This window comes from Lagopus leucura, unplaced genomic scaffold (assembly GCF_019238085.1).
Source record: "Lagopus leucura isolate 7727_CA_CO unplaced genomic scaffold, USGS_WTPT01 Super-Scaffold_100016, whole genome shotgun sequence".
Lineage (NCBI taxonomy): Eukaryota > Metazoa > Chordata > Aves > Galliformes > Phasianidae > Lagopus > Lagopus leucura.
The window spans coordinates 9,439,074-9,552,976 of record NW_024962270.1 but is presented as its reverse complement, the minus strand read 5'-3'; the positions used below and the strand labels follow the sequence as shown (position 1 = coordinate 9,552,976).

The 113,903-nt window shown below is 41.0% G+C and overlaps 1 protein-coding gene across 4 annotated transcripts; it reads left to right on the top strand.

Annotated features, from left to right (window-relative positions):
* Window positions 1-44,389: 44,389 nt before the first annotated feature.
* CUNH8orf48 (chromosome unknown C8orf48 homolog) lies at window positions 44,390-111,491 on the top strand. 4 transcript variants are annotated; one of them, XR_006180003.1, is made up of 9 exons: window positions 44,390-44,464; window positions 48,123-48,381; window positions 49,501-49,626; window positions 56,482-56,714; window positions 58,884-59,036; window positions 60,866-60,956; window positions 72,172-72,251; window positions 110,452-110,549; window positions 111,392-111,491. XR_006180003.1 is itself a non-coding variant. In XM_042876375.1 (8 exons), exons 2-7 carry the CDS (start codon window positions 48,132-48,134, stop codon window positions 72,228-72,230), a joined length of 912 nt encoding a protein of 303 aa, XP_042732309.1. In that variant the 5' UTR covers window positions 44,390-44,464; window positions 48,123-48,131; the 3' UTR covers window positions 72,231-72,251; window positions 90,833-90,930. The 4 variants fall into 4 exon arrangements, 3 of the variants coding, with proteins under 3 accessions (XP_042732309.1, XP_042732307.1, XP_042732308.1); XM_042876375.1 differs by lacking the exons at window positions 110,452-110,549; window positions 111,392-111,491 and adding an exon at window positions 90,833-90,930; XM_042876373.1 differs by lacking the exons at window positions 110,452-110,549; window positions 111,392-111,491 and adding an exon at window positions 75,872-76,171.
* The last annotated feature ends 2,412 nt before the right edge of the window (window positions 111,492-113,903 follow it).

The window sequence follows — 113,903 nt, the reverse complement described above, 5'->3', positions numbered from 1 at the left end:
ATGCCCTGAGGTAGTTTCAGGGTCTTTATGTGATAAGCTGCAGCATTATTATGATTACAGCCTGTACTAGGAGACACAAGAGTGTGCAATTAACGGGTTTCCTCTGACTAGCTGGAAAATACCCCATGGAAAAGACCTGTGCCATTTCTTACAGCTTTTTCTGCTGACATTCCCTGACAGTGATGATCTCCACAGTGCCATCTGAGTGGGTTAAATGCAGCAGTCCCTAATACATGGGTGCAGGTGCTGTAGTGCAGTTATGTCTTTGATGCCATAGGATATCAAGAGATACACTTGCAAAAACACAATTAGCTCATCTTTTGTTACTGCCAAAGGAGTCACAAGATTAAGAACAACGTGTGCTGCTGCCTCTGATTTTATATCATTAAATTAATTATAAAATCCAGCCTAGCCCCTGACAGCCCTTTCAAAGGGTTTTACACCTCAGAGTAAGTTGCAACTGCAAACAGGCACCAACAGTCTGCATGCAGGGACCATCGCTCTGTCAAATTCAGCACAATCAAATGTGGCAGCTTAGGTATCCTCTGTTGTGTTGTTTTGCTTTAGACTAATAATCTGCTACCCATGCTGTGATGGGGGTATAGGAAAGCACCTCCACCCTGCTTCAAATCAGAAGGGTTTGCTTTTTTTTTTTTTAAGTTAATTAAAGCATAACTTGAGGGGTGGAAACTCACCACTGAGATGTGAGGTAAGGAAATGTTGAGTGGATGGGCTTTTTTCCCTTACAACAGCTGTGGCCAGGTGTTTTTAATGGAAAGAAAAAACACGTCATCATAACAGCTCTTGATGAAATTGCCCAACACTTATGCCCACTTCCAGCAGGGTTAAGGAAGCTAACTGAAGAACATGTATTTCTAATCTGGTTTGTTGGTCTTGGAGATGAACTGAATAATTTTGTACCGAATAGATCATACAGCAAAGTTTTTTCTCTTTTCCATTGAGCAGCCAGGAGCAGACTGTGATTTTTCTCATGTGCACTGTCTCTACAAAATTATTTTATGCGATTCTTCCCGCTCATTGCCTTGCAATTTGAGCTGCCCTTCTTATTTTTGAATGGTCTCATCACTAAATGGCATTGTTTCTGATTCCTGAGCAGAACTATCCTTCTTGAGAAAACAAAACATGTTCATATGAAGTTTACTTCCTTCACAAACTTGACAAAGCAAATATAAATCTAGCTTTTGCAAAGAACTCACTTGAATGAACATTCATGGAATGGGACCACGAGAGAACTCCGAGCAAAGCCAAAGCAGATGTGTTCTTGCAGTTCCAAATAAATCTGTAGATACTGTTTTGCAATACGTCCATCACTGTCTGTAAAGAATGAAGCCCCTCAGGCCCACAGATCCTGGGCTTCGCTAAGAACACAGAGCTGTTTTCCCTGCTGTCAAGTAGAAAAGAGAGAAGACAGTTTTTTCTTGGAAATTTTGTAGCAGAGCTTCCAGTGCACATCGGGCTCCTATTTGTAATAAAGATCTGCACGAATACATCTATGGCTGAGGGCTGGGGATGGTTGTGTTCCCCCTGGCATTTCGTTAAGCTAGCTAAAGACTGAATGTGGCTGTCTGTTTTGCTACATCAGGAAACGTACGGGGGAAAAAAAGCACAGAGTCCTCTTACATAGTAGAAATAAAGGATGTTGAATTAAAACCAAAGCAGAGCAGGTACTTTATAGGTTTCCTCTGGTTCCTCTGGAAGGTACTTTTCCTCTGGTAATTGACATGGTCTAAGAAAATAAATGATCCTGTGTATTAAAGTATGCATAGCAGAGAAGCTCAGTAGAATACTCCTCACAGTACTAACCTGTTTCAGGGTCTTAAACCCTCTGTTCCAGTACACAAAGCTGTGACCCAGTCAAGCTTGTTAGCAGTGGCAAATTTATTCCTGTCTTTCTCAGATGAAATGGAGTTGTTCTTTTTTCGAGACAGGACTCAATCCATGGTGACAAAGGGTGGATTATCTGCCTCTCAGCAAGCTATTGAAACCTATCAAAGTGAGTTTGGAAGTGGCTTTAGAAAAGCTGCTGAAAACATGCCAAGAACTGCATAATACATGGAAGGAGAGTAGGAATGGTACTTAAATGCAGTATGATATTAGGATGTTGGCAGCATCTGGAGAAGGAAGGTGGTGTTTGGCAAATGATAGAAATGGATATAATTCAGGACTGGAGCCAAACTCAAGCTTTACTTGACTGCTGACAATATCTCCTCTGGGATTTCACCCTGTCATGCTTAGAAAATTGTTTTCTCCTATTCATAATGAAGCTCAAACTTCAGCATCTCTGTATGTGCTATGGATGGGATATCTTTCTAAGTGGAAACATTAGCCAGATCTTTTCCTCTGGCCCAGCTTTTAAGTGTAAACAGAGGGGCTTTTGGAGATATCTTCTTGTTGAAGACAAATTTAGGAGGGTTGTTCCTTGGGCTTACAGAGGAAAAAGCACTTCAGAATTGTTCTACACCGATTCCCTGACAGCTCCTTCTTCATTTTGTGCCTATCTGTGGATTTGAATCTCTTTAATTACAGTTCTAATCGTCTTACTCATGCTTCATTTCCCACTGTAAATAAAAGGAATTTTAGGCAGCACTTTGCTCTTTTCTTCCAAGCGGCTGCATAAATTTGCCCTTTTTTTTAAAAAAGTGACTGATTATTTGATTGTGAAATCATGTGTTCAGCCAGTCCACATTGCTGAGTTGAGTCATCCCATGGTCAGAGAAAGCACCCTGGGGAACAAAGATGAACAATTGCAGGTTATTTGTCATCAACGGTGTGTGGAGTGCTTAAGCACACTGAGTGACAGCAGGATGACTTTGTACTTACACCTACCAAGTGTAATATAGTCTGGTGAACTCTTGGTGGTTTAACTACAGGAAGCTGAATATAATGTCTTTAAACTACAAGACAGCAGATTTAGATTCGGTATTTAGAATAAATCATTTACTCAGAGGGTGGTGAGGCGCTGGCATGCGCTGCCCAGGGAAGTTGTGGATGCCCCAAACCTGGAAGTGTTCAAAGCCAGGTTGGATGGGGCTTTGAGCAACCTGACCTAGCGAGGGCATCCCTGCCCATGGCAGAGAAATTACAAATTGGCCAGTTTTACTCTTGTGCACCCCACACTCTTAAGGCCAACCACACTTCTCTTGGCAGGTGCACTGTCTCCAGCATTGCCTAGTTATTAAAGAAAGCATTCATGATTTTAGAACTGCTGCAGTGAATTGAGTCTCTCAAAGTCATCTTTTTAACTCAGGTGTTGTAAGATTGCTTTAGCCAAAAAAGCAGTGGAAGAGAAGCAGCAGTAAAGGTGTACCCCATTTCATCTCTTCACTGGCCTGTGGAATAATATCGTCCAGTGATGGAATCCTGCCTAGTGCTCACTGACTATTAGAGCTGCTGTGTAGGCAAATGAAGCACGAATGTTTCTCTAAAATGAACTGATGTGGGACAAAAGGAAAGCAATAGTAGTGCTTTCTACTGGGATATAAGGGCTATGGAGCAATAGAAAACAATAAAGAAAAATTATCTCACCCCTTTCTGACAACCACTGCCAGCTCAAGAGGAAAGCAATCTCTAGAGATGCAATTCCCATGCAACTGGAAAAATAATATGTGGCTGTCTACTAAAGTACTTCAAGGACACTCTAAAAGTAAACTTTAGAGAAGGCAATTTGTCCGGAAACATTTTGTGTTCTTAACTACCAACAAGTATTTTAAAGTCTATCACGTAAAGAAGCACAGGCCTCATTTGTGCCCATCGATAAAACAACAGCCAGATGGCTTTATTGTCACTGGAAACTGTAGAACAAAAAGTGTTTATCAAGTATGGGTCAGCACCTTTATCTGTGGATCTGTCACATTTACTCATCCACTGCTGGTCTGGTGCTATCATCCTCAACTTAAGAGCAAATTAGCATGAAAAGCCTACTGCATTGCTTACAAGCAGAACCTTGTGGCCCTTGGATAATGCCATTCCAGTTCATAAGAACTGGCTTATACATACACTCCCAGAAAACTTATTAACAATACTCCTTTCTCACTTTTCCCACAGTTTCTCTTTAATAATAAACAGCCCTGATGAAAATTCAGAATGGAAACACGATCGATACCCAGATGGTTTCACTGAGGGAACTTTGGCATATGCACTCTGCTATTTACTATTTCCTTACTGAGCTAATCTTCTGAGCAGGCAGGAGTGCTGGTAACTTCCCATGGTAAAAACATGAGAAGGTAGGTTAGCAGTGGGATGAATGTTAGATTCCTGCCTGGGCAAACAGAATGTGGAGAATAAGTTAGAAAAGTACTTACTTTCTTACTTTAACTAGATACATACCACAACATTTAGCACTGATACTTACAGGTGGAATTCTTCCTTTTTATATAATTTGTGCAACTGCTATTTTGTTGTGGTAATGACACCATGTGCCTTCTAGAAGGTGGTGGATGCTGTCACGTAGCAATGTGTATAAACAAAGTATGGCTAGTTCATCTCTTTCCTTTTACTCTCTTGCTGAATCTTTGCTTGATCCTGTGAAGAGGACAGCAATTCACTTAACATTTCCACAGCGAAGGGCTTCCACTGAGTCCATCTGTTGGTAACTTCTTGTTAGCACACAGTAGGATACACCGTGAACTGTGCCACACGTCTTTAGTGAATGAAGCTCAGGAGCATCATGGAGAAGGAACATGGCCATTTCAGAAACAAAACTAAATCTGTCCCAAGTAGATAAAAACCCATAAATTTTAAATCCTTATACTAATATACTCAGAGTGATATGACTGTGACGTTGCTGCTGCTTTTTTCTTTGTTCATCAATCCCTGCCTTTCACAAGATCATACACGTACAAGACAGACAATCAATCAGTTTGTATGTTAGCTACCAATGCCACATCTTCCCACAGCTAAATATTTCAAAGCTCAGTCTATTTCAGATGCAGGACAGAATCAACCTCTCTGTGAATTTGAGAGCTATTTTTGGCTCTAGTTGTTCCTATGAAATCTTGAGGAGAAAAAGTTTCCCATTGCAGCAATAAATTCACTCCAATGAGAAACATTTTGGTTAACATTTAGAATTTGCTACATAACCTTCTGTATTTTTTAACATTAAACAAACTATTTTAATGAGCAAGTTTTTTTCTGCCTGGCTATTTGTGTACAAGATTGCAGAAGAGATTCTAAGCAATCTTCCTTCGCACCATTTGTCCAGCAGTGCTCGTGCAATCTGTTGGAAGCATCACAGCACAGCAAAAACTAAGTCCACAGATATATATAAAAATACATTTATACAAGTGTCTACAGTACAAATATATACATTTATCTTGAATTATCATTAAACTGCAGACATCTGAATAGTCAAGACCTTATTCCATGCCATTCTTTTCCAAAAGGAACGCTGAAGTTGTTCTTTTGCCTACACAAATGCTGCCCTCCTATAATCACAAAAAAATTAATTATTGATATTTTTCAGATGTCACTGTTTTCATTGAGAGTCCCCAGATGAAACTGTGTATACAGCACTTACAACTGTGTTCCATTTCTCCTGATGGAATTATATATCTGGGAATTCTGAAGTTCTTTCTCCCTTCTTAAGATTTTGTTTATTCTAAAAACTGTTTATGCAGTGAGCTGCATTGAGCTTTTTTTTTTCCAGTCAGTTTTCTGAGTTATTTAAGTTCTCTTAAGGAAATAAAAGAATTTAGTACCAAAGTAACCAGTTACCTGAATTTATCCCATTAAATTGTTAGTCATGTCTGTATCTCCAGTTGTGCCACTGTTAAGGTACATTGCTTAGCAATATGCAGGCAGACTTCTTTCTCCAAACATCAGCCACTCACATTCGCTCATCCATGTAAACTGAACGAACACCTAATTTTGTGTTTCTTCTTTGTGGTCACAAATGGAGCACATTCCCTTTGGTGGTTCAACTATTTCCTTTAACGTGAGTAATTTATTACCCTCCTTGTACTTTCCAATTATGTCATTATTTTCTAATAAGCATGCTTGTGGATTTTATCTGTTGATTGCTTTTGCCTAGAAGACCTCAAACCAGAGTTATTTTAAGACCAAGAGGAAGAACATCAGTTCTTAACAAAAATGGTACAGCAATCCATCAATGTGCTGCACTGAGAATTAAATATGCACAATCAGTGCACTGAGCTGTCAACCTTTCTTTAAAGCCATTAGCTATGTTTTCACAGAGAACATCAGGTTGGACAATGCAAAGTTTACCAATAACTAAGATTATATTGCCATTTGGAAGTCAATAAACATAGCTGTTGTATTGGTTGCTGATATTCTGACAACCAGCAATTTTTCTCAGTCACTGTGCATGTCATACTTCATCTATCATACTTAGGATTACTAGCAGTGCTCAGAGGATCCTGATCCTGTGCTAGCCACATCCCCAGCAACTGCTGGAGTTTGCTCAGGCTGCCAATCACTGCTGAAGGTATTTCAGTCACCTGCAGGAGTGCCTTCCCTACCCCCCACCCCTCCCTTCCCCAACAGGACCACTATGTCAGCTCTGAAATGGGTGGATGCTTTTCTGCTTCAGTCTCCTCTGACTGCAGGGACAGCATAAAGAGAGTAAAGGAAATCACTAAGGTCCACTCTGAGTTTCCATTGTGAGACAAATTATCAATTACATGTTTCAATTAGTGAAACTAAAAGCCTTGAGTTCAGTTTAACCACCTAAATTGAAAGAAAAATTGATAGAATTGAAGATTTATACACCAGCTATTTGTGTAAGAAATGACATCAACATTTTTTAGTAATGCATTCAGGACATGCTCTGTGTCAGAAGCAGAAGACAGACCGCCTTCACACCATTCTGCAAACTGAACCCTGAATTGCACCAGCCCTTATTTCACTCTCAAAGCTCAAACCCGCAGTGCAGTCCTGACCTAACTGACTGGCAACCTGCTCTCCTGGGGAGAGTGCCAGTCACAACAGCCTTTCAGTGTGGTGACACTTCTGCATTTGGGAAAATGTCACCCAGCTAAGTCTAAAATATTAATTCATGCATGACATGCCTCACCTGAGCAGCAGAAGATTGGTTCTTTAGTCCTGCAGTCCCACTTGTCCCTGCCATGCCTTTCAATTCCATGTCCCACCAGACTGGTTATTTCTGACTAATATTACAGCAGATCTCATAGCTTCGTTACCATACAAAAGTGGAATTACGTTCTGAAAAGGGCTATTGTAAAATAAGCGAATAAAACCTCGTAGAGTATTACATTCACTAAAGGTCAGTAAGAGCACACAACCCTTGCTTAGGCAGCAAGGGATGAACTCACCCCACACTGCACGGCTCATTCTGCACACTCAGCCCAGCTAAGGGGAATGAAGATAAACAGACAAATAGTCTCCTGTTAGTTACGTGTGGAACCTTGTTACACTTAGTGTGACTCTAAGGACATGATTGATGGCCTGATCTGAATTCTAGGGGATTGTCCTGCTGGTTTTGCAATTGAAATTCATGTGATACACATATAGGCATCATGCAAGACAAAACAAGCTGCAGCTTAGCTTTGCCTAGCTTTGTTCCTTCTAGAACAGGAAAAAAAGTAGTAATATTTGCCTTTGCTGCTAATGGGAGAGGTAAATACACATGGCAAATGGGAAGAAAAGGGCTATTTTTTTCCTCTGACAGACCATCATTCTAGACCAAACTTTCAGCTGCTGACTAATCAAGTTGAAAATTTTTATTTCAGGTGAGGAACTGACCCCTTGCATTGTCCCTTGGTTTGAACAGCAGATCTCGAAAGGGCCTTAGGGGAGTTTAATGTTAAGGCTGGTGAGGAATATGATGAGATATTTTAGCTCAACCAACAGCTACAAGGAGCTGTGAGCTCTGAAAAAGCTGCGGTGACTGCACAGCATGGGTGCAGCTGATTGCTGGGATTGAAATGGGGCAGGACCTGCTTGTTTCTCTTGAGTACCTCCGTGTCTGCACTGCAGCTTCGTGGCCAGCAGTACTGAACTCCGCCAACACGCAATATTTCTCCTTCCAGTGAGAAAGCTGAAAATAAAAGCAAACTTACCAGCTGTGTGTATCCCACTCTTCCACTCAGACACGCTGGGAGCGCCGATCTCTGCAATCTCGCAAGCTGCCGATGCCGGTGGTTTGTCAATCGCTGGCACCCTCTGGTGGAAGAGAACGCAGAGAAGATTTTATTGCTTAAGACACACAATCAGGATTATATTCTCTAAGAGAAACAAGGCATTTTTTTCAGGCTTCTGCCGTGTCGTTGCTGTCTGCCCATAGGAACCACAAGAAGCCTCTGCTTGTAGCTGTCTAGGTTGAAATTCTGCTGGAAGTTAACGGCAGAAGGCAGTGGAGGATATTCAGCCAAGCATGTTGGTAGCTCAAGCAAAATGAGCTCAGGAGCAGAACAGCTCAGCTTCAGCAAGCTCTGCACCCAGAAGCATTGTGCTGTGCGTGGCAGTGGCTAAAAAGAGCAAGGTTGGCCCTGTGTAACAAATCTTTGCTGATGTGTCCACACTTGCTGTAACTGAAGTGCTATATGGACTTGCAACTGCTACGCAGCAAAATGAACAAACTCATCTTGGTATTAGTTGGGGCAAAAGGATCAGCAATGAGGTACCTTGGAAAGGTGCAGTTTTGTAATCCACGATCATTTCCTAGCGCATCCCAAGAGTACTCCCTAATGCAATATATGAGCTGCTGCAGATCCAGCCTGAGTCAGCCCCCCAGGACAGACATGTCTTTGGTGCCTGGAAAAGAGAAGGGCAGCCGCCCAGAACATGAGCTGAACTTCAAAGCCACACTTTAAATTGTTCCCTTTTTCTCCTTGCTGATTATTTTGCATTGTATCTGAAATCAGTCGGGGAGAAGAAAAAGACTTTGAGCAAGAGACTAAAGTAATGTTCAGAACTGTTCAACGTTTTATGTCTGGGGGATTTAGTCCCTTATCTCAGATGCCAGCTGAGAGGAATGAAAGACTTTCCTTGGAACGATGAAAATTAAAACATCGCTTACAAGAAGTAATGTTCAGACTGAAAGAGGTTTAGAGGTTTACCTTGAGGTTTGGCTTTGATTGAGTACCCAGAAATACCAGCACCCCTTTAAATGATCTAAACCTCTTGGTAATGAGCGGGTGGGAGGGTACCCTGTTTCTGCTGCACTTTCTGCAGTCTGCTGGGCATGGGAACAGCTCAAAGCAGCCAATTAGCCTTAGTTTGTACTGAGAAATCTTTCAGAGAGGCTCTTGTTTTAGTTGTTGTGGAACAGTAAGGTAAAAGAGCAGAAATACTAAGTGAGCTGAACTTTCCTAAACGTCTAGAATGGTTTGGGTTCTGTGTTGGTAGCAGTTTGGTGTACTGTTTCTCTTCAATGAACATTCCCTCTTACCTAAATTCCAAGTGATGGTTATACTGTACACAGCACTGCTTGTGGCTCAGTGCTTTCCCAGCTGCTTTCTCTCCTCAATCCAACTGTTCTTCCCTTCACTGTGCAGAGCCCTCATGTTTGTGTTCCCTCAGGGAGTGTCAAGACATTTTAGACTTCAAGGGCCAAATTAATCCCCTGCCATTAAAACAAATAAAGATAATGGCGTTAGAAAAAAATTGACCCCTCTTGTACCACTTGGTTTTGTATCTTACTGAGTTTGCTTCATTACAGTCCTTGCGGCAGAGCTGTAATCTGAAACAACAAACACCATTCAGCTTCACAGTGTTTACACACGCACCATTCTGGGATAAGTCTCAACAAATAATCCAGGGTTAGGAGTTCTGCAGCCCATGCTCGTGGCCATCATCTCTGGTGTCTTCTGTGGGCTCAGTTTATCTGAGACATCCACACCAGTTATTGCAGGTTCCCCCAGTGCTATGATGCGATGAATCGTGCCAGCTCAATCACAAAAAAAGAGGATTAAAAAGAGAGATTGTGACAGGTGGTCCCCAGACCACAGGCTGGTGAAGATTAAGGCAATTCCGCAGTGGTTGTATGAGTAGCACATGGTCTGCCTGCAAATTCAAAGCAGAGATAAGTGACTGTTGGCATATAAGGTTTCTCTCAAGTGTCAGAGCAATTGCAGAACTGCCAAGCAGATCACAACTTGTGTCTGCAGAATGCAAGACAGTGTCAGGAGAGATGATCACAAGAGACATCAAAGTAATTTCAAGAAAGAAACAAGCAGCAATCAGAAAGCACTATGAAGAGACAGAAAGAATGAGTCCTGCCATGAACATCTAAATCACTGCTTAGTTTAATCCCCAGTAAGAGTATCTAACAGTCCAAGTGCAGCACTGGGGCTGACCTGGCTAAGGTCAGTCAACAAGAACCTTAATTCTCTTCTGAGAACTCCTAGGTGATGTGACATTTCTCATAGGGTGATCTCTTTGCTATTTGCATATTTGCTGTGCCTGCCTTTCTGTGGGACGGAATGAAATCTTGAATCTACAGTTATTGGATTCCAAGCCTCCCTTCTCTTTGTCACCTTTCTCCTATGGAAAAAAAGGCATCTGCCTTTTCCCATCTTCTTTTCTCGGTGTAACTATGAAGGTTGAGTTCCTGCATGAAATTACCTAATAATTTGCTTGTCTTTGTTTTCAGTGCTTAAAGTAGTCTTAGGAGAAGCACTGCTGGACTTACAGCACATTGTTATGACTACTACCTTGATAAACATAACCCTGTTCCATCTGCTCTCTCTTCTCCTCAAGTATTCTCTGCTGACTCCTTACTGACTTTCCTATAAGTTTCTTTTATCTTCTATATCTTCACAGCTTTTCCCTCCACAGGTCTCCAAAACCTTCATGACCAGTCTTCACTTCTACCATTGCTTTATCACTATGAAAATGCTCATTCCTATTCCAGTTCCTTGTCAGTCCATGGAAAGCTTCCACGTGGTCAAAACAAGTGAAACTCCTGTGGTTTGGTTTTTTTTTGCTCTTTCTATTTTCCTGTTTGAGAGGAGGCCCTTGTAACTAACGACTCAAAGCCGGCTTCACTTCAAAGGCACTCTGCAATAAATCCACAGCCGTATATCCAAAGGAAGCTGAACCCACTGGTGGCTGGTAGGCACACACTCTCGCCATGCTTCCCTCAAACAGAACCCAGAACACAAAACCTGTTAACAAATCAGGACAGAAACTATTTCTGTATTGTTCTATAACCTAGCATGTTCCTTGACTTCCAGTTAGGTAATGCACGCAGAAATACAAATGCAACGCTGTACCACAGCCTCACAGACACCCTGTCAGGATGCATTCCTGCCATGCTCTGGTGAAGCAAACACCCGTGAAGACCTTCAGTTAAGCTCACGAAGCACGATTCAAGCTGTCATGGTACTCCTCAGTGCCTTCGGTTCAGATAGAAGCGCCAAGCCTCTGCCATCAGTCTGTTAGCTGGAAAAATCCTGCTGCAGAAATGTTCAACAGAAAATAACAAGAGCCCAAGAGGTCAGATATTCATCCAATTCAGAGCAGGAGATTTTAAAAGCAAATCTTCCTGTGAGATTCCCAGCATTTCAGGCTTCTAATCCCTTTGTGAACCTGAAGCAGCTGGATCTGAAGCAGAAAGAAAAACTTACCACAAACTGCAAAAAAAATCCAGACCTGTTTGAACTCCAGACACATTGTGATTTGAGTTGGCAGTGAAAGTTTGGCTAAAGCCTTCCTGTGTTTACTCCCCAGGCTCAGCGCCGCCTAGGCCTGATCTTTACACAGATGGAGCTCCTGCAGCTCCTGCTGGCTTCCAGTGAATCATGAGGACTGGTCCCTACTTGAAAATCAGCTCTATTGTACAGGAACAATCAGGAGCACTCAGGCTGAACAGCAGATCAAAAAGCACACCTCCACAAATCACCACGACCATTAGTTCTGCCATGCTCTCTTCTCGTAACTGCCTCTAATAGGTGCCTTGTGTTTCAAGGCTGTGAGGGCCATTGGACCGCCTGGCCTTTTTTGGGGGGTGGGACTCAGACAAGAGGACACAGCCCAGCAGGGAATACATACGTGAACACCAATTTCTCCCTCAGAAGATTTCTTTTGTTGTAGAAAAGTGCAGAATTTAGGCTTACTCTTCTGGAAGCAGAAAACAGATGTGTCATCAGAAGAGGGAAAGAAGGAAAATCACCAGGAGCAGAAGGGTTCTCAAGGCCTAACACAAGGAAAATGTAGGACCTGGATAGGTGCTGAAGTCTGCTCAAAATGGATGGCACTGGCAAAAACAAATGCCCCTCAAAAGACTAATGGCGTTCTATCTCCTGATATAAGCCACCTCTGGCCTTCTTTCTTTGCTGAGGAGGAAGAACAGCATGGGTTGTTTTTAATGTTTCCTGGCTTTGTTTCTAAAGAGATGAAAATGAGAACGTTAAAAATAGGCTTCAATCAGCTTGCTGTGGCCAAGCAAGCCATCACATGTGGATCACTGAGCAGCCCACTTGGGACTGTGTCAGCTACACAAAACAACTGTTCTTACTGTGCATACAGATCAAAGACAGGATCTCTTTCAGGCACCTCTGAAAACAAGACGTTAAGATGTGTCTGTTGTCTTCTTCTTTATTTATCTCACGGTAGCTCTGTGTACATTCCTGTAATTGAAGCTCAATTAAATTTGCAGCTCCCTTTAAAGGGAAAAAACAAGCCACCCTAAACTGACTGTGAAAAACAAATAAGTGGATGGGAGAGCCCTGCAGCCTTAAGGAGAACAAATTATTCCTACCTTTGGCTACCTACCTGCACCTTTGGCTCCCAATGCCTGCTCTGATTCTCTTCCCTGCACTCCCTTTAGCAGGATGCTGCTCACACAGGATACACAGCACTAAAGCCTACCAGCAGGCTTCTATTAAGCAGTAATTGTTGCTATATAAAACATGCAATGATTATGTGCCCCTTTTTAAACTATTAAATCAATTTACAGGTCTGATCCTTTCCTTTGGCAGAGGCAAGATACATTTTTGCAGATCCTAACACTGTCAATTCATTAGTCTGCTTTCATCTAAAAACTGTCCAAGGAACACACAGAAAAGACAAAGTCACACAAGTCCGTAGATTACAGAGAGCTATTTTCTTGATGAAAAACTGTATCTTCAGAAAGCAGCTGATGCTGTGGCTTTCTCTTCATCATTGCATCAGCTTCTTCTGCTGCTTTATCATTAGAAAGGCAAAGTCCATTTTGCTAAGGATGTACCCACAGCATGCCCCTATTCTGGGATGACATCCCTCCACCAGTGACCCTTCAGTGACGTGCAGAGAGGTGTGTTTACCTATCACCTCGGCATGTGGGCCTCTTGGCTCTATCCTGAATTCATTTTTTTATTTTCCTGCATTCTTCACTTCCTTTAATTACAACATAATAAAGCAATACCACCATCATTACTAATCTGCTGAAGGACAAATGTCCAGGTAGCAAGCAGCTGCTGTAGGGAGGTTCCTGTCTGTTTTACATGATGCCAGAAATAGGAAACTGCTGTACGTGTCAGGAGCAGCTCCACAGAGTTTCACTGATGTGAAAAGAGAATTGGGGCTCAGCAGCTTGGTGAAAGCAGAACTGCTCACCAGGGCACTAGCAGACAGTTTGCCTTTCAGTCCTCAGAGGCTCAGTTTCATTCTCTCAGGTCTGGTTCCCTGCCTGCTCTCATCCTTTGCTCACTCCTTTCTGAGACAGGCCTGGTTCTTGTTTCATCACCTTCAAACCTCCCTCAAGCAGATGTTCCTGCTGAACTAGCTCCTCCTCTCTAGTATTCATCTTTCTGCATGCATTAGAGCGATGGCGACAGCAGGCAGAAGGAGGTTGTCATATGGTTAAGCATCAACCTTCATTCTCCAAGGCTCTCTGGCCAGCACCTTACATCCTCTCCATACTCCCCTCCCTGTGGATCAAGACATCCCAGGGAATAACAGGCTGCAGAGCAGGTCCTACCCTGCAGCAAAGAGCTGGAAGCCGGTGGCACTGGTGGTGCACACCAATGTGGCAACAACAAAGTATGTGGAGACAAAGAAACACATCACACTGTATTCCCAGCTATCAACCATAGCATATTTGCATAATTTCTCATAGGCAGCATTGACTTAAGTGCCACACTAGTTAAATGCTAGCAGTACATTACTGCAGAGCATCAAAGACACTTCCCAAGGACCCAGGGCAGGGAGCAGTGAGATGTTCATCTGCGTGGAGGGCTTTTACGGGCATGCTGGCTTGCTGCTGTGGGGCAGCTGCCAATAGAGGATGTTCTTAGTGTGTCTCCTGTATTTCACCATACTGTATTGAGGGACTGGTGCCAGCTGTCGGTGTCAGGGGGAAGTGTCCTTCAGAGCATCAGGACAGCACTGATCAGCGCCTCGTAGCATCAAACCATCACACTGCAGGCTCCTGTGAGCTGGCAGGGATTGCTTTTTGCCTTGCTTCTTGTTCTGAGTGTTCACTCGGCATTAAGAAATGGCGAGAGTAGAGCTGAAAACTCATTGAGTTCAACCTTTAACAACAAAACAGATTACAAAACATGCTGAAGAATGGAAAGGCAAAGAAGCTGCAAATTAGGAAGTTTCCAGCAATACTTTCTGCTTAGAATAACAGGAGTTTTTCATCAGCCAGCTGCCCACATAAAATTCACAAGAGAAATGTACATTTCCCTAAAAAAGAGAAACAACCATCACATGGGAAAAGACAGACTTTTCTCTAAAAGCTATTTCCATGGTAACTTCTAAATTCAAAGCTCAAGCTCTTTTGGCTGCAGGGATACTTAGAAAAGGTAACAAAATTGTTTGCTGCTGTTGATAATGGCAAACCCTCATTGCCGGCCTCACATGCAAATTAAGCTGCAAGTTTTTGTTTAAAGTTTGCCCAAATCTGGCTAAAAACAAGCAGGGAAAATGTCAATCTCAGATGAAATGTCACCCCAGAGACAATGTAAGGAATTAGAATAGGAACATATTGATGCTTTTACCCTTGTAGTTTACAGTCAGCATCTAATCGTGCTTTTTATCCTGTCAAAATTCAAAGCAGGTCACATATTACGTTATATAAGCACATCCAAACTTTATACAACAATAAATTTATCTACTGCTACAGCAGTTCGGTGGACACCGCAGCACAGAACATCTATGAGCAACTGAAGGTGAGAGATTTTGAATCAGGAAACAAATGCTCCCTGGAATACACACAAACCACAGACCTTGATAGAGCCCGGCGTTTCATTTGCAAGAGTTTATCCTCATTATGTGAGGTACTATAACCCATGTGGGAAGATGTAATAGATGGCCAAGTTGTTAAAGACTGTATATGCAGAGAGGAATGCACTTAGCAACTTTCATTCCAAGGGCTAATGCAATGGACAAGTTTAGGCATTTCTTAGCGTGTGAATGCCTGAGTTATCAGCTGTCATTATGCTATTTCACTAGGGAAGATGGGAGGAAATCATTGCATCCAGTTGTCTTAGTGACATGCATCCCGTTATGATGAACTCAGCAAAGTGCTAAGTGCGTGTTCAAAGCCTACCTGGGGTCATTTTCCCCTGTAACAACAAATAGTAAGGTTAGGAGTTAGTTTTGCTGAGGTAGCATGGGTGAATAAATTAGAGTCTGCCTTAAGCCAAACACAGCTTTGGGCTGTAAGTATTATATTAGTACTTAAAGAGCCCATTCCACAGCAGCACATCGCTCACCCCTGGTCTTCATAGGGCGTTGGTATGGTGTAGACTGTGCCCATGGATTTACAGGATTGGGTCCAATGCAAATCAGTACGCTTTACACTTGCAGAGCTGAAATGCAGCAGGATAAAATGCATCTCTCGATTCACTGAGCAGCATTTGGAAAAGTCTCCAGTTCTAAATAAAGTCTTCATTAAACATCTCTGAGAACAGACCTCTTCAACCATGGCTGCCAAAAAGCCTATTAGAAAGCGCTGCGTGGAAGGTAACTAACTGGCAAAAGTGCTGATACCTTTGGCAGATTAAAACTCAACTGAAACTATGAAATCATTGATAAAGCACAAATGTGGAAGCTGCTGTCTAATATTAAACCATAAATTGTCAGAAGGAAGATAATTTTGTGCAAGTGTTTCTAAAAATCTGCATCACTGGTGGCCTCTTCTACAATCCATGGCAGGACTCCAACATGCTACAGGAACCAGCTTCTGTGGACATTCAAGAACACTGGACAGTGGAGGGGATCTCCTGTGTGACTCAGTTCTGCTCTTGGAAGTTTCCAAAGCTGCTAACAAAGCAAGCTAGTAACTCTTCTGTTTTTACAGTAGCGGAGCACATGTGCTGCTAACGTGTTTTGGTGGTTAATGAATACGGGTGTATCTAAGCAGTGCATTTGGCTCCATTTCTGTGTTGTAACAGTATCCACAAAGAGACACAAAAATTCCATTGGCAACCCAGCAGCAGCTTGTTTATATATAAAAATCGTGCAGTGACAGGTCTATATTTTAACTCAGTCAACCACGTTCAAGTGAACAGTAGCTGTGACGATTGAATATTGACTGGTACGAATGCTGACAATTGAAACAATGTTTCCATGGGTGTAAATGGCCGACGCTACAGGAATGGTCGGTATATGGATATCTGTGGCATTTGTCGCTGGTGGTGCCTGCCCTGGAATTTGCTGCTGCAAGTGCTCAAAATCCCAGGCTGATGAGCAGCAAAGTGACTTGTACCTGGTCAGACATGGCTACGAGAACCCAACCTTCCTCCTCACCTCTCCAGCTCTGCTGCTAGTTCTGCTCACTGAGAAGCGATCCTCAGCCCAGAAACATCTGCATGGCTCTAGCTCCATCTCTTCCCATCACTGGGCTGTCAGAAGAAGCTCAGTTCTTAAGTTCTTCATCTACTAGGGGCTCAACTCCTGCACCCTTTACAGGTCAGCCACAGAATGCCCCCTCATCATATCACACTAATGGCTCCAGCATCTTTCCTTAAAAGACCTTATGGACACAGCACTAAGGTATGTCCTATTAGTGTAATGCAGGACGAGCAAACGTTGTACTCAGGAGTTCACATCTGAGAAAATGACACATCAGCATACAGCCTGGACTGCATTCAGCTTCACTACAAGAAGTTATTTGGAACTTAAATGAGAATTTACGAGCTTTTCAATGCATCAGTAAATGCATCAATCTTGACTTTTTCTATTTCTGAAGATTCTGGTTCTTGGTTTTTGTATTATTCTAATACTATCAAAAAGGGTGAGATTCTGAAAATTTCATACCTGTTCAAGGAGTAACTGAAGCTGTAGAAACATTTCACCCTTCCCTTGCCCTTTCAAACTGCCACACCATGCCCTAGGGGATACATTAGAGGGCTTGATTTCATTTCCATACCTGACACTTCTCCCGTGGACAAGGAAAGGCTGTGCTTAACTTTGTATTTCTGTTGGTAAGCTGATGCAAGTAAAACACTGCCAGTGGCTCACCTGCCCCCAGAGAGCTAGGAGCAACTTCTAGAGCTACCTTCAGTGAAGTGCATGTTTAGAACAGATAGCAGGAAAGGTAATAAAACAGAGTATTTGTTCCAGTGGCTTGGTAGTCTTTTTTTTTCTTTCTTCACACCATTGGACACTTTGTGTGGGGAAGGTAAAAATAAAACGTGACTCCAGTCGGGATTTTCAGTTCTGTGTGACCGTGCTGGAAAAGCTCTTCCCTGCTTGGCCTCTTTGTTGAGATGCTCGCTGCCTGACCACAGCCTTCTCCCTTGCAGCAAGACACCAATAGGAAGAAGTGGTCAAAATACCCTGCTCACTGCTGGAGTGATTTAACACTTCCTCAACAGTGTGGAAACCTAAGTGACTACACCAGGAAGGCACGCTAAAGGGCCTCCACAGGTGTCACCAGGAAGAGCAGAGACCAAGGTTTAACAATCTTGTTAATAAAAGGTAAACTAGCAGCTTTGACTGCATCAGTACTGCCCGTTGGTTGGAGGTTGCTACAGCAAAGGTACTTGGAGACTTCACTGTCAATTGACAGAACTGCTCTTTGTAAGCAAACAGGTGACCTTAGATTGTATATGACCTTAGATATGTATAATGTAATTGTAATGTATATTTTGCCGTGGAACCTTGCTCTGGTGAGCAGTATGCCCTGCCTAATGCTGACATAAGCACGCACATAACCTGCTGCCCAAGTGTGTAGGGGCAAGCTGACATAACTGAAGGACTTCCTGACAATTTCCTGGGTGTGAATCAGAAATTTCACGTATTAGCTGACCCAGAGGTATGGCTTCACACTTGTTCATCCAGTTCCTATTATAGAACAGCAAAAACAAAATATCCTCAAAATAAAAGCTTCTCCAAAATACTGAAATTCGACTGTCACATACCTGGTTTACTTCCTGAAAACAAACAAAACAAAACAAACCAGCAAAAAAGTAAAGCTTCTGGAATTGTGCTCTTGAACTTGCTTGAACTTAACCAAATATGTTGTTCTCTTTACAGTAAGGGAAATGTTATGGGGATTTACTGATACCTATCCCAACAAAGTACTGCAGGAGGACTGCTGGTTTTTAAAGTTACGTTTCAAACTTGTGATGCTGGAAGCACTTTGAAAATGCTTTCCTTTCTTGTTATCAGGTACCTGTTGTTTGCCTTTGGCTTAGGACAATCTGTAGCGGAAGGGAGTATTTTATCTGGTTAACATCCAATTTTGCTATCATGCTTACAAAAACTCCAGTCAGTTCAGAGACAAATGAACAAAAGATCCCCTCTGCAATGTTCTGTGCACTGAAACACAGAGGAATTTCTGCAGCATTGATGCTGCTCGAAGATACATTTTATGCTTGGTAGGCTTGAGCGTTAGGAATGGAGAATAGGTGAGCTTATCAGCCCATCTCTCCTTTCCTGAGTCACGGTTGTTCTAGCACAGACTTTTCTGAGCTAGAAAGGTAAAGGAATGTTGAGCTGGCAGTCAGGACATGTAAACCACAACCTGCAGCGTGTACAGGCCTCCTGCCAACAACGGGAATCTACAGGAGGCAGCTGGAGAAGGCTTTAAATGAGATAAGGGAGCAGAGAACCTGCTTGCCTGATAGCAGAAGACAGAAAAAGGGTCAAGAACCCACGTGTAGCTCTAAAGAATGAAAGAGAAAGAAAGCTGATAAGAACAGAGGAGCAGAAAAGCTCGACAGCTCTGTGATCGCTTCCTTGGCTGCTCCTTGACTGGGATTAGCAGCAAGCATTTCTCTCCCACACCTTTCCCTGCACCTGAAGGGCTGAGGCACAAAGCAAAGGGGCTCAACCCAGCAGAGCGCTGAGGCAGTGCAGGGATGCAGGTTTCTCTGGATCCCCTTCCCTGCGTTTTCTGTAACGTTAGGGTTAAAGCTTCTGGTCAAATACTTCAAGTGCTTGATATTTTCCAAGACTACAACATGGGAAAAGAAAAAACAAGAAGCATTCAACCTGCTGCACCCAGAGGCTGTGGAGGCATTTTACAATGAGAACCTGCTCAGTGGAGGGGGGCTGCAAAAAAAGCGCAGAGTATCTTTTAGGTGAACGTTGTCACTTTCCTGATTGGAGAGGCCTCGCTCCTGAGGTCAGCACGTCTTTGGGTGGATGGGGTAGGTCCATATTAATTCCCTTTCTTTCCCTAAGCTGACCTGCTTTTCCTGCTTCAAGCCAAAGAAGTACATAACAGCGGCTAAGAGCCCATTTAGCACCCATCGTACCAGGGCTCGGCTTGCTTTGCTTAATGATGCCCCAGCCCCAATGTGCTCAACTTCTAATTAAGAAATTATTTATCCTCTTTAATCAACACAGATGATCTGAGTTGTTCTCACTGTATACTCTCCGGATTTAGGGAGAAAGAGCTTCAGAAGAAGGAGTTGAAGAGGTGAGGATTACAGCTTTGGCTCCCGACACTTTGTAACGCCTCGCACAATGGTGTCCAGCTGCTTTTCTAGGGCTTCCTCTGCAATTGTCATTGCCTCTGTTTGAACAGGGATCTTCATTTTATTTAACTTAATGTGTTCATCATGGAACTGAGATAAACCAAAATGTATTTTTCGTTCAGGCATTTGGACAGACTTAACCAAGCTACCTTAGAATACGGTAGATCTGAATGTTGCACTGATTTGTGTCTCCATATTATTCTTGGTGGGTTTCTCTTTTTACATCGGTTTGCTTGTTTGCTTTTTTTTCAGCACCGATTCAACACACAGCGCTGACCAACGCACCCCGTGCTGCTAGGAACCAAGAGGAACGCAGTTTAAAAGCTTTTACTTCTAATGCTGTAACCCCCTGATTTTTCAAGTGCTGAATAAAAATCAGCTCCCCTGTCTCACTGTCAGTTCTGCCCAGCGTACCCTGGGCAAAAAAAGGGTACAGAGGAGCTGTGTGCAGTCTGTTGCTGTTCACTTCTTTCAAGGCCATGCAGTGTACTGGCAGAACTCTGACTGTGTTCTGGCAATCACAGTCCTGGCTTAGATAAGTTTCCTATTGCTATTTAAAAGTTTGCATTTCTTTGGTTAAAAATAAAGATCTATCCTTGCCTCGCACTAAGTGACAACTTTGCTTTAACAGCACATTTGCAGTTTTTCTAAAAAAAAGTGTAAAAATTGAGTTAACATTATTGATGTTGTATCCTTTTCCATGTTTATGCCAAGTGCTGTGCAAAGATCTGCACCAAATCATTCCATCCAAACCCATTCAACTAAGCTGAAAAAAGAACTCCCCTCTAACCTTCTAGCAGAGCTACACCGATTCACTGCTCTTCATTATCAGGAACTCTGGCAAATGGATAGAAAATTGTCAGTGTGCAAAAGCACACAGAGCCTATAGACATCTGTGAGATCTCAAACCAGGGAGAAGATTTCCTCTTATGGATGTTATTTCCTTACACCTTCCTTTAAATTTAGCTAATCACAGTGCAAGTCCAAAGTTGAGTATATATACACTTATATGCAATTTTCCTGTTTTATATTTCTATTGCTCTGAAACTGTTTGGGTTGTCCTTATATCACCACTCTAGACTGTACAGTGCCCAGCTATTAATACGGTACAACGGACTGCGTCTGTCAGAGCTGCACATACCAGGAAGCATCTTAGAGTTCCAGCAGCTTAATACAAATACATGAGGGTGAAGGAGGCTCACAGCACCAAACGAGACTGGATGTTTTTAACGCAGCAAGCTGGGGCACTTGTCCTCAGCAAGCTAGGTGCAAGTGGCTGCACAGCATCTGACGTGGCAGCAAATGTGGTGCTGCATCAGATCTCACAGATGCAGGGTGGGGGGGGTGGAAGTCTGCAGTCTCTTTTTCCTACTGAACCTGTGCCTGCCCAAGGAGAGAAATGAACAAAACAAAGCATGCTTATGTGCTCTCTCTTCCTTCTAAAGCCTGTGAGGTGCAAAGCATATCTGTAAACAGGCAGTCTTGCTGGTGCACTTGGTTTGTCCCCTAAATTAAATAAGCTCCCTTGAGCAGGAGCACCGTGGGAGGTTTCAGCTTGCACAAAATGTGCTGCCAGCTTCTTTCTTTCCCTTTGATGCATGATGGCTAGCACAGCAGCCCAGCTGCTGACTTCAAGCCTTATCCCTGCTTCTGTGACATCAGGCAGAGGTTGCTTAGCCAGGGATAGAGAGTAGAAGCCCAGCAGTCCTGAACTCAGATGCAGAATGAATGAAACTGCTTATTTTGCTTGGAAATACAGCACAGAGCTGCACATACTAACCTGCTCACCTATAAGCCTGATACTGTCTGCGAGCTTTCATGTTAATCGGCATGTGCATTTTGCTGGAATAATTCTCTTATCATTTTAATGGTCATTATTCTACTAACAAAAGATTTTCAAGTAGTTCTCATGAAATGGGACTGCCACCTCCTATTTATGAGGAGTACGAATGGGTTTTATGGGGGCCCAGGGAGATCTATCCCTTATCACACTAGAGACTAATACTTGTTCCCTGACAATGGTCTATAAGTGTCAGAACCCACCTCACAAGCATTCATGGTTATCTTTGTGTTTCAACTGCTGATTATTGCAATCTCTTCTTATTCAGAGCACCATGTCTGTTACTTTTATAGATGAATTAATGATGTCTCAGTATGAGACTTTTCCATATATAGATGAAAATACAGTGTTTTAATTTGCCAGGCAACATTTCCAAAGATAAGGCAAAAAATTTGGTGAGGACAATGGAAACTGAAGTTCAAGTTGCATTTACTCTAATAGACCCTAAGAAAACTTGATTCTGAATCCAGAACTCCACTATGGTTGGCACAAGACCAGGTTCTTGTCCATAAGTGCTCAGCCAATACCAGTGCCAGCAACGTTTTACAAACACAGCCATACTGCTTCTTTGAAGCAACAAAGTGCTTCTAGGACAGATGCAGTTATGTTGACAGACATACACTTTGTACCAGTAAAATTACTTCCAAGAACAAATCAAGCTCTAGAATAGCTGCACAGGAGGTTTTCTTATTATATCTCCATAAGAGAATAGAATCGCTCGATAGGATGCTCAGATACTGCCACGATTTTGACTAACATAGAAACGTCATAGAGAGTCCTCAGTGCAGATAGGGGAGATGTATGTAACTTCATTACTTTCAGGGACTGAAGCTGATTTGCTTAATTGCTCTGGTTTCTTCAGTTAAAGGAATATGTAATCCAAACACAGTTTGAGGTTTGGAGAAAGAGAGATTCAGTTCTGCACTTGGCAAAATATACGATGCAGACAACTTGCAGTATAACCTGCACACTTCAGACTTCCCCACACCGTATCTTTGGGTTAAAAGCAGACACAAAGGCCACATATAGTATCACCCCTCTAATGGAGATCTTATTTTAAATCTTTTTCTTCTACACACCAACCTTCAAGGATGCAAGTCTGTGGTAATGAATGTGTAGAAAAAACAGTTTCTACCCTGCATATAAGAAAGCCACTATTTCTGTCAGCAGCAGAAATTAATGAAACTTGGCTTCCTGTGGAGTTGTCTCGTGTTTACGTGGTCTGATGCTTAATAAAGTGAAAAATGAGTGAAGCTTTTCTAAGGCTCACCTACTCATTACCACTCCTGTTGTCTGTTGTACTGGGCGAGTCCTACACATTACCTCTCTCTGTGAGCATTAACACGGATTTGCCTGTTAACCTGCCTACCTGCCTTCAACAGAGTTGTGAAAGCATCTAATCTTCAAGGTTTCAACTCTTGTATCACCTACTTGCAATTTGATCAATGGATTCCGAACATGCAGGAGAAGATTAAAAAGGGAGGCTTGCCTAGTAAGCAATATGTCACTCTCATCTCTCTTAACATGTGCTGTGCTCAAGTCTTTCCCACAAGAAGCCTCACAAATTAAATTTTGTGATTGTTTGCTCCTCATCCCCCATTTCCTGAATTTGAATACCACACAGGGAGGATCTCCCTGGTAAGTTGTTCACAGTATTTTTATTACCAGCTTAACAGATGAGAAGATCCAGCCAGAAAGATTAAGGCCTGATTCCCCTAGAGTCATCCACTTATACCTGAGCGTTTTGATTACGAGGGGTTCAATGCAAGAGATGAAGTGGCAGACTGCATTTTATTGGCCTGTGGTACAAACAGAAGCAGGAGGTGTCCCAGTCTTCTCAGACAGCCCCAGCCATCCCAACACACACTGCAGAACCTCCTAAATCAGATATTGCTTAAGAAACTTGAATGGCCTTTAATTGTAGTTTCAGCAACAGTTCCGCTGTTTAAACAATTTCATGTAGTCACAGAGGCTGTGGTTTGATTTTAATGTCAGATATATGAAATACCAGGTAACCTGGCAGCGTAACTTTGAGTGAGGCAGAACAATATGATCACACATCTCAGCAGGCCAGCCAGAGCATATGCTAGCAACTACACAGCCTTTGTGCTTTATGTGGGCTTTTGGCCAGCTCCGTAAAGATCAATGATACCTGGTGTGCCGTAAAATCTGCTGAGACAAAGATATTACATAACATTTCTAAAACAGACTCAAATCAAACAGTTTGTATGAGTTCAATGCTTCATTTCACATGTCATCAGGGCTTTTGATCTGGCACAACAAGCCAAAAAACTGATTTTCCACTTGGCAGAGCCACACGCTTAAGTTAGCAAATGAAGGCGTGCTCTACAAGAGAAACCTTACACAACTCTTGACAAACTACATTGTTATTTTAGTAAAAATAAACCTGACCATCATGAGAATTTTTTTAAGTACTCAAACCCAATTTATATTGCAGTTTGGTATGCAGTGGCAACAGTCACAGCTGGAATTCATGAAACCTCAAGAATTCCACTCAAGCTTTTCCAATGTGAATGAGTTTCTGCAGGGGATTAACTGAATAAATTGCATGAGAGACTCAGACAGTGAGCAAGAGAAACTGAACTTGGGGGAGTTCGCTTTCCTTGCACTCATTGATGAGCAACGAACAGATTTCTGAAAGCAAAAAATGCTGCAGCTCAAACAGCATGGATAACTTACAGACTAACCAGGGAGGAATAGTAAATGTGAGAGCACAGATGACCCTGCTTTGTGAGGGGGCTTTTAAGCCACAAGAACCTTCAGCAGAACACCCAGGGGAAACCTTGTCCGATTTATACATTTATGCTTTGCTTTCACTGAAAGCTGTTTCTTACAAGTCCCTAATTTTTGAAGGAAAATTTCTTACAGTTTTCACTCTAGTTCACATGGCTTGCCTATACTAAAATTTGATGGAGGCAAGTAGTTCTGGAAAACTAAAGATCTAAAGAGTTCACAAGCAGCAGAGGTCCTCTGGGGAACATTTTTAGGAAGGATTTCTCTGTATGGCTTTTGGCAGAATGTGAGTCAGGCTGCCATGCAGCATGTATACAACTCAATAGCCTCTGTTAGGGAGGCTTGACAAGGAACTGGGCTCTAAGCAGGGCAGGGTTTTTACATTAACAATAAAATCTTTGAGGAACAGTATGCAAACTCTTATCTGTCTTAGAGGATAAGTATAGTACTTCAGGATGACTATATAAAGTAGAATAGGATCTGCAACGTGAGCATGAGTGGTCAAGACTTTATTTTTAAGATGCCACGTTAGCTATCACAACACCCCTTAACAAGGCAGCAGTTCAGCACTAGCAGTCAAGGAATTCAAAGCATAAGCAGTATATGCTAAAGAAAAACAGGGCTGCTGAATTCATATAGCAGAGGAGAAGACTGTCAGCATTCATAAGAATGAACTGGTCACCTTATAAACCTGCTTTGCAGTGAGGCTCAGAGATGGGATGTCCAATGAAGTGCTAGCTGAGTCTCAGCCAGAGATGGTAAATCAAAGGTGGTGAGTGCTTTCACAGTTGTTATGCTTTTTAAACAAGCTGTGACACAGGAATCCCTGTGCTTTACTTTTTTCTATGAACTTTCTATTGATAAAACTCACGAATTTAATGAAGTTGGGCCACCTTGCAGACTGTAATTTATGTAGGAATGGAAATAAGGTACTATTACTTGAAAGCATGTATCCATACACATTCAGGAACAGACAAGGCACTCTGGAGGCAGCTGTCAGGGAGAAAGGGAGAAGCAGGCTGAGCAGCACCTCTCCTGTCACACTACAGGACAGTATTTGCTAAGCCAGGCAGCAGTTTTACACAGATTGCAGCATATTCACAGATCTCCTCCATCACTCAAATCAAAATACTGTTTTCAAAGTGTCTAAATTAATTTTGAAATGATAGCACATAAATTTGCAGCATGGTGCAGCTCTTGGAATTCTGGGCTTTTCAGATCCCATTCCCTGAATCACTTGCCTTACAAAAACAGAACTTGACATCCAACACCAAGGAGACTCCATACACATAGACTGGAAACTATTAAACAGATGGAGGATTTTGATTCCCTCCAGAAGAGAACAGATGTGGTTGCAAACACAAACATATGCATTCACCCAAATTAAACATAATAGTCATTTTAAGTTTATCTCATAGTTCATCTCAAATACATGAATTAAACATCCTATTAATTTTTATATGCTGCAGATCCGCATGTTTTGGCTCCCAAACTGACTTCTGCAATAACAAAGTAATATAAAACAGCATCATACCTGAGACAGCACCTACAAATAAACACAATTCATTTGTCATTATTTTGACAAAATCAACTCAAACCATAACAAGCAAGCAAAATTAAGACCTGGCAATGAGGTATTTACAATATAAACAGTCATCTGTATGTAACTTTAGTTGGAGTGGTGCTTCAGAAAGGTGCTTGACAGACAACATCCCAGGGATTTTTTGATAATTAAAGCAATGAGGATAGTACCTCATGTACAATCCCATTTGCTTTTTTCTCTTCTTAACATAAATATGCAAGTGTAGTAATCAACCCCTTGTTAGAAAAATCCTATGCATAAAAAACATGAGTTGGTGAAAGTTGGTGAAAATACATATTCAGAGAAAAGTTGTACTTTCTAATGCCTACATGAAACCAGCCCAATTCAGACAGGGATTTTGTAATTCATTACCATTTAGTTTCCCACATGCAATTCAAATCCTGTGATATTGTTTTGTGCCTCCTGATACCTGTATATTTTTCACTGAAGACAACAGAGTTGTTTCTCAGTTCACAGCGCAGCTCTTTGGCTACCTATGAATGACGTGCATGCCTCTTGCTAAGACAGTTCTAAAATGGTTTGGTACTGCAACCTGCTGTATGTTGATATTGTTGCTGTAAGTTATTGCAATTCTAAATCTTTTCCACACTAGATAACATCACAAATATTAACTACCTCTACTACTGGCAAGGTAATATTAGTCTCACATCCTTCAGGTTTATTTTTATGTCCCAGGGGATTACTGATATTGGCTGGGTGATCTCTAGGATTTTGCTCCCAGTCCTTTTTCTTCCTCCAGCCTGATTTCCCTGGCTCGGCTTGAGTGAATTCCCTTCTCAGCCTTGCTTTTGCACTGTTTTCTAGACATCTCCCTTTCTCCTCCAGAGTACTCCACCAAATTCAAGAGAGCGTTGCTGCAATCCCAAACTTGAGCCCAGATGAAAAGCCCTGTATCAATTAAAAAAAGCGTTGACAGCCCTGTGTCTTGTAAAAATAAGTGTTTGAAAATTACCACCCATTGCTGATCCACAAAGCACTGCAGTCAGGTTACAGGTGGCTGCTAGAAACCAACAGAGCCATCCAGTGACTTAGTGACCCAATACAGGATGAAATGTAAGAGTAGGCTCTGTAAAGCTCCCTTTAAAATAGCCACAGAACTTCCCAGAGGAATGTGAATCCCAGTGTCACAAACAAACTTTGGCTAGAGACCACCTGCCTCTATAGTCCCTTGTTCACTGCTCTGCTTCCATCCCCTTCTTGTTCAAACAGTGACTTTTTAAGATATGTATTTTTTTCCTGCAGCTCCAGAGCATGCTTAACTACAGTGACACATGAAACTAATCATTTCTGCTCAGATACAGTGCTGAAGGATGTCATGGTAGAATCAAAGATACATCATATGGAGCTATCTTCTCATTTTCAAAATGATGGGGATGCATATAACAGTAAGAGATCACATCAGTGCCTGCCTAATAACACGGACTGCTGGTTTTATGCAGCTATATTTACAGAAGCTATCACAGGAGAATGCAGGATTCATTCTGTAGACCTTAACCCTGGGGCTGATCGCTGCTCATAAATGGAAATCTCCTACAGATTTTATGCCAACCTACTTTCAGACACATGCTCAGCAATTATTTCTACAAGTGCTGGTAGAAATTATTTAATTTAACCACACATTACTCTCTTCCTCTAAGCTTGCTCTAGAGGAAAAAGAGTCAGTGCACCACAACAGATCTAACAAGACATCAGCTTGCTGTGACTGGAAGACTTAAAGGAAAGGGAAATTCCCAGCAACACCTGCCATAGGTACCCCCACAGCTGGTGAAAGGCTGTCCCAGTGCTGCAGGATGCAGTCAGATGGGTGGCACCTGTCACTCAGGGATAAGCCATACATGATAACTCAAACACAGAATAAGTCAGGAGGAAAGACATCCAGCAACACAGAAGTTCTACTAGGTGACAACAATACAGCCAGCTGTTATAAAGGCAAACATTTCAGTATGACAGCCACAGAAAATAACAGCCAAGGTCCCATCTATATGGAAAGTGTTTTGCCAAACAGGGTGTGATATCTCCAGAGCCATAAGGCATTTTCTCTTGTTGGTTCCCCTGTTTCTTTCATTGGATAACAGTCCCAACTGATTTCATCTACTCAGATGATCTGAACAAGGAAATCACTTTTTCATTTATTTTTCCTTTGCCTAGGAGGAAATTTTGCTTTTCTATTAAAAGATGGTTGCATGGGAATGCCAGTCAACAGTCTATAAAATGAGAGAAAGAGATAAACTCTTCATTAATAATTCAGATAAAGATGTATCCATAGCTATTCTTCTGGGTTTATCCTCTCAGTAACTCATTTCACAAAACACAGAAGGAACAATGTCATTCTCACTTGAGTGTGTATGCGCATAACTTCTTTCTATGGGAAACAGCCAAAGTCATTCATCCACATGTCAAAATGCCTACAGTGACATAATCTAATGGAAATGTATCCCCTGTTCATTTGCAAAGTAATCCCCATTTGAGGGAGGACAAGACTATTTTCACACTATAAGGATCTGACTAGCCTCAGCTGACACAGTGCTGACATCCATGGAATTTACAAACTTATTTCAATATAATCCACCACTTTGAAGATAACAGGATGGTGTGATGCCAGGCATATTTGGGTAATGTCCTAAAAAGACACTGAGCCATGTTCCAGATTGGTCCCAAGAAGAGCTTGGCTGGCACAAGCGAGAGGCAGAGCAGAGCTGGGAAGCAGCAGCTAGGCATGAGAAAAGAATTGTTTAAGCAGGCAGAGCCAACAACACCAGCACAATGGTGAATTACAGCTTCAGGGAGATTTTAAGTCTCCTTCGGTTCTCTCTAGAGTGAGTGCAAAGAAAGAGAAACCTTTAGAAGGTGATTTAAGACATCCAAGTTATGTTTTACTGCACATAGCCCTCAGACTTTCATACTCTCTGAATACCTCAGAAGATTAGCCTGATATTTCATTAAGTCAGACACTGACGGTAAGCCTAAAGATAAAGCTGAAGATGAAACTCTTCCTCCATGCCATCGTAGCGTATGTAACACTTGCACAGTGCTGAGAGTCAAAAGGTCCAGCTTCCGTTTGACTCTGGTCATTAATCATCAAAATCATCATTAATCATCAAAAAAATCATTAAGAAATGATTACATACAAGACAGAACTTAAAACTCCAGAGTAAGGACAATTTATTCTGAGCTCAGAACGCTCCCAGCTGATTGGCAACACAATTCTGTATGAAACAGATACTCAAAAGCATTTAGCTATTTGAGGCATGATCTTTCAGCATAATGAAGAAACGTGTCAGAAAGAACAAAATCACCTCTTGAAAAACAAGATCTGTTTTAAAATGTCTCTACTGATACCTCAAAAATCACTGCTGCAAGAGATCTCTGCTCACATAGAGATCTTCTCTCTGATGGCAATAGTTATGGGATTTCTACCTTACTTGCACACTGGTGAATTTACAAGCAAATGCAGGCAGCATGGTCCTTCTCTTCTCATCCTACCTATTCTTATTCATAATTGTCTAATCCTTATCTGAAACTCTCTAAGCTATCCACCTCAATAATGTAAGTTTTATCCATAGTCTGGGGTTTGAAGAAACACAGCACAGTGTGTCCCGCAAGAAAAATTCAAATGTGTTTCCTTGTGGCTGCAATTTAATCTATTCTAAGTGGTGTCTCTTTTCCCCAGCGCATTGCTTGCTGGAGGTTAGCTCCCTAGTGATGAAAATAGATACTTTAGCATATATGTGCAAGCACATGCATATAGGAATGCAAATCTGTAAAAACACCAGAGTTCATCTGAAATGCTAATGGAATTACAGAGCTCCTGGTATAGGGCTCCCAAACTGAAGAACACAGAAGCTCATTGCTCCTTCCCAAGCCTAAGAAGATGTACTTACAGCTGTGTCTTTTTCCACTGGTCAGTAGAATGGTCTTCACTTTCTGTCATTGCATAAAGAAAGTTTCCTTGAATTTTATTGTGAGGGTGTTGCTTACGTTCTTGATCTCTAAAGGAGTTCCTTCTTGATGTAGTGGCCATCATTCTCTGAATGCTTTTGAATGTGTATTCCTGCTCGGGTAAATCTTTACATTCAATTTACCAGTTAAAGCATTCTTCTACACATAAAAAGGTAAGGTACAAAAATTTTCATTTCCCTCAGGAGTATTGCAGTGAACAGAAATAAAACCAGGAGAAATCTACCACAGTGTCCAAGGAAAAGTAATATGCCAAGCAATAGTAAGCTGCACAAGCAGAATGAGGTGCCTGGGGGCAGTTACCAAGGAGGAGGAATTCTTCAGAACTGCAAGCTTTTGTTCTTGAATGTGCAATTCTACAGCTGTGGCATCCCAAGGGTTACCAACTAGCCTAAGCATCGTGCATCCTTGTGTGCACACAGTATTTGTATAACATCAAGTAATGAGTCGCTTCTGTTCAAACACTGTCTGAAAAGTGATCTGATTTACAGCAACCTAATTTGACAGAGTTCCCCTCCTCAGCATCCCTAAATGACACTTTCTTTATTTGCATGGTGCAGCAGGAGCACACTGCCAACAGTCTGACAATCCAGTTTCTGCTTCTGTCTACTACTGTCTGTGAGCCAGTCAGTTTTCTCTGTACCTACTTCTAACCAGGGAAATGATCACAGTATCATTCAACCTCACCCTCCAGCACGGTTTGCCAGTTTAACTTCTTAAGTAAACTAATTTAAAATTCCTGTATAAGAGCTCTCAAAAATAGGCAAGGTTTTGAGCAGTTCTGTATTTCTTGCTTTGTCCGCAACAGGATGCAAACTCGTTCAGCCATCATAAAAACAACTGTGAGTATCTTCCACAGCACAAGGGCAAGATATGCAGAATAGGCTGATCTTGCAACGTATAAAGTAGAAGTCCTGTTGAAAATAATATGTCATGAGGGTGAGGAGAGCAGGGAGGAAGGCTGTCTGGAAAACGGCCATCACAAAGATCAGATTACTTCTGAAACTTACACAGGTGAACAGGGGCTGAGAAGGCTGCCCAGGTCACCCCTTGCATTTGCATAAGTTACCAGCTTGTGATGTGGTGATGTAAAAGCACCCAGTTTCCTTCACAGAAGGATCCTAGAAGGCACACCGAGGACTGAAAAGCATTGCTACCCAATAATAGTCTAAGGTGAATTGTGGATCCCTCAAGAGGTTCCAGCCACATAATTGCAAATATTTTATCTGATTCTCATAACTCTAACTTGCAATGATTCAAATGAAATTCCCATTTCAGATATGCAGGAACAAAAGCCTTAATAACAACCACTAAATCTCAAAAATAACATTCAGTCTCTTTATTAACCTGTTTATTAAAAAAAAATAATAATAATCTGCAATCACATTACCAGCCAGCCAAGGGGCTGAAATCTCCCAAGGGAAATATTGGATTAGAGAGAAATTTTACTTAAAAAAGAAGCTTGTAAGATCAGGATGTGAAATCCCAATCAAATAAAGCAACAACATGCTGTAAAACCTACCCACCATATTGATTAAAAAATAGGTTATTATCTCTTTAATATCTGAACAGTTCATGTTTAAACCATCTAGCAGTGCAAAAGTTCACTATGGTTTCATCTCTCCTAAATGGAGGTCCATTGCATTGTTACAAAAGTCACTTCAGGCTGATCATGATGAGCTCAGACTTCTTTGTTTGTGGAAGCACCACTAACCAACCTAAAGCTATTTGTTGTATAAGTCACACTAGTAAATAAAATAATCCCAAATATGAACATGAAAACAACGCTGTGGAGTGCCTCATGCCTGCACAATCATCTGAACAGCAGTGGTCATTTGAGTGAGCCAGGGTAGATTTTCTTCTTTAATAAACCGGAAAAAGAAATGCAATGTTGAAGCTGATCTTACTAAATGTTTTCAGGTGGCTGCACAGAACCCTCACAGCATGGTGAAACATCCATAATAAAGCAGGAGCAGACTCAGTTTTACATGGCTGAATAGCATCACTTGAGCTTTCATTTCTTTTGTCAAGTCAAAGCTGCTTTGGAATAACTGCAGCAGTGCTACTTATTGCAAGCAGATTGTAGAGGCTGGTGTTGCTGGTGGCAGCTTTGGTCAGAAGAGGTTAACTCAGTGGGTCAGAGACAAGTTCGATTCAGAGTGGGTGACAAACAAGAATCTCAGCACAGGAAAATGAGAAGGGAAAGGCACTATCAGTATAAGATAGAGCACTGCTTCTCCTCCTTTGTGTCCTCAAATATCACCGCTGAGTGATGCTGCTCCAGGCAGAGGACAGGGAGCATTCTGAAGTTTTGAGTACAGTTCCTTGTCAAAATAAATTAGATGTTCCATATGATGCTCACCTTCTGCACCATTTGCCTGCATCACCAGTGGCAGGGCTGCAAAACTTAGGTTATTTTAAGTAGGTCCAAATACCAGCAACAAGAGGCTCGGTCCAAATTCCAGCAGGCTCACCACCAGGTGACAGATGCTTAGCAAATTGCTAGAAATGCTGTCTCTGTGTGCCTACAACATGTGAGGCAGTGTTGCTTGGCCTAAAATAATGTTAGATTACTTCAAAGGTGCCTGGCATTTAACCTTTATTCCAACCACTTTGCCTTTTCTGTCAGATGTTGAAGCTGCTGTACACCAGGTCAGTGGGGCAGCTCTACACCTAAATACTTTGTTATCTTTTTGATGAACTGCATTCATTAAATCTATCACTTTTTCCTGCAATTTGCCAAGGATTAAGAGGACTTGGACAATAAGACAGTTAACTAAGACCACAAAGTACCTTCTCAAGGTCTTCATTTTACATCCTCAATTCTCTATTGTTTTGCACAGACTCTGAACTACAGAATGAGAGGGCTTTTTCTTAATGAAGTTTTGAATGTAAGCATGAGTACCACTAGCTCTCACATCTTTGGAACACCCACCTACTGACAGGCAGTGATGAAGCATGAAGAGAAGGCACATCAGCTTTAATTCTCTTGGATGGGAAGCTCTTAAGGCTTCCAAAGTATGCTCCAGTGTCTCCAGTTTTCTTCACGCTGAGCGTACCAACAGCAGAAAGGATGCTTACAATTAAACAACTCTGCTAATATGTTGTACATAATAATACACATGCATTAAAGCCACAACATTAAAATTTAGATATGATAAAATTTAGGGCTGCTCAGAGCTGGAGTTTTACTTCAGCACCTTGAAGAAGTCTAATCAGAACTGATTCTGTTTTTCAAGCACCCAAAAACACAGTGTCTTTTGCATACAGAAATAAATTATTAGAGATGCAGGGATGTCCTATCAGCAGAGATCAAGATGAGGAGTACAGCATGCAGCGCTGCAAATCATGTACTGGCACTGGCATTTATTGATGTAGGAAAATCTGCTTAATCTTCCCAACTCAGTCCATGGCTCTGTAAATCAGGTCATTTTAGATGTGCCACTATTCAAGACCTTGCACTGCCACATTAATCTGCTTAGGCTGCTGCCTATCCCCAAGACTTAAGTCACCTGCCTTTTTGTAGCCTTAAGTCTGACCCCTGTAGTGTAGAACTACTTCTGCACTTACTGTGCAATTAGTAACCAAAGTAATTAGCTTAAACCTCTACAGGGTATTTTTACATGAGAAAATGGTACAGCACAGATATAAGATGTGACAGAGTACTATTGTTGCCAGCATTGAAGGAGCATCACCATAAGTAGTTCTCAAACAATATCCAAGTTCCCAGAGCACCCACCTGATAGGACTGAGCTCACCTAAGTTATAATACTCTACTCAGCCTTTTATCACTGATAATTGGGTATTTTTTTAGTGCAAACTCTAAAGCAAGAATATCTCCTGACAGTTTTATTTTCCATTTCTTACAATACTATTTTGTTATAGACTTGTCTCTGAAACTCATTATCTTAAAACCCAAATGCTATCTGATCTTCAGTGCAGACAAGTATTACAAAGGAATGGCAAATTGCTTTAGGAGATTAATAATGCAGTCCAAAATAACTTTTGCAGCATCCAAGATGTGTAGACTTTCCTCTACAGAAGGAGACCTCATTCTCCTTCTGTACAGCGATTAATATTTAACCTAATATGCAATGTAATAATAACAAGGAACAGTGCTCTAGCTTCCATACACTGATGGGAAAAGAGATGACTTCAGCAAGAGCTGAAAATCACTACCAAAAGGTTAAAAAAATAAAACGCATCTGAGACTAAGACAGAAAAAACAAAACAAAACAAAAAAAAACCAACAACAAAAAAAACCAAAACACCAAAATTTCATACTGACAGGGAATTTGACAACATAGAAGCAAAGGAATCCATGACAGAGCCTGAGGAACTCCATTTGCAGCTAAGAAGATGTTAGACTGTACCTTTGGTAGAATTACCTGCCCCTGCCTGCTGCACACATGGAATCTGAAGAGGCTGAAAACTTCACCCTCAGAATTGACAAGTTCTAAGGGTTGCATGGTCAGCATAGCAGAGAGCTCTCAAATCCCACAGAACTCGAATGGGTGGTAACCCTTATGTTCTGTTCACAAACAGTAGTATTCCAGCCTGACAGGAGCTCATGTTGCACAATATAAGGAAGAAATAGTTTTTTTAAAAATCCTCCCTGTTTCAAGACTTGCTAAATACCCTTTTGCGAGAGATGTTGCCTGAATGTCAACCTTGAATTTTAACACCTTCCATATCCAAAATTAATGCTTTCAAGAATCTAGCCAATGCTCAGTTTGTATTGAGAGAGTACAGCTAATATCAGTCACTTTACACTGAACGTATGATACTGGCAGTTCTGGTAGCATACAGCTCATGAACACCAGTCCACACCTGGGTTTATTTACCTGGAGCATGCTACACAGTCCCTCACACAAGCAATAGAAGCACATAAACTTAATTTCCAAGGATAAACCTGAAAACACATATACCTAAGATTAAAAAAAAAAAAAAAAAGTGAGATACATACATGGCAGCTCAGTAAAAATGACTGCATAAATAGTCAAATTGTCCTAACAAGTAGTACAACTACTAATTTACAATCAAAATTATGCATTCTATGATGTTCATGGAATACATTTTCTTGTCTATCCAGAACCTAGAAATGACAGGAGAGATCTGATGTGAATGAAGAAGAAATCATCATTCCAAGGACAGACGCTGTCTATTGGTTCTAATAACAAATACTACTGGTTATACATATAAAGCCCTACTTGCTAAATTGTAAAAAAAAGCACACAAATATGCAAACTTAAAAGAAGCCACTGATGTCTCCACCCAGAAGCAACACAATCTGTAACGTGCCATGACTCGGTCAAGGCCTTTTCATTTATAACTACAAGATACTAAAACGTGGTGATTTTTTCCTCATCATAGTCACACTGACTGCATCATCTCAGTGGTGGCAAAAGGTGCAGGAGTGCTGCTGGGCCTGATAGGCTTACATGCATGAGGAACGATTTTGAAGCAAAGCATTCTGGAGATGGCTGCAAAGTCTGTAATTGCCAGTAACACTAGTGGTGCAGAAACAGCTGCCCAGACCTGCCAATCAATTGGGGAACCAGGAAAACAGCATAGGAAAACTCACACAGACACTGCAGTGTAAGTAATAGCTGTAACTGCAATAAGGAGAGTTCCTCAGTCAAACACTGTGTCATTTCTGGGCAAGGATCCCTGTACTGACAAAACAGAAAGACCTTAAATTCTTGAATTATTCCCACCTGTACACCAAGTAGAAACCACTTGGCAAAAATAGCTCTTTTAAAAACTAAAAGGTGAGGTTGAGCTAGTGCTGGAAGTTGTTGGCAATGCTGGAGACACTCAGCAAATTCTGCACTTGCCATCAAAACCAGAAATGAGTGGGAAACAACTATGGCAGGTCCCACTGTCTGCAATTTTCTACCACTGCTCTTTGACCCCGGCGTTATCCAGTGCCTGCAGGGAGCAAACCAGCCCTGTCTCACTGGGAAGTATCCCACAAGGAAGCCAGTTGATGTCTGTAACACAAACCCTGTAGGATACCCTATTGCAGTATGAGTTTGTTCTTCAAGGACAATTCTGCAATGGCCCAGGTCTTACTGTAGTTATCAACAGTTACAACCTTTCCATATAATCACAACAGTTTCCTAATTCATGAGTTGAATCAATCACCTGCATCTGTCTAGGAGGTACAACACTCAGAGCACTAAATTTTTAACTGCTTTCACTGAGCCACTATTGCATTACAGTGATTTAATGCAATACTGCTACAAACAGCAGTTGAGCCAGCAACCAAACCAGAAATGGTCTGCTATCCAAATCTGAGTTTCACTTCCATGTAGAGCTGCAGCAAGAGCTATTATAGGAAGGCAGAAATCAGAGAGGTACCCTTCAGTCCTTATCATCCTGACCTGGAAATCAGGATTTCTTTTGTAATCTGAAATCCAGGAAGAAAACTCTTCAACTCCCATGAGGTGTTAGAAAAAGGCATTCCTTTATTCCTCATGATGAGCACCTGGCAACTTGACAAGCGAGTGCATCCTCTCAGAGTTCAGGTTCTACATTTGAACACTTAAGACACGCATATGCAGAATACTGGCATACATATTCATTATTTTTCAGTGTCTCATAGATATGTGCTGATGTCCCTCTGGCATACTCAGTGGTATTTAGGATGATTGAGTGCCCACCTACTTCTTCCCCTTTTTTCACCATCAGCTTCATCACTGAAGCCTTTGACCTATTTCCATTCACTTTTCCCCAGTTTGGAAAATATCCATTGCTTATTATGCCATAGTGGGCCACTTTTAAAAACAGTGTAGTGGAACCTGAGGAAGATGTCCTTGCATACTTTGAGGCAAAAGATAGAAGTATTCTATTGTGACTCCATTACTTCTTCTGAGGCAAAATCACTGACGTAGAAGATAAGTATTATATTAAGTCTCCATTGCAAAATTGAGAGTAAACAAGGCTGTTCACCCCACTAAAGCTGACAAGGAAGTTTTCAGAACTATCAGTTAAGGATTCCTTTTGCTAAACTAACATATTGGTTCTTAAACTAATGTATTAATCCCTCTTGCTAAACAAACCAAATTTTACAAGTCTAGTAGCAGCAGCAATTGGTAAGAGAGAACCAAATGTCACTAACTGTTCTATCAAGTAGATTAGGATACATGCATGACTAAATGTAAACACCAGAACACTCCAGGTGGAAAACAGCTTTAGGCCTGTCTTACTGCGAGCTCTGCCAACCAATAACTCAGGTCCACTGGTGAGCGTGGACTCAGCCAGGAAGGCAGCCAGTGATAGAGATAGCTGATAGAGATCAGCTTCTTCAGCTGCACTCACCATTTTGTCAATATTTCACTTACTTGAGGAAGGAAGAAAATAACATTTAAATAACAGCTTTGCTCTGAACTCTAAATAAATTAATAATAACCCTAGCAGTTCTGGGATTATGTCAGCCTAGATCAAGGTTACCTTTCTCATTTGCTTCCCCCCCCCCCCCCTCTTTTTTTCCTTTCTCAAAAGACATGAACTTACTCTTTGTTTAAAGTTCCCTGACTCTGCAAAGGATCAAAGTGATAATAAGACACTGCTGTAAGGACAAGCAATTGTATTTGGGCAGAGTACATTTAAACACAGGTAACAGCTTCTGCTACAGGATAATGGTGCCACAGTTTCATTGTTTCATCTCACTCTGTCAACTTGGTAGCTGAATTATAGCTTCAATATCTCCTCTCTTTTCCGACTATGATTCGTTCATTGCTGTTTTCCTGATCTGCACTTCACAATGGTGCTTTGTTAGAGACACTGAGCATTGCAGACTGAGCATCTCCTCACTGCCATTCATACAAATTATGTACAGATGTGCCTACGTGATCTACACAAGTTCTAAACATCCGAGTACAAATTCCTGTTAAGAAAAAGATATTCTAAATTAAAACCAGCAGCATGTTCCAGTGTAATACTTTCCCTACTTCACATACTTATATCAATTTAAAACACATCCATCCTCGACTTAAACATTTAACGATTAATACACAAAATATAACACTGGATGAATGTAGCCTTTATTCCATAAATACTCCCCACGAGACTACACAGATGCATAGAGCTTAATACATCAGTATGCAGCAGGTCAGTCTGTACTATCAGCCTGCATTACTAAGAGAGGATTATAAATGCACATTACTCTTCAAAATTCAGGATCAATCTTGCAGAGTCTTTCTAAGCTGAGCTATTACCAGAGTCAGCCAGTGTCCTATGAATAAAGGGCTTGAAAGTGCAGAGCATAATTAGGAGAACAAAACCAGAAAGAACCTTGCTAAGACAACATAGCTCCTGACTATGAAGATTTATGAAGGTAAATAGGTACAAGAAACAGTAGTGCATAATTCCATTTGATGCAGCACAATGGAAGGGCAGGTGTAGCAATGTTCTTAATGAAGAGTAAAATCTGAGAAGAAGCTGTCAGACTCTAGAGACCCTTCAGTTCTCCTGAGCAGCTACCTTCCCCCAGCTGAGTAACGTGTTAATACATTGTACAGACCACAGCGGGACAAATAATGGCCTTCCACTCAAAGTTCAACAATCCTTCCAACATATCTATTCAGAAACAATGTGCCCTAAATTGTTTTCCATATATTTAACCTGCATCAGTCTTAGGGATAACTTTCAAAAGCACATTGAGTTCAGGTAACTGAACAAGAACTTTAACAACACTTAGTCCCCTAGATTATTAGGGAGATCACTCCATTTGTTTCAGTTGTGTTTTTAATTATCTCTCTCCAAAGAGTGATTAAGATTAAGAACTGAGGAGATAAAGAATAACAGGATGCATCTCGTCATAGCAAGAAGTGTCAGGATAAGAATCCAGAAGTCTTGGCAGCTATTCTGTCTGACCTTGAAGGAGTCATTTATCCTTCATGCCTTTTTACCTATAGTGCGGTAGTATTAACCTTTGTTCTGTGTGACTTTCGAGAGTAAGTAATGTTTTGAATGCATTTTGCAGTTACATGGATCAGTGCAAAATGTACTCCTCTATGTACAATTTTGAGGCTTTAGAAGACTTTTAGGTATATGCATGCTTATGCACCTAATATTCCCCATCTGTAATAACTGGAGATCAATGGAAAAAAAATACTGAAGTTCACAGACATAAAGTTTCTTCTGTTAATAAGACTTCAGTGTTAACAAGTTTGCAATTGTATCTTCTTCATAACCAACACTCACTGGAGAGAATGAAAAATTCACCTAGAAGTTACAGAATTATTCAACAGACAACATAGTGGAATGTAAAGAAACAGACCTGGAAGCACTAAGCGATTCGTCCGATTGCCTTCACATACCTATCCCCACAGGAGCAGGAAAAACCAGCTACGTTTCAAGTAAGCTACTGGTATGAGAAGGACAGCTTTACCAATACAATGAAAAGCAGTATTTGAGTTCATAGAGCTTGTACTTCTTGAGAAGGCCTTTAGACTAAGGTACTGATGTTCTTCAACATTTACACATACACAGCATTAACTTAAAATTAGTGCCTTTTTTTTTTTTTTTTGAGCTCTGAAGCAGCCCCAGAAAATTGAGAGAGAGAAATCTTTCACCATAGATACAGCCACCTGAAACAGTTCACTTCCTCACCAACAAGGACAAGATCAGTAGCAACACTAACGTTGTTCTTTCAAGATAATGAGATTTTCAGAAATAAAATTATCTCAAAACACTGTGTTCTGAATAAACCACAAAATCATTTCTCCTTCTCCAGTAGAAATAGTACTCCAGCAGTAAGTCATTAGGAGAACAAAACCAGAAAGAACCTTGCTAAGACAACATGCAGCATCTTTAGGACAATTCAGTAACAGAAAATTAGTATCACAAAATCAAGCCAGTGAATGAATGAATAAATACTATGCTTTAACAAAAGACAGATAAATACATGATGGGTTAACAGAGTGTGGATGTGACAAGCTATGACTTCTGAATGAAGGTATTTTCTGAAGTGTCAAAATGACTCATCAGTTTGAAATGCACACTGAAAGAGTTCCAAGAGCCAACACATTACCAAAGAAAACTGATTAATAGATATAGTGTCAATCTATCCAAAGAGCACAATGAGTTCATCTTTCCTTTAGAAGTTTCTTTCCACAACAAGACACTAGGAATTCTTCAGAACTTCCATACGAAAATCATTAAGGAAACTTAATAAAAAGATAAAAGAAAATAAAGTCAAGCATTTACTGTAAGAGTTCCTGAGACTTCTACAGAATTCATTTCGTGTTCAGAAATAACCCCAACCTGTCCATCTAAGGGAATACATCCTCAAAATGCCAGTTCTAAATTGTGGGTTTGAATTGTTCCACTATTTAATGTCTCAGAGGTACTTACTGCAACTCTGCAGGAGAAAAACATCAAATAAACAGATGCAAATAGATATATAAGGATGTAGAGTGTGTTAACAAACTACATCTTTGTCTTAGAAAGCAGCAGGATCATACACAGGAGAAATTAGACTCACATTATTGTTATATCTGGACCAAAAAGAAAAAGCAAGTCTATTAGGAAAGACATCACTTAGACATCTAGTCCCAACCCACGCAACAGTATGTTTCAGAGCAGCAAACAGAGAATTCCAAGTAAAGAACTTCAAGGTATCATAAGATACAGTCAACTTTACCTCTAGTACAGCAATAATAGCACAGGGGTAAAGTCTTTAGCTACTATAAATGATAACAAGCCCAAGCATAGCATCCATAGGCATTTAAACAACAATAAAAAAAAAACAACAACAAACAAAAAACACACACACACACACACACACACACACAAAACAAACAAACAAAAAAAAACCCACAAAACAAAACACCTTCTTACCTTTGGAAGGCCTCAGATCTCCAATAAGACACCCTCACCACCACTGCCAACCCTTAAATGAGGTCTGAGAAGGGGTGGAACCAGGATGCACCCCTTGTGGTCACTCAGGTAGATTGCATGCGCCTGAGCTCCCCTGGGTTGGCCCTGCCTTCCTACCAGGTGCTCAATCACTGCTTCAAGCCATGACTTAGCATTTCTGCTACACCTCCACTATAAGAAATTACTGTCAAATACCAGGTCAGCTTCCTTCCTGCTTTTCAGGTAGAGTACTTCCTGCAGCCCTGCCTGTTCCCAAACAGGCCCTTATGTTTCTGGTGGAGAGTTTGTATGTTTATGCATATATATGCATACATGCACATAAGTAGACAATTTGTAATGTTGGTTAATTGAATTTTGTTGCATTTCCAGATGTTTTCCTATAAGGTTACTGCAATTTGTTGCAGTTGCTGCAATTATAAGGAGAAAACACTCACAAGGCAATCTGCAGTCTATGTATGCAGTCTGCACTGAAATGCACCCAAATATGGGAAAGTGGATGTTGCTATTTAATAGCACATTCAGACACACAGTGAGTAAGAATAATTATCCATCTTCAAGTATAAAGCAAAATTAGGAAGATGGAATGTAATTATGCTAATTGAAATCTAGCCTATGCACCAATACCAAACTTTGGAAATACAGCTGGGGCTTCTTTGCAGTCACAAGTGTTACTTATTGTTTCTGTCTCATCCTAAGGAATTCCCCTGGAATACAATGCTCTCCAGCAACTTAGAGAACCAATGTGTATAAAACCTTGTCAGGAACAGACGCCTGTCACACTCTTCACAACCTGGTACCTCATAATGTATTCCTCCCCAAGGTGGTTACGAAGTCTGACACAGATGAAATTATATCTGCCTGCAGAGATGCTATAGTCAAGACTTAGAGTGTTTATCTGTTTCACAAGATTTTCAGTCCTCTTTTCTCCACCCGGAAGTCTAGTGAAAAGGCAACTGATCATGGTTTCCTACTATGTTTCAGAGCACAAACTACAAGAGCTAAGGATAAAATCAGATCCAAAATACATTTTTGTTCTGCCTATAGAACACAGTCTACAGTTTTCATTTAACTTATATTTATTTAAACTTACACAACAGCAGCCACTAATAATACTTAATTTGTATGCACACTTCTGATCTGACATGGACACCAGCCAGTCACTAGCAACTTTAAGCAAGAGATCAATCCATTTCCTAATTAGAGATGTGAATTAATGGGAACTGAAATGACCTTTTTAAAAGCAGCAGGCCCTAGACAATTCTTTAGATGCCCTATGCCCTAGAGTTTTTCTTTTGTATTAATTTGAAACTATTCATTCTCATCAGTGATTTATGGAGTCTAGGTGCTACTTGGCAGTACTTTCCACGTCTGTGCTGATAAAGGAGAAAACCTTTACTGTATCTCGAACTGTCAACAACTTGCTTTTGAAAAATTTAGAAGAGTTCTTACATTTGTCCTTCATGTTTACACAGTCTAAGAAAGCCCCTCAGAATACCTGCATTTTTGTGGAGAGTAAGGCTTTAGAAGCATCTCATTAATGACTCATGTCAGCTTTACCCACCAGCAGAATATGCTAAATTCTATTGGCCTCACACCATAGTTCTCCAACCAGGTACTGAACCTTACTGTGACAGTCCAATTAGTTCTGCTGGCAACATTAATGAGATTCTTATTATGTGAGAAAGACACCTAGCAAGTATGAATTCTCATGCAGCCCTCCGGTTAAAAGTATTATTACAACTTTCATAGAAGAAGGCATCAAAACCCACGCAAAGAAATTTAACAATTTTGTTTAAATTTAATATAACGTACAATAAAGAGAAGAGCTGGAGTAAAATCCTGCCACTGCTTCACACACAATGTTATTTTATGGCTCTGCATAGGACCAACACCATTACATTAGCAGTCAGAACTCTGAATATTTTCTGACACAACTGTGTTGGTCTATCTATTATCACCAGTAAATCCTTTAAAAACAAATACCAGTTCAAATAATTATGCTGTTCAACATATTAACTTCCTAGACATCAGTGAGAGGAACCACAGTGATAAAGTGCCCTGTTTTAGGGAAGATGAGTTAAAAGATTTATTTGTATCCTGGGCTTCAAATAAAATACCTTTAATATTGGGATCACACTTTCCACTGAATAAATGTCAGGGAAATAAACTTGATAGAACAATATATATTCCATGCTCTAAAATTATGAATTTTAAAAAAGACTGAGAAAATGAAACCACAAAGTCTTTAACCTCTAGGGAATAAAACCAAATATCAACCAGGTCAATAGTAATCTAATGTCAACTGTTACCATAAAAAATGGACAATGATAAATAATGAAATATCAAGCTGACAGGGAGGCAGTTAGTGGGAACTGTGAGCATCTGTGTTATTCTTATTCTGTGATGTTCTTTGTATATCTTGATTAGCATTTCAAGGAAAATGTAATGTTCCTCCCTGTACTATTTCACAATCATTTATAACCCAGAGCATGAAAACTGTCAGCCTACCTCTTAAGATTCGCCCAGAAAGTGTTCTTATTCAGTTTGGGTGCTTGCTGGCCCGTTTGCAACATTACTTTCCTGAGAAGAAAGATATAAAATAAAGCAATCAATAAAAGGTGAATCTTTAGGTCGGAAAGGTTTAGTACACAATGCAGATTTTGCTTATCTAAAGAGGTGGTGTTTTCTTGATTACATTTTTCTCCTCTAATGTTGACAGCCTAAATAAAAGACTGTTTTATGCAGATCTCTGCTGTGATTATTATTCAGCTGACTCCCAGTTCCTGCAGGATGCCCCTTCCACTCCCAACTGATCACTAATTTGTACTGATGGGGAATACGAAATTAACGTTTACCATGTAAATTATTTTTGTTTCTTGAAAAGGACCAGCACCAAGCAGCAAATCACTGAATGCTAGAACATTTAAACAATACGAGCTGTTCATTCCCCTTACACTCACTGCATCACTCAGTATTCACTTCCTTCCTTATGCTGGCAAAATTGTTTTGTTACATTATAGGAGTGGCACATAGAAGTCTCTATTTCAAGAGAATCCACATCACTTGAGCTGCTGCACATAATGAAACATGAGAGAAGACAAGATTCATGTCCCAAATATCTCAAAGTCAAGCTAAGACCTCAGCGAGGCCCCCTTTCAGCATCTAAGGGGGGCTATAGGAAAGAAGGGGACAGGCTCTTTAGCAGGGTCTTGTGTGACAGGACAAAGCAAAGTGGTTTCAAACGAAAAGAGGGGAGATTCAGGTTGGACATAAGGAAGGTTTTTACATTCAGGGTGGTGAGGCGCTGGCACGGGTTGCCCAGAGAAGTGGTGGATGCCCTCGTTTTTCACAGATGATCGCTGCCTGAGGAGCAGGGACGGCGTGAGGACGGCAAACCCAGCGCCACAGCACGGCGCCTCGCGCCCTCCGCACCCCGCCCGCTCTCTGCTCCGCGGCCAGGCGGGGCGGGGCGGGATGCCGCTGGGGCCGGGCCTCGGGCCCTGCTGGGCCGGAGACGGCGGGGGAAGGGAAGCAGAGCTGTTTCTTCGCTTGTGTAAGGCTGCATCCGTAAGTACAGCGCACGGGCCCAGCGCCACGCAGTCTGGCTGTAAAGGAAGGCCCCAGCGTGTGGTTACGGCATTCTGAAGGGGATTTGTTAGATTAATAACTGAAGGAAGGACAACGTCTGCCGCGGTGGGGCTTTAACCGGGAAGTGGATGTAGAAGGCTTTCCTGTTGGCTGTTACTTGCTGTAACAAACGGATCGAGTGCCCTCAGTAAGGATACGAAGCTGGAGGAAGCAGCCGTCTGCCTGACGGCGGGAAGGCCCTACCGAGGGACATGAGCAGGCTGGAAGTCAATTGCATGAGCTTCAAGAAGGCCAAGTGTGAGTCCTGCACGTTGGTCACAGCAACCCCTTGCTGTGCTGCAGGCTTGGGGCGGAGTGACTACAAACAGGTCTGAGGGCGTTGGTTGGCAGCCAGCCGAACAGGAGCCAGCAGCGTGCCCAGGGAAACAAGAAGGCCAGCAGCATCCTGGCTTGCATCAGAAATAGTGCAGCCAGCAGGAGCAGGGAGGAATCCCTCCATACTCAGGTCCCTCTGTACTCAGCTCTGGTGTACGGCAGCTGTTGGGTCACAGCCTGAACTGGTGATTGAGCACCTGGTGAAGGGGCTTGGCCAACCCTGGGAGCACAGATGCAAGTAATTCACTTGTGTGACTGGAAGGGGTGGACCCCTAATCACTTTCAAGGGCTGGCAGCTGAAGGGAAAGCATCTCCACTTGGAGACTGTCTCCTTTAGAAGTATTTCAGGGAGCCCTAATCCTTGGAAAGGGTTCAGCTGTTTCTTTTTGTTACTGAATTGTGACCAGTATCTTAGGTGATTTGAGAACTTGTCAGTGGCAGCTATATCCTCTTATACTTTATACAGTATGTCTCGTGAGGCTGCGTCTTGAGTACTGTGTTAAGTTTTTGGCTCCTTGCGACAAGAAAGTCTTTGGAACCCTGGTGTCTATCCAGAGGAGGGCAGTGGAGCTGTGAAAGGTGTAGAGCACGAGTGTTACAAAGAGTGGCTGAAGGAACTAGAATTCCGTAGTCTGGAGAAGACTAAGAGAAGTCAGGAATATTTACTGTTCTCTGCAACTCCCTGGAAGCAGGCTGTGATAAAGTGAGGGTGAAGGTCAGCTTCTTTTCCTTGGTAACTGCTATAGGACAGGAGGTGATGGTCTCAAGTTGTGCCAGAGGAGGTATGGGTTGGATTTTAGAGGAAATCTCTTCTCAGAAAGAGCAGTGAGGTGGTGGATCGAGCTGCACAGGGAGATGAAGTCATCTCGAGAGGTTTTCAAAAGATGTGTAGATGTGGCACTGGGGAATATGGTTACTGGAAATGGCAAGGATGGGTTGATGGTTGTCTCCTCTATCTGTGCAGCTGCAGCTCCTTAGGCCAGCTGTGGCTCGAACACTGACTCAGTTTGCAGCTCCTGTTATTTTTCTCTGTTGGATCTCATCTAATTAACAAGTCTGAATTAATGTTGGTGTAGTGAACAAAAAAAAATGACTAAGTATTTATTAATATTTAAAGGTTAGATCAGAACTATTATTTGACTTCTGGCACATGCTAAAACAAAGATTAAACTTTTAGTCTTAGGAATTGGTGTTAAATATTGCTTTTGGAAGTCAACTGTTGGGAAAAGCCCTGAACTTTTTAAGGCATGCAGTCTGTACACAGTTCACCAAAGGACCTTGGTGGCAACAAGGCACGTAGAACAGACAGCAGTGCGCTTCAAGGAGAGAAATAGCTAAAATCAGCACCTGCAAAACTAAGTTCATAGAATGGCCTGGGTTGAAAAGGACCGTAGTGATCATAGAGTTTGAACCCCCCTGCTATGTGCAGGGTCACCAACCTCTAAGCCGGGCTGCCCAGAGCTGCATCCAGCCTGGCCTTGAATGCCTGCAGGGATGGGGCATCCACAGCCCTCCTTGTGCAACCTGTTCCACTGCGTCACCACCCTCTGTGTGAAAAACTTCCTCCTAATATCCAACCTAAACCTCCCCTGTCTCAGTTTAAAACCATTCCCCCTTATCCTGTCACTATCCACCCTCGTAAACAGATGTATCCCCTCCTGTTTATATGCTCCTTTCAAATATCGGAAGGCCACAGCAAGGTCTAACAGGAAGCCTTCTCTTGTCCAAGCTAAACAGTTAATGAACACCAAACTACAGTGGCGTAGCTGAATTCCTGGTGGATGACAGGTTGGCCATGAGCCAGCAGTGTGCCCTTGTGGCCAAAAAGGCCAATGGCTTACTGGGGTGCATTGCAAAGAGCGTGGCCAGCAGGTCGAGGGAGGTAATCCTCCCCCTCTACTCTGCCCTGGTAAGGCCTCATCTGGAGCACTGCGTCCAGTTCTGGGCTCCCCAGTATCAAAAAGACAAGGATCTCTTGGAAAGAGTCCAGTGGAGGGCCACGAAGATGGTAAAGGGCCTGAAGCATCTCTGCTATGAGGAAAGGCTGAGTGAACTGGGTCTGTTCAGCCTTGAGAAAAGGAGACTGAGAGGGGACCTGATCCAGGTCTATAAATATCTAAGGTGTGGGGGGCAGAATGGCGAGGCCGGACTCTTTTCAGTGGTGAGTGGAGACAGGACAAGGGGAAACGGCTGGAAACTGCAGCATAGGAAGTTCCGCACAAACATGCGCAAGAACTTCTTTACAGTGAGGTGATGGAGCACTGGAACAGGCTGCCCAGGGAGGTGGTGGAGTCTCCTTCTCTGGAGATGTTCAAGACCTGCCTGGATGCTGACCTGTGCGACCTGCTGTAGGGAACCTGCTTTGACAGGGGGGTTGGACTCGATGATCTCTGGAGGTCCCTTCCAACCCCTACAATTCTGTGATTCTGTGAACTTCAGGGTGATGATTCCTTTGTTTACCCACTTTCATCACTCTGGGGTTCTGTTTTTTCTGATGGAAGAGCCACAGGTGTCGCTGCTGTAAGCATCTTTCCAAAGGCATGCCACCCATTCATTTATTCTCCTTATGAGATCAGGAGAAGAAATGGGTTGAAATTATTTAGGAGAGCTGTTAGATTCAAAGGGAGAATGGATAGTGAATCACTAATAAAAAAAGAAAAGAATAAAGCTTTAAAGCTTGTCAGTTATGTGGCAGCTACCTGTCTGAGGTCTGTTTTATTCCTTAAACTTTGTTCTGGAGAGCTTTTTTTTTCCTATGCTGTGAGCATGGCTATCTTCATTTTGAGAACATTAGCAGGCTTGTGCTTATTTTCTAGTATTCTAGACAAAATCTAATCTAACTAAGGAGAGTTTGCTTTTTTGAGAGATAGGAGGTTTAATCTAAGAAAAACAAAATCTGTTTTTAAAAATCACCTTTGTTTTCACGAATGACTGAATTCAAGTGTTACCTGTAATTCATTGCATTCAAACTCAAAAGGAATGCTCATCAAAATTCATTGGCAGTGCTTGATGGTAATTGTTACTGTATGCTTACCCAGCAGATTTTAATGATGCGTTACTTTGATCAGCAGTAGTGCTTTCAAGGGTGTTGCATTGATGTAACATATTAAGTAGTTATTCCATCCACCTGTTTTGGTGGCTAAATAGGATTTGAGCTGAGCTATAGTGTTTGTCCACGTGTTCCCCATAGCTGTAAATAATTCAGTTGTTCTTCCTGTGTAACTGAAATTGCAATATGCTTTTATTCTGTTTTTATTTGTAGTGTAACACCATGACTACTACCTCATCAGATGGCTCTGGTGACTGTGAAAAGCAGCAGGAGGAATTGAGCCAGAGTTATGCTAGCTTTGTCCTCGACTATTCAGAAGACACCTGGGAACCCTTCAGTGAGGAAGAAATAGCCTCCTGCCAGCATGAGAGCAAATCATCTGAACTGTACTGTTCCACAGAAGATACAGAACATTCTGGTGTGTTGGATCCAGGGGAAAGCATGTTGTGGTTGGCAGGCCAAAGTCATACAGGTATGGAGAGCTTACCATACTTCAGACCTATCACAGCTTTAGATCTGGGCACTGGACACTTGAATTTGCAAAAAAATGTGAAAACTGAATGGAGTATAGCCTTGGAGATCAGTGCTTAAAAAAGCTGAAAAAGATTATTGTTGCTGTGATGTCTTATTCATGCTACATTTCTATAATTGAACAGTGTCTAATGGATTAGACTGAACAGTTTGGCTTGTAAAAATTAGTTTTTACAAATGATGGGGTTTATTAAACCTTTTTTTCTGGATATACAACAACATTTTGAAATGGTTCCATATCTAACCATTGAAATCCTTGTTTTTTGCCATCCAGAAGCACGTGCTTTGTTTGTGGAGGTGCTTTTAGTAAGTGCGACCACTTTGTATCTTCATGAGGTTAATATTCCATGAAATTATGGAGTTGTTTGAATGCTACTTGTTAAATGAAAAACCAGGGAATAATGCATAGAAAAAATATTTTGGGAAGTTGATAGTTTTCTGCAGTTGATACCTTATAGAGAGCAGCATATATAAATAACTATGTAAAACCTATACGCTGATGTCTCCGTTACCTTCTATAAGCCTACTGAATTTGCTATTGCTATCCTGAAAACAGATTAGAGAAGACAGCCAGTGTCTGGAGCCATGCCGTACTTACCTCTCTGTCAGTGGCACTGATTTTTCAGACTACTTCAGTCTTTCATCTTTTCCAGATTCAGTTCACCTATGCTCCCATGAGTATTTGTGCTGCCACAAAAGAAGGCCCTACGTGGGCCTTGATCGAGGTTAAGTTAGCACTGCAGACAAGATGGAATCTGCCACTCTCTTCTTTCCAGCTTATCCTGTAATCTTTCAGTGGAGTGATTAGAAATGAGCAGTGAGATACTTCAATGGGACAGAAACTTCCTTGGTATTTCAGCCTGAAGTTGTTGATATAAATGGTAAAGCCCTGTGGCTCGAGGCTTCTTTTTCAACACCGGGGAAAACTCAGCCATATTCTAGTGAAGAATTTGCCTCTTGGTTTAGTAGTCTTGAGGGTTTTTTTTTTTTGTTTTGTTTTGTTTTGTTTTGTTTTACAATATATGATCAAATATTTCTTTTTTTTTTTTTTCCATTGTAGAAGAGCAGTCTGAAGTAGTTGATTCTGCAGCTGCAGAAAGAGATTTCATTGGAAAGTTGATTGATGTCCTAAAAAATAAGGAAGCTGGCATTAAACAAGATAAATTCGTCATCAAAACTCATGCTGGTGAGTTCACTAACTTAGGTAGAGTTGATAATTCTTCTTTTGACAGAAGAAGGGGATCAGAATTCTTAACTAGACTAAAAAGTCATGTATAAGCTATTAAAGATAAGCCAGGTAATTAACCAGACTCAATTAGCCAGGTATATAAAGCTTCTCTTTTCTGCTTTCTTGGAAGAAAAAAACAAAACAGTTTGTCTGCTGTAACACATAGGTTTGCTGCTCCTGATGCAGAGACATTTTACTGCTTATGTGTTATTACAAGGTGTGGATAAATCTGCAGAAATTTAAAGCAGGGATAACTTTTCTTTAACTGTAAAATCTCAATTTTACTGGACTGTTTTTTTTCTCTCCAGCTGTATAGGTGCTGGGGTGTGTTTTCTCTTTAAAAATAAACATGCTTTCAGAACAGGTGAAGTGTTTTCACCCTGCAGATCATCTGTGTTAATTACTGAATCGCCGGTTGGCTATGTTTTACATAGGTTGCTCCTAAAGTAATGCCTCCTATTTATTTGCATGGAAATGACAACAGGTACAAAGACCACAATCACACTATCTAACAGAGCAAATTTTCAGCTACCAAACAGTTTTTCAGTAAGTCACCAGCGTTAGCTAATTCATGCAGGGGAGCTAACTGTGATGCTCTTTATTTCATGGTGTCACAGTTATGCGTGACTGTCTTTGTGTTGCTACTGCTGAAATGAAGCACCCACTCGTCACTGTGTTGACATCCTCTGTTTGGTCTCTGTAAATCTTCAGCAAGCGTCAGTGAATGTCAGTGAGCGCAGTTTTTTCCACAGAGGAATTCAGTGGCACACCTTGGTTTCATATGCACTTCCATGTCAGGTGCCATTCTGTCAGGCTGCCCCCCTGCTGTCATCTGTCACACAGCAGAATGTGATGGAACGTTGATGGGAAGGCTTAACCTTTACTGCCATACCACCAATATCTTATTGTTGATGTCATGGGCCAACATAATAAAATAGGAGGCCTTACTCACAGAGAAGCCCTCAGAGTTCCTTTTCTAAGCTGCAGGAGGCAGCAGGGCTCCAGCTTTGGCAAGAACAATAGAACAACTTCAACCAACACAATGATGTAGTGTGTGGAGGAGGAGTGGGGAAAAGAGGAAAGGAGGAGGCTTTTTGCATGCACTGGTTATGCAAGGAAATGTGAGAGCAGATGGTGGGATGGAAGTACTGCTCAAATCTCTCTAAAAAGTGGGTCAGAGATACTATTTTTAATTTAAAAAAGAAAAAAAAACAAGAAAGTTGTAGTTGAGCAAGAAAAATAATTGAAGCAGGGTATCTTCCTTTGCATGTATGTGGGGAAAAATATCCAAAGTTTTGTAGGTCTGCCCTAAGACTGATAAACCAGGTCCAGGTACTCTGCATAGAAGCATCCTGAAACTCCCCACACACCACGGGGGAACATGCCCTGAGATCATTCTTATGCTTCTCTTAATTGCATAGCTCATTCACAACAGTGGTGACTCAGTGTTATGAGTTCCTAAGTCATCTTCAGCTGTTATTGGGTTTCTTCATGAAGTCAAGTGTAAAGACAAGTAATGTGCATTATTTTTAGTAGTGAGGCCTCCCCTGGTGAGCTATGCTGAGATAATCTTCCTAAAATACCTCAGAGTCTCATGATCATTTGATCGATAGGGAAACTGAAGAGAACCTGCTGAACTCAGATTCATTTAACAAATTATAAACAGCAATGTAGCATTAGGAATGTTTTAGGTCTCTGCAGGGTTTTCCTTGAAAATTGATTGGCAAGACTTCATCCTCTGAATTCTGCTCAAAGAAACGCGGGTATAGGCAGGCTGGTGGCTGAGTCTTTTAGCTCGAGGTGATGTGTAAAATGATGCATTGCTCTCTATCTCTGCTCTCCCTGATCATCGAAGTAGTTCAGCACTCTGGGTACAACGTGCCTCCTCGCTCTGTCAATATGAAGGTTCGTGCTTAAGCTTCATTTGTATGAAAACAATGCTGGCACACAGTGGACAGATTATTCCCAAATTATCATTGTCGATATTTAGTCTACTTTTATTAGAAAAACAAAGTACACAGCTAACATACATACAGAATAAGCACAGCAACTTCTGTATGCTGATACCTATGGATGTCTCCTCTTCTTTGACTTAATTCAGCACTCAGTGGGCTCTGAGCCCCTTATTATTTTATCAACTTGGTGTTGTCTAAAGCATAATAGAAAATGAGATCTCCTAGAGCTTGACTGCTGCACAGTCAATTCCCCTCTGTAAATTTAGCAAAATGAATGCTGTATGCACTGAATATGCATGTCACTTTTGAATTCATCTATGGGTAATAAAGCAAGAGTTTTTGTATCTTATTATTGATACAGTTAAATGAGGAAAATCTTGCTTTGCATATAGGAATGCCCTGGAACATCAGTCTTATTTTGCTAGATTTATTTATGGCTTACAAGAAGAAAAACCTTGATGCTTGCATCAGGAGAAGTGAGGAAGTTTTTACTGTAACTGTTGCTTTCTCTTCCTTGGACCTTTACTTCAGTTGTGTAGCAACTAGTTGTTAGAAAAATGCATCAAAAAACCCCACCCTATTCTTCTAAGTCTCCAAATCTCTCAATTATTCTGAAGACAGTTAATCATCTTTGATATTTACTACAGGAGACTACAGTTCTTTGGTTCATGTATGTCTGAAAGTTCAGGTGGAGCTTTTAACAGCCTGGCTTGTGCTCCTATTGAGAGATTCACACTTAAATTAGCTTGTAAGATGTTTGTGTCAAGTGCTTTGCTTGTTGGGGTTTTTTTATGCAGTGTTACCACTGCACTGCTGCCAGCTAAAGTAAGAGTTTTGGTTGTTAGTGCATGTTATTTAGAGGTACAGAAATGTTTGAGCAGAACTAGGCAGCTCTGTGGCTGAAATACTAAAATGCAGGATGTCAGTCAATTTTGACAACTTAAAGTACTCTGCTTATTGTGGTACTGGTATCAACACTGGGAAATCTAAAGGTAAGAAAGTCTAAGTTAGATACAAATAGCTGCAGTTTGTGGTGTTTGGGTGAAAGGTGCTGCCATGTGTGCATAGGTGAGTGCACTGAGGGAAGCATAAGGATTCGTTTTTCTGTATTAATTTTTGCCAGTTGCCCAGCTACTTCTTTGAGTAGATCTAGTGTGTGCATGCTTTGTGAACAAATTTCCAAGTGTCCTAGTGTGTAAATTGGCTCAGCAAATAGTGTAAGTAAAATAGTGAAATAGTGGAAGTATTTGTTAAAGTAGTAGTAGTTGCCTGTAAAAACTGAGGAAGCTGTAACTGTTGCGTTTGCAGGAGGGAGCAGGTACCCATTGGTCTTTGCTGGCTTGTTTTTAATCCTGTGCTTGTTGGCACTTCATCTTCCTGCTTGGTAACGTGCACAAGGTGTGGGACTCCAGCAGGCTGAGGCCCTGGCGTTTCAGAGTTCTGTCTTTTCATCCACCAATCTGTTAGAAAGCTTTGCTGTTCAGTAGTAAAATAGCATTGATACAGGCCAAATGGGGAAATTCCAACCAGCAACATCCATGTGGGAATTGAGAAAGAGTTTCTCCTGAGAAATATGAATTCTGTGAGATTTTGTTGTTGTCTCTTGTAATGATTGTTGGGTGGAAACTGAGGAAATCCTGCACTGTGCAGGAGAACATAGTTGGCTTTGAATTCATGTTTCTGTTAAATAGCTTGGTTTATCAGATGGCTTGTTATCAGTGTTATGCTATCTGAACAAATCTTTTGAAACTTATGCTTGCTGATTGGGCCATCAGTGTGTTAATCTGAATTGCTATACTCTATCGCATGAATGCAATTTAGATAATTATGAGGATGTTATCTTGTCGATCTTACTGAGTAGCAATCAGTTACTGACTTTCACAATTATCTCTCCTTTAGCCATTCCACATTTTTTCTTCTTACAGTAGAAGACGGTAGGCTTCTGTTAATAATAACTGTTGTTATTATGCTTTAGGTTTTTTCTACTTAATCAAAATTAGGCATCAAAGATAAAGGAAACCCAGGAAAACAGTAGGTTTCTTTCTTTTTTTTTTTTTCCTCCATCACTTCTGTAGATTTAAAACCTTATCCTTAAAAATGTAGTTGCACACAGGAAGTAAAATCTATGTAGGTCATTTAGTTATAAGGCACGTGCCAGGTTTTATAATGTAGATGTGGAGATTATTTTATCTCCAGTGGTGAGATACTGACTGCTTTTATCAGAGCAGCTTGTTGGTTCAGTTTGTGCTTTACTTTCTAAACAGCCTGTGCTTTGTTAGCCTGTGTCTGTGTGATACATGGTTCTCATTTGATGTCTGTTCTGGTGTCTGGTTTTGTTCTTCTTAACACCTATCCCTTCCTTATCCTCCAAGGAAGATGGTATGGAATGCACGACTGGGGGCAATGAAGCATCAGCAAAGCATGCTTCTGGAACAATAATTGGCATTGGCACTGGCAGGTATTCTCAATAGACAGATATACAATGACATTTAAATCTGCCACCACAAATGGAGATTGAGCATTCAAGCATGTCTAGTCCAAAGATGGAAAAGAGAGAAAGACAAGAAATGGAACTGAAAACCAACTGGTTTCAACATGGGTCCTGTTGCATAAATCTCACTTCCTTCAGCAGAAGAACAGACAAACCTCTTTTACCTAGAATATCTGAAAGTCTAAATAGTTATTATGCAGTTAAAATACTCTTCTTTTTAATTCTCCCTGAATTTAACTGTGTGCTTACTTCTCTTTCCACTTTTGGTTCTTATTTCCGTAAAATTGTAGTCCTGGATCTTTGAACATTTCTATTCCCTTGGAGTTTATTTACTGATAAAGTTTAAAACTTCCTCTTCTCTTTGCTAGTGTCTGTTCTAATGTCTGTAGGTGTCTATGAGCAAATGGGTGGATGCCTGGCAGCACAATTAATGTGTGCATTATTAGAAACCAGTTCTTCATTCAAGTGCACTTTGATGTGTCAGAAGAAACTTCATGGAATGAGTTAGTCTGGTATTAAATTGTCACAAAGTATTCAGCAACCCCATGTATTTTATTTGTGCATTGAAGTTCTCAAGTTGGTATTTTTAATTGATTTTTTTTTTTTTTTACCATCACAGTAATGTGTTCATTTTTTTATTCAATCTCTGTGCAACATAGGTGAATACGTATCTGTTTTTTAATATAGTTAAACCAAATACTGGTGCATGTCTTACATGGTTTTGCAAGGAAGATGATCTGATGGTGTTTACCTGTGCAAACTTTCACGATCCTCCCCAAGGAAAAAAAAATATTAAATTGCATTTTACAGTACCAGTAGTTCTTATTCATCCATCTATGAAGTTTCACTGTGTCGTTAGTGAATTCGATACACCAGCTTGTAAGGAGGAATACATTGCTGTATGATGATTGATTTTTGAACTGTGACAGTTGCACTTAAATCACACATTTTCCATGTCCATAAGGCAAAGCTTACTGATTTCCACTCTGCTTAGTCTTAACTGTGGATCCACTTAATCTTCATAAGGATTGAGTGCATTTCTGAAGACATGCCTGGCTTCCTTATGAAATTCCACTGCCATGGCTTGCCTGCTTCAGGTGCCATTAATCACAGCATTTTTAGGCAGTGTTTTATGTTTATGTTGTTCATTGTTGTAAAGACTTGTGTTATGGTTATGCCAAGGTGCATTTAAGTATAGTTTAAGTACATTTAATGAGTTTAATGACAGTGTGCTGGTTGTCACAGAAGCACCCTGAAACATGCAGTGCTTGTCCAGAAAAAGTAAAATTGAATCTAAGGAAAATTACTGACAATGAGCGGAACATGTAATAAGGAAAGACTGCTTAAGTGGTGTACTCTGCGTTTGAGTACTTAAGTCAAAACAAACCGCATTTGTAGTATTATGGTCTGCCTTCCTTTTGGCTGTCAGAGTGTGGCTCTGAAAAGGGAGTACTGTGTTAGCATTAGCTATATGCAGAGGCATCCATCAGACTTCTAGTAATGATTACTGTATTTGTTTGGTTCCCTTGCTTCTCATTTCATTGTAGACAGTCAAATATTTCACCGGGCTTCAGAAGTTGCATATAAAAAAACGAAATTAGTGTTATAAAGGTAGAGAAATAGGATTCCCTCTTTAAATAGTTGAAAAAATGGTATCTCTTAAGATCACGTAGTACAGCCCAGCGTCGTTACGTGCTTAAGCTCATGAAATAATGAAATTGCAACATCAAAAAGCTTACTCGTGTTGGTTTCTGTATTGATTGGCTCTGTTTAAACAAGTGGAAAATCTCCCTCAAAGCATTGCGTGAAGTTTTAAATCCATCCTTGAATGCCCATCTGAAATGAAGTCTGTTTATTATTACACATCATTGGCAAGGGAGGAGATAAGAGTGAAAGATCTTGTTTAAACAAGGTCACAAGGTTTCTTAAAGGATCATTGAAGCCAGAGAGGAAAATACTTTTAAAGTAATTGCATTTCCTCAGGAAAACAAAACAAAACAACAAAAAAAACCCCACAACTATGGGTTGTTTGAATTGTTTTCCAGAGTTCCTGCAATAGCCTCTGATTCAATACTTGAAAAGTAGTACTAGATTTACTAATAACTTCATGCAGTACCATTAGGTGGTATAAATCTTTAGGGTTCTTATCTTTTCTCTTTGGAGACTATTCAGAGGCATCTGTTATGTAAGTGCCTGCAGTTGTTATCCAGATTCTGGTTTAAATTGTTATTACTTTATTACAGTCATTGCTTCCAGGCTTGACATTGGGTTTGTTTTTTATTAAATAGATAATATGAGGTTTCACAGATAGAAGACCAGTAATTCTCTTCCTCTGTTGTAATAATTGACACTTTGTTTTGTTAACAGAAGTTACTGAGTTATCAGAGGAAGAACTGGATGCTCTCCAGTCTTTTTGCATCATTAAGATAAGGAGGGTGCTGCAGGAGCTGATCTCTAAGCAGGCAAGTGGTGGCAAGTCAAGAAAGCAGCAGCGTGGGTTCACATCAAAGGCATCAGAGGCAAGTGACTTGAACTGCATTGTTCCCCATCAGCTGATGAACAGAATCCGTCTGAAAAACATCCGGGAGACCATTAAACAGGTACTGCATGTGATGGTAACGGTGGTGATTTGGGATGATCAGGTACTGCAGTCCACTGTATGCCCCAGAAGCCTTGTTTTTTGGTTACATTTGCACTTGTTATTTATGGAAGTATTCTGTATGTTGCTAGATTATGTAGCCTTGTTAGCTCTAGTATTGAAAGTATTTCAGAAGGCACAAGCCACCCCTTGCCCCCAGCTTTCTTCCCTTTAGATAGTAGTAGTATTGAAAATTAAAGCATGTCCAATAGGAACTTGGTTTCCTCAGCTCCTTTATTAAAAATCATTTACATCATCTTTATACAGTTTGATGCACTTTTCTTTCTCACCAGCCCAGTATATTCTCCCCCTCTGTCATAGGCAGACAGGCATTCTGACACAGCTCTTCAACTCTGCATCTGCCCTGAGGGTTGAGGCTGGTAGTATTTGGCAGCGATACTTGCATTCTCACTTTGTGCATGTAGATGGATTGGAATATGTGCTTATAGCAGTCATCACCTACAGATGCCTTTACTCATAAATCTGGGCTTTGGCAAATGCCTGTGCCTTGCTTGAAATTGGTACAGAATGTCTGTATTTGCCAAAGTGCTTCTGATTTAAAAAAAAAAAAAAAAAGCTTTGAATATCAATTATGGTCATTTATTTTACTTTCATTCTATCATATGTGCTGGCTTTAATCTGTTGCCATACAGCATAGCAAAAGTGACTGACATATTACTCTGTTAGCTGGGTGAGCAGGATAGAATACTTTAAGTCAGTTCTGGCATAATGATTCTTTGATGCTACCTGCTGAAATCTCAACCAAAATAAATAAGCAACCTACATTCTTTTATTCTATTAGCATTAACCAATCCACCATTCTGTAGAATTCTTGTTGCCTTTTCATTTGCACTACAGTGTAATAATGCATTTTTTAAGGAAAGTGAATTTGATTGCTATGTCTACTTCTGTGTTTATACCACCATGTGATAGCACTTTTATGCAGAGGAAGAGAAATCGAGTTAGAATACAGAGGCTTGAGATGTGGGACTGATTCCACTGCTCTTGCAGTAATGCCTTAGGCCTATATAACAAGATGGAATCTCTGTAAATAAAATCAGATAAAAATTATTGATTATTCATAAACATATTGGGATTTGTGTAATGTTATTAAATATGCTCAAGGTTTCATGGAGAATAAACTAACAAATTAGTACCATTTATTTTTACAAAGAGAACTGCTAATAAAATTTTGTTTGTATTCTGCTTTAGAGTTGCATGTAGATGTTTGAACCAATTGCTTCAGAATTTATTTTCCTCTTAAAATTTGTGGAGATATTGTAACCTCCATGGCTTGTACTTGAGGCCTTATGTTTATTATCAAAGAGGTTCTCAACAACAGCTTTGTTACAGACAGGCTCTTGCATTGGTGGAATTATTGCTGATTAACAATGGCTGTTACTCAGTTGAGATGATCAAGTCTTTGTGCTCTTAGCTTGCTGAAAACATGGGATAAAACACATTCATTTAACTTAATTGAGCCTTCAGGAATTAATATATTAGCTGTTGTGGAAGGCTGGATATCATGCACAGACTAGCTCTCTGGAACATTAATTACTCATCAAGCAAGAGTAACTAATGGCTGATGGTTCTCCTAATGTATTTGACATTAGTCAAGTCAAGTATGCAGAGATTACACTGGTGAAATTGAAGTTAATCCACCCATGACTTATCTACTTAAAGCATTTTGTTGGCTGGTGTAACTGCTCACAGACATGTTAATTTGCAGTCATAACTTTTTTTGACTATTGTAGTTAAGGTAGAAGAAATCAGGGCTGTGTACACAGCCTCAAGTGTCAGGGAAACTTTTCCTGTTACAGAAGAACTAGTGCAGTACAGTTCAGTACTGTGGTTCTGAGATACAGATAATTGTAAATGAAGCTGTCTATGTTATCAGTGCTGGAGAGGGCAATACGTAAGGAGAAGCAAATATATTTAGTGTGAAGGCTTTCAGACAGACTTATCAAGATGACATAGTAACAAAGACTATGGAATTATTTACAGCTGCCTACAAAAGAAAATGTTTATCTTTAGATGCTGTCTATATCTGTATTTTTATTGGTTATTTTTAATGGAGTAGCCATCTTGCTGGGACAGACACTGCTCATTGCATCAAAGTCTCATCCTTCAGGTGACAGAAGCTCAAGTGCACAAATCTTCACTGTGCCCTGACTGTAAGAAGAAGAAGGCAGAGCTAGCCAAAATTACTTTTCTCAGACAGAAGAAGATACTAATGGAAAGAGCTCTACTCCGGGAAAAATTGGAAGAACAGATTTACTCCAAAGTAAGCAAGTGTATCAGGGTTTTTTTGGTAACACTTTGGTACTTACTGTAACTAAAGAATTCTTAAGCCAGATTTTGCCGTAGTTTATAGTAATGTAATCAAATTGATCTGAATGCAGTACAGTTTGGAATGGAACTTGGCTCCATGTTGTTATGAAGCCATGAGGCTAGCATGCTGATCAAGTCATTTAAGCTTGCTTGATTTATATAAGCTGAAGGTCTTTTCCATGCTGTCCTGCAAGTGTTTTGGGTACATTTTGATTAGTTGCCCGCAGTTTTTTTGATGGATTATCCAAAACAAAATGGCAAATAACAAAATGATGTAGGAGTTAGCTCTTCTCATTCTCGTCTTTCTCCAAATCCTTTGCCTTAAGAACTGCTGAATAAGATACTGCAGTGTGCAATGGATTTTATGGAGGCTGAGGCAGCTTGCTCCTTACAGTCTGCTTCTAAGGCTTTTTCTTAACCGTGACAGGGATGTGATTTTTTGTGGGTATTTTTTTGTTTGTTGCTTGAATATGATAACACTGGGGAAGTGAATGTGAAGAGCATTTGACTTTCTGCAAAGATACAGTCTGAATGCCAAAGTTTTCCTGTTACACTATTCACAGAAGCATAGATACACTTGCTTTGTGTGTTCCCAGGTTCTAAGTTGCAGTGATATCAGCTTCAGAGTAGAGCTTTTGCTTTTGTACCTGCCTGTGCATATTGATTTTTTTTTCTGGTGACGTATGTTTTTGTTTTTTCCTCAAAATTGACTTAGTTTTGCCAGGTGACTGTCCCTTCTTCCCAGCTGAATATGGCAGAGGGAAAAAGTAAGGCCTTAATTAAAAATCTGTGGGAACTTAGAGAGCTGGAGGGGAAAACGTAGCTTTGCAGCAAGTCTTCTGTTCTCTTTTCAGAAATACTTTGTGTAATGTGTCACAGCCACATTCCTCTAAAAGTTCTGTGTTTCTGCATATACTGTGGTAGACTCTGGAAATGACTGATCTTTATCATTCTCTACAGATGTGGTGACACTTCTTTAAAGTATTGTCTTCTCAATGCTAACATTCATGCATTATAGTTACACAATCTATTCCAGAAGGATTTTCTTTAATGTAAGCTGGAATTCATGGAATCCCTGCCTGTTCTGTGGCTTCTTCAGGATGCTCTTTCTCAAGGAAGAGTTGTACCACTTCTTGATACAGAGTGAAACCGCAAGCAAGTTGTTTCTGAGCAAAGGATAGAAATGGCTCTCTGAAGCTCCAAAACTTTTTTCTGTGTTTGTGAGCAGATTGGGAATTAGTGGACTGTACCACACATTCCATTTTTTCCTAATAATGCCGGCCTCCTGATTTTTATTTTTATTTTTTTTTATCCATTTTATCTGTAGTTGAAATTTGAGAACTTCAGTCTCAAGTCAGGCTTCATTTTTTGCATTTTTTTTTCCTTCTCTGAAAAGGGCAGCAGATTTTTTTTCTTCATGTCCCTGGGGAAGAACCCATTGGGGAGCAGCTGGGGTAGTGTATGAGCTCCACAGTACTATCGAGCTCTTGGTCATCTATGTTGGCAGCCTTCCACAGAAGGTGGAAGTTATGTGTGGTCTCTTGTGACCAGCATAGCTTTCTGCTTACATGCTGTGTGGGCCAGATCACTGGCCACGTTGGTCAGCAAAGTTTTTAAACAAGGTGCTTTAAAAATCCAGCAAAATTGTGATGATGGATACAGCCTACCTAGTTGCTCTTGAGGGACTGGATATAGTTTCCAGCGGCAGACCTATGATACAAGTACATGACAGGTGACTGGAATCCAAAACCTAACAATTTTCATGTCCCCTTTTTATTTCAGGATGTGCTCACGCTTATAGGAGAAACACTCAGAAGTTTTCCTAAACTTTCAGAGGATCCCAGGAACTTATGGCAAAAGCTGAAAGGCAAAGGTCAGAAAACTTAAAGCCTGAAAATAGTAAACAAAACTCAAGGACATAAAGTACTTGAAAAGTCTTCTGTGAGCAGCCACATACTGAATGCCAGCTATTGCGGATGTAACTTGTTTTGTCAGTGATGAATTGGGTGGAGGTTTAATATTCTTGCAGGTGGAACCAGATATACCCAGTGTGCTGAGGTCTGGGTTATGATTCAACTTTACACTTCCTCAAATGCAAATATTGTATTGTAATCCAGCTAGGTTGGCTTTTCAAATTATGAAAGCCAGCATTTTCTGTTATTAGTCTGAGAAGTGATGAGGTTTTTTTTTTGTTTTATTATTACAATTTTTTGTTAGGATTGCTTGTGAGATATCAGAACTGCTTCCATCCATAAGAAAAATGATTCTGTTTTTTAGAGCAGGGAGGTGTAATTATTGGGTTTCAGCTCAATCTTTGCCTACTGACTTGTGTTAAATTGGAAGTGAGAGTCCCAAATGAAGGAGAAAAAGCAGGTTGCAAAGTAACTGTACAAAGAAGTAAAATGAAGTGGGGTATTTATAGAACTGAAATAATGAGGCTATAACAGAAATTAATCTGTAACACTGAGGATGCCAACAGGACAAAAGATAATAAATTAATCATAGAACCTGTCTAGGCTAGGTGTCTAGGAGGAGAAAATATAAGTTTAAAATGGCATAGGGTATCAAATAATATTTTTGGCAGTTTTTTAATATACTTTGGAATTTGTTGTAATTTTACAGTGGTTTTCAAGATGGCAAAGACTATCTTTAAAGAATGCACCTGGATGGAAGTTGAGTATTCGGTATGCATCCAAATGAAATGGCTGGGGAGCTCAATGGGTTAGACAACAAAATCATTATCTTCACTGTAGCCTAAAAAGATACTTGCTGCTCTTTGAGTGCACCTCAGCTTTCTGATTATTGCTGACAGCAAGAGCTCATTGCATTGCTCATGCGGTGACCTTGTGGCCATTGGACTTTCATGAGTCACAGTTACTGACTCTCATCAGTCTCTGGTTTCTATGTAGTTAGATCTCTTGAAGGCTGTGGAAATCTTGAAGGAATATCCTTATCTATAAACAGAGTGCATAAAGGATATTGCTGCTTAATAGTTCAGTTGCTTAATAAGAAAAATAGGGTAACATTTCACTTTAAAAAAAAAAAAAAAGCAAAAACAAAACACCATTTTAGGACATGAATGTGAATTGTTGCAGTTATTTTGTATTTTATGTCCTTTTAATTATTTTCTTAAATATGCTTATATTGTTTTTAAGAGTGCTGTTCAGCCTTTTGTTTTCATTTTCCTCAAGCCAGTGAAGAGCCTGAAAAGAAATGCTGGGCTATAGCTAGATAGACCCACCTATGTTAGCAGATACCTACATTTTGGTGCTTAAAAACCTGCCTTGAATGAATTGACCCTGAGGAGATTGAACCCCAAGTGAAAACATAATGCAACCCTAAATTCTTCATAGCTAGTCCTCACTGCTTCCTTTGTGGTTTGTTCTGGATTCTTGTAAGCCAGTGGGTTTTGTAGTCCATTGAATGTTCCCTGAAAGGTGGCTTTAATTTTTAAATTGTCACTGCAGGTTATATAGCTACATACATAATGAGCAAGTTCCTGCTTGGTTTTTCACATTACTCTCTGATCCTTAGAAATGATTGAATCCCTTTAAATCTCCTACCTCCTAATCTTTTAAGCCTATTCATTTTATATACACCATCTCTGCTCCTTATTTAGCTTTGGATTGCACTTTGAATCTTGAGTTTCTCTTGAGTCTTTTGAAGTCTCTGGTGATCTGCATAGGCAAAAGGCATACAGTATTCCACAGTAATCTGTGTAGATCCTCATGAGGGATGTCACATACATAGAACTGGTAATCAGGAATAATTCTTTGAAAATGTGTTTTTTTTTGTTGTTGTTGTTGCCAGTGAAAAAATCTTTCAGCCCTTACAAAAAGAATTTTGAGATTCTTGAAGATGGGCTTTCTTTAGGGGAAAAAAAGACATTTTGGTGTTTTGCTTTCAGTATGTAGATCTTTTTATGGGAATACTGAAATATTTCTGTCCAACTCTTTCCTCAAGCCTTTCTGTAAATGCATTGTTACATGAGTTATGCATTACTATTTGGGCTTGGTGTTTGACAACAACTGTGTCTGTAAAGTAGGGCTCACATTCCCATCTCACAGGCTGTACTGTTCTATGTTTGCATAAACGTCACAAAAGCAACTCAAGTAGCTCCTCTGAAAAAGTCAAAGCCTATACTGCCTATGTCTGTTGCTTGCCTTTTCCTACTGCTCACTGCAGTTATTTCCTTTGACTCATTGACCGAATGCTTGTCTTGTGTTTTCCTGTAGCAGCTACTTAAGGACATGAAATGGAATGAATGATCTGGATATCTCAATTTATTTCATAATCCTGTAGTGTCAAAATCCTGTAGGATTATTTCATAATCCTGTAGAGTAGTGATCCAAAAACTCTGACATGGTGGCCAATAGAAAACAAAGAAAGTAAATTGTCTCTGCTCATAGGAGCTTCCTCTCTTGCACCATCCTCAGCAGTAGATTTCTGTTTTGATCCAAAGAAGCACTGTAGAACTATGTTCCAATAAATATTAATTAATATGTAATGTAAAATATCCCTTGTTGGTACTTTCTGGGCATATAAAGAGTAATGTTGGATCAAGGGTGATTCATGTGTTAAACAGCTGTAGTACTGCAAGAAATTAATCTGCCTGCTGCTAGAAGTTCTGGAGATTTGCTTTCTAGCTTTCATGGTACACATAGTTGCGTTATGTCATCTAAGAAATTATTGGTGATGTAGAACAGATTATCTCTGAACTTTGCACTAACTTGGAAGGGTTTTTCATGTATGCGTGGTTTTGTTTTATATATGCTGGTTTCATGTTGTTATTCTTTATTATTGACTATGGATAAAATTATGTTCCTCCAATTACCATAGAAGTCAGTTTCTTATGGACTTTGGCAGTATGATTACCACTTTCACTCTCCTCATGTTTCTCTGTAGGAAAGCTGAAGCTGGCATCTAAGCTCAGTCATTCTGTGGTCTTGTTCTCAACCATCTGTTGGGGCATGGGACTTCATACTTGTTTCTCCCCAAGGATAAACTGCCATCTCACTCACAATAGTTTACTAACGCTCACCGAATAGAAATGAAGCTTCATTGTAATTAACTTGCCTGGATATGGATTTCCAGATACCTGTGCTTTAGTCACCTGCCAGGTTACACCACAGCACTGTGAAATACATACTCACTGAATGTTTGAAGTTGGGAGGTCATCGTATCCCTCATTGTGCAGGGCTATGTGGAGGAGGTGGGACCTGGTTCCACAGCTCCTGTAATGCTTACATTAATCTTGCATCTTTAAAGCTGTATTAGAAAATGAAGAGCTTCAGGCTCCCTGGGGACCGCTGCCTTTTCGTAAATCCATCTCAGTCATAATTCTGTTGCATGACAAGAATTTCTACAAGAATTTCTTGTTTTTTAAGCACGACCAATTTGATCAGGTTCCAAGAAGAGGGTCTGAAACCCTTTTGTTTGTACTGGGAGCTTGACAGCACTTTGATCTGGTGCCGTTGAGGACAAGTTGCTGTTGGAAGGGATCATGTCTCACTGCAAAGCTGCTAAGTGACACAGGATGCAGATTCTTCTTCAGGAAAAATCTGAACTATCATTTTCTGTGCAGTTACTCTAAATCATATATGTGGGTGTCAGGAAGAGTGCTTACAGCTCTGTATATTTAAATATACATGTGTTCTCCAAATTGTGATTTATTACTATTCAATATGATTTTCAGAAAATGACTTTGTCTTCACTCAGTAAAAACTAACATAGGTATAATATGTGCAAACTGTAACAGCATGCAGCGGTTAGTGTTCTAAATACCACTGTTTAGAAAAAGTATAAATGAATTAGTGAGTATTTATGAGGACAGGCTGAGGGAGTTGGGTTTGTTCAGCCTGGAGAAGAGAAGGCTGCGGGGTGACCTCATTGCAGCCTATCAATACCTGAAGGGAACCTACACCCAGGAGGGGAGTAAACTCTTCAAAAGGGCTGACAACAGCAGGACTAGGGGAAATGGTTTTAAGTTGAAGGAGGGAAGATTTAGGTTGGATGTTAGGGGGAAGTTCTTTACTAGGAGAGTGGTTAGGCCCTGGAACGGGCTGCCCAGGGAGGTTGTGGATGCCCCGTCCTTGGACGTGTTTAAGGCCAGGTTGGACGGGGTCCTGGGCAACCTGATCTGAATGTGGATGTTTGGTGGCCCTGCTAGGCAGGGGGGTTGGAACTACATGATCCTTGGGGTCCCTTCCAACCCGGGTGATTCTGTGATTCTGTGATTTATAAATCCTACAGATGCTAAGTTAGCAGTCTTTTTATGCAACCAGCTAACTGTTCCTTTTTGCCATGCAACTGAGAGCTCTGGAGCTCTTTGCCTGCACCAGCAGCAATGTGATCTGTGTGGGGAGAGGCTGGGAAATGAGGGGGAGTGTTTCCTTCTGTCAGTGAGGTACCAACTCCTGTCATTTGAGGGGTCTATAGAATTGGTCAAAATACCTTTAAAAAAAAATAATTATCCAGCTTATGGGCATGGATATCCTTTGCTTATTTATTCCTTTATTTTGTAATAAAATAGTACTGTTTGTTCTCACATAGACTATCGTGTGATCCATAAATACGTTGTGAAGTATATCTGTAGCATGTAACAGATCCCTTTAGAATATTCTGTGAAAAATCATATCTTTAGTTGATCGCACTTTAAGAACATTTACATCCTTCATCTTGACATTTTTAAATAGAACATTTTTTTGCCTACAGAAGTTTACAGCATCATCACAGTATTATAGCTTGTTTAAAAATACATACAGCATCAGTGGTAATTGCAAGCAAGCTGTATACTTGAGCACGGATTTTGTTTGTAATTGTACATGTTTTATACCTGTTTAAACAATTACATATATTAGTATTACATCCACCACTTTGTTAGAAAATATTACTTATATGCTACTCACAATAGAGCTGTCATTTTTCTGAGACATATTGCAGGCTATGAAAATAGAAACACACCATTGTATAGTTTGGTTTAAAAATAATTACAAGCCCAATTGAAAAAAAGAGTTATGTTAGGCTTGCTGTTGATAAGATAGGTTCCATTAACATCGGATGTCCTTAATCCACTTGTGGTTGGAATGCCTCTAGCACCTCTCAGCACTGGATGATCAATGAAAGAAAACACTGACTGACCACTTGCAAGCAAACTCAGGGCTTGAGCCTGCATGCATCTGTCACTGAAGGCAAAGTTCTTCAGTTATGGGCTTGTGGGGCCAGGCTGTTGCTTGCTGAATATCTATGAATCTAAATTACTTAAGGTTACAACTGGATTTCAAAATCTTCAGGTGGATGATTGGATGAGTGCAAGGCAACACATCTCCATTGACTTGTTTCAGCTGTGTTGCGAGCATTAACCAAAATCTGACCTTTTGCCCTCTGTGGGCTGATGGATTTTTGAAAAGACAGGAGTGACAGAGTTCAACTTTCTGTGTTGGTAATACAATAGAGATTAAAAATACACGTTTGTGTTGGTTTTACTTTGCACAAATGAGACTAAATATATAAATATATATAATAAAGCTGTAGGAAATCTCCAAACTGCTAACAACTCTTATAAACGAGATAAAATAAGGATATATTTGCTTGGAAATTTCATAGTTGGCATTCTTTTTATTATTCCTAGGTAATGCAACAATATTTTGTTGGATCCTTTTTTCTTTTTCTTTATGAAATGAGTCCAGGCGTGCTTTGAAAAATGCTCCTTTCGTGGTCTTTCTGATATTCCTCTTGTGCTTTCTGCAGTTTTTTATCTCTGAGTTTCCACTTGTGAAAACAGTAGGTTACTAGGGATGTCATTATCAAAGAGAAAATAATAATCAGCACTACTATCAGTGCAATAGTGGATGAGAGGGACCCCTCCAGCTGCTTATTTTCAGTGTCTCTTGTTGTGTTTAATTTAGCAAAGTTCTCATATTCTGTTGAGGCCAAAAATGTGGGTACAGCAACTTCTTTGAACTTGGGCCTCATTGGGATTCAGTAGCTTTTCTCACTCAGTCCAAATTAGTGAAGAAGCACGACCTATGGCTCCCTTGTCACCTGTGACATTCATAAGACAGTTTTCTCCTCAGGTTCTCCAGGCATAGATGAGGCTCAGAAGTTCTGTTTGTTTTGGAAGCCAGATAGTGTGGGAATAACAGTAAGTGTCACAAAGCTAACAGCAAAGGTCATCTATATCCAGAGTTCTGAAGTCAGAAACCTTTGTGCACTGCCCTCTTTTTTATTGAGAGGTGAGGGGAAGCTGCTTGCTTGACTGCCAGTTTGTGATCCTTTGTCTTTTTAAACAGATAATTGAAGAAAATGAATTAATTTTCCAGAAACATTGTGGTAGCAGAGCTTATCCTCAGGCTTAAAAACAAACAAACAAACAACCCACAAGATCTGCAACAAGTGTAGTTTGTATCTTGCACGTGTGTTCAGCGAGGGGTTTTTTTCCCCCCAAATATTCCTAAGAGATGTGAAATCAAAGGCAGATTTTTTTGCTGAGGGGTAGGCTTGGTTCTGCTAACATCATAGGCAGAAAACAGCTACAAAGCAGCTCTGATGTTAATGAACAGGTTTCTTTTTTATATTATTTTTCCCTCTTCTTTGATATTTGCTCGCACGCTTGGCTTGTCCAGAGAGGATTTTGGTTTGGGAATTTTGTCCTTGGTATTAGGAGATGTCCTTGCTGACTGCAAATCTGGAATCTAGAAAAATGACCTAGGTAAAAAAAATGACATAGGATTACTAAAGAGGTAAACTCCCCTACAGGCACTGAATTAATAATTCTGACACAATTTCACTTACATTTAAGTTTGGCTTTGATACATGCTATGTGTGACAATTCCTAAAATATATATATTCATCTGAGCACTTCTGAAGTTAAAAGAGCTGGTACAAGGAGGGGTTTACGTTGCCCTCTGCCCCTCATGGTAGTTCTCATCTTGAAGTTAAACCTGATGGGGAATAAGCCTGGCCCATTCTTACTGGTTTCTGCAGTGGCTCAGGGCAGTAGGTTTGGCCGAGGTTATTTTAATTTGAGGAGCTGTAAGCATTTTCAGAGCTATTTATTTCAAATAACAGATTGTTCTAAACCCCCTCCATCCCATTCCCAAATGCTTTGAGGCCAAATTTAGGTTTCAAAGATCGTGCAGCATAACTGTTTGGAGATGCTCTATTTGATAGGATGCAATTGTAATTCATCCTCTTTATCAAAAATCTGTGGCTCATCCCACTCAGGCTAGCAGAGAACTGAGAGTCTCTTTTGCTAATTAGCAGAGTTTTCAGCAGCGCATTCTTGTTAGTAATAAAGACTGTTTACTATAAATTAGTATTCTGTTGATGTTAAAAGATGTAAATGAGCAGTTCTTGCCAGTTTGGAACAATATGTTCACACAGTCAAAAATAAATGCTGATTTTTAAAGAAGGTTTAACAGCCAGATTATACTGTTGTTTAGGACAAAAAATACGTGTTCGTAAAGCTGATTGAAAGCTTTTCATTTAAGAAAACAAGTGCAACAGACCATAACTTTAATGAATGTCTACATGTTGTATTACTGACAAGGGGTATATAAGGAGATTATGAGCAATAGAATATTTTAGTGCCACCTTGTTATGTATTCAGCAGCTTTCTCAGGTAGCCTGAAGAAATAGCAAGAAAATAAGAAACTGAGTAAATGCCCTTGTGTTTGATGAAGTAGCTGTGTCCACCACCTACACAGAAGTCCAAGAGGGTGGAATGTCTCAGCACTAATGAAAATCAGATGATGATGTACTTGCCTGAACCTGTGTTTCATCTCATCTGTATCCACAGCTATCAGATTCCTACAGGGAAGAAGTGCAGTCATTAGACATCAGGTACTGCACAGTACTGTTCCAGAGATGTGGCTGGGTGTTAACTGTAATTCCATTTCAGAATCCGATACACATCTTCAAAAACAAAACAAAACTGCTTTGATTTTTAAGGTCTGCAAAGTATTACTTGGGCCTAACCTGCATTTGGGGAGAAGGAGGCTGCATTTATGGACAAATCCCTGCTTCAAAACATATTGACTAAGGGTACAGTTTTGTGGTTCTTCTGTGCCACGAGTGACTGTGACCAAACCCATCAGTATCTGCCAGTAATACAAAATCATTAAGGCTGGAAAAGACCTCTAAGATCATCTGATCCAACTGTCAAGCCATTTTCACTAACCCTGTCCCTTGTGCTGTATCTACACATTTCTTGAAAACTTCTGGCAATGGTGACTCTACTGCCTCCCTAGGCAGCCTGTGCCAGTGCCTCTCCAGTCCTTCTGAGAATTTTCCTGATATCCAACCTGAACCTCCCCAGTGCAATTTGAGGCCATTACCTGTTCTATCACTAATTACCTGAGAAAAGAAGCTGACCCTCCGCACCCCCACAGTCTCCTTTCAGGGAGTTGTAGGGAGTGGTAAGGTCTCCCCTCAGCCTTCTCTTTTCCTGACTAAACAATCCCATTTCCCTTAGCCTCTACATTACATCTGTGCTCCACATAGCTTTGTTGCCCTTCTGTGGATGTGCTCCAGGGCCTCAATGGTTTTCTTGCAGTGAGGGGCCTGGTACTGAATATAGTACTTGAGATGTGGCCTCACTAGAGCTGCGTACAAGGGTATAGTCACATCCCTGCTCCTGCTGGCTGCACTATTTCTGATACAAACTGGAATGCCATTGGCATTCTTGGCCACTTGGGCACACTTGTGGCTCCTGTTCAGCTGGCTGTCAATTAACAGCCCAGATCCTTTTTTTCTATACAGTTTGCTAGTTACTCTGCCCCACGTGGTCATAGAAGGAGAGGAGGGTGGTTGAGCAGGACCCGAATCTATGCTGGCTAGACCTGATCCTCTGGATCACACATACTTTGTCATATCATTCAAGATATCTGTTCCATGACCTTTGCCAATACTGAGGTCAGGCTGACCAGTCTATAGTTCCTTCTTCCAATGATTTATGTAGTCAGGCATCACATTTGCCTTGTTTCCTGGAACCTCCCCAGTTGACTAGGACTGTCTTGGCAACCACTTCTTCCAGCTACTTTAGCACCCTTGAGTGGATCCCATATGGCCATATGGACTTGTGACAGTCCAGGTAGAGTAGCAGGTTGCTAACCGTTTCCTCTAGAACTATGAGGGGTTTATTTTGCTCCCCATCCCTATCTTCCAGCTCAGGAGGTAATAACTGCTAACTCTCCTTTTTTGTTTATTTTGTTTATTTTTTAAACTTGTTGGGGTCAAAGATTGCTTTACCTCATTCCTTGATATTATTATATTTTTCTCCCAATGAAAGCTGTAGTGTCATTGAGAGCCTCACACTCTGCAGTAACGTGCTGTATCTGAATCAGAAAAAAATACAGGGATGAAAAACTGAGCTTTTTTAATCCACTGTTGTATTTTCTGTCATAAATGCAAGAAACTCAGAGAGGTGGGAAGTAGGATTTCTTTCAAGCCAGCACACTGCCCAAACTGGTTTGAGCTTAGTAGCTGTTGTGATGTCATCTGGTTTGAACAATGACTGAATAACATGACAGTTTGTATGCCTGGCATAACTTCTTCAAAATCTTGCAGATGTAAGAGGAGTCTTAATCTTCACTTGTACTGGCTGAAGGCCTCCTTCCTAATCAAATTGGTAGAGTCCTAAACTAGTAAGGGCTGGAGAACTGTGAAGGTTGGGGCATGGTGAGGCTGGAGAAATGGGTAGAGGGGAAGTAACACAAAGTTTAACGAGGGGAAATGCAAAGACATGATCCTGGAGAGGAATAACCTTATGCAAAGTGTGCATTGATGGCCACCCAGCTAGGAAGCAGTTTTGCAGAGCCTGGGGACCTGGGGTTCTGGTGGATACCTAGCTGAACGTGAACCAGCTGCATGCTCAAGGGCACCCTGAGATGCATTATAAAGCGCATCTCCAGCAACCTGAGAAGATGGTTATTCACTTCTACACAGCACTGGAGAGACAACAGTAGCAGCAGTGGTAAATGTCATAGCATAGCTCACATTACAGTATCCGAGACTTTGGTTTCTGAAAAAGAGTCAAGCCTCTAGCATTATGTTTAAGTTTAGAGAGGACTGTTCACATTAACTGTAATTGTTGTATTAAGTACACACACACTGAATGCATGTTTCAAGTTTCCAACAACTGAAGACTCATTGTCTGCATGTTCTCTTGAGGAAATTTTCCATTAAAAAATACCCAAAGCATTCTTCAGTATCTATGCTCTGATTTAAATCAAACAGAGAATAAATTGTTCTTACATTGTTGGGTTGTTTGCATGTGTGAGTCATAAGTCTACAGTGTGTTTTGTCTGAGAATTATAAATATGCAAACTAGTATCTGAGGAATTTCCATTAACATTTAATAGCATATATTAGAATGGTTCAGGTATTTACAAAAGAAAAAAAAGTGATTTTTGGCCAGGAACAAACAGTGAACTGGGTTTGTTTGAACAAACTTTTAATGCTTTTAATGAAAGCACGTTAAAATATCTGTAAGCTAATTACATGGTTTTTGTCCTCACCTAGACACGTGTGTTGGCACTATGGCTCATATTTCCATATCTTTGTGTCTTAGCAAGCTAATATGTGATGTAAAGCAAAAGTTGGTATAAGCTCAGAAGGACAAAATTTGCTCCTCATTTTGTAATGTCCACGAGACAGCCGTTGCCTTCTGTTTGGTTTTCCAAGCTTGATTTCTGAAGGTTACATGCAACTTACAGGGGAGAAACGAAGGGCAAATTAGTGACAAATTAATCTCAAATGTTCTTGCGGTTATTGGTGTCTGTCAAATGCTGAATTATGAAAAGAAGAAAGAATATTGATCATCAGCTTTTTTTTTTTATTTCACTGAGAATCCTTGCCACTTTAAGTGGGCAAAACTTACCTCTCTGAAAGTGATTTGGTAATGAATAATGTTGTCACTAGTGTTGTTAATGAAAAGAATAATGAGAACTTATACTGAATCCTTAAAAGCACATGAATTCACAATGCTCATTTGGAGGCCAGACTTGCACTTGTATGGAGTTTTAGTTGCCAATGTTTTTTTTCTTTTTTTCCTGTTTGGATAACTGTTTTGTGATTCTTTGTTTCAGCTGAAGGAATGACTGCGTTCTGTGAACATCTGGAATCATCAGCTTCATTGAAAGAATGAGGACCGGAAATTTTAAGTGAGGTACTGCAGTTTTGCTGTTTTAGTAGGAAGCCAATTGTTAATCTTTAGGTTAAGTCAGACTTCTTTCCTGTGACTTTTTGGTTTTATTCACAGAGGAAGAAAGGCTGATAAGCACATGTAAACCAGTAGAAAGCGAGGCGATGTTATGATACTGTTCTCAAGTGAACAGAAAAGCATCTTTTCAAAGATCACTGACCTGAAACTATAAACTTACTCCTTGTGAATTAATATCAAAAATCTCTTTGATTCCAGGAGGAGGAGAATCTTTGGTTTCTATCTTGTGTGTCTCTTTCATGTACTCAAGCATTCAGAGCGTTTTCAAATCAAATGCTGAATTCCTTCTAGCATTTCTATCATCTTTATTAAGTATTGGCTTTTTAATGTAGTTTTAGGCTTGCTTTCTTTCTGCCTTCAACTTGTAAATTTTTTGCTGCCTTTCAAATTGTATCTTCTGTTTTTATTGCATTACAGAAGATTGTGCTTCCTCTCTCCATATTTGCATCTTTTTGATGTGAAAACATTTGTATGAAATGTATCCATCATATACTAAACCTGATATGTAAATGATTCTTTTCCTTCAGAGCTAGAGTAGCAAGGCAGTCTACTAATACATTTGTGCACAAAATTGCAGATGAAAGCTGGAGTGGGAGTGAGAGCAAATGAAAGCAGAGATGAGGGAGGAAGGAATGGAAGAACAGCAGAAGGGAGGAAGGGCTTCAGAAAGTGAGATATGGCAATGAGGAAGGACTTCAGAAAGTGAAGTGTAGCAGTAAGTTGCTACTTATTTTTCACTACATCATCTGTAAACTTCTATATAAGAACAAGGGACAGATTTCATGGGTATTTTAAGTATGTAAATAAGACCGCCGAAGACATTTGACACTTTTTGCATTATCTAACTGGACAAGAGGAATGACTTAGAAGTAAAAGAGGGGGAATTTAGGTAAGATGTTAGGGAGAAGTTTATTCAGAAGGTGGTGAAGCACTGGCAATGCTGCCCAGGGAAGCTGTGGGTGCCCCATGCATGGAGGCATTTAAGGCCAGGCTGGATGGGGACCTGGGCAGACTGATATGGTGGATGGCAATCCTGCCTGTGGCAGGGGATATGAACTAGATGATCTTCAAGGTCCTCTCCAACCTAAGCCACTGTATGATTCTTTGATTTTCAAAATGCTCAAACATACTAGTGCAGATCTGTCTTTATCTTTGAATGCTTAAAATACAGTTGGAAATCTTGAGGTTTCAAGTCTGATCAGATTTCAGCTGAGAGCCAGCTTGGTTTCATAATTCCCAGGTTCTGTGCACTTAGGGTATGGGCTTAAATAATAAAGATTGGGTTGCTGCAGCACAGCAGCATACTTCAGGTGTGTTTATAACACATTGCTGGATTTGTAAGAGTTAAGCACCATAGATTTATTGGAGTGATCCTAAAATGAAACAACCTTTTTGTTTTTGTTAGTCTTCCTTGTAAATCTAAAAACAAAATCCAAATTTGATCTGTATTAGATATTTACACTGAATCATTCCTCAGAACTTAATTTGCTGATACCCTTACTATTACATGCAGTGAGATAACAGGCAGCTTCAATGCAAATTTAAACAAGTCGGTCTGTTTTTTAATTAAGGGTATAAACTTCTGCCCCTGTCTTTTACAATGCTTTACCCAATTTATATCCTAGTGAGCAAGAAAACTCTGCTTTTAACAGTTGTTCAGCCTGCTCTGTCTTCATCTTTGAAAAGATGCTTTTGTGTTCACTTGGAATACGCTGGTTTTTTGACTATCTTTTGGTTTTGAAGTTTCCTCCTTACCGATGCAAGAGGAGGAAAAAATCGCAAGTTTTGGAAGCACTTGCATCACCTCATTCCAGCATTGATCAGATCTGTAAATCAACAGAAGGTTTGATCTTGTTCCTGTAAAAGGAATGATGTCTACTGGGATTCTGATCCTCCTTAAAGCTGCAGAAGGCTTTGATAACTTTGAGGGATAGACTGTGTATGACAAAAACAACTTTAGTGCAGATCCTGATACCATCTTACCTCTGCACTGAGAGATGCTGAGCAAAACAGCCTCTGCTGATTTGGATGGAAGCTGCAGGCTGTAAGCTTTGCTTAGGATGTTTGCTTTTGAGTTATTCCGGAACAACCGACGTGGGCAGGTGCCTGTGCTTAATGTGGACTGTAAATGTGACATACTATTTTCTTGGGCATTCAGTTTATAAGAACCCATATGGAACTACTTCTGCTTTTTTTTTTTTTTTTTTAATGTTTTAATTTTAATTAAGTCATTGCTGAAGAGTAGGGCAGTTGAAGCAACAGACTCGTAACACTTAAGCTCTCTCCAAAATTGATACTTATCCCACTGCTTTGATTACCTCCTCCTCATGATAGTGTAACACACTCACTTAGTATAACTATGATTTGATAAATGCCAGTGTCTGTTCAGGTGTGATTACAGCCTTCTTGTAACTGCATGTTTTTGCAAATACTGCTTTCTGTGCCTGCACAATTCAAATCCTTGTGGAAGCTACCGATGCCTGTTACCATTAAGAAACTGCAACTAAATCATGCTGTAGATGGAATGCTTGACAAATTCCCATCTCAAATCAGTGCTAGCTAGATGTACTTGGTTCAACTATATAGTGGGGTAAAGAAAGTTTATCATCCTGATCGATGAAATCTTAGTATAACATTTTTAGGGTAGCTTTGAAACTGAGTATTAGAAGCTCCCAATTGGCATGGGCTGACTGAGGCTTATGAATGCTGCAGTAAAACATGTTGGGAAGAGACATCCATGGTCTCTTAGCCTTTTCAAGTGCTCATATGTGGGGAAGGGGTTGGAATGTACTTTTTTGGGTTTGAATTTGAAAAGCAGTGCTGTATCATAGTGCTGTTCTCTAAACAGTTGAGCAGATCTGTTCCTTTGTGATGTTCATTTAGAACTAGTTTTTTTAAAATGCAGTGAAACCTACGTCAAGATTTCTTTTCTCAAGACAGCACACAACATTCCTCTTCTCAGAGGATGGATTTTCCAGATAAGCCACTCTGGTTTTCCTTAAAAAATAAAGGAGCAATCTTCTATTGCCAGCTGTAAAATGTATCCTATTAAAAAAAAATGCTTTATTTTCCCTTTGAGATTTTTTTTTTGTGCTTACTTTTTTTCTAATTTAGTTGGTATTCATTTCTTTTGCACAACATTCTTCCCTGTTCTTCCCAAACACCCTTCAAAACTCAGGGCAGTCACAGCCTGTGACTTAGAGAGGCAACCTGTAAATTCTACCATTAGTTTGTATTTTAAATGTTATTATGTGAAAACACAAACCTTGAAGTACAACCAATTCCTTAGTCCACACTGATGCTTCAACTCTGAGATTTTTCTATTTGTCTGTTTCTGAGATCAATTTGTTCTTATGCTCTGTTTTACATTTTTTTTTGAGTCAGAGCAAATACTCACCAGTCAGGTCCAAGCAGACTGTTTAACTGTTCTTTTGAATCCCAGGATATGTGAAAATTTGAAAACAGTTTAGGGCTGAATTCAAATGAGCAAAGTCCTAAGAAGCTTTGTAAAACAGGATTTGAAAACAATCAGTAGGCTTTTCATTACAGCCTCATTTTCTTTGCAGGTGAAGGAAGATTCTGATTCTGGGCTAATTGGTTGTGAAAAGAAGATGAACAAATGAAATCTGTTTATTTTTTATCCCTCTCTTGCCTCCTTTTTTAATCTTCTCATTTTTTTTTCTGTTTCCCTACTGCTGGTAAGGAATGCAATTACGGATGGGACACTTTACAGCCTTTCTATAAAATCTGCCAAGATTGAAACTCCCGCAGGGATAACATTTTTATAAATGTACCGAAGAGCAGGAGATTGTTTGAACGTTCAAATGTTCATCCAACTCATTTAAAAGAAAACTCTTCTCCTTCCAGCCAGTGTGCCTGTTCTTGATGGATAGCTCCAGTCTAGAACTACAACATATTCAGCATTCTGGGGATTTTATCTTTAAAATTGTGCAAGAGAAATACCAAGTTAAAGGGTGGGAGGAAGCAGAGGGGGATAGAGGGGGAGTGATGAATGTCATTTGTGAAACAGCTACTTGGTACATTTCTGGAATAAGATCACATTTATTTCCCCACGACACGGACTGGGACAGTCTCTGTTGAAACTGAGAGTTCTAGATAAGCAGTGAGCGCCCTTCTTCTCTGCTGCCCTCTTCTCCCCTTTCCCAGAATTAAAGCACAGGTGCTTTGTCTTTTGGGCAAAAAGAGCCAGCTTGTGGTCAGCTGGTGCCTGTGCTGAGCCTAAAGGAGTAGGCAGTGGGGGAAAAGGGAATAAAGACTTCCTTTAGGCACTCAACGCTTATTAGTGTACATTGACTTTTGTTTTAGCTTGAAATCACATCCCAAACTAGGGGCAAGTTATGTGAAATGCATTTGAGGTAACACATTAGAGGCAGCGAGTGCAGTGCTTTAACTGTGAGTGGGAGGGGATGCAGGGCACTGAGGGGGGACCCTTTGTGTAGGTTGCAGGCTTTGGTCTGCGTGCACTGCAAGATGTACTGGCCCGGTGTGGGCACGGAGGGCAAGGAGCAGGCACGTCTTGTAGGTGAGCAAAGGGCTTGGGCTCCTGGGGCTGCAGGTGAACAAAGAGGCTGGGGGTCTTGAGCCGTGCTCCTGCAGCTCTGTATGCTGTGCTGCACAGTGCTGTGCCGTGCCAGCTCCGCATGCCGGTACCGCGGTGCCGTGCCATGCCAACCCTTCACGCTTGGGTACCGGCCATGCTGTGCCAGCCCTGTGCACCGGGTGCCGCACCGTGCCGGCCCCACGTGCCAAGCACCGCACCGTGCTGTCCGGTGGGAGGCTGCGGAGGGCTGAGCCGGATGCAGCTGCTCTCCAAGGCACCTGCCTGCCCAGCCAGGCAAGAAGCACGTCTGCAGCGGGCAGTTTCATTGCTCAGGCTTTCATTGCTGCCGTGTTTTGCACCCCATAATGGGAAAATCAGCTTTATCGGGAAAACAGCTCATTCTCTGGATTCCCTCTGAAAGACGCCTTCTGCATAATGTGGAAGGAAGGAAGGCTTTTGACTTTGTTCATTTTAAAAAAGATTGCAACGCCTGCCCCCTCCTCCCTCCTCTTCCTAATGAGACTCTGGTTCCGCACAAAGGATTTATCATAGCCATGCAGCACTCACCTTCTCCGGCCACATCTTCCTCAGCCTGCTGGGCTACTTTCAGAGGGGGAGCGCCAGCAGCGGCATGAAGCTGGAGCCTGACTGTGGAGGTTCCCGAGCCCCTGCTGCCTCGGTGCTCTCGTGCCCCTCGTTCTTTACAGCAGAGCAGCTGAACGGGCGCCGTACTTGTGCTGCAGCTGCGGGGAGGGTGGAACCACTCCACACACCCTCAGCAGCGCTCGCTGAGCGCAGCCAAATTTTTCAACTTTATTTAGGGGGAAGAATAGATCACATGGGGAGCTTCACCGAATGGGGAGGAGCATGGTAGTGCAGAATCAGGTCACTAACATAAAAACCCAGGAGTTAGTCACAGACACAAAGATTAACGCTGCTAGCATAATCCAGGCATGAAAAGCAAGCTGAGACAAAGGCAAGAGATGCTTATGGGAATGAAGTGCTTCTGTTTGCCTCCCTTATCTGTGTCATTACACAGGGTAATCTTTTGCTCCTTATATCAGGTGAGTTTTCCTACTTGAGTAAGAAATAGAGTGGAATGTGTAAGAAATGTTTTCAGCTTCCAAATAATTCTGAGACGATGTCCTGGGCTGTCAATTTGGCATTTCCACTGGCTTATTGTTTAGTATCTCAAATGCTTGGTTTGTCTCTGTTCTGCCATGTTGTATCAGTTAGGTCCAGGATAGATGCTACAGACCCGTTCCAAAACACACACATGCCCACATAAAACAGCCTGGGTTGGGCAATGGTCTCTGGCTCCAAGCTTTATTTTTTATCTCTTGCTCAGACAAAGGCAGGAAGGATGCTGGCCCATATTGTCCCACTGGCTGAGAATTAAGTTTCTGTGATGCTTTTTTTCTGATCTGGCATTCCCGAGGAAATGGTAAAGCTCCTATGAGGGGTGTATATAAAGCAGAAGGTGTCCCTGTGTGCCAAGGACTGCAGCAGGATTCCTACTACTTTTAATATCTGTGTTTATTTAATCATCAGTGATGCATCCAAAAAGCTTCTGCTGTACTTAGGTTATTTAGGGACCCAAACTCAAATGCAGATTCCTAAATGTGGTTACTAAAATACACATCTATCTTGTGAAGAAGTGGGCCTGACTTTGATAGGTGCTAAGCAACTGTTCTGCATTTCCGTCTGCTTTTACGTCACATCCCACCTTCTGCCACCTTCCTCCTGTCCACATTTGTAAAAAGAAATTAACTTGGAAAACTAGGCTGCCTTCTTCTTTGCTTACAGAATCGTCCTGCCCCAAAGAACCCAAATACATGATTCCGGACAAAGGGGAAATCAGGAACGCAGCGGCTTGCCGCTACAAAGAGGCTCCATTTGTCTGGTTTGTATAAAGCTGCAGGACAGCCTGTACATCTTGTGCCCCAGAATTACTCAGTCATCTAACAGTTGCACCTGTCTACAGAGGAATTGCACTTCCTTCAGCCTGCAGACAAATCAACCAGCTGTGGCAGTTAAAGGCTGAAACAAAATGCTGAATCCTGGCAACTTGCTAATGAAGGGCTCAAGTTAGTTTGTAGGAGCCTCTGGGCTGGGAGTCATGTTAATTGAGCTACTAAAGCAAGAAAAACAACCTTCCTGTCAGTATAAATCAAAATATGTAGCTCTAAATTCTCTGAAGGTAAATCTGTAGGGTGTAACTTAGGCTTCTTGCTCTCGTTTCCCCAAGCCTTGGGTGTAAAGGAGCAGCATGTGCCTGTTGCAGGCTGCCTGCGGTCTCTAAAGGAATGGAGGAGTACAGCTGCTCAGAGCAGAGCAGAGAATAGCAATTGGTTCCTTTATAGGGCAAATCACTGAAGTGTAGAAAAAGCACTTCGCATCTTTGCTACAATACAGATGTACTGAAAACACAGTTTGAACCTGTCCATGTGCTTTAAATTAAAAAATGGTGTATTTCTGAGCTAGTCTTGTAGGGAACCTGTTGCTTTTTGACCTGGAAATTGTTCCAGGTGGACAGACACCAGATTTTCAGCAGAGGTGTATGAGTTGTTTGAGATATTTTCTGTAGTTTTTATTTAAAATAATTTCTCTATTTTGCTTCATAGCAATGAAAAAACAAGCTTAGCAAGTCTCATTAGCCATTGTTTGTATTTTCTTTTCCAAGTTATTTTTTTCCTTACTGACAAGTTTTTTTTCTCTTATGCATTTCAGAAAGCTTCCTCCTGTATTTCTTTCTATCCACAGCTTTTAAATGAAGTTTCTTATGTCTCCTGGAAAAGCTATGTATAAGTGTGTACATATAGAGATGTAGGCATATGTGTATGTTTTTACATGCAAAGTCCAGGCAATACAAATTTCTATAAGTTTGTATTAGTTCAAAGATTTTTTTTCCTCCCTTTTTAGTTATATTTATCTTTCCCTGATATTTTTGCTTCTGAACTTATAAGTGAGCCCATATGGAATGTCTGAAAATGGTCCAATATGTTTTTAGGCTACACCAAGTCTTTTTTTTTTTCAGATACTTGTCCTTAATATCCAGTATTTCTAAGAAACTGAAATTTCTCACACTATCAGATTTAGCACTTTCTGAATTTTTCTGAAGCTATTTCAAGGCTTGTAAGTGGTCAGAAGCTATCAGGTATGATGAAGATTGTGGCCATGTTGGAGGGTTACTGTCACACTGAAAACAATCTCCGTGTAGTATAGCACTGTCTCCTGCAGGAAATCACCTATTTTCCAGGACATCAGTGGTTTGATAAATTCTTTATGTCATGGTTAATCCCACAGGTCTAAGTCAGCAGTGATATATGAAAGCCCAGCTCCTGCTGATTTGAATAGGACACAAAAGTACTTTGGTCTGTCTCCTGACAGTGAATGCTATTGGAATTTCATTGGAGCCATTAGAAAGGGCACAAGATATTCTAATGATAATTGAAGGAATAGGGGAAAAATGAGCATTTGTAACTCCTTGAGAAGTTCTTCAAGCTTTGAAAAATCGCCCAAAGCTTCTCCTCCAGTCTGCAGTGAAGTGCTCCTTATTCATCACTGCAGAAATCTCTGATGTCCCAGTCAGATTGTTGACACTTCCATTACTGCTTCTATTTTAGATGTTGTAATTAGTAATTTTTCATGTTTCCAGTTTGTCCTTTCTCTTAGAAATTTAAACTACAGTGACAAATTAAAGCACATCATTTACTGATGATACTGATCAAATAGTGTAGGTACCTGGTACAAAGGGATTATTCCAAGGTAATGTGTTTTATTTTCCTGCCTTCAGTGTTGTCAGTGTTATCTCACTGTGTAAAGACTGAACCAAGACCATTACGTGTAATAGGTCAGCATTTCACCTTGGTGCAGAGAAAGGAGCATGGCTTCCCTTATATAGAATAGAGCAGGCATACATTAAAAAAAGAATTATTACAAGCTATGTTTCTTATCACAGCCAGGCCATCAAATTCCTCTTCATCTGATAAAGTTAAAAACACTCCAGTGGAAGAGTCAAATTTATTACCAAGCATAACAAAATGAATATGCGTTATGCAGAAAGTTTCAATGCTTCTGTATTGTTCTTCTCTTCAATCCTAATGAGGAGGTTTGATTTTATGAGTAGAGATAAAATTTGTTTTTAAAAAATCAGTTAACAATACATTTCTTGGATAAGCACATAAAGCATGAGTGGCTTACTGTGATATTGCTGCTACATCTGTCAGTATCACTGATTTCAACTGAATGCAGCCTGATCATAGAACATGGAATGAGTGTTGAGATTTCTAAAGGTACTTTTGGTTGGATTAGCAGACTGGAGTTGAAGTCTGTGATCTGTGTGGGTCCCTTCCAACTTGGGGTGTTCTGTGATTCTGTGGCTGTTCTGCACCTGCTGTACATGAGTAGCTCTGAAATGGCTCCTGGAGGTGACTGACAGTCCCTGAATTCTGTATTCCAGAAGAGAGGAAGGCAGGAGATGATATGGTAGGAGAATATAAGATAAATAAAGCTGAGAAAGTTTTTTCAGAGTTCCTGATTTATCACTGCAATTTTTTGAGATTAGAGAGAAATGCAATGAAATCGGAAAGTTTTACAGATCCTATTAATGGAAGGAAATACTTCTGTGTGTAGCATGTTGTTCTCCTGTAGAATTCATCGGTACGACGAATTCCACTAAGGTTGAAAGCTTTGAAGGATTTCAGTAAGTGTCTATGGAAATGAGAGCATCCATAATTACAGGCAGCACGCTTTTATTGTGGCTTCCAGTTGTAAGATGAGTGCTACTTCACAAATGCAAAGAGAAAATTCCCTTTGGGGCAGGTTTTCTGTTTCGAGTTTCCTCTGTATGAGTAAGAGCACGAAACAGTTCTGGACTGTCCTTATTGCATTATGCCTCTACTAGGTGAGGAATTAGTTCTGGTTTGACAACAATAGAATCATAGAATGGCCTGGGTTGAAAAGGACCGTAAAGATCATCTAGTTTCAACCCCCCTGTCACAGGCAGGATCGCCAACCACCAGCCCAGCCTGCCCAGAGCCACATCCAGCCTGGTCTTGATGTAGAATTCTCCAGGGAGGTCAACTCTGGTGTATGGATGCATAAAGTTCTAGTGCTAGCACCAGTGAGTAGAGAGCCAGTGTGTGTCTCTCACAGAATCACCTCTCTCCTGAAAACAGCTTGAATCAAATAATAAATGTGCCAGAAGTATGACATGCAATGAGAGTGTTTTAATGCACACAGTATAGGTACATCTTGTCTCACGCTGCTGCATTGCAAAGGTCAGAACTGCTAAAGAAGCTGTCATGCTCTTTGAAATGACACGGAGTAATCCCAGAATAGATCTCTACCAGCACCAACCTTGTCACTTTTTGGATTTTCTTTTGTTGCTTGTCTGGCCTCACACAGAGTGCTGGTTGAATTTGAACATGCCTCTGCACGGTGTCTCTCATTCATGTAACGGCTGGTTAGTCACATGTGGACTTCCATATTCTATGCGTACCTTCCTGTGTTTTGTTTCTTCTCTATCTCTGCCTTTCTTTTTAAATGGAAAAACAGAAGCTTTCAGAGCATGACAAAGCTGTATGCAACAGTTGGCATATCTATGGTATGCCAGTCTCTCATTTTCTCTCACAGGAGAAAGACAACGGCTGCCTCGCTGCACAGATTGCCTGGAAGCCCAGCCCAAAGGCCCTGTTAGCTGGGCTCTGCTGCGGAGCTGCTCTCTGGGATGGGGCTGCAGGAAAAGGGAGTTCTGGTCAGCTGATCGTTGTGAACCCCACTTCTCCATCTTCTTATCTCGCTTCTGCTCTCACATCCATGTATTAGGACACAGAGGGGATTAGCATTGTGGATCATTTTACAGAGGAGGAGCTTGTTAAATACCTGGGACAATCTCTTGTAGTAGCTGCTGTGTGCTGGTGGACATGCAGTGCTTTTGTGGCCATGGTGATTGTTCTATCCTGAAAGGAGCTTGGATTTAAGAGGATGCAAAGAGGGCTCAAACTGATTAAATTCTCTTAAGCTTCAGGAGAGCAGCTCTCCACTCATATTCTGAAGACACTTGCTTCATTTCTTTTGAAGACTGAACTAGCTGTACCTGCTAGATGCTGCTGCCCAGGGTAATCTGTGCCACCCTCCCAGCACATTCTCTCTCATATTCCAGGGGCAGTCTGCAGTGTTATCCTGTGCATCCATCTCTGTTCTCTCTTCCCTTGCCAAGAGATCTGTATGTCTCTTCTTTGCACATAACTCTCATTCCCACTAAATCAGTGCCCCTTATAAGTCAAACCATAGGCATCTGTGTATCTTGCACTGTTCCCTGCTGGTTCCCTGCTTTCAGCCAGAAATGATATGGTTCTTTACACAGATGCTTGGAGGCAGAAGGACAAACAGAAAAATACCAGTTTGAGTGCATGGTATCTTATTTCTTATTATGGACTAACGGTCATCAATTAATTGTTCTGTTCCTGAGTCTTTTTTCAAGCTGTTTTTGCTGAGGCTCTGTTTTTCAATTGAATTCTTTGGAACAATTGGCCAAATAGGTAACGCTGTTAACTGTCTATGTCTGTCTTGTTTTGGTCTTTCCTTCTAAGGTATTGGTGCTTCTAGTCCTGACGTATGGAGCTGAAAGCTGATGATATTTATCACTGTTATATTTTCTTTTCTCTGTTTAAACATTTGGCCAAGCTATACATGTTAGTACTGTAGAGACCATGAGTTAACTAGCCTGTGAAGATAAACGTGCTGGTCTCCTACAAATGGCAGCAAACGTGGTCTCCTTCAGAGAGCATTCAGAGGGAGAAGACAATTTTAGTGACTGAATTGACTTATCTCTATGGGCAAGAAAGTTCAGGAAACTGTGTTTTCTAAAGCAATGCTGGAGCCCTGTGACAGCTTATTCTTAAGCCCAAGCTTTCATCTGCTCTGCTTATTCTCTTCATAGGCGCATCACTAGGTCTCATTATTAACACAGTTAAATGTGCTCTTGGAAAACTTGATTTAATTTCTGACTTTACTACCGAGATTCTAATGCCAAGTTGCTGAAAATGAAACCTTTTTGAAGTGTTCATTAACTGAATGTTCCTCATTTTCTGGATACTCAATTTGAGATGATATCTGATTTGCAGCAGTTCTATATGTTTAGAGCTGCAGCTGGAACTGAGTTTTCAGCATTTCAAGCACCATATAATGCTAAGCATGCTACAAAAAGAATGCTCTCATTTTCTAAATTGGATATCTCAAATTAATGAATACTTTTATAACACAGAAACTTTCTAATCATTTTTTCAACAATCTATCCAGATAAAATGGAAGTATTGGGGCAATAAATTTGTCAAAAACGTATTCCTAAAGTGTACCTTAGAAAAGCTATGAATAGATTAATCATATGCTCTCCAAGTAGAGCTTGAGTTTGGTGAAGCAAAGTGGGTTAAACTAAGCAGAGATGAAATGATCTTGTTCTCTAATAAGCATTCAATCAGGGAGTTGTTCAACTGTTTCTGAGTAACCCCCTGTGGAGACAAGCCATCAGAAATGGGCTGCACACTAAACAGCAAGAAGAAAACATATTTTGAATAGCTGCTCATTAACTGAGGATCATACATCCCCTACACGAGTCGAGGCAAGGGTCCTGCAAAGCAAATTGTGTTTGATCATGTAAGTGAAGGCGGTAGCACACTGTGTGACACCAACGATTCAAATTAGGATTGAATAGGCAATTTTAATTTCGGCACTTCTCAATTTTTGACTATTTGACTTTGCATTCTCAATAATGTTCTTTTAACTTGGAATGTTGTGTGTAATATATATAAATGTTGTTTTTAAATAAAACTGGTTTGTCTCCAAGTCATGTCATCTTCCCGCTGCCTGCTGTTACCATTTCTAAAGGAGAAGCAGCTGGTGTGCTAAAAGAAGTTATGGACTTTGAAATCCTGCAAGGTTAGGAACTGTGTGGTTGGAGGGAGATATTTGCAGAAGATGCCATCTTTTCTGGCATGTTAAATTACTCCCACTGTTTTCCTCACTGTATTTAATGTTTCCCCACTGTATTTAATGGAGCAAAGTATAAACATTTGCCTTGAGGTGTTTTGTTGCTGTAGTCTGCAAATAACCCTAAGAGTAGCTTAATGGTGCTCCACGGTTGGGGTTTCTTAGTGGTTTCTCTGTCCACTTCTTAAAAGGAAAGAGTTCTTCATAATAGGGAGCTGCAAGCTTGGCACTGGGTCTGAGAGTCAAACTGAGCTCGACTGGCTCAGCTGTTACCAGCAGGAAAGGTTCTGCAATCCACATTCAGTTAACTGCTCTGTTCACTGTGTTTAGACCACAACAGGATCTAGTTCCCACTCTGATATGGCTCTGCAGGCTCCGTTGTGCTGAAGAAAGACAAAATACTCCAAATAGGTGATAAGCACACTAGTGAGCAGGTGCATGTTTGACCACCAGAGCTGAGCTAGTAAGGAATAATGTGTGTTTTTTGCTTATTTTCTTTGAAACAAATTAATTTTTAAAGCATCTCTTTAGTTATTATTGAAACTGTAGTCTTGTAGTTTTGTTTTGTGCATTCATCTTTACATAGAACATAAATGAGAACTGGCAAGTTTCTCTTGCTGTTCCTCATAATATTGACACAAAAGAAAAGGCAATTTGTAGCTCCTTAAGGAGGAACACTAGATACATTACTGTAGTAAGGCATAAAAATAATTCTAGTTCTTTTAAGGGATTTCCCATATAACTGTTATTGGGTGTTCATTGTGTGCTGTGGCCAGAGAGTTCACTCAGAATTGTTCCTAGGACTGGAATACAAACTGACCAGGAGAACCAGGGAGAATGTTTTGTGCAGCACACTGCATTAGCTGAAAGGTTTGTCTTCCTTTACTATGAGTTTCATCATGTACACTAGCATATAAGGGAAATGTTATCAACTTTTAGACCAACTAAAAAACCAGCTTTTAGACCAAGATTATAGTGACATTGTTGAGACACTCTTTATTAGAATAGAACTCAGTGGCCACCACAGAACTTGGTCTGTAATGTGTATATATAATATGGAAGTGCTATATATATACTTTCAAAGGTATTCTTTGACCAATTCAGATGTTCCCTGCACTTATGCTGGAGGGAATGTTCTGCCTGTGGAGCTGGAATTCTGGAAGTCAGTGTTAGATTGCTGCAGAAGACTCAGTGCTTAGCTTATACCCTGGGGCATAAATTGTAGCTGGAAAGATGAGAAAATATAGCTGCAGAGATGTGATTCGGAAACTCACAAATTGCATGTGTTACCTCGTTATGATATATGTGCATATATATCAGAAAGAAAATGACTCTGTGTAGGAAGAGATGGTACTCAGTGCTCTGGGTATTTAAAAAAATCATGCATGTTTATAAATTACCAGGAAAGGTTTCTGAATCGAAACTGCGTGCTTCAGGTTCTGACAACGGCATTCAATCTCAGCAGTCCTTAACAATCTTTTTTCTGCTTTGGCTCAGTTCTAGGCACAAGTGGCTTCAGCGTTGAATTAGCCACTGCAGAAATAGTTTTGAGTTAGAGCTCTGAACAAGACTTTGGACACAGAGTTAAAGTACCCAATGAGATCGTGCTGCTGCTACTAGGTTCTGTTAGCAGTGCTGTGTTGATATTCAAGGTCATTGAAGATGCAATGCAGTCTTACACCACATTTCTGTTGACTTTTGTTTAGGCAAGGGGTGCATTTTCATCTCCCTCATGTGTGAATCATTAATGTAGAGCAAATGACCTAACACCGAGTCCGTTCTCCCAGTGAAGATGCTCCTTGCTGTAAGAGGTTGCTCTAAGGAGAATCACTGTCTCTTTGCTCTATCCAGCTTCTTGTTTTCATGAAATGTGGTTTTCCTTAAGCCCTTCTGAAATTGAATTTAATTGGCCAATGGCTTCAGAAGTTCTTATCAGTATGACAGTGCTAGGTGGACATATGCAGATGATCACCAAAGGAACCCAGACTACAGAGTGCTGGGACTAAGCCTGGATTACTGCTGCAGCAGTGAGCCCAGTTTTAGTTCCACAGCAGTATCTATCTCTCTGTGAAATGTGGTAAATGTGACCAGTTTTTGATTTGTTTCTGTTTTCTTCTTTGTCTTCTTTTCCCAACAGTTGGTCTGAAGCTGTTCAGGTACAGAGCTTTAATATTATACCCATGTGCTAGATGTACCTTCTATCTACATAAGCCTTTGAATTTATGTGTGCATGTGTCTTGGTCTTTGTATCACAGTTGTGTTTCCTATTCACGCTGGGGGAAGAAAAAGTAACTTGAAACCTGTGGTAATTTGTGAAATGTGTTGTTGGCTCATTTGTGCATCTATCACTTGTTAGATTTCACAAGCCCTAGTGTTTCTCCCCCTTATCAGATTTATTCTGAAGAGCTTTGTTCTTCCTGCTCCACACACCAGATGCTACTGTATTTTCTGGATGCCTGAACTCTCCACTCACAAAGCCTGTCAATGTCTTTTGTATAGCTATTACTTGTAGCTTGAAAGTGGTATTTGTGTAACGAGTTGCTCCATGGTATGATTTTTCTTTCTTTTAATTTTGCTAGTAGAAATTCCCAGTGCAGTTGCATTTGTGCTAGAACAGAATTTGTAGTGGTATAACTAATGTCAGATTTCGGTAACTGTCAGAGAATATGAGATGTGTGATGCAGAAGCCCATGTGTCACCAAATCTGGCCTTTTTGTGGCATTTGTTTTCCTCAAGCAGGTAGTTCTGTTATATTATACAAAGCACAATGTTACTGGTGCAGTTTCTTTCACTTTGGAGCTCTTAAGCAGTGAGGGAGGCCTTAGGATGCCATGGTGTCTGCATTTTTAAACCTGAAAAATAAAAAAAAAAAGAATCTATACTGGAGAGGTTTGCTGATTTTAATATTGCCAAGCTGCACATTTCTACCGAAGATGGAATTAATACCAGCAAAAGGAGCCATTTGACTGCTGGGAAATTTGCTTGACAGCACCACAAAAGGACATATTGGCTGCTGTGAGTGTTGCCTCCCAAAAGGGTTTGAGGTGTAACTAATAGGTGGCAGTTAGTATATGTTGCTTTGTTTGTAAGGATTTCTTCTACTGATGAGAATATATGGCAGTAGATTTAAGTAATAAGGTATAATTTACCCTGGAGTAAAGCTTTTCCAAAGGCTTTGCCTATAAAAAGCCAGAGAGCTGTGGGTGCTGCATCCCCAGAGGTGCTCCATGCTGGGCTGGATGGTGCCCTGGGCAGCCTGATCTGATGGGGACTATCTGTGCCCCCCACACAGGGGCTGGAACTGATTGGGCTTAAAATCCTTTCCAACCCAAGCCATTCTGTGATTCTATGATAACATACCTAGAGTAGACAAGTTTGGACACCTATTGTACAGAATATTTTTGAAATAATAAGTGGCACTGAGAATTTTTACATTAAGCTGTAGTGTGCTGAGATGCAGATTCAGGACTTTGCAAGGAGAGCTCCAGAAAATAAATATCAATGGTTAAAAAAAAACCTACCAGAATGCCACTCATCAGAAGACTGCCTTCTTCTGTAGTGGTGAAAAGTTTCCTTAGAGCTAAGTCAGGCTTCATCACGACTTCATCACGACGGAGCCGTGTAAGCTGGTATTTCACATGCACAGCCCATGTCTCAGCATCTGCAGAGAACCCAGAGCACATGATCCAGAAGTACACCTCTCTGAACTGAAATCAGCAGGCTTTCTGAGCAGTAAGAGGTACAAGCCTTTAAGCAGTTTAAACTGCTGCTTCCTACTGGCCTCCTTGGAATTAAATCACTTGACTCAGTAATTGGCGTGTCCTCGCTGCCTGGAGCCTTAATACTTTTAATGATGTCCAAACAAATTAGCTATTAAACATGTTATGAAGCAGCTCAGTGGGAACTAACTTGAGTAAGCTGAGGATCAAAGCATGGAGCTGTAAAATGAGTCCTGAAGTGCTAATAACTTCTAATAACTTTTAAAGAGAGAGAATTAGATTGTGGGAAGAGCAGCTGTGTCATATGCTGATGACTTGAAGAGCAGCACGGTTGGGATGTAGTACTGTTTGTATTCTGACTGGAAAAACTAGTGAGAAAGCATGACACTAGCATGTGTGGTTTTAGGAAGCTCCAGACTAAAGATGAAAGAAGCAGCAGGTGGGATGATCTGCTTTCTGTGCACCAGGCATGTGTGCACAGCCCCCTGAGAGATGATTAAATGCATTTTGCTTTATTTAATTACTTCTTGCCCTCAAGATGCAGCACCAGGGGAATGAGATCGGTCTGTCCTGTCCTGAAGAGCAGATGAACTCAGGCAAAACCATTGCCAGAAATGTGTTACCTGCTTGAATGAGGGCTGTTTGACCTGCACAACTTGAATCCTTAACAGTATATGCAAAATGAGAATCCAGATGGTTCCCTTCTGTCATACATGCTTAGAAAGGAAGCCTCTTTCTGTATACTCGGTGGACTTGATACAGTGCTCAAGGCATGAGACACAAAACCTTCCTTTCCCTTCCCTTCCTGCTCAGAGCCACCTCAGAAACTGGCGTGGCTTTTCCCTTCCTGCCTTTATTCCTCTTCATCCGCTCTCTTGTCTTTGCTCCCTCTAGTGTTCCCATATCGGTGCTGTCTTGTTCTCCTGCTCTAGGCCAGGAGATTCAGTATGAGGCTCTCAGGTGTGTTTTCCCTGCACTCTGCGTAACGCAGAAATGACATCAGCCACCTGTCATACCCTTCAAAAAGAGAAAATAGCACTAAGCCTCTGCAGCCTTATTTCACCTGCTTATATCACCATAGCAGCATGCCAGTGCCAACCTTGAGGCCAACATAAAATTTATCAGATTTTCAGAAACAAGCCTGTATCCTTTTGGCAATTTCCAAGCATCTACTTCATTCGCAGTTTGTGGTTTGGGGATTGCTTTTGACATTTTCTTTCTAATTTGAGGAGCTGAGAAATTAGGAATATTATAGAGTATAACATTTCAGTTCGGAGCCACAAGATCAGGTAACACTGCAACAGCATCCTGAATGTGCCAGTTCACCCCTTGACTTGCACTGGCTTTAGCAGCAAGAGCTGTCTTAGTGGTTAGAAATACCATCCTGCTTATTAGGTGAAAATTAGAAAATACGAAAAGGATCTGAGATCTCTGTGTGTCAGTGAATCACTACCGCAGAGAGAATGTATAATTAAGAGCAAGGGCTCTTCTTACACCACATTAAAAGATTTCCTACAGATTTTTGTTAACTGAAACTTAACTGTTTTATGTGCTGTAAAAATGTGTGATACTTTCATGTGTCCACACACGAGAGTGCCTGCATACTTCTTTGTGCAAAACATATTTAAAAGATGAGAAAATAGATTGAGGTCTCCCTTTACATCAAGCAATCCAGATCTAGATTGTAGAGACTAAACTCTTTCAGATTCAGGGCTTCATAGTAGGTGTTTAAGAAATGAATTTGAAACATTTCAAAGAACTCTCTTTAAAAGCACATGCAGTCTTCATTCATCACTGAAAATGAACTGACATTCCTGATGATAAGAAAGAAGACTGTGGCTAAATAAGAGCAAAAATTGAGCTTCTGCCTTTTATTTTAGGAACGATCAATTCCTTAGCTGTGCTATGAAGATAAGCAAGACAAAGAAAAGAGCTTTAGTTACTGCAACTGTGTAGGCTATGAATCTATGGTAAATTGTGGCAAATGTTTGAGTCAGACTGGTGTACAGTTCTTTCATTGGTACTAAATTTATTTAAAAAAAAAAAAGATACAATCAAACATTTGGAAATAGGTCTGGCAAAAAATTGTTAGATGGCATGATATTAACTTCTTGTGAACTGCTCTGCGTCCTCATGCTGAATTCTGACATGCCCTTTGGTTGGCATCAGGTTTGTGACTATGGGGAGGAATCCCTCCGGGTGCTGGGTAGGTTTGGAGCTGGTTGGCAGAGGATGCAAATCCTCTACTTTTACAGGAACAGTGAAGCAGAAGAGTTTCCATCGCAGATGCCCATTACACGGAGGGATGCTATCCCCAAGAGACAGGAATTTCTTCCTCAAGTTCCCAGGAGTGAGCGAATGGGTGAGTGACAGCTGAACAGCTGAAGTCCACAGTAGCCATGTTCTGCCAGCTGCCACCTTCCTCCACGCACCTTTTCAGCAAGCTATTTCCTGAGGTCTGTGTCAGGGAGTTCTGCCACTCGCCTGCTCACTCAGTTTTTGTTCTGCAGTGATGCAGTACCCCATCATGACCAAACAGATCATTCTCCAGGGATACTTGGATGCGTTACTTCTCGCTCAATGGAGTGACATTACTTCATGGTAGATATTTCTCGCACTCATTAAAAACAGAAGAAAACCAACGCTTTTGTAAAAGCACAAAATATTACCATACAGCATATGGCACCCCGAGATATGAGTAAACTTGCAACCTCCGCTTGTCACTGGCTTCCTGTGGTAATAACTGTGTTGCTCTGGGATTTGTAGTGCAGAGAGGGAGTTGCTCTGGGGCACGGAAGGTGTTTTATAACCCACTTGTGGATATGTGGTATTTTGGGCATTTGGGAGCAGGTTCCGGAAAGGAGACAGTGTGAACTGCACTGAGGACAGTGTTACAGGCCTGAGTGTGCAGCATGCATGGGTTTGTGCTGGGGCTGAAATAACTAGTGTTTTGCTGATAATAGTCAGTGACCTCTCTGCTTCCCAATAGCTGGCTACAGAAAGAAGCATGTGGTGAAACGGCACCTGCTGAAGCACAGAATGGCAGTCATAATCCAGGAGTGTCTCATTATCTGATCAGCAGTAATGTGTGTTTTCCTCTCAGTGCTGCACCCTTGGAGAACATGGCTAAATACAAGGTGCCTGAAGAGTTCAGAGGGGCCATTTCCAGCAGTGCTAATGGTGCCAGCAAATTGACATTATTGAGATATGATTGAAGAATCCTGGTAACAGGAATGAAAGGCTTAGAAGTGCTGCTGCTCCTGTTCTAACCAATCACTGGCTGTGTTAATGACACCTTCAGTGAGATGTGCCAGTAGGAAATGAGTATCTTTTTTCAGCATATGCATTCCTAGATCACTTTTTCCAATGGGACCACAGGGGGTTGACACAAATTATGGTACTGCTAGCACAGCTGTCCTACATAATTTGTTGTTGCATAAAGTTATAATTAACGATTTTAACAAGTACCAAGGCAGGCACATTAGGAATCTGGACTACAGAGCCTCAGGTTCCATAATCAGGCACATCTGTTATAAACAGTTATATCTTTTAGGTACGGCTTATTTAGCACGAGTGCTAAGCAAGGCTGGGTTTGACCCCTCACACAGAGATCTGAATGGGATTCAGTCTGCTTCAACAGCTGGCTGAGGGTTTTGTTGCTTGGGCAGTGCATTGCCTGCACCAGCTTATCCATTGTAGAACATGATGGTGTTGGATACGGAGTCAAAGTTAGTGTTGTGTTGTAGCAGTAGTTGGTCAAAAGGGCAGTTGCTGGCTTTGTGACAGCATCTGTGAGGAAAGGTATATCCTCAGCTTCCTTACAGCACCTATAGGATGCCAGGAGCATGTGGAAAGAATAAGTCTGAACCAGTATAACTGGAACTCTAACCGGAAGCTGTGAATGAGCGATGGCAGCCAGTGGATCCATCAGTCAAGCAGTTCCATCTAGAGAGGGGGACACCTTGCCATTTATTCACTGATTTCGTGAAAAATATTTTCATTGCTCAGTGAGATTAATTTTCTGAGCTCTGTGGATTTTTAGGATCACACCCAGAACAAACCTGTCAGGCCTGTTAATACACAGCTTGAGCTCTGGAAAATCTATGGGAGGTTGCAGGAAAGTACAGAAACGGTAGTTAAAACAATATTTATATTTTCTGCTCTAATCCTATTAAAATAGCACCAAAGAAAGGAGATGCATACAGGGAAGCTGCATGATGTTAAATTTTATATTAACTTAATGTTTCCTGTTACAGGGTCTGCTAAATACCAGCTCTTCCCAGGAAAAGGGAAATCAGACTTGTTTAAAATTGTTTTATTCTTCTTTAAACAGAGGAAAATAACAATCCTATCAGTTTGGCGTTATTTTCTAACATCTGAACTTTACTGACCCACAGAGAAATAGAAGAAAACACTGTTAATTTGGAGTTGAGGACAACATTCTGTGAATTGTAACTCAGAAGGGGAATGGAGAGGAATAGGTTACTTACATTCAATGTACAGTCTTGGAGTTTGCAGAACTGGTGTCTTTCATCCCTAAGACAATTGAGCATAATATTCTCATTTATTAAGTCTTGTTGCTGCTGTTGCGAATTCATCTTGGAGTTGCTGAGCACAGATTGCTGTAATTAGTAGAAATTCTGAATGCTGATGTTCACAACAGCAAAATTTTTGCTCTTCAGAGCCCTTAAGTTTGATCCCGCATGAAAAACACCTTTCTGTAGTCAGTAGGAGCATGGCCTTTGACACCTCTAGCTACAGATCTGCTGCAATCCCTGGAATTGGGTGAAGTGAGAATAGTACCTGGTTCCAGACAGAACGCTGTAGAGTCCATGCTGTGGGCCTTATGCTCTGCAAGCAGTGTAAGCCCCTAATACTCTCCATTGCCTTGCTGGGAGGGAATGAGACAGAAATGTCAAACAGTAGCAGGTTATTGCTCAGAGGAAGAGGAGGTAGAAGTTTGAGCTTGTGAAATGTTCCAAAGTTCCTTGGAAAAGTATTTCACCGTGTCTCATTGCAAACCGACCATTAGAAGGTTTACATCTTTATATCCACAGAGCAAATCAGTGCCACTGAAACAGCGGTTTCAGAGGAAGGAGAATCACTCCCTGAACAGTTTTCGATGTTAGCAGCAGCAAGACACAAACAATGCAGACACACTGAGAGGTAAGTTAGAAGCCTTTTGGTTCACCTACAAGCGCTTTCTTGTAGGGGAATACCAGCACGGTGTCAAGATGTGACTTTCTTCAGAATTTGTTTACTCAAGGAGTGCAAAGCAGGAACTCGGCCCGGTAACATCAGCTGCGCAGAACATTCTCATTTTTCACCTGTTCCCTTCTGTCAGATACAGTAACATACCATTCTCTGGTTCTTCCAGTCTCTACGCAAAGCAATTTAGTGATCAGTGCATTAAAGTAGTGCTTCCTAGCAGAGCAGGGAGGCCTTAGGCAGCCCCACTGTTGTACTGACTTGGTGCAGATCCTTAGCTGTCCTGTAGTACCAGGCCTTTTCTCTTGTACAGTTACCAGAGAAGGGCAGAAAGCACACCCAAGGGAGGCAAATACATTAAGCAACCTGAAAAGATCTCCTACCTGTCTCCTTTGTTATATAGCCTCTTTTTAAAGTAGGTGCCACCTAAGCCTTCAGGTGGATGGTTTGCAGTCATCTTAATGCTAGCAACAGTTACAGCAGAGGCTGGACTGTTTCCATGAGATACGATCCTTAGTGGACTAGACATGAAAGCGCTCTGGTGTGTTTTAGGAGAAGTGGGGTAAATTAATGGAAGTATCCAAGGGGACAGCTGGTTTCTTATGCATCAGTTCTTGGATGGATGACGAATCCTACTGGAAATGGTGCAGAATTGTGGTATACCCCAAACTCAGATCTGTTCATTAGATTTCTTTGGTGGCATGAAAACTATTTACTGCATCCCCTCAGCCTTACAAGCAGCAATTATCTGCCATCCACAGAAAGAATGTTAAATGGCAGCAGATGTTGAAAGGGCCAAATTTGTCAAGGTCAAATTTGTTGGTGACTGTTGCTGACATCTTTTACACTCACAGATATGCTATAGGATCACACTATTAACGGATGCTCCTTCAAATAATCTATTTTCCCCATCCTCCTAACCTCCTGCTTTGCAGGAAAGACTTCTGTTATCAGGACCAACATCCTGTTTTTCCACAGATGGTTGCAGAGAGGAGACACCTGGCATTCTTTGGGTCTCTTTGCATTGCTCAGATGATATTAATTACAGCTCCAAGGGAAGCAGCCACCTGCTAACCTTTGCCTTGATGCTGTTTGCATTATGAATGGCATGGAACACAATTCTTTCTCCACAGACAAGCGGTTTACCCTGCTGAGTGTAATTCATTGCCATTTTCCAGGTTTCCGGATACTCCATTAGTGTTCATAAGGCTGGAGAAAGGGGCACTCTGGCTGATCACAGCACAGGGTGAATGTCATGGCTCTCTGTTGCTTTGCTCCCAGCCTGATGTGCTTGCCTTCACAAAGGTGTATCTGTAGCAGAGTGCATGTACTGATGTACTCAGTGTGTTTTCCCCCTCCCTATTAGTGACATTAGACCACCCAAGGGCTTATTCTACTGAGTGCAAATCAAGTAAAAGCTTAACTCAGGTTATTTTCTCCTGAGAATCTAGATGTTTTCCCTTTCTCATTCCTCCATTATTTCTTAGGCTGACGGAAAATACAGTGACTCATTAATGTGCAAGACAGATAGAGACTTTCTAATCACAATTATGGATCTGAGGGAGAGCTGTGTGCTTCAGAACAGACTTGAAAAGATCTGGAAATTGGTTGCCTGCTCAGGTTTCTTGCATAGGGCTGTGGATCAGAAGTTGTTAATGTCTCCAGGCCAGTGGTGTCCTCTTGGAAGTCAGTAGCTGATCTCTCTTTGGTTCCCATAGGACTTAGGAGTTCATCTCAGTTATTCTCTTTTGTAACCAAAGAAAGGCTTTTGTTTTAAAGGGGCCCATGAAATGCTAGCTGCTGTGTTTGGTGTCTGGCCTCCCTTCAGTACCACAGCAATATCATCCCTCAGCTATTGGACAAAGGCGCTTTTGGGGGCTCAGTGCCTCAGTGCTGCTCTTTAGAACTTGCACAACTGCCTTTGTAGTCTCCTAACCCTCATGCCAGCTTCACTAAGAAAGTTGCTTCAGTTGTGAAATTACTTCCAATACTGGAAAAAAAGCAGTGTTTTCCTGGTGCTCTTAGCCTCTCTGAAGGGACAGCTGTTCTGGAGTCATCTTTCTTCCTTCATTTTTCCTCTTTTGAAAAATACTATTCTATGCTCTCCCTGGTTCTGCTTTCTTTGGAAATAAGTCTTTGTGTTGGATTTGGTTGAAAGATGTCTGCTGAGGCTATTTTCCTGATGAGAGTGTTCACTCAGCTACACCAAACCACTTCACAGGAGCATCTGCTCTTACAAAACTTTGTAGCAAACAAACATTCAGATATTCAAGAACTCTTTGTGCTGTGGGCATCGGTATTTCTCACTGGCTAAGCTGAAGACTTGTTTTTTCATTTCTCGTGTCTGAACGTGACACTTTTCAAGATGCTGGAATGAAATACTTCCACCCAGCGAAGTAATGCAGTCCTGTGGTACCATCTCCCGATCACCATTTTGAATGCATTTGTTTCGTGAGAAATTTCAAGACTTCAGTTTTCTGTTCTGGTTTGGGGTAGAAGAAAGTTTGTGGAGCAAGTATTGGAAGTTCTGTCATTTCTCAGTTCTAGATTTTAAATATATCACATTTAAATAAAAAGAACAACAACAAATCTGGAGAAATGCATGTAAAACTCTTCATGCCCTTTCACCGTTACATCCCTGTCCTCCCATACACTCTTTTCCATCATCTTCCCTTGCTGTGCTTTAATTATAGATGCCTTGAGGCAGAGACCTGCCAGTGTTTCTGTCAGTAAAGTGCCAAGCACATCTATGATGCTTTACAGATAATCAGAGCGAATGCATATGTTGTGAAATGTTTAAGGTTTTTTTCCTGTCTTTTAAAGGATTTATTTATATCCTACTGGGCAGGATTACATTTGGGTGCCATCCTTCTTTCAGTCAGATGTCTAACATCCTTTTCCTCTATTGTTTTGCTGCTGGCAAATAAGAGACTAAGGCCCCTCTCCCATCTTCCTTCATCTAAGAATTTTATTTCAAACCCTATCAGTCCTATTCCCGGCAAAATAATCAGGATGATTTATACAAGTGAGTTTATATACTGAGTTATATAAGGCACAATCACCTCCAATATTCTTTAGCTACCTCTGCAGTCTTTGTGTTTACTGAACTTCAACTCATTACTGAACACAGTAGGACAAAACAAGGGGCACAGTGTTTAATAAGAGGCTACATAGCTGTTCCTGTCTCTACCTAGAACTCCTCAGAGCTGCACATCCAGCACCTTGCCAAGGGTAACTGTCTGGCAGATCATCATCTGTGCTCATAGAAACCTGGTTTCCAAAGCCAAAGCACTTCACAGGTTGCCAGGTGCTGCTCCTACAAAATCCATCATCTCAACTTTCACTCATTTCCCAGAACAGGTTATTCCTCATAAAGAGCCAACAGACACACAGCGTTTGGGAGGCCAGCTTCTGCTTTCCACATTGCTAGCCTTCCTTTATGCTGTCTGCCAGAGCGTCTGCAGAAGTATGCACTCTCCCTCATGCAGTCCTATTAGTAGCGATGTTGACTCTGCTGGCAGCAGCATCAGTGGTGGTCCTTGCCCATCGTGTTGCTAAAGATGTGTTATGCAGGCTCAACAGCTGAGATTTAAATTGCTTCTTGTCACTATTCACTTAAGTCTGAATGCAGATGTTGCTGTTTACCATAATGAGGTTTTCCTTTTTCCTTACTCACTCTCTTCCATTTTGTGCCTTGTATAGTTTCTTTTGCACCAATGACACATTTCCACAGTGAAATGACATGTCATAGGGAAACAAATGGAAGCAAAGACTGGATGATCTCAAATCAAGTGAGAAACCCAGTAATGATAAAAGCTTCCCACAATCTCGGAGCTTACGCATTTGTGTGTGTGGGTGGGCATATAAGAAAGGAAAAATATCTTTAGTTTTGAAGTCTCAGATCCTTTGCAACCAGATAATGATTTCAGGCTGAAAGCAGCATTTGACTGATCTTCTAATGGAATTCTTGGACAGAAAAGATCTATTCAGAGGAGTAGAAATTAGAGATAGCTGATAACAACACTGACCCCGTGTTACATTGCACTGAAGCTAAGTCTTTGTGGACACAGTTCTTTTTCAGAATACTGAATGCCGTTTTCTGGTTACAAATCTAAATGTAGTTCCAAATTCTCTCCATAAAAAGAGAAGAAACGTTTATTGACTTTCTCATTATTATTTTTTTTAACATTGCTCTGCATGAATTTGCCTTTCTTCATCTGTCAAGAGACTTTCTTGAAACTAGATAATTTATTCAGGATGAGGGAAATGGTTTTAAGTGGAAGAGGGTAGATTTAGAGTAGACATCGGGAAGAAATTCTTTTCTATGAGGGTGAGGAGACACTGGAACACGTTGCCCAGAGAGGCTGTGGATGCCCCCCTCCCTGGAAGCATTCAAGGCCAGGCTGGATGGAGCTTTGAGCAACCTGGTCTAGAGGGAGATGTCCCTGCCTATAGCAGGGGTTTTGCAACTAGATCATCTTAAAGGTTCCTTCCAACACAAACCATTCTATGATTCTGTGATTCCTCTTTCCCCAGTTAGGATTTGGGAATAAGTAGTTTTTCTTGAAAAGCTTTATTGGTTCAGCAGTTTCATATTAGTACAACTGTGTTACAAATTAAATTATACCTTAACTTACAGAAGGAACTTTAAACAGATTGTGATTCCCTTAGTTGTTGTCACAAGTGTTTCTGTGGACATTTCCAGACCTGCAAAGTTTGACTTTCCAGCTCAAAGTGACCCAGGATAGTGACATTAGGAAACCAAAGTAAGAAAAAAAAAGTCCATATGGAAATGAATGTTACTGATTGCTTTTATAAAAATAATTGATTAATCCCATGATGTGTCACCAGGAAGTCCATGCCTCCTTAACTGTTAGGCTACATAGCTATAAGTTGCCCAAAAGTCCAGCCTATTTAACCATGTGTGCTGCTGATCTGCAGTCTTTCTGTATGTCCCAGTATCCACAAGGGTTGATCTGTACACAGTGTCTGTAAGTGCTAAAGATTCAGTGGCCTGAGCGTTATTCTGTGGAGAGAAAAGAGATAGCTCTTAAGTCACGCAGCAAAATTAAAAGATGTGGTGAAAGATGATGGTGACCACAGCAGAAAGCACCCAGTATCACTGCAGAACAGCCTTCTCCAGGGGGAGACACCTGGTGATTGTGCCTTGTTAAGACTTAGATGTTACTCATCTTCATGTGCTGATCATTCCAAAACTGCCGAATTCCCAAGCATCTGTACTTCTGAAGCAATCTCCACTGCTGGAGACAGAGTGCTTGAGACAAGCATCTGGACAAAATGCTGGAGACGAGCTGTGAGCACATCCAGTGAATCCTTTCCTATAGCTCTTTTTTCAGTTAGACATTTGCTTTCCCCAAGGTGAAGCTGACATATTTTCTAAGCAGAAGCCTTTCATAAACAAAGAGTTTTGACCCATGGGACCCAAGACTATGAAATATTAATATGATGAACTTCTGAAAGTGACCGAGAACAAAGAAAAGTGTTGGACAAAGCATCTCTAGAAACCTCCTCTGTCATCCATCTTACTAATATTCTATCTTATGCTCTTCCTGAGAAACCTAAATCTTTCTGTGATATGATTTTTGCCAAAACTGTCATGTGAGATTAGTGGAATTGCTGAATAATGTTATCAGAGTTGTGCTTGCTATGATTTATATCATGACAGCCTTCAAAATGTTGCGGTGTGCCAAAGGCCATTTAAGGCAGAATAAATGAGCTTAAATGAGAAGAGTGCCATTGAATGGTAACTCGGAAGTTTCACTCCAAATGTCCTGAAAGAGAGGAGCCATTCTGCTCCAGAAAATGGAAATTATGTGTCAGGCTAAGAATGTAAATGTTTGGGAATGCTACTTTGAACAAAAGAAAGGAGAAAAATTGAGCAGGTTTCTTTTTTTTTTTTTGTGGAGGTGTCCAGTTTCACAGAAGTTAAGGTCTTTCTCTTAAGAGTACCCAGGTTGTATTTGCAGTTTGCAAATTGTGCCAGGAGTTCGTATGGTTAGTGCATGCCTCAAGGATTTGCGGTGTCAGCTGGGAAAGAAATTTGATAATAAAATTGCATTTTTGTTTTTGTTTCTCTTTCTGTAATCTTCTTTCTCATTAAATAATTAAGATCCTAGCCTTTTCCTTTTCCTTTGCTAGAACTAAATTGTATACTTTCACATTTAATCTGCTTGATGTTGAGCAAATTGAACTGAAGCTAGCAGACACAAAGCAGATTTGTTCTCCAGTGAAAATATACTTGTTTAGAACAGTAAATGGAGGAAATGCCTTGATGTGTTGATGTGATGCCTTGAGTTGAACCTGACAATTGAATGTGTTTCCTACTCTTCAAGAGTGAATCTGAAGACTGGCATTACCAGCTGTGGAGTGCTAGGAACAAGTCTCTGTCAGTGGAGATCAACAACTCGTAAGCAGGTATTGTTCAGTCGTCACAGTGAGCTGTAGAATTTCAAAGATAATTGTTAAGAATATGAAATTGATTAAAATTAATCATGTATTTCAGCGAAATATTTTGATGATACACAAACAGCGGTGCGGCCAACGAGGCCTTTATTTCCCATGCATGGTTTTCCATGCCTTATACAACTCTTCATAGTAGTTTTTCATTAAAACCCCAGTAATTAGATCCCACTTCACTAGGACTGTATGTTCTTCAAACAAGCCAGCAATAAACAGGACCTTCCTGCTGATTATTGTGTGACACGTTGCTAACATCCTAATGAAAGCATCCAGACAGAATAAAGGCTAGTAAGGGATTTCAGAGTCCTAGGATCTGGATGGAGTCTGTCTGCAATGTCATTACAGTGGCAGCAAGTGGAGGGAGAAATTCTTTCCCCCTTTTTATGCCATGTCTTCCTAAACTTGAAAAATTTCTGAGCAAAGGTGTGTCCCCAAGGAAAGAAATATATAGGTGTTGTAATTTCAGTGGGATAAAAAAATTAATTTGCTGTATTTGTGTGCTAATACAGAAGAAGAAATCTGTACTGCTGAATGTGATGCAGTTTCAAAGGCAGTGGAAGCTGGAAGATGCAAGTTAAGACCTCGAACTACAAAAATAGCTGTAGAAGCAAATACGTAATGTGACATTACACAAAAGGATTAGTGGGAGTGAGAGTAATGTTAAACTTTGCTCTTTAATAGGCAGTGTGAGACACAGTCATGCTCAAAAGAACCAGATTCAGATATAATCACTGCATCTTCATCTAACTGACAGACCCCATGCTTATAGTTGAGCAGAATGGCTCACCTTTGAGTAGAGAAAAATTGCATTCATCAGGTTTGCAGTCAGAGCATAGAACTGGACGAGTATCTTTGAAAAATGCCCTTACAGCTTGAAGACACTGAGAAAAGCTGCGGTGACCTACTGATAATATTAGCTGAGAGCAACTACCAGCAATTTCTTTCCTTATGTAAAGAGGAAAACACGGGTATTTGAACAATGATCTCTGGAGGTAAGAGATGAGAACTTTCAGGCTGTAGAGAGGAAAGCCAAGCAAGGAATCAGCTGTCATTCCTGAAGGCAGGACATGGTGGGGTGACATTCAGCTGCCTCATCAAATGGAGGAGTACCTCACCACCCAGCTGGAAAGTGTTCATTCAGCAGCTAACCCACTGGCTGCCTTTGATTAGACGAGGATTGTCCCATAGAAACAGCACTGCCCTCCTGCTAATTATTTCAGGGAAATTACACTCAACAGATCGTTGGAGAGAAGGGGCTTCGTGGTGTAAATGCATGGCAGTAAGAGGCATCCCTCATCTGAGCAGATGGAGAACTTGTACTGATGGCTGGAAGCACAGGAACAGCCACTCAGGAGATTCAGACTACATCCCAAAGGGGCAAGGCTGACTCAGACACACTGGCTGTCATATTGCAACAGCTTACAAGTAAGGGCAGGGAAGCAAGAGCTTGTTAATTGTTATTCTCCTTTGACCAGAAAGTAGGGATCTGCCCCTTCTGCAGAATCCCTCTTCCTCCTTGTCCAGTATGAATTTCCATCTGTGTTTTATGTGGGGACAGAAGCTACAGACAAAATATTCAGACCTGTGTCCTCAGAGTAGTGCAATGTGTGTGAACACACAGCACATTTCTGCAAGTTAAATTTGTTTCTAATTCTGTACTTGAAAATGAGCTTAAATGCTAGTGGTGATGTAATGTTCATTTACATTTAGATTCTGTTTCTATTTATTTTAATTCCTATTAGCTGGATCTAGATTCTAACAATGTGGGTTTTTTAATCCATCCAGGCTCTCTTTGACATGAACATCTCATTTTTTTCTTATAGGCTGCCAAATTTCATGCCTTATTGATTCAATAAAGGAAAAAGAATGACAGGTAGAAGGGGAAATGGATGCTTCCTGCCCAAGGGGAGATTTACAAATTTCATATGAACTGTTCCCGTAGGAAATGCTTTCTCTGATTGCCACAAAAATGGCTGTGGAAGGAAGGAGGTTAGAGGGTATGGTTCACTTCAGATTTGTCCAGGATATGCATAGCTGAAGCACTTTGGTTTTGAGATAACTCCTGTGCCATATTCCATAAACATGAACTGCCTGTATGTGAGATGGCTTAAAAATAACTGGAAATCTCTCATCTGCAGCCTGTCTCTTTGCAGTTCTTTGCTCTTGATGCTGCTGAGTGCTCAGACACTCCAGAGAACAATGCTGGAGGTAGGAGCTACCAAAGAACACTGCAAATAGTTATGCCCTCTTCTACAAACAGGCACACTGTTTGAACCTGCATTTAGCAGGAGTTCAAGCAGTTCTCAGTCCCTTAATGGCCACAAAGCATAAAGCAAGGACAGAGGAGCCGGGGCATAAATTAACAGATGACACATGGAAATCCTGACTCAGAAAAGCATGCTAGGGGATCAAAGCAAGGCCCAAAGTGCTTCTGAGCACTGGGTTCATTTATTCACCAGGAAGATCAGGGAGATTTATCTTCAGAAGAAGCAGAAGTAATAACATGGTCATCAGCAAGATTTCTCCAAGTACTTACTCCCATAAATATCCGCTGGGATGGCAGAGTTCCCTAATGGGATGGTGTTGAAAGAGTTGCCAGAATAATTAGTTTTCTATTAGGATACACAAGACATTTGATGCCTTTAAAAACTGTTGTTTTGGTCTCTCCACAGGCACAAATACAGTGGTTATTCTGGATTTGCCTACTTACACTTTTCTTCAGAGCAGAGAGGTTTACAAGAGCTCTATTTTTAATTTAAGATCCTGAGATAATTACATGACTTCAGTAGGCAAGAGACTCATTGTACTGTGACTCAATCCAGGCAGGCGTGCAAGTAAGAGACTAGACAAGGCACAGCTAATAAGAAAGCTCTTATTTGTACACAAAATGTCACATTAAACTCGTATTAAAAAGGCTGGAAATTGAAGAACTTGGCAATCAGAAAACAGCAGAATGGAGGTTGATTCTACAAATGTTAATTAGCCCTTTTGCCTATTTATATTATTATATACCCCTTAATTACCTGATCAGATCTTTTTCCAGAGGACTTCTGTCTTGAGGTTGGATATTATTGCCAGCTTTTTCTATCATTAGCTTACTTTTTAACGGGGAACATGAACTGAATGTGGCAATTGCTTTCCATTAATTTTTCTGTTTTCTGGTAATCTGTTCTTATAGTACAAGGCTGCAGGGAATCCCAGAGAGCACACCCCACACAAAGAACCCTATCCTACAGCTGTCCACAAGTCTGGCAGAGAAGGTACGACTTTCTGTAATTTATTTGTGATATTCTGTGATACTAGTAGTCTCAGAAACATTGATCTCAAGTAACCAGCTTTGCTTATAGTAACGAAAGTTGCTGTGCAATTACTTGTGTGCTTGGGCATTTCCAGTCTTTCAGACATAATGAGCATATTTACCAATGGTGTAAATGAAGTAGCTCCTACAAACCTCGGAAATTTATGTACCAAGATGAAATTTGATCCTTTTGATAGATTCAGTCAGATTCACAGGCAGGAATTGACCAAATCCTGAAAGACAGTTTTGCTTGTAACTTTTATTTCCTCACAATTTTTTTTGCTCACAATCGAGCGTGTCTCAACCTACCTGCCTCTTTTATTTTCCACTTTCCTCTTTTGCTCCTCTCTCTCCACTGGAATTAATGAACTCATGGGGGAAGAAAATACACCTTGTGTAACAAGCTTCCTTATCACAAATCCCTCCGTATCCACTGTGCATGCTGCTCAGATGAGCATGTGAACAGGACAGCCACAAACACTGAGACCCACGGTTTGAGATGTGAGTGGGAGTTTTGTTCACTACATACTGGTCTGAGCCTGGCCACATACTTCCTTGTGCTTCTCAGTAGACAATGAGTCCTCCAAATAGCTGATACCCTGTCCTGCTTTTTGTGTCACATATGCCAGTCTTGAGCTGGAGCGGAGGGCAGACGCGGAGCCAGACATCATCCTTCACAGAGCTGGCAGCCTTCCTCCCTCCTGGTCTCAGCCCTCTTGCTGTTGTTGGACAGCATGGCGCCCTGCTGAGGGGTAGGTGCAGAAGTCAAAGCAATGTTTCTTCCAAGGATTGTCTTCTTTTTCTCTGCTTCCAACACCAGCTTGAGAAAATCAGCTGTCTCCCTTTGATTCTTACAGACATCCTGCCTGAAAGAACCTTGTCTTTCATTTGATGATCATTTTTGCAGAGAAAGAAAAGGACTGGATTGTGTCTTTGCCGAATGCAGACAGAGCAACAAGCACACATAAGAGGAAAGGCCATGTGTGTGGACTAAAAAAGCCAACAGCAAACAAGGACATCTAATTTACAGAAGAGTCCCCAGGACTGATTCTCTTCTCTTTTCCAGCCCTGCATTTTGTAGAATGGGGCCCTCTGTTTTAGCCTGATAATGAGTCCAGAATGTAGTGCTAGCACTGCCAGACAACAGACCTTAAAGTTCTGTCAGTCTTTTAGCAGACACAACAGACTTCCAGCCCTTTTGCCTGAAGCTTTGATTAAACTCTTACTAAAGTTTCCCTTTGTTGATATATTCCCTTTCAGGCAAAGGTGAAGAGTAGGGAGAAAAACAGCCCACGTCTGAGCATGTCGGCTCCCATCCCTGTGCCTAGTAATGCCATAGAGATCTAAGCCACTTGTTTCCTCTCCCTGCTCCATGTCTTGTCTGGCTGGTCATGTGGCTTATGAAGTGCCTTGCTTAGAGAAAGGGCACTGACTGAGATGACTGACAGCTTTTCTGTATCAGAAGACCAAACTGCTTCGTCCACCGCAGGGAACTTTAAAGCCTTTGGAAAGAGCAGAATCTCCACTGCTTGCAGGAGGCCATTAGTGATTGTCTGCTTTTGAATCTACGTTTAGGATGTGCCGTTAGGATTCCAGATTACCTTATCAGAGATGTTAAAAGGAGTTAGCAAGAAACTCCTGCTGTTTGATTCTCATATGACCACAGGAGCAAACAAATAAATAAATAAATAAAAATAGATGTAGATAGAGGGGAAAATACCACCACATAAAGGGCTCTAACATGCATTAGTAGATACCAGATGGCAATATGTTAATAACAGAGTGTCAGTGTTTATCAGGCACTATGTGGTGGATGAAAAATGAGATCACGGTGCTGATAGTGAGTTCAAGAGACATGTTCTAAATTGGCTGCAGATTGTAATTAGCTTTTTCTCTTGCCCTGTTTTTTTTATCTTTCCTCCTCCCATTCTGATATGCCACTCACACATCTGCTGCTGCCAGGATTCAGGGGTGAAGCAGAGCCATTTCTGATCTTTCACCATGACTAGTCATTCCCGAATCTCGTTAACGTTGTCAGATCTTATCAGAAATGTGACACAGATGTCTGCATCAGCCCTCTGCCTGTCTGCGTCTGCTGCCACACAGAAATGTGGGGACAGAAGGCTGTGGCACCTCTGCCTGTTATCTTTGGCTAGCAAAAGTCATGGCAGAAAAGGTGTGTTAAACTTTTCCCGTGTATAATTCTTGCAGAACTTACATGGTGCTCTAACATAATAGAAAGAGGAAAGGTAACTTTTTAATTTATTTGCAATTGAAGGTTTCTTCTTGCAGGTAGCCATCAGTGTAAGACGCAATTGCTGCTCCATTGCAATATGGTGTAGCTTAACATGGATGGAATGCTGCTTGGCTGCAGTCACAATGCAGTGAGAATGCTGCTACCATTTAATCCTAATTACCTTATGTGGTGTTACTACATCACGTTAGCCTCACTGAACTGTGTAACTATACCCATAACCCAGATTTCAGCTTACTTAGTGCTAAATTCTCTTCTTGCTACCCTGTAAAGGAGTAGTTCCACTGAGCTCTGCAGAAGGATTAGGCTTTGTAGGTGAGGCAAAAACTGGGTTCGCAGCTAAGTCTCTGCTTGCTTTTATCCTTTTTTTTTCTTTTCCACCTAAGTCTGCTTCTCTTCAAACTAATCCAAGACCCTTAGTATTAATTCTGAAGTGTATAAGGGGTTGCAGCAATAGGATCTGGGCTTACGAGTCTCAGCTACCCATCACTGTGCTTACAAGATGAGATAGCTCTCACTTCTTACCTTCTGTCCATGTGTCTGGATGTTTTAATGACCCAGGAGAGATACTGGAATGTATTTGGATGAGGAAAGAAGATAAAGATACAAAAGGAAGGTTGGGAACGTGTACGCAAGAGCCTCTGTGACAGCTTATTCCTCTATCTGCACAGTAGAGCATTAAGTAAGACTTCCAATCTCCTGGAAGTCTAGCTGCACCAGGCTCCTTTTTAAAAAACCTTAGTATTTCACTGACCACGTTAGGGCAATGTTTCAGACCTGAGAGAGGTTCCCAGATACTTGTGGAGAAATCTAGTAATTAAAACATAGAGTTTAATCAGAAGGCAGAGAAAAGCATGAAATTTGGAATTCATGCAGGCTGCAACTTCCCAAACATGATGAATTGCTGGTACTTGCTCAGGAAGAAAGAAACCTTGTTCATACTGCTTTAGTCCTAGTGTCAGTCAGTGAAAAACAATGATTTTCCTGCAGTTCCCTACTATGACTGTGGATGTTTTGAGGGGAGGGCAGAAGCAGAGGAGATCCTTTGTGCTGAAACACATAATGAAAGCGTTGAAGATGAACAGTCACAGAGGTTCTCCAAAACTTCGCTTCTACCTCTGAAAACAGTGATAACATAATTATACCTTGACAGCTTATCTAAATATAAGGAAGCAGATACCAGTGATTGAAATGTCTGCACAGAGCAAAGCGAGCCTGAGAGATTTTACAGGTTTGAGGAGTGTAAGCATATATCAGTGCCCTGGCTGAGCAACCTTGGGATGCTGTGCTTGGGAAAGGAGAAAGATTACTCACTATTAGCTGTGAAGTTTATTGCAAGGGATAAGGTAGCTGAGGAAGGGAAGAGGTGTGTAAAGTGGTAGGGATGCCACCTCTTAACAAAGCATATGAAATAACTGATTTCTCCTTAAGCAATACTCTGCAGAGGCTGTCTGCCTCCATTTTCTTCTTAACATCTCACTTCTTATTATTCATGTTGTCTCTTTGTCAGTGGCAGGAACACACTGCAGTGCAAGAACGTGTTCTGTCTACCCATGGTGCATGGCACTGTTAGCTAAGAAATGAGATGCTCAGAGAGGCATACTAAAATACAGGAGGATTTTGATGAGCATTAAATTTCTTTTAGAGGACAGCAAGCTTGCATACACCAGATCTCTTCACCTTGAATAGAAAGCAAAATATCAATCTTTCCTTTAAAAAAGGATTTAAATTGTGAGACAAATGAACATGAATGCCTCCCTCCCTTTTATTTTAGGAAAAAAGACTGACTAGGAAGCTAATTAAGTGGTTAGTTAACTTTATGCATATAAGTAGCTTCATTTGATTTTAGGTTAAGTTGCTGCAGCTTCCTATTTGAAAGCATGAGCAGAAAGGCAGGCAACTGAATCTCCATAAAAATGCTATTAATCTTGAGAAGACCTTGAATGGCTCCTGCATTCCCCAATGGGGCCTTTCCTGCTATTTTCTTTAGAGAGTCTCAATTCTGCTTTGCACTTTTGCTCGTGTGCCAGTAAAAATACAGTAATTTGAGAAGAACCATGAACCTTCCTTGAAATAATAATCTGCAGCTCCTGTTGAATAGAAATAGAGCTGGGAAGCACGTTATGAATGTGATCTTGGCTCAGCAGTGCTGCAGGTGTATGGACAGTACCAGCCAGTAGCTTAAATGATATGCCTGTCAGATTTCTTTAATGCATGCTAGATAAATTTTGGAAAAATGATCCGTCATATGAGATTGCTGGAGTTCTGCAGTAAAGTCTTGCAGTGTCCTTCATCACTAGCAGCATGGTCTTTTTGTGCAGGAAGACATAACCTTGTGCTTATTCATAATAAAGAAGAGAAGAACCTTTTTGTGTGTTCACTTAGATTCGTATCAGGGACAACTGGTCAATCTATACTATGTAGATTGCTCCAAAAGTAATGCCTCCTATTTATTTCCATGGAAACTACAACAGATACAAAGGGCACAACAACTATTTGATAGAGCAAATCCTCAGTTTTCACAGTCACCACCATTAGCTGTGCATTTTCACCAGTAATGAACAAGAGCCACTGTTTCACAGTGTTTCACCACCCACCACCTCACTGTGCTCACATCCATTGTTGGTATCCATAAACGTTCAGCACACGTCCATGACCATCAATGGGTGCCATTTTTTTCACATTGAGGAATTGAATGACAAACACCTTTGCTTCAAACACACTTCCACGTCAGGCACCATTTTGCCAGACTGCCCCTCTGCTGCTATCTGTTGCATGGCAGCAAAATATGTTGTCAGGAAGGTTTAACCTCTGCTGCCATACCAGCAACATCCACCTCTATCATCATGGGCCAACATCATGAAATAGGAGGCATTGCTTTTGGAGCAGCCCTTGTGTATTTTGGATGTGAGCTTGGGTCAGCAGGGCCTTCCTGTCTGCGTGGATGCAGGCTGAGCACTCTGGTGAGCCCGACCTCATCTGCCCTACAGTGGTGTCACAGAGCTCAGGCCATGGGGTAAGAAAGCATGGGGGTTACAACAGAGTTTTAGGATTTTCAAACAAAATGCAAAATGCTTTAGATTTGCATCCAGTCAGGTTGATATGCTACAACGTTGAGCAAATCGCTCAGCTCTCTTTCGTGTCCTGTCTTGCACAATTCAGGCTTTCTGGGCACAGATACCCAGAATGTTGTGCCGATCTTGTAGGACTTGTCACTCTGAGATGTCACTCACTTGTGGCTGTGTGGGTGGCTGCTTGTGTAGGGCAGGTGGAGAGACTGTGGAGCCACAGGTGTGAATCCAACGATCTGTAATCAGCAAAGCAGAAAAGTTAGCAGAAGGCAGACACTGAGCCAGAAGGAGCAACAATGCAAAAATATATTCAGAGAGAGTGACAGCAAAGGGAGAGGCAGAAAGAAGATGAGGGAAGTGTTGGATGGAAGTGAAGGTAGCAGTGGTGATGGCTCCTCCTGGTGTGCTCAGCAGGACCAGCCATGGACGTACCTTCACCTCTGTACCATGACCATGAACAAAGATGCCACTGACGTTACCAATTCATTGAACTTTCAGGAGGATTTAGGACGGACACTCATTCCCACAAGCCCCCTCCTGTACTGTCTGTCGCTGGCAATGGGCGAGCTGCTAGTCATTTGTTTGGTTCAGCTGTTTTGCCTGCTGGTTAGGATTAGTAGAGGTTTTCTGTTTTTTAAAGAAATGCAGCTGTTGTTTTGGTGGCAGTAAAAAGGTAAGGTTCCATCACAGTGCCTGAAATGTCATCTCCAGTTTAGTTTTAATCCTGGGCTGTGTTGTAATGTGGGATGGCAAAGACTGAAGAAGAGGGCGATATGCTAACTTTATGAACAGCTGCATCATTACCTGCATAGTGTTCTCTGTTTCCAAGCGCTGTCTAAACCTATGTGTGTTTAATTTATTGTATTTCTTTGAGTACACTTCATACCGTTTGTGTGACTGAAGCTGTCTCTGGGAACTGTACTGAAGGAATCAGGCAGCCTTCTCCTCCCTGTCCCCTTTTTGCAAGGTTTTGTTACAGTCAGTTGGGAGCAGTTGAGAAGTTGTGCCTCCCTGGGGAAAGCCTGTTGCAGTAAGGCTCTGTTTTTTTGTTCTTTTATACTCATATCCTTTATTGTAGGAGTTGCAAGGTGCCAGGCTCTCAAGTGTCAAATGGCCAGTGTTTGAGATGGGCACAGCAGTTCAGCCATATGTCTGGCTGGGCTTTTTGGGTAATCCTGCATGCTAGAACAGGCTGGTAGAAAAGGTTGGCCAGTGACAGAGAAATCACTCCTGCACTAGTACAGGTGGCACATTATTTATTTCACATTTAGGAAAACAGGCCAAGTTTACCAGTCCACACCAGGCCAGTAGCACTGGTGGTTGATAGGTAGCAATCTTGATTCCTTGCAGCAGCCATCTTTACTGGGAGGAGCTGATGCTGTCAGGCTGTGCTGATGTCAAAATGCTGATGTTTCAGAAAGTGCAGGTGGTCAGGTGGCACGGATTTAAGGGTATTTTAAGTCCAGGGCTTTGGCCTCTTGTCAAAGTGTGCTGATACATTACACTGTCCTCACACACAGCTTCATTTTTAATATATATTTCTCATTTCATTGCCTCTTTCAGGCTGCTACATGTAGGCTGCAGGTGTCTGCCCTCTATGAAGTGAATGGAAAGCAGAGGATGCAGACTGGGGTCTGGATGGTGATGTGCTGCTGCTCCAGGTAAGAACACCATGTGTGTGGCTGCCATGGGTCTGAGCCCAGGCAGGAGGAGCAGCTTGAGCCTGCAGAGAGCTCAGGGGAGCAGGGCAATGGGCTGGAGGGCTGGCAGTGGTCTGTACTGCCTGCTGAGAAGGAAATTCATCTGCAAAGTGAGTTTTGATCTCAGCAGAGATGTTTCTGCTGGGACCCTGGGAATGATGTCAAGGTGATTATGGGGTAGATGTACATATAAATGAAATCAGTGGCACTCCGTGGCTTTAAATTATGTAACCTTATGAGTGTGCATGTACATGGCGAGGAGGAAATGAGAAAATACTGAATTTTCTAGAAACAGTTGTATGCAATTGCAACTTACTGTTATTTGAAGCTTACTTTATCTCCAGTATTTGCTAGCGCAGAAATCTCAAGAAACACAACTTCTCATTCAGCATATCAGTGTTTTCAGGATCGTGGATGTGTGGCACTGATATCAATTGCACATTCCTGAATTAAAATGTTCTTATTTACTAAACTCCTTGCTCATTATAGTCCTGAGCTACTGGAGAGTTTGAAGCTCATCTGTTTGTCAAATGTGTTTTATGAGTCAATTCCTCTGTCAGCATTACTGTGGATTTGTATCCACTGCTAACAGCCCAGGAACCACCATTTTACTCAGAAATGGATCCTTTGACTTGCCTGTGCTCTCAAAGATTATACAAATAAACAAAAACTTGAGCTGTTATGCTAGGAACAGGAAGTCCAGTGTCACCCTTGTGTTAACAACCAGCATTACTGACTTATATTCCTTACAGATGGATGCTCATTATGAAATGTGTTGCTTTGCTTTGTTGCATTTGTTTTAGTTAACAACTGCTAACATACTGAACAACCTGACTGTTTTCAAACTGACTACCACTCAGGACCCAGAACAATTTACCTTCTTAAATGAAGGCAAGAAGTTACTCTTCCTAGAATCTCTCCAAGATTTTTGGTAAGTCTCCCATGGTGAAGTGGGATGAAAAGTCAGATATCATTAAAACTTTAGCAGAGCAGAAGTCTGCAGAAAAAGACTCATTTGGTGTTCTAGTTTTTATAAGCCTTGCTTTAGCAGTGTGTTTACGTGTGGGCTTAATTTTCTATTTCTTTGAGTCCAGTCATATGCTTAGGCTTTCACTGAGTCACACATTGATGAGATTTCTGGGAGTCTGGTCTTGGAATGCCAGGAGAATAAACTTGAAAAATGGAGAAATACAACATGTTTTCCAAGACTGCAATAAGGTTGTGAACCTGTGTCTCTGTCTCCTCTACACTGAGCAATAAACGATGGAAGAATCTGTCTCTTACAAAGTGATGGCCCTGTAGAAATGAAACTGTGCTGAGAAAGGCACACATAGTGCTCATCCAGGATGCTTGAGATTTGCAGGGCGGCTGCTTGCAACATCTGGAAATGGGTATCTTGTTCAGCCCTTTGTGAACTGGTGCTGCCTGCAATTACTCACCTGCAAGATAAACAAAGGAATCAAACTTTTTTTGCTGTCATTTTTAATAGTTTCTTTTCCAGAACCTCTCCTGCCCCTTTCCATAATCTCAGGTCTCCCTTCCTCTTATGTAAAATAACAGCTGTGTTGCAGAGCAGCAAACTTGGCTGCAGATTTTGGATGCTTTTTGATACCCTCTGTCAATGTCGACTGGGATTTTGTTCCCATTTTAATCCCATGGCTGTGTTTGGCAGTTTGTAAATCACACATGCGCGTCACTGGGAAGGAGTGGATTGCTTCTATCTTAATCTGCAGCCTCTTGCTTTTATGACTCCTTTGTATCATCAGTCTTTATTTCCATCACAAGGAAAAAATGTCCTCCTCCAGCAGTGCTTCTGGATGAATGTGTTTTATTCTCAGCAGGATCAGAGGAATGCGATTTACAAGGGTTCTGGGCACTCGGAACGCACAAGCATTGGTACTTCTGAAACATGCCTTCTCTATGATGGATGGGGCACATTATCTAAATGCTAATAAATACTGAGCCACAAATTGGCTCCATTTTTCTTCATTCCTTCACTGCCTGTGGTTGCTGAATGATGCTAAATCCAGCCTCAGACACATTGCGATACTAATTAGTTCCGATTTCTTTCTTTGTTCTTTCTGATAGGGCAATATGGATGTGCTGCCTCTGGGCATATTTATGTTCCAGCCTCCCTGGCTCATCTCCACAAAGAGTGCATACAGTTGGTGTGAGAGGGACAGGGAATGACGGTGGTATAAATCTCATCTGGCACAGAACACTCGGGAATCATTTAAAAGGGTCAGCTGGATTATGTCTCTCAATAAACGCTATGGGACTTTCCCATAAGGCTGAGGCCCTTTCATCACACACAGATGATACCATGGACTCTGGCAGATGAATACCTGCCACAGCATTTTCTGTGGCAACTCTCAATTGTTCTCTGTAACCTTCTAGATTTTAGATTCTTAAAGATAAGCTGATGAGTATTGGCTTCATCGCTTCTATGTTTGTGGAGTGCACTTACAATTCTTTGTATTGAAGATATTCTCAGTAAGAGCACCTGGTTTTTTTTGGGCCAGAAGACAAATAAACAAACCAGTTTGCACTGATGTTATATATGCATCCTGGAAATCTTGCATGTTGTTCCAAATTAAATTAAAATATAAAATGAAATTGTGTCATAGGCAGCCCCTCAGAAGTTCCTCTGACATCTTCTCTGAACTTGTGGTTCCAGTGCTGATTTTGTAGCAGCAGAATATTTGGAATAACCTGGCACTTCAGTGCTGGGAAATAATCTGTCCTTTCTTAAAGACTGGGTTATTAAAGATTGAGAGTCTTTCTGGCCCTCTGTGAGATCACTAGCAATTTTCCATCTCAGAGAATTCAGATGTTTGCCCAGTAATTGTGGAAACACTTTTCAATTCAGTGTAATGGGAATAGCCTTTCTGAAGCAAAGGCAAAATGAACAAATACATATTTAAAATATCTGTGGCTGTCATACATTTATTCTCGAAATATAGCAGCAAGCTTTTCCTTCAGGTGGGCTTTGGTCTTCCACCAAAAGACTCCAGAAACTGAATGTATTGAACGTGGCCAACAGACGTCATGGGTGATTTGGCAGCAGTGCACACAAGGAGACAAAACTTGATTCACTCTTCAGTGTGGCAGACAAAAGCGTGCAACAAGCTGATTTGAAGCAAGGCTGGAAGTGGATTTTTGTTTTTAATTATGCCAGTGATTAATTACAGGAAACCTTGTCCAGGCATTGCAATTACTTCATACCACCATTGTTTTTGGTTGGGCTTGCCCTCCATTCTGTAACTCAGACGAGGGGTTGTATCAAGGATGTAGGTTATGGTCTTTGTTATAAAG

What these genes read in the sequence shown, in the direction of transcription:
- CUNH8orf48 (XM_042876375.1), top strand. Translation starts at nt 48,132, where the DNA reads ATGACTACTACCTCATCAGATGGCTCTGGTGACTGTGAAAAGCAGCAG. An exon ending in TCCGGGAGACCATTAAACAG is followed by an intron (nt 56,715 to 58,883) that starts GTACTGCATGTG and finishes CTCATCCTTCAG; the next exon opens with GTGACAGAAGCTCAAGTGCA. An exon ending in AAGAACAGATTTACTCCAAA is followed by an intron (nt 59,037 to 60,865) that starts GTAAGCAAGTGT and finishes TTTTTATTTCAG; the next exon opens with GATGTGCTCACGCTTATAGG.